The following is a 144,179-nucleotide window of genomic DNA, read 5'->3' as shown; positions in this document are numbered from 1 at the left end:
CTATGCTGCTGTATCACTATATTGTAAACGCTTCCTACAGCAATGGAAGGGGTTTTTCCATAGCTGTAGCTAAGCCACTTCCCCAAGCAGTGGTAGCTCGTGCCACAGAAGAATTCTTCCATTCACCTAGCCCCATCTACTCCAGGGGTTAGGGTTGGCTTAACTACGGTGCTCAAGGGTGTGAATTTTTCACTCCCATGAGAGCCGTAGCTGTGTCCACCTAATTTTTAAGAGAAGGACAGGCCTTAGATTTTAATAATTTTTCATGTGACGAAAAGACACGGAATCTCTTTCAAAAATGAGCAATGCCGTCTCTAGGATTTCTTTATTTGTAGTTTGCAGTTAGACGATAGCGAGTGACAACTCCGGCTAGCATTACGGATGACGTAAAAGCTTTTAGAGTCTATCTTACCGCTGCATCTGTTTTATTTTTAGTAGCAGTCACGTAGCAGCCTAGGCCACTTACACAAAGGCTAAAATACTGGTTGCCCGAAGGTTATCGTTAGTTACAGAACAATCCTGTGCTCTCCTAGCACAGTTGAGAATACGTCAGAAAGGCCTGAAATGAGTAGTACAAATCTTTGTATCTGGGTGCGCACAGTCCTACATCTGTCACTGCTTATGTACTGTAGGCGGAACACCTTCCTCAGCTCTGCCGCAGAGAAGCCTGCCTGCATCAACCGCCCTCGTCAATTAAACGGAGATGGGCTCACCCAGCTATTCTGCTCGGCCCATGGCTTCCTGTGCACAGGAGCGGAAACAACCTTATGGGAGGCTGCATTGTTGTAGTTATCCTCCCCAGCTGGGACACTACTCGAGGTCTCTCCGAGGGCAGAGGTGACGTGAATGGTTTGGATACCCTGGGGAAATGAACGCTATTCCCAAAATGGCATCAGCGGCCATGAATTCCTTCATCCTTGAAAAGTGCACCCTCTAACAATATTAGATTGTTACTAAGATTGTAATTTCTTTAGGGTGAGGGCAGTCTTTTTGGTCTGCGTTTGCACAGCGCCTAGCGCTATGGCATCTTTGTCCGAGACTAGATGCTACAACAATATAGGTTTCAGAGTAACAGCCGTGTTAGTCTGTATTCGCAGAAAGAAAAGGAGTACTTGTGGCACCTTAGAGACTAACCAATTTATTTGAGCATAAGCTTTGGTGAGCTACAGCTCACTCACGAAAGCTTAAGCTCAAATAAATTGGTTAGTCTCTAAGGTGCCACAAGTCCTCCTTTTCTTTTTACAACAATACAGATATTATTATTATTTATTACTATTATTAATAGTGGTCATTGGGTTCACTAATGACTCTTCACAACACCCTTGTGATGGGTTTTGCATGCCCTGTTTTGAGTCAGGAACAATATAACCTTTACTGCTGCTATAAATTAGCTCTGCACTGGTACCTTTAGATATCAGTATTGTCCTCCTTTCAGTTCCACTGCTGACAAGCTGCCCGGTCAATCAGAATGACAGCAAGGGCTTTGTGGGAGGGTTACCAGACTATGGGGGGGCGGGAGAGTGCTTTTTAAAGGGCCTCACATATGGACTGACTTCCTTTGAGAAAGTCTTTGATGTGGATGTTTTGGGGGAGTCTGGTGGGTCTGGTGTTTGTGTGATGAGTGATCAGTGTCTGCAGACCTGCCGTTCTGCTACATTTACTGCTGCAAAAGTGTGTGGGAGGGGAAAACCACTCTTGGTTCTCATCTTACATTCTGCCTCTGTAACCCAGGCCCCTGCCTCCTCTCCACTGCTCTTCCCAGCCTCAGCAGAGCAGCGTCCAGTGGGAAGCCACTGGCAGCAGCATCTCAGCAAAAATTCTTCCTCGGCGAGCCCAGACATAGTGTAACTGGGGAGTCGGCAGCACATTAATTTTATCCACCCGAGACCGTCACACAGTATCCACCGTGGGGTGGGGGGTAAGTGAGTCACAAATGCTTTATCCCTGAGGAAGCCCCGTCTGGGAATTCTTTCCACAAAGCTGCGTCTGGAATTTGCAACTCGCCAATCTAGCATAATAGAGGCGGTGTAATCGCAGCGTTAACGCTTCGTTTTGACCTTCCCACTCACCATTGCTACCATCCCCTTGTCTATCACAGGCAATGGCTGCTGATAGAAGAACCTAGGTGGATAGATACGGGACATTGGCTGCATGGAATAGTCTTGCTTGTCCTAGGGCTTTGTGCCTCCGTGGGGGACTGTTCTTGACAGAGCTGTTTCAGGGCATCCACATGCATAATGCCTTGCACCTGTGGTTGTATCTTTGCATCCTGGGATTCCTGGGGGGCTGTTCCATAGCACCCGCTGAGGGCGCTGGAGCTGCGTGGGGCAGCTTTCACGTACAAGGCATTCCTTTGTCGAATTAAGTTAGGAGGCCTGGCTGAACCAGTGCAGCCTCAGGGCGTGGCGCTTCCTATCCACAGTGTGTGCAACAGCTGCCATTGTTACGTAAGGACTGGGATGTAGCTGCAGAGATCAAAGGTCATCCTCAATCGTGCAAGGTGGGGCACCAGCCTGAAGGGAGTGGCAGGCAGCCGTCAACACCCAGTTCTGGTGGCAGTTTGTTCTGTAAGGTTGGAGTGAAATAATTTCAGTATTGCCAGCCCAAAATTTTTAAAGGTAATGAGTTAAAAATAAATAAACTTTGAGGGTTTTTTTGTTTTCTTCCAACATTAGAGCCTTTTGGGGTGGGATTGGGGGGGCGGGGTGCCACATTTTCAAGCTTCCCTCTACAACCATGAGGGTTTGTAGGTGAAAACGGATATTTTCACATAATCAGATGACTCCAGGAGTGGGGGCTTGAAGGAAAACCAAATATTGCAAGACTTGAAATAAAATCACAAGAGCCAGCAACACTGAAGTAGCTTATATACAAGGTCTCCAAACCTTACTGAGAAGAAGACAACACAGGGGACAAATGGTCAGACCTAGAATGACCACCAGGGTGACTGTATGTGCACATGTAACACTGATAGACGCCGGTCGTCAGCGAGCAGGTTTGAACTTGGGACCTCTGGACCTAAATGCATGAGCCTCAAGCCATATGGCTGTTAGCTAAGGCTGTAGAGCAGACTCATTAATCGTTCTGTAAGTGGTCTCGGTGCCACTAGATGGGACAGAACACCCCACCCAGGAGGTGTGTGGGTTACACACACAAGGTTTTGTACAGGAGCTGCACAACAGTTGGCTGCATTATTTTAACCTAGTAACTTTTTATCTTTCTCCTTGCATCCATAAGACCTGAGAAGCCATGTGTCATGAAGAGCCGGGCTTCAAATAAACACAATCCTAATTTTTTTCTCATTACCTATTGGTCATTAAGCAGAATGTGCAAGGCAGGAACGGAGGTGGTCAGAGTTGTGTGAAGAGGAATGAGATTAGATTACATTTTCCAGGGTGAATACTTCAAGTGTCCTGGGGAGGATTTAGGAGTGGCTTAACTGTTATCTTGGCCAGTGATATCACAGAATCATAGAAAGGTAGGTCTGGAAGGGACTCAAGAGGTCATTTAGTCTGTCTGCCCATGCTGATGCAGGATTAAATATACCTATACCAGCCCAGACAGATGTTTGTCCCAAATGATCTGAGAACTTCTATGATGAATGGCTGAGAGGACCTTGTACTATGTACAGACAGTCTTCACAGAGAACATCTCCATGGTTTAAAGCAAATATACCGTGCATGACAGAGGCTCCACAATAATTTGTAAAAGTTAAAACTTACTTTGTGTGTAATGCTGTACAGCCCTGGGAGAGAGCGGTCATTCATGACTTAAATGCATGCTTACTTATAGAAAGATGCTAAAGGATTCCATATTTTCCAGTGCTATGGATACTTTATTTTTGCTTTTTCTTGCTTTGAAAGTATGAGTGAAGTTCCATTTTCATTTACATCTGTAAGATCCGGAATGAGTCCACTCAAAGAAATCCCCCACCTCCTTTTTTTAAAAATAACAATGCTGTGTTAAGATTTTCCTCCCTTTAAGTAATTTATCTGTATTTACAGCCTAACCTCCAGTTTAATGATGTGTTTTGCCCGTGAATTGCAATTTGATCAGAGTTTTGCAACCAAAACTCAGCAGAATGCTGGTAGTGCTGGTGTATTTAGAAAGGGTCATGAACTCCAGAGGATGCATTTGTTGAGATATGGTCTTTGTGATCAGTTCTGTTAGGACTCTACGCTGTGTTAACGCGTCGGTACTTGGGCAGAAAGTCCTTTTACTTCCTGTACCATATTATTATGGAACTGTTTGTACCAGTCACAGATCATTACCACTTTAAGTATCTCTTTCCTTCTCCCTTTCCTTGCCCCTTGTGTTCCCCCTTTTAATGCCGGATAAAATATTTTTAAACAAAACAGGGAATCAGCACTTTGTACTGATTGGTGAGGTGTTATGAATTAGTTGGCAGGCTTTAGTCCAGCAAAGCCTAGTTAACACTGTCCTTGTGCAATAAGCTGATTATGATAAATAGGCATGCTGCGTCTTAGCAGACGGCTGAAATCAGATCAGCCAACTGCTGTTAGACTGGCCATGCGACATAGGGGCTTTTTTGTTTTTAAGCCCCAGAAGTGGTGACGCTGCACTGGCTTTGCTGAAAGATCTTGCTAGGATTTGGTAATGGCAATTGGCTGCTGGCCACCAGCTGAGGTGGGCTGAGATTAGAAGAGCTTCTGGCAGAATGGTTTGGGCTCATGTGGACGCTTGGCAGCTGCTCTCTCTTTGAAGGAAGATGTGCATCCCCTTCCATGGAAGAGACTAGTCTGATCCTGGACGAGTGAGAAGCCTGAAACACACCTAGGGAGCAGCTGGGTGATGGGGGAGAAGTGGGAAGACAGAGTGAGAGACTGACTGGCTCTTACTTCCATAGGACCTTCCATCTGAGGATCTTTAGGGAGTGAGGATTAAGGGCATTTGCCCATGTCCATATAATGGGCTAAACCAAAATGCTGGATCATCAGGTTCTGGTAGCCATCATAGAATTGTAGGACTCAAGGCAGGACTAGGTATTATTATCACTCTATATTCTCTATAGCTTACATGTAAGAGAATAGTTTTTCTGTTTGCTGGACGGTAGATCAGAAGATCCCAGAACTGTGTGGCTGGGGGTTGTAACCTAGACAGGCACTTAGTAGTTAGATATATCACTGCGTTTGCCCTCTAAGGGTATGTCTACACTGCAGGTGAAGGTGTGTTGTAACATGGGTAGGCATACACCCATGCTAGCTTTAATAATAATAAACAATAGCAGTGTAGACATGGTGGCACAGGCTAGCAACCAGAATCTCCGGGGACCTTGGGTATGTGCTCTGGTCGCTAGCTTGTGCTGAAGGCTATGCCACCACATCTTCAACACTATTGTTACCCATGCTAGGTAGATTTACAGCTAACACTGTGCCTACTACCTGTGCTGCAATCACTCTTTCGCTTGCTGTGTAGACATACCATAAATGCAGACTCTGTAGGCCATGGTGGAGAATAAAGCTCCCCTTCTGAATATTGTTGCTGATTAAGAAGCTTTAAAGATTTTTAAAAGCCTTGGTTTATCAGGAACTAGTCTATCTATATCCATTGCCAATGATAGCCATAGGGCAACATTCAGACCTGGTGTAAGTGCTTGCAATTTGTTGATGTCAGTGGAGGTTCGCCCACTTACACCAGGTAGACAGAGTATTAACAGACATTCAGGAGACCTGGGTTCCATTTCCAGCTCTGCCACTGGCCTGCTGGGTGGCCTTGGGTATGTCGCCTCTCTGTGCGTCAGTTTTCCCATCTGTAAAAGGGGAATGATAGTGACCTCCTTGGTACACAGAATTTTGAGATCTACTGATGAAAAATGCTAGACAAGAGGCAAATACTATTAAAGGGGACCCACCCTGCTGTGCTAGTTCAGTGAGGGGAAATCAATCAAAGCAAGAGAGAATAGAGAGACAACTGTCACCCACTATGACCTGCCAAGTCTGCCCCTAGCAACAAAAAGCCCTGGAGTGAGTGAGTGGCGACTTGGGGAAAGGAGAGGTAAGTGCGATTAGTGTTAATGCAACAATCATTGTCCTGAATTGGGATGTGTTTTGTACCCTCTAACATTAGTAGTACCTGCTAACATTCCTAGTTCTGTCTCTTCAGCTCACACTCCTGGCTTTATATTCTACAACACGCAATAGAGCACATGGCAGGTGTGGTTCATTTGGGGCTGTCAATGTTCCTTCCCCACTCTGAACTCTAGGGTACAGATGTGGGGACCTGCATGAAAAGCCCCCTAAGCTTATTTTTACCAGCTTAGGTTAAAACTTCCCCAGGGTACAAACTATTTTATCTTTTGCCCCTGGACTTTATTGCTGCCACCACCAAGAGCCTAACAAATATATAACAGGAAAAGAGTCTGCTTGGAATCGTCTTTCCCCCCAAAATCCTCCCAAACCCTACACCACCTTTCCTGGAGAAGGCTTGATAAAAATCCTCACTAATTTGCATAGGTGAACACAGACCCAAACCCTTGGATCTTAAGAACAATGAAAAAGCAATCAGGTTCTTAAAAGAAGAATTTTAATTGAAGAAAAAGTAAAAGAATCACCTCTGTAAAATCAGGAAGGTAAATACCTTACAGGGTAATCAGATTCAAAACATAGAGAATACCTCTAGGCAAAACCTTAAGTTACAAAAAGACAGAAAAACAGGAATATACATTCCATTCAGCACAACTTACTTTATCAGCCATTTAAACAAAACAGAATCTAGCGCATATCTAACTAGATTGCTTATTAACCCTTTACAGGAGTTCTGACCTGCATTCCTGCTCTGGTCCCGGCAAAAGCAACACACAGACAGAGAGGACCCTTTGCTTCCCCCTGCCTCCAGCTTTGAAAGTATCTTGTCTCCTCATTGGTCATTTTGGTCAGGTGCCAGCGAGGTTATCTTAGCTTCTTAACCCTTTACAGGTGAAAGGGTTTTTTCCTCTGGCCAGGAGGGATTTAAAGGTGGTTAGCCTTCCCTTTATATTTATGACAGGGGCCTTCCCCCCTAAATTTTGAGCTGAAGTCTCAGAACTTTCTATAGTTCCAGTTCGATGGCATAAATCCCTCCCGGGCCTGAATGAATGAAACCATCAGCTACTGATTTGGAAAGGCCGCATAGCTCTAGTACCTTGCCTGTTTTCTTTTCTCACCCACAAGTCTGAGAAAGTACAGAAAACCCAGGAAACTGGCAGGCAGAAATGAAAGGAAGAGAGTCAAGAAAATCTGTAAGGTCATTTTTCTCAAGTATTGCATTGCGGGGGCCTGTAGCTGACAGCAGCACATTTTGCTGCCAAAAGGAGGGAACCAGGGCCTTGAAGTTTCTTATCCTGTGGTCAGCGGGCATTCTGGCAGTGAGGTGATTCATACTCCTCCCGGCTGCAACTTGAGGGAAACTGAGCTGCGTGGGTGGTGGATATAATAGGCCAGGGGAGGCTAAGCCTCCCCTAACCGAGGCCGAGGCACCACTCATGCTCTGCCCCGAGGCCCTGCCCTCACTCCCTCTCTTCCCCAAAGCCAGCGGGGACTCAGCTCTGGCCAGTGGCCTGGAGCTCGGGGATTGGGCTGGCTGGTGGCCTGGGGGTCAGGGTGGTTTGGTTGGGGCTCCTCCTACCGTGGTGCGGGGAGGCATCAGGGCTCCAGTGGGCAAAAGGGGCTAGCCTCACCGAATTGGGGGGAGAGTTCACCCGTTGCCCATGCTGAGCTGAGCCATGATTTGTGGAGAACCCCAAAAGAGCAAAGCCTCCAGTGACAACCTGTGTTTAAAGTCTGGTTTGGATGTCATGCTTTATAGAGAGTGTAGCAGAGACTACAGTGTACATGTAACTCCCCAGCCCTGTAGAGGACATAAAGAGTGCCCAAGCAGGAAATACATAAGAGTACAGTATGTACATCAGGGATAGACAATTATCTTTTGTCAAGGTCCAGATTTCTTGGTCAAGGCATGGTCAAGGTCCAGACTTCAGAGAAAATAATGATCATAGAATATCAGGGTTGGAAGGGATGTCAGAAGGTCATCTAGTCCGACCCCCTGCTCAAAGCAGGGCCAATCCCCAATTTTTGCCCCAGATCTCAAATGGTCCCCTCAAGGATTGAACTCACAACCCTGGATTTAGCATAAATTAATAACAATGATAATAAGTAAATAAAAATATTTCACGGTCTGTTCAAAAGTGTCTGGTGGACTAGATTTGGCCTGCAGTCCGCCTATTGGCTACCCCCAATGTACATCTTCTCTGGTTCTCTAGAGCAGTGTTTCTCAATGACTGGTCTGTGGACCCGTGCCGGTCCCTGAGATGTCCCTGACACAGTTTAGGAAGGCAGCAAGCAGGTACCTGGTATCAGAAAGGTTGAGAAACACTGCGCAAGAGGATTCTGTAATTGTGCTCCTGGTTACTACCCAGTCTTCTGCATGCAGTCCTGGCGGAGACTTCCTCAAAGTGAGGGGGACTGGGGCCCCACTCCCTCTATGGCCCCGCCTCACCCCTTATGCCCGAGGCCCTGCCTCCAATCAAGCCAGAAGCCAGAGCGGGCCAGGAGCCACGGACCCTCCACCTGCCTGGGGTGTGGGGGCCAAAAGCAGCCTCCGGCCCATGTCCCTGCCCTGCGGGCCCCCTGCCCAGGGCAGGTGGAGGATTCATGGCTCCCCACAGCTGCCTATGCAGCTCTTACTCCAACCTGACTCCAACCAGGGGAAGGGGCGTCGAAGCCGCAGCCCAGTCACGGTAACAGCTGGGCGGCCAGGCAGCTGTGAGTATCCTCGGACCCTCCACCTGCCCTGGGTGGGGGGGGGTCCGAGGTGAGCGACATGGACCGGGAAGCTGCTCTCAAACCCCCATCCCAGGCAGGTGGAGGGTCTGTGAGACGGTGCCCCCGCTGCCTGGACTCCTTGGCCAGGGTCCAGCTGCCGGCCTGGCTGGGGGGGCCGGAGCAGAGATGGGGGGGCCCACGGCAAAAAGTGGGAAGGCCATGGCCTCTTGGCCCCCCCACCATTCCAGTGCTGATGCCTGTATGTCATAAGATGGAAACAGTAAATGTATTTTCTGCCTGCACCAGTGTAGCGGGGAAGGCTGGGGAGCTTGGCAGGAATCCCGTGGCAAGCAGAGCACGTCCTGAGCTATGAAAATGGAATAGCTATGGGAAGCAAAATCAGAGCCTTATAAAATATAGTATCACATTGAACCTCAGGTCCCCCCAGTAACCCATCGAATTGCAGGCTCTCCCAGACTTCGCCTTTCAGGTTTACACTGTGAGGCGTTTGTCAATCTCAGCCCATGTGAACATGGGCAAAGTTTATTGGTCACCTTCACTCCCCCTTCGGGCCATGGGGACACACCTTCTCGGCTTAGCTGTCTTTGGAACAGGGTCTGTTGGGAAGAAGGAGGCCATACCTGTATAGACACATCCCTTACTGAGGAAGGGTACTCCATGTGGGGTGTCCCCTAGGCAGTTCTCATTTGTCAAACTGAAATCAGCAAGTGGTAATTCACGTCCACTTGCTGCAAAGCAAACTGTAGGGTTCAAACTTCAAAGCTTTTCATTAACTGAACCCTGCGGAGCTTGCACAGCCCTGACCTAAATTAGCATCAAACTCTTCTGGAGTGGCTCTCAATACTCTATTAGTTTGTACACACAACTGCCTAGAAACCAGGTATTCACAGTAGCTTGTTGGCTTTGTTTTGTTATTCACTTTAGAGGCAGAGTTTGAAAAGCAGCCAGTAGTTTCACTCCTATTTCAAACTTTTGTTTACACACTGAGTTCCTCAAGTTCCAAAGATCTGTTTTTCCATTGCTCCTAACCCCATATCTGGCCAACTGTCCTTCAGGCCAAGGACATAGATTCTGGAGGGGGCAGTCAAGAATGCTTCTTGCTCTGCCAAAGCAAATATTGCAGAGAGCAATGTGAAGGCCTGAGATCTCTCCCTCCCACCCCTCTTTTGCCTGGGAATGGGGGCTCAAGATCAAGATCTGGACTTGGTTCCTCTGCATTCTGCTCAGTGCTAGGTGCTAGGTCAGACCTTAGTCACACCTCCTAATGAACTGAATACTTGTTCTTTGTTCCGTGTTAGGGTAGGAAGCTTTAAAACACATACACAGAGGGACCCAGTCCAGCAGAATGTAGCTGATTCTGTAGATGGCAGACAGACCTGTTCTGGAGAAATGTTTCCTAGATGAGATGAGGTCAAAAAAAAACCCAGCTCTGTATATAACTGTGGGGAGGAGAGCAACATCTGCCGTGCTCTACAACTCCCTTCTCTGATCCATGCCATGTTCCATCCCTGATGGACCAGTACTGACTCTGGGAGTTCCTACTGCTCTATGGCCTTAAGACATAGCTTGGAGCCTGTCCCCCTCCAACAGAAATACTACAGTGGGGCCAGAGCATGCTTTAAATTACCTGGCTGGTAGACTGCTGGTCAGCTAAGGGAAGAACCAGCCCCACCACATGCCAGGGAAAACAATAAGCACTCACTACTGCGTTGTCCCAAAGTCATTCCTTTGAACCCAAATGCCATCTGATAATCTGCCTGGGCAGTCAGTCTGACTCAGCCCCTCATTGGAGGGCTCTCTGCGCCTGCCATGGAATGCTAGACTACGGGGACACCCGCCCCTGCAAAGAACATCCTCAGACTGCGGAGCTCAGAAAGTCCATAATGGGCCTGCAAAGGCTTTCCACATAACCAGCCTTACAAACAATCTGTCACTTCTTATAATTGTCCGTCTAAATTTAGCAAAGATAAGTGGGGGATGGGTGGGAAATTGACATTAATGGAAACACAGATATGGGAGAAAGACCAAAGTGAAGGATTACCCATGACTTGACACTCCATGCAGAAATGAGGGCTGAAAAGGGAAATGAGGCTCCTTTGTATTTTTAGGTTTCAGAGTCATGTTAGTACTCCTGTTCTTTTTGTATTTTTAGTTCCTTGGGTCTATGGATAATTAACTACTGCAGCAAATGGTGTGGTTTTTATCAGATCCAGGAGGCTGCAGGGCCACCTGGATAGAAAATTCGGGCTGGATTAACATATAAAGGGAGGCAGCTGAGAGGTAAAGGTTCCTGTTGACTGTAGGGAAATCCAGTCAAGTTATTTTCTTCCTTCATGTCTTTGATGTTGAGAGGCAAATGTTTAAAACACTGGTTTGCTCTAGAGCAGTTTGGAGTATTACTGAGAACCAAGTAGGTAAACAATATGCAGAGCTTCCTCCTCCTACACCTTCATGATGTCATATGGTTTAGACTGAGCACCCGAGAATGTCTTGCCTGGCTCAGCACTGACTAAGCCAGTGAAAGCAGTCCCGCAATTCCTGTTGAAGAATAAAGATGAAGGGGAGTTAAAAGGTCTACTCACTGCAAACTAAACTAATGATGTATGGTATATTACTGTGTGTGTAGGAATGTGGGCATTATAAATATACCCAGACATGGAGCCAAATACTGCTTGTCTAACTCACACAAGCAGTCCCACTGATTTCAGTGTGACTACAAATATGATTAAGGGAGCAGGATTTGTTTCTTGCTCTGTCCCTGTGTGTCTTCTATCAGTGTATTTGTGTATATAAAACACCACTGTCATTAACCACTTAATTTAAAGGATCTATTTGTAACAAAAAAAAGAATCTTGGGGTGAGAAAGTGACCTAATGACTATAGCACTGCCGACATATAGATCTGTATGATAAGAACAGGCATGGTTTAAGGTGCTGATCACTCTCACTTCCAGCTGAAGTCAGCTCTGCTACAGACACTCAGCACCTCTGCGAATCAGGGCCAAGATATCTATGTGGTATACACGTGTGTGTGTATATAATGAAATCACTGCACCATCAGCTTGACGTGTGGGTGCATCACGCAATTAAAAATGACAAAAGTGCTGCCGGTGGCTGGCACCGAGCCCGATTAATCCTACGTGCTGATTAGTTTCCCTTTCCCACACTCCCAGCTTACTGCCCAAATAATGGGGATTTAGTATAGGTGAGCCTTGCAGCTTGGTTTGAAAGTCACAAAACATGGTTCCTGCAGGATGGCAAAAGGAAATCCAAAGCCAGTGACCCTTCACCAAGAATTTGCTGGCAGGATTTCAGCCCTACTTGGGACTAACAGTGAAGTGTAACCATCTAAACTATAGGAGTACTTGTGGCATCTTAGAGACTAACAAATTTATTTGAGCATAAGCTCTCGTGGGCTAGAGCCCACTTCATCGGATGCATAGAATGGAACATATAGTAAGAAGATATATATACATACAGAGAACATGAAAAGGTGGAAGTTGCCATACCAACTCTAAGAGGCTAATTAATTAAGATGAGCTATTATCAGCAGGAGAAAAAAACCTTTTGTAGTGATAATCAAGATGGCCCATTTCAGACAGTTGACAAGAAGGTGTGAGGATACTTAACATGGAGAAATAGATTCAATTTGTGTAATGACCCAGCCACTCCCAATCTCTATTCAAGCCCAAGTTCATGGTATCTAGTTTGCAAATTAATTCTAGTTCAGCAGTTTCTCTTTGGAGTCTGTTCTTGAAGCTTTTCTGTTGCAAAATTGCCACCTTTAAGTCTGTTACTGAGTGACCAGAGAGGCTGAGGTGTTCTCCTACTGGTTATTGAGTGTTATGATTCCTGATGTCAGATTGGTGTGCATTTATTCTTTTGCGTAGAGATTGTCCGGTTTGGCCAATGTACATGGCAGAGGGGCATTGCTGGCACATGATGGCATATATCAGATTGGTAGATGTGCAGGTGAACGAGCCACTGATGGCATGCCTGATGTGATTAGGTCCTATGATGGTGTCACTTGAATAGATATGTGGACAGAGATATGTAGACATCTAAACTATGTGGTGGTATGGAATACAGTCGGGGGGAGGGACAACACTCATTTGTCTCAATTATGCCCTGCTTCCCAAGCCCATGGCCATGAGAAATTGATACCATCACATGCTGTGGGCCTGATTTTGCCTGTCCAAACCTTCCAAGGAAGGCAATGGGAATTTTTAGTGGCCACGATCCGGCCCATGATCGTGCTACATTTTTTTTATTTTGTTGGGGCATTACTCTCTTGCCGTTTGAAATATCGGTTCTGTGGTTCTCAAAGCCTCGTGCATGGACCCCACATGGTGCGTGGTGGGATCCATGGGAAGTTGACTGGGCTCATGGGGATGACTCTTCCTTGTTTCCAGCAGTTAAATTGCATTAAAAGGTGCTAAAATACATGGAGTACTTTCCTAATACTAATTTTTACATGCTAAGCAGTTGCTGTAGCTGTTACAGGGATGTGATGTGATTGCAAACGGGTTGGGAGCTGGTCTGTGCAAATGGCAATGGGGGTGGAGGAAGGTCATGAGACACTCTCGGTGTTAAGATGTGGCTGGCCAGTATGGCTGCAATCCCATTGTTCAAATTCTTCTTGTATTTGCCTAAGTGAATTCAAAGCATCAGTCATAGTTTTACTAAATAAGGAAATCTGATCAAAGCTGCTGGCATGGAGAGGCCACACGTTGTGTCTCAGGACCGGGTTTCCGTCACGTTGGAGCATGGCTGGGAGAAGCCAATTAGCTTCTGTGTTTGTATGCTCTGCACATAGTGCAATGGGCCTCTGTGCTGGTGTTGTGTACTTTCGTTGATAATCAGTTCAATGTGGGTAGTGCTTTTCGCATCAACCTAGATCACAAGGTGACTTGCAGTACAATCCAGCCAAGCTCTTCACCTGATTTTGAAGTCTATAAACAGGAGCAATCGTTTTTTCATCCCAAATTATCTCTGTGATTTACCCACATAGTGTGCTGACGTCTGCCTTATTTTACCCTAGTAACTTTGAGTCTTTTGCAGAGGGTGTTAATCAAGGCAAATTAGTCCAGTATGTCAGTGTATCCCTGATCACTGAAATGCAGTCATTTAAAGGTGGAAAGTATGCATTTGAAATGTAAGAGTAAGATTCTTTTTCCCACGTATGATTGACTTCACACACTGATTGGTTTTGCTTTTGATATAAAAATGGTCTAATTGTTTCTCTCCCGTAAGGAGAGGATTGCTGAATAATGTTAACTTGGACCCTGACACAGACACCAATATAACCTAGCAAAGGGAGCTGCACTGGACATGGAAGATGGATCCAGCTCAGGTTGACAGTGATTGAAACTCACTACCTGGTGGCTTCTTGGTGGCCCGTGTGAAATGAGTTTGGTGGGTCTTAGTACAGGTCCTAATGGGTTGATCTTCATGTTACAAAAAATGTTACTATAATGAACAGCCTTATTGGCAGTCTCGACAGACATCCCATGAAAACTTTCAAAACTTTCAAAAATTCTCCCGTTCTTCATCAGATAAACTAGAGACCTTTTGAAATGTTTTGTGGAAAACAAGAGAGAGAACAAGACACCCAGAATAACCAAGGCTCTCAAATCCCTGTTCTGCCTGCCTCTGGACTTGAGCCTGGCTCTCCCACATCATAGGGAGGGCCTGAACCATATAGTTATTCTGCGGTGTGCACACTCTTTGACCCAAAATTCCACCCCTGGACGTGAGAAATCTTCCCCTGATGCGTTCCCGTGAAAAGTTTCAGTTTCAATGGATTGACTTTTTTGATTAAAAACAGTTTAATTGAAGAATCCCTGAGTGTCTCTACAGAACAAAACAGCAATCTTCCTCCTTGGCCCAGGTTTTATCTCTGCCGTTCGACGGAGAGTGGTTTCTTGTGTTTCACGGACTACAAAGTCTTTACATCAGATTCAAGGGACATAAGGTGAGGTTTAAGAAATTGCAAGGCAGTCTGCAAGCCGGAAGAATGGGGATGCTCTCAGCAACCTAGAGTCTCTTGGAACCACAGGTGTTAAACTGTGCTTCTAGGTGTTGTTTTCAAGACTAGCCAGCTGTTAAATGACTACAGCTAGGCATGACGTAAGTAAGTGCCTTGTATGCTTCCCCACGCAGCTCTCTACTGCACCTGGGTCCTTCTGACCATGCAGCACCCGTGGTGTTCTACTGCTGAGATTCGAAGGGCCTGTGTTCATACAAATACAACTGAATGAAGGGAACACAGTTACAGCCAGCCTGTAGCCTGGCACAGGTAAGTCGTGGTTCTACCCTCAGCCCTTTCACGCAGGGTCTCCTCCCTCTGTACAGCAGCAGCCCCACCGGAGGACAGGGCCGGGGGTGGTATAGCTATGCTGGAGGAGCTTCCAGCATGAGGCCTCCCAGCAGCTCTATGTTCTGCTCCTCCTGCCCTGTGTCTTCCCGGTATGCCGTACCAGCTATAAGTATCTTGCTGGTATGGCATACTGGACCGGACCGCCCAACTTGCACTGCTGATAACACGTGTCAATTTTGATATAAAGATAAGAAAGCCCAGCTGTCTGACAGAAAAAGGCTAGTACGTTAAACAGCTGCACAGGGTTAGGGTTAGGATTAGGGCACTGGCCTGGGAGTCAGGAGAGGGGGGATCCCAGCTCAGCCATTGGACATGCTGGGTAACCTTGGCAAGGCACTTCCATTCTCTGGGGCTCAGTTTCCACATCTGAAAAATGGGGATATATGATCCCAGCCTTTATTTGTAAAGAACGTTGAGATCTATGGCTGCAACGTAAAAGCCAATTACTACAACACTCTTTATTTCACATCTATCACATGCTCAGTTATTTGAATGGTGTGATTTTTGTCTTAAAAATACAGCATTCTCTTGTGAACACTTTCTTAAAGTTCACTGTTAAACAGCTAGAGCTAGTAAAAAGAATGACTTCCTCCTGAGAACACCTCAGCTCACAGGTCCGAGGATATGCTGCTTACGGCTTGTCTGTAGTGTGTTAGTGAACATTAGAAGTGTGAAATTCCAGTGTGCACGAGCACATTGCACGAGTAGTGCACATGGACCCTATTGGCATGCACTAAAAGTTCCCCAGTGCACATTAATGTCGTCCCATTTCAGACAATGCCTATATTAACTCACACTAGCGAACTTTTAGTGCACACCAGCAGGGTCCATATGGGCCAGTTCGTACGCAACTAGAATGTACATTGCTCTGATGGGGACAAGCCCTGTCTTGTCTGGTTCACAATGGTCAAAAGACCATTTGTTAGTGTTTTAAACACCACTGATTCCCAATTCCAACAGAGCTAGTTCACAACATGGCTTGGCGGACATATGTGGACGTGGCCCAAGCCATGTTGCCTCAGTGTTTTAAAATCCTGTTAATAGACACCTAGAGTATAATTTTGTCCTCTTATTCCTGTATTAAGCCCAAAAGCTGGTACAGATGCCTGGTTATGTACGGGTTCCGGTAAAACAGTTTTGCAATTCATCATCATGGAGTTAGACGATTACTGTAGCTGGAAACAAAACCAGCATCCTTCTACTTTGCTGGAACTCTGCTCTACCCTGCGTGGAAGAGAAGAAACCAGGCTGAGGGCATGTCTATGCTGTGGGCGCTGCTGCACCACAGCAGCTGTGTCGTCGTAATGCCATAGTGCAGATACTTCCTACGACGAAGGAAGGGGCTTTTCCCTCGCTGTAGGTAATCCACCTCCCCAAGTGGTGGAAGCGAAGTCGAAGGAAGAATTCTTTTGTCAACCTAGCTGCACCTACAGCAGGAGTTAGGTTGGTTTAACTCTGGCACTCAGGGGTGTGAATTTTTCACACCCTGAGCACTGTGGCTATGGTGATGCCTAACCTGAGAAACAGGAGAACGCCCAAATGCAGATGTTGCTGTTGCTGCTACTTTGCGTGCTGCTGGAGCCGTTCCATTTAACAGCAAGCCAATATCAACACACAATCTCTGTTTGCTAATGGGCTTTGGTTCCCATTGAACTGTGCTCACGTAAAGAATTAACAGGATAGAATCACGTGCCACGGCAATAAAATGCATCTCATAGTCCCGTGTGTCTGATTCACATCTCCTGATAACCACTTCCCCCATGCCCAAATAAATGCTGAATGGATGCACACGCTGCCCATCCATCAGTGAGTGAGTGAATGAATTATTTGCAGTAAGGTACTTGCCTTTAGTAAACTAGTGTCCACTGGAATAAGGATTTATTTCTGGATGTGCACCACTTCTTTCTGCATCGAGCTCGGCATGTCAGACTGCATCCTGCCTCCCTTGATAGGTCTCCACATGGCATTCAGCGTGACAGAGGCTCAGTGTATTTCAGCACAGCTTCTCACAGTGTGTCCAGACTGATTTGATATACACTGAGAGCTAAAGTACAAGGCAATAAGCATGTATTCTAAATATGCTATTGATCGTCACTGGACTGGATAACTGTCTTCTATTCAGGCAGTGGTTTTTCAGCCCAAGACTCAGGCAAAGAACGGAAGCTGAATAAATGGATAAAGTTGCCTGTTGTGGAAAAATTCTGACTGATGCATTCTGGTCTAATTTAAGCTGTGCTTGAGGTCTCTGTGCTCATGCCTTGACATAGTGCATTGTAGTATGGTTGCTAATGGATGGATCAGCCTGAGAGGATGAGGCAGTTTTCTAGCCAGTCATAGTTGGAGGAAGGTATTTTTCACAGCTGTAGCTATTTTGAGACTCTATCTAAGATACTTACACGGTCTCCATCACAGTAATATCTTAGCGTCTCACAATCTTTAATGGAAGAGATGATGGTAGTAGCTAACCATTTTCCTGCCTCCCACTAACATCACCTCTGCTTCTGCTCTGGTTTAGCTCCAGCCAGGTGCTGATGTTTGGAGGCGGAAGAATGAATTACCCAGCAGCACTCTCTAGAGCCATCCATCCGTCCATTGGCACCAGTTCAGTGCTCTTCATTGATCCAGTAGCACGTCTGAGAGAGGATAGCACCGTGTTCTGATCAGAACTATTGAATGCCGCAGACAGGTCCATGTGTACAGTTATGGGCATCCTTCTCTACCTCTATAGGGCACTTCTTTGCATAGGTGTTTGGAGGTGCCTCTTGGCCACTTTCTTCATTACCTTGTTCAGGAATGGAGAGGCTGGACACCAGGTGCTAGTTTATGAAGTCTGATGGGCCTGGAGATTTCTTGAGAATAGGCTCGAGAGCAGATATAGTAGATTTCCAGTATCAAAAGCGGGAAGCCACAGAGAGCTTTTAAAGATGTCTGACTTCACCTTCACAGTTGGTTACTATGGGCTCCATTTGAAAAGCATGATGGCTTTCATTAAATGTCAAATTAATATAAAATATGTCTCTCTAGCTCACTTGGTTTGTTTGGCATGGCCAGAGCTGTGATAGTGCTGATTAAAGGGAACAAAGAGGGCCAGAGCAAAGGTTGATAGACCTCCCATTTCACCCTGTCCCAATGCACTTCCATCCTGATGGAGCCAGAAAGACACATTCAGCTGCATTTGCAGCTAATCTACTCCTTTAAAACAACCTGATTGCACCAAACTCCACAGGGCAGCAGAGTGGGGGAGTAGGGTCTACTTGCCTCAGGCCTTTTCTTGATTTTCCAACCCTTTTCAGAGGGTAAAGTTGGTTTCTTTGTCTGACCCTGCAGCATGTGGCTGGGCTTCCTGTTGGGAAGTACCATGCTGTATTGTTAAGAACCAATCCTGCCAGGTGCATGCTGAGGACTCTCATAGTATCAGAGCTGGGCACTGTCTAGATTAGGATAAAAAATTTATTCTTAAAACACATCAGCTAACACATCACATGTTTTAACTACCATGGTTTAACACTTCAGTGTAGGCAAGGTAAATTGCATTTCAACACATGAGCTGGTCAAGGTGAACCCTAGTGCGGAGCTTAGGCTACCATATAACCAATGAACATGTTAAAATACGTCTTGCTCTCTCTGTGCACTTTTAAATGCACCTATTGTCCTCAATTAGACAAGCCCTAGGTGTTAGCAATGTTGAGAAAGCAAGTGCAGATGGGCTGCAGGCTACCGAGGCCACTTTAAGCACCAAGTGTCTGCAGAACTCATTAACTAGCTCTTGCTTGGGAACCCCAACTGTTTGCGTAAAGAAGCATTTGCCCTGGGGGATAATTGTATGCTGATTTGTCTAGGTGGGATGTAAGCTAAGTGAGTCTGCATTATCATCAGACAGATGTAGTACTTCCTCAGTCTCTTCCCTTTGCATAATCCATTAGGATAACCTAATGTCAATCAGAGTGAAATCCTGGACTGGAGTTTCTTACCCATCCCAATGATATCGTACCTGTGCCCTGAGCAAAATCTGGTGTATAATCTGTTATGGGCAGGGCTTAAATTCTCAGAGTATTTCCCGGAGTCCCCCATTTCTCCCCCCACCCCCATTCAGGGCTCAGGGCTTCAGCCCCACGGGGCATGCCGGGGCTCTGTTCTGGAAACCTCTGGCTGAATTTAAGCCCTGGTTATGGGGGAAGATTTAGTTCACCTGGCTCCAGTTGTGGTGACTACAAAACCATGTTTACCAGACCTGTTTTTACCACTTCAGATTTACTCTGCCTAAATACAGTTTGCCCAGCCAGTAAGCATTGAAGCAAATACTGAACCCAAATTTGGAAACTGCTCTGGGACATTGTCAGTTTCTTTAGATCCTAAAATATATAGGTATTTCCTATGTAGTATCCCTGCAAGATGTGTGCTGTTTTTCTCTCCTCTTCATATATAGAATCAGTAAATGGAAAAAAAATAGGTACAAAGCTTTTGTATTTGTATCTTATGACAAGGAGGAGTGGTCAATAAATCATGTAACATTTATGGTTATTCTGCATGTCCAGGCATAATTCTATGGGTCACTGTCCAGTCTGTTAGTGTATTTTTGCATTGGATCTTTTCATCCCCTTTGTTCACCAAAAGAAGAAAATGGAAAGAGGGAAATGACAGAAAACTCCTGTTTTCAGTACACTACTCACTGCCTTCAAAGGAAACATGTTTTCAAATGAGTTATGCTAAGTAAAGTTGTGTCATGGTGAGAAATCTGTGATGCTAGGTGGCTATCAGTGCACCACTCTAGCAGCTATAATTATGTATTTATGTTATGATAGCATCTAGAAGCCCCAGACAGTTAAGAGCGGTATTGTGTAAACATATAGAGGAGACAATCCCTGGTCCAAAAATTTACAAGCTAAGTACAATACTAGACACAGCAAGGGAAAGGGAGAATGGGCTAGAACAGTATTACAAGTATATTTTTGATAGGCAGGCTTTGTGCGGTGTGTAGGTAGCCAGTCTGATTTTGTTACTAAATAAAACAAATGCGAAAATCAGCCGTCACAAATGTGATTTGTGGGCACAAGCTGTTTTACAGGCGTGGTGGGGTTGTGCAATGCCAAAGTTTTCGCACATAGACCTTCTTCAACTTATGTTTTCAAAAGCCAAAGCCACTTTTTGACATCTACAGTTTCCGAGGTGCCAGTTGCTGTGTCCAGAACAGTTCAAAAGGACATTTTTTTTCTTGCCAGTGGATGTACTGTAAGGATTTCAGAAACTTCAGTGTGGGGGACACATCAGTTGGTTGTTTAGTAATCCACATGCAACATTGCGAAAGACCCAAGCCATGTTAAGGTGAAGAAGTGGCGGTTGGGGGAAAACTTTGTGTGATCTTCCCCAAAAGAAGGTAAGGCTGTTCTGAAAGGAGGCAGTTAGGTTGAGCCTATCAAGGTTGCTGACCCTTTAAAATATTCCTGATACTGGTCTCTGTTAGGGCTGTGGTTCTTATGCTGGCTTCTGTGAGAATCCCGTGGGCTGCAGGAAAGGAAATAGGCACATCTGTGACACACACTTCTGAGTGAGTAGAGCCTTGGGAATGGCGGACTATAGAGTATCTCTTCACCCCCACATCCCAGACTGTGTTTCTAGCACCCGCATTGCATCCGGCTCGAAGGCAGGGTGAGATAGAACATATCCTTTGGAAATGCCTGTGGTGCAAAGAGCATAGAAATGCTCCTGTATGAAGTGCAAACTGAAAGCTTGTAAATCACAGCTAATTTCAGACAATGTAGCATGTTAGCTACAATACCAACAAGCTGTGCTTGGAGGATGATATATTCAAGTGAGGCAGCATTAGAGAAGAGGGAATAATGGGGGAAATCTTTCATAAACATTTTGGCAAATGCTGAATCACTCCCCAGTTAAGCTGTGTTCCCACTGCCTTTTTGGTTCCCTTTTCCTTGTGAATAGATTTTTGTTCATACAAATGTTGGGAGAATGGCCATTCATTGCATGAATATTATTTGTATTGGCGTAGCACTTAGAAGTCCCAGTCATGTGCCAGGATCCCATTGTGCTAGATGCTGTACAAATATAGAAGAAAAAGATAGTCCCTGTCCCAAAGAGATTATGATCAAAATATAAGACAAGAGACAGCAGGAGATGGACAGACCCATGAGAGGTGTGTGTGCGTGTGCGCGTGCGCAAAGGAAACAATGAGACAATATTTGTCAGCATGACAAATCCCATAAGCCTAGTGCCCATATTCTCAGGCCACTGACAGGCCTGGTGCATTGACACCATCACTTGCTATTTGTGCCAGAAGCTTTCCTCCCCAGACACACTTATAAACCTTCAGACAGCCAATCAGGGAGCAGAAATGATACCATGTGATTTCCCTCCCCGCTTACAAACTATGAATAATAGTGACAGTGGATGTCCATAATTTGTGAACAATCCCTAGGCTGAAATATTTGTGTAAAATATATTTCGGGTTCTACAGGACCCCAAAGCCTGTGATGAAAGCCGTTTAGAATGAGAAGAGGGGGCCAGCCAGCTGCCTCCTCTAGACACTGCTGATATATAAGATGCCAGATTTATAGAAATTTCACATGTTTGCAGATAACCTGGAAACAGAAATCAAAAGTGAAATTAATGGGAAAAATTGTTCATTACGAATATTTGCCCAGAGCTAAACACTTTCCTTTTCTGAAGAACTTGTGGTAGCTCTGCAGCATTCTTACATACGCAGGGGTATTTCCCAGATGGAATTTGAGAAACTCAAGAGGGTTTTTTTTTATGACCGCAAATTTCTTAATAAATCTGGAAATCCCTGCCAGGTTTGGGACACCTTATTTCCCTTCCGCTCCCAAACCCTCAGTTATAGGCAGAGAAGTTGCATACGATGTACTTGAAGTTAGGGAAATAGAGAAGTGGGTTTTTAAGGGCTTGTCTACCGGAGAAGAGTTATACCAATACATATTACAGTGTGAACTTAAACCAGTATAGTTATATCAGTCTGACCCCCCTCACGGAGACTCTTATTCTGGTATAGGAGTGCCTATTTTTAAAATTATTTTTAAATTCACCTATGTTGCTTGGGAAAGGTGTGTAACCCAAACTGAAAAAAGCTAGTTTTATGCTGGAGTAAGTGTGTTCACATGGGGATTTATTCTAGTATAACTATATTCATTTAACTACACCAGTATAACTGGTCAAACATTTCTGTATAGACAAGCCCTTAGTTGTGTCCTCTGTTCCCACAGTACATATGTGAACCAAACACATGCCTAAGAAGTTACCCTTCAAATTTTAAATTACCCTTCATCATCTTTTAAATTGTAAGTTACTTTTATTATCCTTGCACATTCACATTAGTCTAAAGGATCTCTAAGTGCTTTACATCAACTATGATTACTTCACTCATCAATGAAATGTAGCCACTTCTGGAGTGGAATGCAAAACTTCTTAGCACCACACAGCAGTGAGAGCACAAAGTGAAAAATATTACTAGCTGAAACTGCATGGGGGAGACGACTTTTATTTTATAAAGATGTTCTAACAGGCTATACTATCATAGAATCATAGAATATCAGGGTTGGAAGGGACCTCAGGAGGTCATCTAGTCCAACCCCCTGCTCAAAGCAGGACCAATCCCCAACTAAATCATCCCAGCCAGGGCTTTGTCAAGCCTGACCTTAAGAACTTCTAAGGAAGAAGATTCCACCACCTCCCTAGGTAACGCATTCCAGTGTTTCACCACCCTCCCAGTGAAAATGTTTTTCCTAATATCTAACCTAAACCTCCCCCACTGCAACTTGAGACCATTACTCCTCATTCTGTCATCTGCTACCACTGAGAACAGTCTAGATCCATCCTCTTTGGAATCCCCTTTCAGGTAGTTGAAAACAGCTATCAAATCCCCCCTCATTCTTCTCTTCCGCAGACTAAACAATCCCAGTTCTCTCAGCCTCTCCTCATAAGTCATGGTCCAGCCCCCTAATCATTTTTGTTGCCCTCCGCTGGACGTTTTCCAATTTTTCCACATCCTTCTTGTAGTGTGGGGCCCAAAACTGGACACAGTACTCCAGATGAGGCCTCACCAATGTCGAATAGAGGGGAATGATCACGTCCCTCGATCTGCTGGCAGTGCCTCTACTTATATATCCCAAAATGCCATTGGCCTTCTTGGCAACAAGGGCACACTGTTGACTCATATCCAGCTTCTCATCCACTGTAACCCTTAGGTCCTTTTCTGCAGAACTGCTGCCTAGCCATTTGGTCCCTAGTCTGTAGCGGTCATGGGATTCTTCCGTCCTAAGTGCAGGACTCTGCACTTGTCCTTGTTGAACCTCATCAGATTTCTTTTGGCCCAGTCCTCTAATTTGTCTAGGGCCCTCTGTATCCTATCCCTACCCTCCAGCGTATCTACCTCTCCACCCAGTTTAGTGTCATCTGCAAACTTGCGCAGGGTGCAATCCACACCATCCTCCAGATCATTAATGAAGATATTGAACAAAACCGGCCCGAGAACCGACCCTTGGTTGTATCAAAAAGATACAAAGTACAAGCCTCATCCTGACCACTGGCTAATCCATAAAATAGCTTTCAGTGTTTTCCCTTGGAGCAATGGCTTTAAATTTTAATAAGCTATAGTGTACTTTCACCGGATGTCATAAGCTGCTACAAAGTTTACCTGGGGTTAAGTAGGTGGGAGCCTTGGAGAAATGAGGAAAGCTCAGGAATGTAAATTATTTTCTACTCTTTTATAAGTTTCCTTCCCTTCATGAGAAATGTGTGTTTGAGATTATTTGGAACTAAATGCTTTTAAAATTCAGATGATTTGATTCCTCCTTCTAGACAATTCAAAATGTCACTGCGGGAAAAACCTTAGAAATATTAATAGAGCTACTCCACTAATGGAATTATACTCAGTGTAAGTTACATCCTGGAAATTGATGGGTTCTATTAGTAGAGTTTTTCTATAATTTATTACATTACAAGGATAATCTACCAAGAAAGGGTCATATGTTCTGCAGAAGATCATAAATAGCTGCTGAAATCAAGATTACAGAATGTAGAAAAAGGCCTAGATCTTTTTGCAGATCTAGGGGAAAAAGTGTCTTTCCAAAGATGCGCTGTATGGTATAAAGTTCAACTCATGATGGTCTAGAAATGGCAGGTCTCAAATGGTGGTCTATAACGCACTAACGCTTTGTGGGAAGCTGGCTGGTCATATTGTTCTGTCTGTACAAAGCCTGGGGATCTGTAAAACTCCTAAGAACAAGGAGCGGGAGCCAGCCTAGCTGCCTCTGATACTACAAGAGGAGGATGCAATATTTTGACTCCTGTATTTGTTTGCTCGCCACCAACTTGGTCCTGTCTGAGAATTGAACCAGGGACATACAGAGCTAAAACCATTAGAAAGAAAAGGAGTACTTGTGGCACCCTAGAGACTTTTCTTTTTGCAGATACAGACTAACACGGCTGCTACTCTAAAACCATTAGAGTCTCCATCTTGAGCTAAAGAGCTAGCTCCTTTAGGCAGGGACTGTGATAGATTCATTCTCTGTGGATCAGGCACCGAGAGGGATGCGGAACACATTCTGTACAGTGCGTTAAACTTGCATAATTATATTCTGTAGCCAACAGGTTGGCACTGATGAAGCAATTGAGTCAGAAAGACCAAGGCACAGAGAACAAGCTTTAGTGTCTGCTTAATTTCTGCTTAAAAGCTAATGCAACAAAAAAACCCAGTCCCCCCACTAACTTGCACTATACTACCATTTCTCCAAGATCTAATTGCCTATGCAGTCAGTCAAACAGAACGTGTAAAACTATAATAATGTCATCTGCCAACTCCCTATCATATACTACACTATAGAGAGGAAACAAAGACTATTCAGAGGGACTATGGCCACCTGCAGCAGACAAATGTTCAGGGAAGACTAGAAAGAGACAGCCAGGTTGTATGTCCAGGGAAGTATGAATAAAGCAGACCAGGCAGGTGAGTAAGGGAGAAGGGGAGCATGTGCTGGGGGAAGAGGAGGACTAAGATACTGGGAAATACATCCAGGCGAAAAGGAAGAATAACATGTGCTGTGGAATAGGGGCAGAGAGAGAGAGAGAGAGAGGAAAAGAATCAATAGGATTTGAAGAGTCAATGAAGAAAGCAAAAGGGCTTTATACCACATTGAAGACAACTAAAATATACAAATACTTCTCCATGTACACAATTGCCGTAGTTGCACGAGGGATTTTATGGGATCAGAAATAGGAAGTCAGGTGAGATTATGCACTCATGAGTGGCAGGAGAGATGTTCAGAAGGTACTCCATTAACACAAACAGCGAGGGTCCATGCTCTGTGAAGTATCAGAGCAGCTGACCCAGGAGTTATTCTGACTGCTAAATATATTTGGAATGACTGATTATAAAATTTGTTCTCAATTTAAAGCCACAGGTGGAAGTAATTACCAGCAGGTGTAATAGAAAAAAAGCGCCTTCTAAATTAAGACAGGTGGCCTGATTCTCCATTTCTACTGCTGTAAATCAGGAGTTACTACACAGCTATGAATAGAGTTATGTGGGTATAAGCAAGATGAAAATCAGGCCTATGGTGCATAAAACCACTTATGGCGTGATTTTTGCAAAGTTCTGAGCACCCACAACTCCCACTAGACTCAGTGGAAGCTGCAGGTGTTCACCACCTCTGAAAATCCAGCCCTATCTGTGTTATCAGAAACATTTTCAATCCTCAGATCTCAAAGCACTGTGAAAAGTGGTGGTTGTTGTCCCCATTAATGGGTGGGGAAACTGAGGCACGGAATGGTTACGACTTGCTCAAGGTGAACAAGCAAGTTAGTGACAGAGCTGGGAATAGATTCCAAGTCTGGTACACTCATTCCACAATAAAACCCCAATTCCATCAGCTGGTTGTGCCTAATTTTACAATTTACAATTCAGTTTTGCATAATTCCTTGGCAATAGCCATTTACGATGGCAGATTTGCTGGAATCTACATATGTTGCTTTCAGAGATCAACTAACTCAGTTTATCACAAATGCATGTGCAATTACAAGTCCTCAAATTAGTAACACCTTCCTGAAAAGAGGGTCAGATTCAACAATGAATCACATTGGCGGTGCCGTTAAGCGAGGTGGGAGATTGTAATGGAATGCATTTATCTTTGATTGCATATAGCAATAAAAAAAATCAGACCTTGACAGTGTTATTATATTCAGACTGAGAAATTATAATGCAGGGATTATTAATTCATTATTTGCTCTGTTTTATTAGGATTATGAACAGTGAGAATTAGAGTTGTCAAATCTCTGTGTTCTTAACTCTCCAATTTTGTTTTTGGTGTCTTCCAGCCATCTCTCAATCCCAGGTATGTATTTACCTTCATTTCTAGACCTCAGTTTACCAGCATCATGGACACAAACCTGCCATCTCGCTGCTTGCTGCTCTGTATTTGACGTCAGCAATTTTGAATTTAGAAAGGGAGATTACAGAAAACTTCATATGCCTTTAAAAGAAATGTCAAGCTGTCCGCTCTGCGGTTTTGTCCCTCATTTTGAGTCTCTCTCACATTTGAAATTTAGCTTCACAAATTGGGGTAGAGCAGCTTAAGGACTTTGCTTTGGGAAGGATGATTTTGTGGTTAAATGCACTGGACTGAGAATCGAGATCTAGGTCCAGCTCTCATAGATTTCTATGTGTAACCACAGACAAGTCACTTAAACTCTCTGTGCCTCAGTTCCCCATCTCTCAAATGGGGCTAACAGCACTTCCTTTCTCTCATCCTTTGTCAGTCTTCTCTATGTAGCCTGTAAGCTCTTTGAGGCAAAGATTCTCTTACAATGGGCATGTACCGCACCTAGCACAATAGGGCCTTTATGCACTATAATTATACTAATAAACACAACAGGTGGTCATGAAAAGCTGGCTGATCACGTATCTCTTCCCTTTAAATATGCAGAGCTCAAAGGAGCAGTGTTTATTTATTTGACTAAGCCTTTTTAAAGCTGTTTTTTAATTATATTCTTAATAAAGGCACACTAGGTCTTTCAAGAGGCAGCATTTTATTCTTGAACAGTGTACCCTGGATATTGCACGTGTGGGAGCTTTTACCTGTATTTACAGTTAAGCTTTGTTCTGACCCTTTTCTCTAGCAGGAGCCAAGTGCCAGCGTTTCTGAAATATAAAGGAAAAGTTTCTCATTGTTTCCCAAGAACAAGGAGAAACAAAGAGTCTCGGATTGTGGGGGAAAGAATGAAATAATGTAAAGGAAATAGTCTGAAATAAAAGGAAAGAGACCAGTTGCTCCCAGAGGGCTGATAAAAAAGCCCAGAACAATGGAAGAAATAGCCAGAGAGATTAACAAGGGGGAGGAGGGGAGAGACAACACAGCAGCAGGAGGTAATGATGGCAGGTGCAGGAGGGAGGCAGAATGGGGGAGGGGAGTTTCCTACCTAAACCAGGGTGGTTTTTGGCTTGCTCAACCACTTCCCTTTACAAGAATCCAACCTGCTTCTCTCTTCTCACTTTGAGCACCTGCTAATAGCAAAATAAAGGAACCACACCAATGCCTCACACCAAACTGAGAACAGTCTGGGTTCAGTCCTGCAGTCCCTACGTGATAACCCCATGCACTCAATAAATTGCAGGATCAGGTCCTGTATTGCTGATGTATTCCTAAATGTGAGAGGGGTGTTATAGGAAAGAGTCCCAGTCATTTAACACAGTAACCATGGGCTTAGTCAGATGGCTGGGGTGGGCTGGGGAATGGGGCAGTCAGGCTCCCTCCTCTATCCCCTAACTTTTCTCTTGTGCTTCCATCCTGAGAGTAAGAGAAGACGTGTGACTGGTTTTCCCCCTCCCCCGCTTCTTGGACAGGGGAACTTTGCATCTTCTTTTGTGCATCCTTCTCTTCCTCTTCCATTGTGTTCTGTGGATGTGAATAAGGAAGGATTAGTTGGAGAGGGTGAGTTCACTTGCCTGGTCTCCAAACTTCCGAGCTTCACACCCACTGACTGTTTCAGTCAGGGGGAGTAAATGTTAAGGGGGGAAGTCTTTCCACAGTCCACTCTCTACAGATGAGATTCCCTGAGTGGGAGGAAGAGTGGTCCATGGCTAAAGCTCAGGGCTGGGAGGTAGGAAATGTGGGTTCTGATCACGCTGAGCCTTAGACTTCCTGTGCCTGAGACTTCACGTCTCTGTTAGATTCCCCACCTGCAAAATGGTGATAATAGTTACCTACCTCAGGGTTGGGGATGAGGCTTTGAGACTGTGGGGTAGAAGGTGCTTTGGGAATGCAAAGCCTGCCTACATTCAAGCTGCTAGAGGTAGCAGGGGCATGTAGCCTCGACCCACTCACCAGAGACTTTCATCATCATCGGCACCGCCTGACTGGCTGTTTTGGTCTCATCATAAGGCTGGCTGTTTTGGGGAATGTCAGGGTGGATGGAAAGGAGTACTTTTCCACTGAATGCAGCCGATGAAGTGAGCTGTAGCTCACGAAAGCTTATGCTCAAATAAATTGGTTAGTCTCTAAGGTGCCACTAGTACTCCTTTTCTTTTTGTGACTACAGACTAACTCGGCTGCTACTCTGAAACCTGTCAGGGTGGATGGAGGCATCTGGGGCATGTGGAGAGATTACAAGAGGCAGGGGAAGAGGGTACTATAAAAATAATCATAGCATGTACCTAACACCACCTCAAACATTTTCTTTGCACGTTGTCTGTCTACTTCATAAAATCTATCTTATCTATGTATCAAGAACTTCTGGTATGAGGTAGGTCAAAGGACCAATTTGATATTGGAGGCTCAACTAGAGCCTTCCCCCCTAAGATTCATTCTGAATATATTCCTGATACCTGGAGGATACCTGGCAGTGTTGTTCCAATGTGCAGCTTTTGTCACTAAAAAATTAATCCTACACAATGGAAAAGTTGATCCCCACCAACCACTGATACGTGGCTTGCTGATGTGGCTGACCTCACAGCTAATGAACAACTGGCATTCCATAGGAGAATGCCTGAAAAATTGAAAGCAATTTGGGCTGACTTTTCAGAGGTATATGACTAATGCAGTCCCCCTGGAGACAGATATATCGCTTCCCCTCCTATCCCTTTATCATAACCCTCTTTACTTATTTTGTTCGTTAGGATGAATCTTGTACTTTGGTATATTTGTAGTATTTGAAAAAATGAAGGTAGATTATAATTTCTTATCTATTTAAAATTTAAGCAGTTTGGGTTAGGGACGGCATCGTCAGTATGTTCTGTGAGCTGCCTGGAACACTTTTGAGGCATCAGCTAAATAATGACATACATACATAATGTTTTGAATTAGTGTCCGTATCATCTTTAGCAGCTGCTGTAGTTTGGTTCTGAGCGTATGCTTTTGTGTATCGGTTGTTTCAGGTATTGCCAGTGCCCATTTGGTCATCTTACAAAAAACATATGTACAATGAAGTAAAATGGCACATCAGATGCCCTAAGTGGTGGTTATTATTTGTACTGGGGTAGTGTCTAGAGGTCCCAGTCAGGATCTGGGGTCCCATTGTACTAGTCAGTGGTCCTCAACCTGTGGCCCAATCAGCACACAGCTGTGGCCCATGTGACCTCCTTCGGGGCCATAGAGGTGGTATTGGACGTGGCCCCCAATGGTAAATAGGTTGAGAACCACTGTGCTAGATACACTCCTCACCCATACTGTCTCAGAGGGTATGATCTAAGTACATAATGATTCTTATAGCCTCCACAAGTGTACTAGGTGATTTGCAGAGTGTAAAATAAGTCCCCTGCCTCAAAGAGTTTACAATCTAGAATCTAGTCGTGGTATAAATAAGAGTAATAAGCAAAAAAGGGGTGAGGTTGACGTATTTCCACACGTCGTACCCACCCCTCCACCACCTCCTCCCCGTTGCAAACCTATCCTACCACTAATTCTCCTTGATCGTTACCCTGTGTTTTGCCATTTGTCTCAGACTGTGCTGTATCCTAGGCCTTGTCTACACTGGGGGTCTGCCTTGCTTTTAGCCACCACTGTTGCTGCAACCCCCGGGGTGCAGGCCGACAAATCGGCTCTTCTCACGGGGGTAGCGTACCCCTCCTAGCATTTGCACTTGGCCACAGTTTCGATCAGTTTTGCCTCTGCTTTAGGGCTCGGCCCTGATGTCTGTAACCAGGGCCCGGCTGTCGATTTACATCCCTGTGGGTGTCTTTCATCAGAAGACTAGCTACGGTTTTAAAACCAGCCCCCTGAGGTAGCTGCAGCCCTTTGCAGCCTCCCCCTTCTCCCTGGGCCAGATTCTAAGAAAGGTGAGCAACCTCCGCCCGCCCCCCCTTCCTCCCCTTTCTGCCCCCCCCTTCCTCCCCTTTCTGCCCCCCCATCCCGCTTCCTCGCTTTCATTACTAAGTCAGCGGGGCCCGCGGTGATGAGTGAGTTGAAGGAGGCTGATGACGGGAGAATTTCTGAGGCGTTCTTCAACTTCCTCTGCTCAGCTCTGACTAACTCTTTACTGAGCAGCGCCTCTGCCTTCCCGCCGGCGCCGCTCACGGGGGCGGGGCTCGCTTCCCTCCCCCGCCCCCCGCCTTAGTGGCCGTGGCCCCAGCGTGGAGGGGGCGGGGGGGTTGCCCATATTTAGAACGTTGGTGGCGTCACTCTCCTTATATGGGCAGTGCCGTCAGGAGCCGGCGTTCCATTCAGATAAATTTCCTCCCCGGCGAACGGAATCCCCTGCTGCTCCGGTGGAAATGCGACGGCGGAGCCGGGCGCGCCGCAGCGGCAGGCAGGGGGGATCAGGGGACCGGCTGTAGCCGCTCGAGCCCAACCCGTTTAAGCCCCCGGCCCTTGTAGCGGAGGGGACCCCCCTCCCTTCTCTTCCCATCCTCAATTTAAGCCACGCAAAAGCGAGACCCCCCCCCCACCACCACCCCTGAGTTCATTGCAGCCTGATCCGCCGCTGGCGACGCTCGAGGAGAGGCTCTGCTCAGCCCAGGGGGGCTGCGGCCGGAGACCGCGATGAAGAAGGTGGCGGCCCTCGACTGCCGCCAGCTCCGGAAGCTCCTGCGGAAGGAGCCCTCCCGCTGCCTGGTGCTGGACTGCAGACCCTACCTGTCCTACTCGGCCTCCCGCCTGCGGGGAGCGCTCAATGTCAACCTCAATTCGGTCGTGATGCGCCGGGCCCGCGGCGGGCCCGTGCCCCTCAACTTCGTGGTGCCGGACGAGGCGGCCCGCACCCGGCTGCTGCTGCCGGGGGAAGGGGCGGCCGCGGCGCGGCTGGCGGCGGTGGTCGTCCTGGATCAAGGCACCGGGCACTGGCAGAAGCTGAAGAAGGAGAGCACGGCGCAGATCGTCCTCAACGCCCTGCTGTCCAGCCTGCCGGAGGCCGGGGCCAGGGTCTGCTTCCTGAAAGGTCAGCGGGGCGGTGGGCCGGGGAACTGGGGGAGAATCGGGGCGTAGGAAGGTAGGGGGAGGTGGGTAGAATAGAAAACAAGGGAGGGGAGGGGAGAGATGAGAGCGCAGTGCAGGGGGAGGGAGGGAAAGCGGCCCCGCTCTGGTATTTCTCTAGCGACGAAATCCGACAAAAGCCTCCGGCCAGTGGAGCCAGGTAACAGCGGCGGTCCCCGCAGAGCAACATACGCAGCATCCACCCCTGGGCTGGGGGCACGAGCAATATTTGACACACGGGAGGTCACGCGGAAGTTTCATTTCATTTATTTTCCCCGCCCTGCAAATCACCCCCTGGTAGACCCCGGCCTGTCTGTCCCTAACTAGACGTGAGTTAAGGGGCTGATGTTAGGGTGGCCGAAGCCACCTTTTGAGGAATAAGAACCGTGTGTGTGTGTGTGGGTGGGTGGGTGGGGAGGGGGGTCATTACCATGGAACGAGGTGGCTTCAGCATGGATATGAATTTGAGCGATCTGCAGGGTTAATGAGTCACACAGGTAAGAGTATGCTGGGCTGTTTCCAACCTGCATGCCCTATTTCAGTGATGAATTCCTCTTTCTATCAAAAGGGAACAATGGATTATTTCGCTTGGCAGTGTTGCCGAGTGTCTGAAATCCTCTACAATGGTGGAAATTATCTCAGTCAGACATTATTTCAGTCCTGCGTGTAACTGAAAACCCAAACCCCAAGTAGTCTGTTCCCGGGTTCAGCAGAGCAGAGAACACCTAAGTAATCTGTGAAGAACGGTGCTATAAAGACTTCCCTGGGGCCCGCAGTATTGCCCCAGCGTGAGAATCCTGTGGCTGATGTCACCAATACAGTACTCCCAATGACTATTTATAGCATTTTCATTGCTCCTTTTTGTTTGTCTTTTGTGTCATGCATGGGTCATAAAACAATAAAAATGAGCACTCAGCCCTTTCTTCTGTCCGCCCTGCTCACCCTTCTCCTTCATTTCTCCTCCTAACGCTTTTGTCTTTTTTTATCCTTGCTTTTTCATTCCCTTTTTCAAAAATCCTGTCTGCCTGTGCTCTTCTCAATGCTGTTAGTAAAGGGGAGGGAGGGATCCCTGTAAAGAAACAGAAGCCCTGTTCCATACTTTTCCAGTAACACTTCATCTTGTGGTTTTGCAGCTCTTAAACTGCAGTTTTCTATTCCAGAAAACAGCAGAAGATTTTATTCCTGAAAGGATTTTAAAATGTAAAGTAGAAATTTAAAACAAAGAAAAAGGCTTCCAATCCCTCCCAATAAACAAATAAATGATTGCAGCAAATGCTGGGAAACTAGGGCATTTGTAAGTGAGGAGCGGATAAGTTTTAAATCATAGGTGTCTGTGTGAATTACAAACCCATTGATAAGCATGAAGTGTAATCTTTTAGTGACCACAGGGTAATCTGGTCAGCTCTTCTGTTCACATAGTCTCATTGCAATTTGTGCGTCATATAAGGAACAACACAACAGAGAGGAGTGTAGTTGCATGAGATACAGGCATATATTCCGTGGTACGAGGCTGAAGGAAGGCCCTTGTACCGGAGATGGGAATATGTAGTAATATTATATCCTCTTCCCTTGGGTGAGCTCAAAGCATTTTCCGAATGCCATGTTAAGCTTTTCAACACCCCTGTGAGGTAGAGGTTAAGTGACTTGTCCAAGGTCACTCAGGAAAAGCTGGGAAAAGAGCAAGATCTTCTGATTCTCAGTCTTGTGTTTTAACCACGAGACCATCTTTTCCCTCCTAATGCACTGCCCCTCCCTTTGAAGTTGTGTTTGTGGGATATGTAATATATCTGAGGAAGAGTGAAATGTAGGGGTTTTATTGCAAAATGTTTTCTATCCACTCAGTGTAGAAGTACTTTCCCTTAATTAGTAAAACTACAGACTCTCTTCCTCTTTCCCCCTCAACCCTGTTTCATTTCCAGTAAACACACTGGAAGCTTGAGTCCACCACGCAGGAACATAAAATATGTAGCAGCATTTAGGAAATGGTGCGGTTTGAAACAAGCCAGGCTGACTCAGTGGGCAGCTAGGCTGACTCAGTAGGGAGACAGACCCTTAGAAGTCATGGTGGTTCTCGAAGATGCCTTCTTCCGAAATGCCAGGGGGAAATAAGAATCACTTTTGAAACTCTCTGATCACTGGTCAGAAAACAGTTTAATTTTGTTTTCAGTAACATTAACATTGCTGCCTAACCCCAGGTATGTGAAATGGATCATCCTGTTGATTGTTGGAGGGGTTTTTTTCCTGGAAGCTGTAGCTGGCTTTGGTAGGCAGGCTGTCCTAAAGCCTGTCTGTATTTTGAACTGTGTTAAAAATCATCTGACTGTAGTGTGAGGACATAAATGCGAAGAGCCATAAGAGAGACCAGAGACCGTTCTTAACCTTTCTCCCTGTCATCCTTGTTTACCATTCAAGGGGGTGGCATGAAGAGAGGGGGCACTGGGGAAAGTGTGGCTAATTGGGGTCTTAACCAGGGAGTTATGATGCGATTGAGGCATGAGTCAGACTCTTGTCAGCTAATCAGTGCCCTGTACAATTCTATAGGGAATTGCTTTTAGTACTGAGTAGCGTCATGCCTGTTTGGGTGGGTTTTTTGTAAGCCTCCCTTACTTGTTTAGCTCTAGGAGTTCAATGTGTCAGATCTTCCATGTGTGGAGGAGCAGTTTCTGGGGGGGCGGGGGTCATGGAAAGGTAAAACAATAAATCACTTACCACTGGGTAGTGGTACTAGCTTCATATAACAAGAATTACGTTAATGATTGATGAAAATAGAGATGTGTACTGTGCTTCAATATGATGAGCAATGTAGTATTTGCAGAAATGACCTCAAGGAAGTTAGGTTTGGGGAGGGGGGGAGAGGATGACTCATTTTAAGAATGGTCTGCAAATATCTTGATCCCCAAGGCTTGCAATTAACCATTTGCCGGCTGCACCCACAATCTGCCCAAGAGAAATCTGTGTCTCTGTTGAAAACATATCTAGATTTCTCTTGGGTGGATTTCTATGCTTATTCAAGAGGAAAAACAACAATATGGGTCATAAATAGATATCATGGTTAAATATATAAATAACATAGATTCTTCCTACGCAAGGCCATCAGGAAGACTGATCAAAACCTTGCCCGGCGTATGGGTTGTTTTGAGAGGCAGGGGGTTTGAGAGGCAATTTCAAGGCATGGTTGTGGGTGAGTTTGAGGGCTTGTAATACTTACCTAAAGAGCCAACACTATTTGCCCTGGATATTGTTTTATTAGCCCCTTTAAAGCCCTGTATTTTATTTATTAATTTGCCTCCTGACCTAGTGACTTTCACTGTGTGCTCACTGGCAAAGGGTTGCACTGTCTTGCAGTAGGTGGAAAGGTATACTTCTGAATTATGAATGGATGGGATTACTATTCTTCTAGGGCCTGATCTAAAGCCCATTGAAGAAAATAGAAAAAATATTGCAACTCCAGCACCCGTGTTATTAAGAGCAACATGAATTTCAGCATATGTCCTTTTTATTAGACATCTGAGACACAGGTTAAAATGTCAGCATGACTGTACCATGCGAATACATCCATATTACTTATGCAGTCGTTCAAAACTTTAGCACTTCTGTTTGTTCTTGAGGAATTCCATTAATGTGGTACCCTGCACTGACATCGTGTATAGTAGTAATAAACGGTTGCAAGTCAGCTAAGCATATCTTGCATTTATTTGGTCTGGGGGCCTTATTTACTTAAGGGCCACACTCCTGAGGATTATTAAATTTACTGTTAAGACTTATTCTTCCTTTTTTCTTTTACTGGAAACTCACTAAAAGGTGCAATTAATAAAGTACAAAAAATGGCTTTTAAATGGTTTCTGTTCCAACTGTTCACATTCACGCTTGAAAGTGACGTGCAGAATATTCACAGTGGTGAAATAGATGTCAGTTTAGCTAATGACAAACTTTGAGTTACAATGTAATAATAGGATTAATTCCTTTTCATTAGCAACGCAGTGAATATAACACTGTACTTAAACGGTGCAGAATAGCTCATGTGAGGCTATCCAGTTGTCAAAGGCTATCCCAGGATTTCATTAAGTTTTATGGCTGTTATTTAATGGATCGATTTCATTCCAAACATCTTCATTAACTTTCAATCCCTTGTGATTGTGTAATTAATCATCACAGTGCAAACACCTCCTATATGTTTATACTCATATAAAAATGCAAATATATGGAATTCATTTATGTTATTTATGTTGGCACACTGCATAGAGTAATAATTGATATTAAGAGGATGAAAACTGTAGCTAGCAATCTCCTTTTCTGTCTCAAGTGCTAGAAATTCTGATAATTTATAAAATACATTAAATGGTTAGTCCTCATGAAGTTAATATTTGCCAGATTCAACAGATTTACATTCACAAACCGTTTTAATCTGTATCCATCAGCTTTTTAGCAAGTTAATAATTGTTAGCTATAGTGCAGTTTTTCTTTGAGAGCACAAAGCCTTTTTAAACAAACTCTTTGACTGAATGGAACTTTCTTTGTTATTGAACACCCCATGGGAGTGGTCATTTATTATGCAGTATTCTGATTTATTGGAAGCTTAACTTCTGAGCTAGCTTAATTAACTAAATTTTCAGAAACCTGAAAATTCATATTTCTCTCTCTGTTTTTTCCTAGGGGGATATGAAACCTTTTACTCTCAATATCCTGAGTGCTGTGTAGATGTAAAACCCATTTCCCCAGAGAGAAATGAAATGGAGAGAAACCTCAACAGCCACTGTGAGAAGCAGAGCACCAACCACAAACCGGCTTATGATCAGGTGTGTTTAGGGGAAGCTGTAAATAATTCTCCCTGTCCCCTCCCCCACATAGACATTTTCCAGGGCTTCCTGTTATAATTGACTATTCACTCTGTTATTTTCATCTGGTGCTTCAATTAAGCTGTCAAAGAATGGGTCTGTGGTTTTTCCTGTTTTCCTGGGGTCTTAAGTGCTGAGGGCTTGAGACCAGGACTGGAGCCAGCAAATACCATTTAACAGAGCAAACACATTCAAAATGATCTGACAAATGCTGTAGGGGAAGGGAAACAGGGATAAGGAGAACATAGCATTTGCTGCACTTCTGAGGTTCAGATTAGTTGTAGGTTATTTCTTAGGGATTTAAAGGGAAAGGCAGTAGGGAATCCTCTGTCCTCTTTTTGCAACGCCTCCAATTTATGCAAAAAAAAAAAAAGTTGGAAAAAACTTACAATTTAGTTACCTTAGAATCTAACTATTTATGATATCAAATATACATATATGTGTGATACGTAATATTTTCACAGAGCCAGCTTCTGCTCCCATTAACTTCCGTGGTACAGGATTAAGCCCACAGAGAGAGCTTTCACTTATCCCAAGAAATAGGAAAAAAAGCAAAATACCATCTGTCTTACTTTTAAAAAATCCATAATTCCAGATGTGCAAGATAGTCTTTGTGGTATCTTGGGACAATAATATTTGTAAATATCTGATTCTTCCTCTTCCCCCCCCCCCCCCCCCCACTGAGAAATAACCAAATCTTGATCTGAGAAACTTTGGCCACTCCTCTGGAGGTACTGCCAGCCAAAGGAATCATGATGCCTCTTGAATTAAAGCCCCAAAGTAGATCACAAGTGATAGCTGCATCTGTTATCGATCTACCTTGTGAAATATCTGCATACTACTACTGATGCAAACAAACCTGGGTGCTAGTAAAAAAGCCATTGTAGTGTGAATCGGCAATCCACATGTCGAGTAAAGAGCTGTTCCAAATACTGCTCAGTAGTACCCTTGTACTAGTGTTTTCAAAAGAAGGAAAACCACAAACCAACGCAGCTAGCGCAAATATTATATTTTGTTGACTTTCTCATTACACTAGCAAGTACGTCACAGTCGGCAAAAGGAGACTTTCCTTTTCAAAATCCTTAAGCAACAAATGTCACTCTAGGGGACTTAAATCTTAAAGCAAGGACAGGAAAAGAACCGCCACATGTATCATCAGCCATTAAGGACTTATGCATCTATCTACCTTTGATCTCCAATGCTTTTCAGTCCCCTGTATCAGTGGTTCTCAACTAGGGGTACACATACCCCGGCGGGTACACCGGGGTCTTCCAGGGGGTACATCAATTCATCTGGATATTTGCCTAGTTTTAGAACAGGCTACATAGTGAAGTCAGTACAAACTAAAATTTCATACAGACAATGATTTGTTTATACTGCTCTGAAATGTAAGTACGATATTTATATTCCAGTTGATTAATTTTGTAAATCTATGGTAAAAATGAGAAAGTAAGCAACTTTTCAGTAATAGTGCGCTGTGACACTTTTGTATTTTTATGTGTGATTTTATAAGCAAGTAGTTTTTCAGGTGAAACTTGGGGGTACACAAGACAAATCAGACTCCTGAAAGGGGTAGAGTAGCCTGGAAAGGTTGAGAGCTACTGCCCTGGATGACATGCAAGGAACCACTCCTGCAATCCGCAACAGATGCAGATTCATTTTAACAGGAACAAGACACCAAAGGGACCTGCGGGTGCCCTGCATCTTGTTGGATTGGGACCCCTAGTAGCCCAGTTGAAATTACTGGGGCTATTCATATGCTAGAAGCTGGGAATGGGCGACAGGGGATGGATCACTTGATGATTACCTGTTCTGTTCATTCCCTCTGGGGGCACCTGGCATTGGCCACTGTCGGAAGACAAGATACTGGGCTAGAGGGACCTTTGGTCTGATGCACTACGGCTTCTTAAGAGTGAGAGTGGGAGGACTAGGTTCTGTGAATAGTATATTGTTTAGAAGATCAATTTCTCTGTGGTACTTCCTCTTTGTGGGATTTCCACTGGGGAAATCCTCACACCAACAAACACACCCAGGGGAACACTTCTGATTACAGCTCTCAGTCTGGGGTCGAGCTGATTTTGTTCAGTAGTGTTCTGTTTCTTGAACCTGGAGGCCGGTTTTGTCCTGAGCAGGCTGAGAATGTTCATTCCTTTTTACCGCTGAACAAAACATTGACTAAAAGGCACTCTTTTGGGGGGTGTCTCGAGGTGACCTGCAAAGGGAAAACACTCACATTCCAGCCGCTTTCCCAGCATGTGCTGAATAACGGCATTAATAGCCAGACTAAGGCAGGTATTCAGCGTACTGCAAATGAAGGCAGTGCCGCTCAGCCTAGGTCCTGTGCAGTGAGCGCACCATGGGAAAGTTACCTGCCGAGTCTTTGAAATGCTTCTCTGTTAGGCTGTGTTTTGGGTTTTGTTCCCTTTCTTCCCCCCTTCCCCCGCATCTACTATTTACTTCCTTTCGTGGAAGAAGGAACAGAAATTACATCTCTGGTGGCAGAAAGCTGTGGGTGGCCCAGAGCAGCAGCAGTGAGTGTGCGGTGCATATGACGTGGCAGAGTTCTGTGCCTCCATGTTACTGCTGTTAGGCATGCAGGAAATGGAGGCAGCTAAGCTTTGTCACTGAGGTCGGGGGAGGCTCTGCAAACAGACACCAGCTGTCACTGTGCAAGTCTCTCTTAGGTGTGGGTGAAAAAGGTGCTTTACTCTTCAATCCATTTATGTTTTCAGGTTTGCTTTCAAAGCAGCCATACAATAAACACACACATCTAGGCATTCGGAAGTCTAGTGTGTGTGTGTGGGGGGGGTGGGTGGGTTGGGTTGTTTTTTGGTTTTTTTTCTTGGTTACAAATTGGGTACTGTGAGGTTTCTTGTTAACATACTTGGTGTGCGTGGGTTCCAAGCCCTGCACTGATCGCACAAACTGGTTTTCTGTGTGCACCTTTGTGCACTGCTTTGAAATGGCACCCTTTTTGTCTCCGCAAACTCTCCAGGGAAATTAGCTTCACATATGAAAGCACTTTGGGTGAGTTCTAAGGGGAAGCATAGCACTTTAAAGAAAGCAGGAAACATCATGTGTGTGAGTGGGCTGGAACTGGTTTCGGACCTCAGCTGTGGATGGACAAGAAAATGAAAGCCTTTTTCTGTGTGGGCTCTGCCATTACAATGATTCACTGGTCAGGATCTAAAACCACCAGACAGGGAGTCAGCACCCACGCTGGCTCTGCTGAATTTCTCTGTTCAATGATTCTGCCATAACGTAAGACAAAGCTCACTTTGGGGTGGTGGGAAAAAGCAAAATAACATATTTTTATCTTTAACTTCTAGGGTGGTCCAGTTGAAATCCTGCCTTTCCTTTACCTTGGCAGTGCCTACCATGCTTCCAAGTGTGAGTTCCTAGCCAACCTGCACATCACAGCCTTGCTCAATGTCTCCAGGAAAGGTTCAGAGTCCTTTAAAGAGCAATATTGTTATAAATGGATCCCAGTGGAGGACAGTCACATGGCAGACATCAGCTCTCACTTCCAGGAAGCCATAGATTTCATTGGTAGGTATAGCTATTCTACTGTATCTTTAAAAAAGATTGAAGAGTCAATGAATTTTAAAAAATCTCAAATACTCTATACTTCTATAGCACCTTTCAGCCAAGGAACTCAAAGCGCTTTTCAAATCATGAGAGGCCCATGATGCGGTCAAGTATTATACTGATTTTACTTAAGGGCAAATTGACATATGGAGTGGTTAAGGATTTTGTTTAAGGTTTCATGATAAATCAGTGGTAAAGTACCCAGCAATCTGATCACCTTCTCTTGTCCTAACCACTAGACAACACACCTAAAAACTAGATCTATATCTGTGTCTGAATATGAAAATTGCTGTTTAAATACTAAATCTAGATCTATGTGCAAAATCCATATGGAATTGGCATACAAATTAACTTTTGAAAGGGAAAACTGCATTTAACCATTCTTTCTTTTAAATGAGATTCCATTTTGAAAAAATCTCTTCTAGCTAAATGCAGCAACTAATTTACACACATTCCTAGAAAAGGGAAAGCACAAATTATTTTCATGCATTCCCAGATGTCATTGCAAATGCCCAAGCTTATTTTAATCATGTATAAAATTAGACTGATATTTTTTTCTCATCATCAGATGAATTAAAAGCAGGCAAATACGGAAAATGTGGACTGGGAGCATAGTTTCTTTCCAGGTCTCTCTTCCAGATTTGTGTAGAGAGCAGAATTTGAGGATAAATATGATTTACATTTGGCTTTGTAGGGGGAAGACGGGACAAAGCAACTCAGTGGTATCAAGTTGCACAGACCACGGGCATGCGTAGGGCAGGGGCAATGGGATGGTGCTGGAGATAATTATATGAGTTATATATATATATATATAACTCATGTTATATTATATAATTCGGTGTCTGTAAGACTGTAGCAAACACACATGTAATTTCAGCCCAATAAAGGAATGTTTCCAAAGACGATGGTCTTTCTTCTAGCTTTCGTATGGGGGTGTCTTCTGCACATCGGGCCTTGTACAAAGCCTATTGATGTTAATGGAAAGACTCCCACTGACTTCCTTGGCCTTTGGATAAGGCCCATGATTCCTAGTGAATGCAGGGTTAGCTTATTTATTTATTTGTTTGTATTGCAGCAGTGCCTAGGAGTCCCAGTCATGGACCAGAACCCCATTGTGGCAGGTGCTGTACAAACACAGCACGTCCACATTATTGCAGAGCCATTTTGGCCTTGCTTTGTCCTTTAAATCATTTTGATTACTAAAGCCAAGTCTACATGAGAAAATTAGGTCTATCAACTATCTCAGTCAGGAGGGTGAGAAATCCACACCCCTGAGAGGTGGCATTAAGCCGACCTAAGTCCCGGTGCCGATAACACTAGGTCGACTGAGGAATTCTTCCATTGACCTAGCTACTGCCTTTCGGGGAGGTGGATTGCCTATGCCAATGGGAGAACCCTTTCCATCAGAGTAGGCAGCGTCTACACTGATGTGCTACAGTGGCACAGCTGCATTGACGCACTGGTGCCGCTAGAGCATTTTACGTGTAGACAAGTGCTTAGTAACTTAGGGTATGTCTGCACAGGGAGAAAAGATCCGTGTCCCACATGCGGTAGGCCTGGCTCAGCTGGCTTGGGCTCACCGGGCATGGACGGCATGGGGGAAAATTACTGTGTTGACTTTTGGGCGTGGGCCGGGGCCTGAGCTCTGGGACCCTGGGCGGGGGGAGCATCTAAACAGCATTTTTTCAGCGTTGACTGTGAGCCCAAGTCAGCTGACCAAGGCCAGCTAAGGGTTTTTTGTCTCTCTGTAGACACACCCTTTAACTTTTGCTTTTAAATAACCCTGTCTTGCATCAAATTGGGAGGCCTTCCGAAAGATCCAGTCCTCCCCTCTCACCCCCAGGATATTGGACAGACCTAGATAGGGTTAATGGCATGGCAATTAACTCTGTGGAGCACTACAGAAGGAAGCCACAATGTAAAACACAGAGTCGATGGGCGTAGACTTGTGGGTGGAGACTTGTGCTATCAATAACATTTGAAAGGAAAACAGAGAGGAATCACAAAGTTAATTATGAAGTCTCTCTTTTTTTCTGCCTGTCTGTTGCTGGTGGTTTAGTTGGGTCATTCAGATTCAGCGGACTCTTAAAAAGAGAGGGGTAGCTTGCAGGTTGTAACATATATTTCTAGCCTCTAATTGCTTTCTGGTGCTGATGACTTATGGGGCTTTTTACATTTTTAAGGGGAAACTCCAGTGCACCACAATCAGTAGGGATTTTTTAGTATGATTTTCCCCCTCTTCTGGTAGAAGTTTAGTCACTTAGAACTCGCCAAACACTTTGAGGATGGCTTAACTTTTGGTTTTCCTTTTTATTTCTAACGTAGTGGGAACTGTAGATTTCTGTAGCGGTTCACACACACAGATTATTTTGTACAACAACTAAATTTAACCAACTGCCGAGGATTTCGTCCTTCATCAGATGACAAAAGGGGAAAGGAAAACGATAACGTGTTCAGCTTTTTATGTTGTTTCAGGGTTATGTATAGAGCACACGCTCATGTTCCATTTCTCAGTAAACTCGGGAACATATTTCTCAAGCCAGCCTGACCAGAGAATTTCTATTTTCAAACTAGATTTTTATGGAAGGAGCTTATTTTAAGCATTTTTCTTTAATCTAATAACAATAATTGTGTTGTGTGAGTAACCTCCATGCCTCCTGATGTGGAAAATGGTAGTTTGCACAAGCCATTTATAGCCTGACTTAAGTCCAAGTATCCTTTAACTGGGCTATAATTAGAGACTTTATACTATTTATTATGCACTTTGTGGTGGAAGCCGCAGGAATCAAGCTTGGCATCCCCATACAACTGTAAGTGTGTGTGTGTGTGGGGAGAGGGGGCGGCGTACCAAAAAGATCCGGGTAAGGGAACAGAGATGGTATTTCACATTGGCTAAGAGCCTATCTCAGCAATGCTGAGAGACCTTGCTATAACATAGCAGTGACCCAGCCATATTATACAGCAGTTCTGCCCTGCCAGCAAACAGGTGCATGCTCTGTTATGGTGCTGTATTTCTCCTCTAGTTTTGTGTTATAACAGTCATTTTTGCTGTGTTGATGAACCCTCAGTTCTGTATCTTCACCCACTGCGGTCGACAGCTCCCTGAGAGACTTTCGAAGATGGGTTGAGATACTTGCCCAGTGCAAACCCAATAACTTTCTATTTTCCAGTTTGGGACCATTTAACGTGGGTTTGTAGGTTGGTGTTTTGGGGGTATTTTTGCAACACAGCTGTCAAATGAGGGCAAATACGCGTAATGTTGTGTCTCAGAACCAAGTGAGGTTCAGGTTCATCGTTTCTGAAAACGCTAGTTGCCCAGGTGAACTTACCCAATCAAACTCAATTCTGAAGTCCTATCCCAAGTGAAACTCCTGCTGAGCATGACTGCAGCTTTCTCGGGGTTAGGACAGCGGAACTGGGCCCGTGCATTGATGACTTTGAGCACTAACAAAGAAAATGTTACGCTAGCTGCAAGGGCAGCATCATACAAGTGCCTGTTGGGTACCAAACTCTGTCCCACAAAGCTGAACGAATACAGCATTCTGATTGCTGTGGAATTGCTGATACTTTCCACCTTGTCTTTGTAGGAAAAGATAATTTAATTTTTTTGCGGAAGAGAAGGGGAAAAGCCTTCTTAAAATTAGAGCTTGGGCCAAAGGGACGGCTCTTAAGCAGATCCCAATCTGTATTTTGACTCAGACCCATCTCTGCTTGTTGTTTTAATCTCTGCTTGATCATGAATTGTTTGTGTATCAAATAAGAGGGGGACTCACCCTCCTCCTGGATGACTGGACATGTGGCTTCTTCTAGATGATGCATTTTGTTTTCAGTGTCCCTTGAAATGAGAACTGCAGCATCCTTCTTGTCCGTAATGAGAACTAATGTCTGTAATGAATTATTTCTTTCCAGACTGCGTGAGGCGAGCTGGAGGCAAAATCCTGGTGCACTGTGAAGCCGGAATTTCACGCTCCCCCACCATCTGCATGGCTTATCTCATGAAAACGAAAAAGTTCCGCCTGGAGGAGGCATTTGATTACATCAAACAACGTAGGAGTCTGATCTCACCAAATTTTGGTTTCATGGGCCAATTACTACAGTATGAGTCAGAGATCCTGTCTTCCACTCCTAGTCCCCCTGTTGCCTCATGCAAAAGAGAAGCTGTGTCTTTTTTTGCAGAAGAACTGACTTTAAGCAAAAACTTTGAAGGCTCATGTTACACATTTCCTACCTCAGTCTTGAGTTCTGTGCCCATTCGTTCTCCTGTCCATCAGCTAAAACTTAGTCCTATTACTGCATCTTCATCATGCTAAGCTCTATTGGAAATTAGAAATAATATGTTCCTTTGTTACCAACTGTGATTCCAATAAGAACATTTCATGAACGTGCAATACAGAAGGCCTCACTGATTTATTCCAAAACAGAATAGTCATAGTGGGTGAAAACTTGTGTATATGGACACTGACTACCAACAAAAGTGATGTACACAGGGCTGGCTTTCTAAAGATTTAATGTCCTCTTTAAAAACAAAACAACACTGCTTTTCTAAGTTTTTAATAGAGTGCAACCACTACTGTACTTCCAGTCCCCTAGGGAACAATGGAACCCCTTCCACGTAAACGGGTCAGACCCATACAACTGTCTCTCAGTTCCTGTCTCTTTGAAAAATTGTAACAGCCTTGTTTAAAGGGTAAGCAATAAACAACTGTATCAGGAAAGATCAAGTCAAATGAAAAGCACAATCCTTGAAACGACAGGGAAGGCAAGCACTCTAATATTCGTTTTGCCTTTTTTCTTGTTGTTTGTTTTCATGCGTCAGGGATTAAGCTGATCTGAAGCTGGGGTTAGAAAGAAATTTCCCTTTGTGATTTTATTATTGCAGAATCAGGGGCATTACAGGGGGTTTTCACCTTTCTCAGAAGCATCAGGCATTGGGCCACTCTCTGTGACAAGATATTTAATTACATGGACCATCGATCTATTTAGGTGTGGCGTTTCCTGTGTTTCTGCATTTGCCTTTGTACTGTATGTGCTTTTACCTAACACAGAGAACCAGGGACTTTAAATGAAGTGATCAGGCTATCCTGCTGAGCTACTATATCTCATCTGTTATTTAAGAACTGCCCTATAATACTTGAACATCTATCTAACCCTCCTCAAAGTTACTCTTCCATCCATTGAAACTGTAATTGATGGAATTTAGACTAAAAGTCTCAGCCCCATCCTCTGACCCCTTCAAAGTGTTACTGGTTCGTACTATGTGGAGAAAAGTGGTCTTGTTCAGTGTTACATGGCTTGCTGTCATATGTAGGGTCACTCCCACCTAATGTTTCTTCTGATAAAATTGTCTCTCACAAGGGGACTGACTGTCTTTTGTGTTGAGTTTCTGTGTCTGCAGGGAGTTCGGTATGTGCTGCTGCTTTGTCCGTTGACCTTTGTTTTTTTATATGGGAAATAGCAATAATTCCCTGAAGATCTTGTGAATGTGAAAGAAAAACTGAAATGTTTTTATGGAGTGTCAAATAAAAGAAAAACTGTTGAAAAAATTCTGCTTGCTTTACTTGCAACAAGTCCATTAGGCTCATAAACAGCTTGTGCCACAGAGTGTAGTGAAAGCAGTCTTGGGCCATGGGAACCCCGAAGCAGATATATTGAAAGAGGAGAGAGTAAAAGCACCTGGGCTACCTGCAGAAGACCCCAAAAGTATGTATTTATTTAAGAAGCCTGAAACACGGTGGCTTATTTCCAGGTGGTTTGTGGGAACACTCCTGGTTGACAGCTGCCATTTTGTTTGTGAGCAGGGACTGAACTGGGGACTCACAAAGTAAAACCATGAGCCTTTTACATCTTCAACTGAATGACTTATGTCCTCTCCTTGGGAGCTGTAAGAGTTCTGTGAATCAAGCACAAAGGGGTGGGGACAGGGACATGTAATACACAGCAAACTGTGGGTTTATGATGTTTTGGAACCGGAAGTTCATGTGAAATGTCAGAGTCTCTGAGCCATTTCTTGTCCTGGAACCAGCTGCAAGTGGTAATTGCCATGAAGCTGCCCTGGAGATGTTTCTGGCTCAGCACTACACCCTGCTCTCTCCAAGTTATCAGAATCTAACGTTTTGGCTCCTTTACAGACCCTCCAAATGCTGTGTGGCTTATCCATCTGTAGGAGAGGCTAAACTAAAGGGAAAGGGGATGAAGGACAGGGCGCAGGGGAAGAAGAGGGTCGGACAGACAGGGGTGGAGTGAATCTAAGGTGAAGAGATGGGGAGGGTTGGAACAAACAGCCAATCAGCTCAGGGCAGAAAAAGTCAAGTCAAAGCTCTGAATGTCCAGAGATCCCTGCCTTGGCTGTTTCTGCTCCTTCCAGCTGGAGTCTCTGGCTGGCTCCACGGAGCAGCAGGGAGCCACCACCTGGGTCCTAGTGGTCTAAGAGTGGGGGAGTTCTCTTCCACACAGTTCTGGGTCCAGTGGGGTACTGGATAAAGGGGTGACCCCAGCTGGGGCCCATTATACCCTCGCTCCCCTCCTTTGGCTGCTTCTGTCCCGACTGGCTGGAGTCTCTGACTCTGGCCTTAATGTAAGTACTAGTAATAACTCTTTGCCTTTATGGCAACTTTCATCAGAGGCAGTCAGAATGCTTTATGAGAGAGGGCCCAGAACTGTTCCTTCAACCTGAGGAAACCGAGGCCCAGAGTGTTAGATAATTTGTTGGAGGTCGCAGTGTGCGTCAGTGACAAGGCAGGGAATAGAGCCCGTGCCTCCCGCGAAAGCTCTGCAGTATTATTAGTCATTTGTATTTCTCCTAGCTCAAAACTCCATATGGCCGCGCGTACGTATTCTTTGTGCATTAGGCACTTTGCTAAAGGCCACTTTCTCCTCCCCCTCCCCAGTGACTCACATAAAGAAGATGATTTTATGTTCCCCAGTGAAAGCGTGATGTCCAATCTGAGCTACTACTGGCAAATGCATCTACAAGCTGTCAGAAAAAAGCTAAGCCAAGAAATGGTTTGGGACACTATTGTTCTACACCAGAAGCAAGAACTACAGCACAGCTGTTGTCTTCCTCTGTTTGCCACTCCTCTCCCTCCCCGTAATCAATCTGTTGGTTTCCATACTGGTACCTGGTTGACGCTTCCACAGCTGCTGTAGACACAGCTTTCTAAACCCCAGAGGTCCCAGACAACTGTCTCACTCTCTGCCTCTACCCCAAACTCCAACACTTACACTGGCTTCCTATTGTCTCCAAATCCTATTCACACCCTGCTCACCCACGCTCAGCAACCTCAGGCTGAGGCTGATCCTGCTGACTCTCCACAGTCAAAGGCTACTCTTTCACTGGTGCTGTCCCTTCTGTCTGGAGCTTTTCACCCCTTCTGAGTCTCAGCCTCTCTCCAAATGGCACTATCAGACTTCCTTTTCCTCTTTAGCACAGCAGGGGTTGGGTGAGGCATGTTTTGGCCTGGTGGGAGAAGGATCCTTTATAAACATAAGCTGTTATCTTCTAGAGCCATTAATGACATGGTACCAGTAGCGCACATTGCAGCTCAGGAGGTATACGTGTTAATCCCTCTGAGCAGGCGAGATTTAGCCCCTGTTAACAGTGAGCCAAATCAAGTCCTGGTGTAAGCAAGTGCAACACTATGCTTATCCCCACCCCCTTTGAGTTTGGTCTTTGAAACTTGCAAGCAACAGCTATGCTGAAAAGTTTTTGGGAACTGTTGTTTGACTTGCCAATAAGGTGGTTTTTTTTTTTTTTCAATCCAGGTCACACTCTAGCAACTCCCCTGGCTTTTAAAAGGGTTAGAAATCTGACTATGGAGAGAGGTTGGTAAAAGTTCTTGCACCTCTCGCATTGATGTTCATTAACTGGTTTTAAGGAAGGTCTCTACTGTTCTGTGGGGATGGCGGTAATAGATTTTTTCCCTATTTATATGATTAAGGGCCTTCTCATTGCAGAAGCTACTCCACTGAGGCTGTTTTCACTGGAAAACAGGTGTATTTTTGCAGTGAGTTAGTTATCTCAGTGTAAAATCCAAGTGGAAATAGATAGGGCATTGTAGTTTTTACCTTGACTAGCTACGTTGAGGTAAACCCCAGGTTAGGGGTCTAGAGTTGAACTGGACTAGCTACATCAAAGTTAAAAATGACCTGCACTTGGTTTCCACTGGGATTTTACATCAAATTAGCTATAATTCCACTCTTTTTGCAGAGAAGCCGTAGCCTGTGAGTGACCTACTTTAGTTTTTTTTATTTTTTAATTCCTTGCTTTCCCTTGGAGACAATTTTCTGGAGACAAAAACTGAATGAACATGGTTCTCTGCCAATATTGTAATTTGTATGTTAAAGATAACACTCACAGCACTGAAAATTCAAAGGACCAAATTCACGCTAGGCATAACTCAGTGAAAGGCAATGGAGTGCCACCCAGGAGGAATGTGACCCAGTGCCTCCCTTTTTCATGGGGCTGTGCTAATTGGAAGGGAGAGACAAAGTTTCTTCTCATTCTTTTTGGGGGAAAAGCAAGAATGAATTTATAGAGCCACATGAATGTGGAAGTAAGATTTTGGCACCGGAGGTGTTACCACCACCGCCACCCATTACACTTCCCTGACATTTGCTTTATCACATTGTAGGCTTTCTCTGAGACATGAGTAAGGCCTCTAAATAAGGAATATGAAAAATAGCTCATGAGATAGGTTGAGTCATTGAAGTAAATCAAAGGAAGTGCTGGTGCTTGACTTTCAGTGGTGAAGTCCCACTTTATTTCATATTCATATTATAAATTATGGGGCCATTTTGCTCCGATTCCATCTCAACTTAAAAATTGTAAGTGCTCAGCCATTCATGAGGCATTAAGGATTATGAGATAAATTCAGTTTTCCATTACCAGTTATGATGCATTTCTCTGCCCTGGTACAGGTACATGCAATGAATATAAAGGCTACAGAATGAAACAGCCTCTGTGCTCATGTCCTAAATGTTCAGCTGTTGTTTCAACTTTGTTCTCATGAGGGTTTGTGTCAGTAAAATATCCCTTTCAGGTGGGGCTTTCAGAAGCACTCAGGATTGGCCTCACAGCTCATATTGAAATCAGTGGGAGGTTTTTTTATTACTAATTATTTGCATTAAGAGCGCTAATCACGGACCAGGATCTCATTGTGCTAAGTTCTGCATACACAGAAGAAAAAGACGGTCCCTGCCCCAAAGAGCTTTCAATCTACGTATAAGACAAGAAACAGTAGGTGGATACAGACCAGCAAAGGAAGGAGTACATGGAAACAATGAGACAGTATTGCATGATAGGCAGTGGTCTCAGTATACCAGCTGGGCAGCACATTATTAGTTCTTCCAGTGGCTTCAGTGGGAGAAGAGTTAGGCCAATGCTGAGCAAGTGAAAATCCCACCCTTCAAATATACTTCTCTCTCCATTTGCCTCAATTAACTTTTCAGCAAAGTATGTTATGTGGTCATCGTTCCCAACCTTGAAGTCCCTGGGCTACTCGTATTAGAAAAGTTACTCACGTGGGTGAGTGTTTACAGATCTGGTCCCCGTGTCCCCAAAGCAAAGCTGGATTGTAGTTTTTTTCATGTACCTATTCTTTTTGTTAAACAAATGACTTGTGGTTTATGTCTGTCATCAAGTGATACTCAGTTTCTGAGCTTTCTGTGCAAGGCTGACAGGATTGGATAACAAGACAGCAATAGTCCTTAAACTGTACTGGACTGGATTCCACTGATAGGGCCTAACCCAAAACCCACTGTGGGAAGTGGGAGTCTTTCCATTGATTTAACTGGGCTCTGGGTAAAGCATATGGCAAAAGAATCTCTTCCCATGCCCAGAATAGCTTTACTTTAAAAGTGGGTCACTGTAACTAGAATTCCAATTTGTGCTGTATTTTTCTATTTATTTCTTTTTATAGAACTCAGACTAGAGAGAACCACACCCAAGAGTCAATGTTTTCTGAGTGTCTACATTAGCACTTGCAATCATGTTAGTTAAGTCAAGCTAATTGGAAAGCAATTCACTGGATTTATAATATAACGAAAAGCTGTCATCTAGGCAAGCCTGGAACTGAGCACTCCAAGGAGTGATTTAATAACAAACATGGTTGCTTAAGTGTGTAGGTTTCTAACAAGGATGGAGTAAACTTGTGCTCGTTACTTTTAGGGATGTTCTGAATCCTACGAACTGTGGTCTCTTGTGCAATGTTCACAGCGCCCTCAAACAATTGACAAAGAGGGAGGATGTTTATGTGGTTAATGTACAGGGCTAGGAGTCAGGTGAGCTGGGAACGGTTCCGGGTTCTGCCACTGATTCCCTGGGCAAGCTTGGGGAATCTCATTCAGACTCGGTGTCTCATCTCATAATAGTGATACTCACCTATTTCTGAGCGGAGCTTTGAAGCTTTATTCATAGATTATAAAGCCAGAAGGAAACACTGTGATAATCGAGTCTGACCTTCTCTCCAGCACAGGCCATAGGATTTCCCTGAATTAATCCTTGTTTGAATAAGTGCCTATCTTTTCGAAAAACGTCAATGTTTGCAAAGCACTTTGAGACGGAAGGTGCTACAGAAGTGTAAAGTACTGTTATTTAGTAAGTTCTGTCCTCCCTGAACCCATACGTTCAATAAGAGATAAGATTGTTAATGTTCAACTGATTTTTCCAGTATATGTTTTACTTCAAATCAAAACCAGCAGGCAGCACTTTATAAAATAGTTTAATAAACTACAGGGCCTGCCAACCACTCCACCAGTAAGTAGACAGTGCAAAGCCCTGGGTGAGTAGTGAAAAGTCTGTGGGCTACAGAGTGCTAAAGCATGGACATGGTTCAGCTTCCTAAATCCAGCTGTGAACAGCAGCTGGTTTTCTGGCTGTCAGCATGACATACGCAGGCGGATATGCTTCAGAGAATTGATCAGGGGGCCACTTGTAGGGGGGAATTAAAATGGGAGAGTGTATTAGTCTGTGAGCTATGAAGCTTGAAGTGGCTTCTCACGGTTCCAATGACTAAATCCAGCTGTGAAGAGTACTTGCTTTTTTGGCGTTTAGCATGACGGCTGGTGAGGATGTGCTTCAAAAAATGTGTGAGAGAGAAAGTGTGTGTGGGGGCGGGGAACCTGCAAGGAGGAGAGAAATTGAATGCTTTTGAGTAACCTTGCATTGCATCGCCTGAATGTCTGACTTGCTGGTTTGTGGGGAAGGGTCACCAGGACGAGTGAGAGATGCCTACAGACATTAGTAGAAAGGTGCCAAGTCTTCCACTACAGATATTTTTTCCCATCTGGCCTCCCTTCCCACTGCCTTCTTCTTCAGCCCTCTCCTGAGAGCGAACAGAGAATCCCCTTTTGTGGCAATTCCTGCTTTGGGAAGGAGGCTGGGAATTTTGATGGAGGCAGAGAGGAAGGAGTGGGAAAAGGGGTTCAGAAAATGAGGCAACAACCAATGAATAAAACCAATAAAGTGAGAAGACAAAGCGAGCAATCCCTGACTCCCTGAAATGCTCTAACTCAGCAGAGAGACAATTCCTATAGAAAAAACCAATATTGCAATGCTGGAAGGCATCAATAACTCCGCGGTAGACTCCAGAGGGGACCCCACGGAAGTCGGTATAAAAGCGGGCAGAATTCGGAGCGGACACCTTTTGATTTCTGTAATTTATTACCAAAAATTGCCTTGTCCCAGTTAACTCTGTAAAGCATTCTGAGATACAATTTGTGTGAGAGTCTTTCTATAAAATAAAGCTGTATTACCAGTTAGCTATAGAAAAATGTACAAACACAGGTGGATTGTGGTAACTCACTTCCTTGCAGAGGTGAAAGAGTGACCAGAAAAAGTAATTTGGATGCCTATGATGAATTGGATTGAATGAAATTTGTCACTTTCAGCAGTACTGGTAAGACAGGGGCAATGTTCACATGATAAGAGAGGAAGCTGCTCTTTCCATTGCCTTCCATGAGAAGGAGTAGTGAGATAAGAGTGCTAAGTAATGTTGCCATCAGGGCCCAGGGAGAGAGAGGACCAAGCGCTCCTGGGTGTAACACTGTGTGGCAGTTAGCTGCAAGGATCAGACTGCAAGTCATCTTTGTTTCCCTTTGATCTTCAAAGGATGAAAATAAATTTCACTCATTTTGAGGGCCACTCAGCTGCCCATAAAGGATGCTGTTGTTTGTGGGAGCCAGTTAGTGCCAATTTTAAAATGGCGCCTCTGCCTTGGCATTAAAACGCCTAAAAAAACTTTATCTACCCTTTCATGATGCTGATTTTGGTACCATCTGTATGTTTGATTTGGGAAGCTTGTGATTTTATGGATCTGGGTGTAGTGATCATCACTTGATCAAAAGGGGAGTTAGATCCAGGTAGAATAACATGATTCCAGATGTAATGTAGAGGCCAATCTGACATTCTGGTGGATATAAGCGGGTGACCCAATATTGGGCTTGAAGTTGAAACTCAGAACATAAGAATATCCATACTGGGTCAGACCAATGGTCCATCTAGCCCAGTATCCTGTTTTCCGACAGTGGCCAGAGCCACATGCTTCAGAGGGAAGGAACAGAATAGGGCCATTATGGAGTGATAAATCCCCTGTTGTCCAGTCCAAGCTTCTAGTAGTCAGAGGTTTAGGGACACCCAGAGCATGGGGGTTGCATCCCTGGCCATCTTGGCTAATATCCATTGATGGAGCTATCCTCCATTAATTTATCTAATTCTTTTTTGAATCCAGTTACAGTTTTGGCCTTCACAACATCTCCTGGCAAGGAGTTCCACAGGTTGACTGTGCATTGGGCGAAGAAGTATTTCCTTACATTTGTTTTAAACCTGCTGCCTATTAATTTCATTGGGTGACCGCTGGTTATTCTGTTATGTGAAGAGAGAAATAACACTTCCTTATTCATTTTCTCCACACCAGTCATGATGTTATAGACGTCTCTTCCTTCGTAGTTGTCTCTTTTCCAAGCTGAACAGTCCTAGTCTTTTTAATCTCTCCTCAGAGGAAAGCTGGTCCATACCCCTAATAAATTTTGTTGCCCTTCTCTGTACTTTTTCCCAATTCTCACATATCTTTTCTGAGCTGGGGTGCCCAGAACTGTGTGCAGTATTCAAGGTGTGGGCATACTATGGATTTACATAGTGGTATTATAATATTTTCTGTCTTTTTATCTATCCCTTTCCTAATGGTTCCTAACATTCTGTTAGCTTTTTTGGCACTGCTGCACATTGAGCAGGTGTTTTCAGAGGACTATCCATGATGACTCCAGAATTTTCTTCTTGAGTGGCAACAGCTAATTTAGACCCCATCATTTCATATGTATAGTTGAGATGATGTTTTCCAATGCGCATCACTTTGCATTTATCAACATTGAATTTCATCTGCCATTTTGCTGCCCAGTTATCCAGTTTTGTGAGATCCCTTTGTAACTCTTCACAGTCTGCTTTGGATTTAACTACCTTGAGTAATTTTGTATTGTCTGCAAATTTTGCAATCTCACTGTTTACCCCTTTTTCCAGATTATTTATGAATATGTGGTCCCACCCAGTGCAGATCCTTGGGGAATCCCACTATTTACCTCTCTCCACTGTGAAAACTGACCAGTTATTTCTACCCTTGGTTTCCTATCTTTTAAACAGTTACTGACCCATGAGAGGACCTTCCCTTTTATCCCTGAGTGCTATTTGCTTAAGAGCTTCTGGTGAGGGACCTCAGATTTAACCTTAATACAAAATTCTTCCATTCAAGGGGCCAGTAAGTGGGCACTGGGATGGGAAGAGGGACTTTTCTGTGTTTCTTAGCTTTTTGTGGAAGTCAAATGCCCTGTTAGTGAATCAGTAAGGAATGAGCTGGCACCTGAAGACAAACAAACAATCAAAACTCTGCCCTTTAATTATATGGCACCAGTTGAGCTCATGCACATAAACTTTCCTCCTCCTCCTCCTCCCACAGCTCAGCTTACGACATATGACTCCTAGGGATTTTCAGACACTTCTCTGGAAACATGCTGGTTTCCTTACAGGCTGAGGTGTCACCGCAGCCCATTGTTAGAGAATATCCCTGTGCAGCCAGGAATGGGGGATAGGGGTTTCAAAATATCTCTTAGGTTAAGCTGCCCACTGTCCGGTGGTTTTTCAGCTGACATCAGCCCAGAGGAGACACCTACAGTACCTTGAAATGTGCCTGTCCTTCCCTCAAATAGTTACTGGATTTCCCACAGGCCTTCGCCCACCGTTCCCCAGTCTCTGAAAATGAGTCTTTTCCCAGACGTGGTTTCAGTGCAAGCAGTGATCATGCCTCTGTAATGTTTTCATTCATGTTCACTAGTTCTCTCCTTTATATCAGGAAGACTTGTTATTGCTTGTTCAGCTTGCTGAGCACCTTAGTGTGGGGAAATTCTCTGTAAGTGAAGAAGGCTACTGTTAGCATAATTATTATTCTGACAAGGAACAGCTCATCCCCATTCCCAGCCCCGGGGCACTCCCTGAGTACACTCAAGTTAATGGCGGATGTACAAATCCAATCTCCAGAAATATAGGACCTGTCAGTAATGCAGATATTTGCCTGGATGCTGGTACACTGCTGAATGCATAAATACATCAGTCTTTTGTGCATGTTACTCTAGGCGCCTCCTGTCTGCCTTAATAATAGGCCTCCGGGCTGAGCTCAATGCACTGCTGCATGCCTCCCATCTGGGGTAGAGGCACAGATGGGTGAGGTGACTTGCCCCAGGACTCACAGCCAAGCTGAGAATACAACCCAGGTCTTCTGAGTTCCAGTCCTGTTCCCTAGCTACTGGACCACACTGCCTCTCCCATGAGCCATACGTCTCGCAAATGGCAGAAGAGGTGGTTGGCGCAGCCCAGGCTCTGTAGTGGGGGAGACAATGAATGGGAGGAGTGAAGGAAATAGCTCATGCAGATGCAGTCTTTGAGCATGTCTTCACAGCAGCGTTCACTTGAATTAGCTCAAGTGGCCATGCGGTGAAATAACACTCGAGCTGCTGGGTTCACACTGACTGTGATACTAAAACACGTGGGCACAACCCGTGGTTCTTAGCTCTCCGCTCAGCTGAGATGCTTTATGAATTCTTTCCCAGAGAATTGTGGGAGAGCTTGTCTCTCCGGTCTCGCACATAAGAGGAATTGTGGTAAGGTATTAGCGTAGTGTCTCTATACTGAATGGTTGTGCTAGCCACTGATGAGTGGTATCCACTCAGGTTTTAGCCTGTAACCTCCTTGGGCCAGGCAACTTGAGTAAAAAGCACCACCGCACTTGAGCTAAGAGGTTTTAGGTGTGGGTGGGCCTCAAGTTAGGGGCAGCATCTGAGATATAACGCAAGTTAACTTTGCAGGGAAGATAAGTCCTCAGTCCGATCATCTGCTAGAGATGACCAAAAGGGTTGAGAACCACTGTTGTAGGGGCTAATACTATTTGGGTCTGATCCTATGAGGTGCTGAGGATCTTGTGTATACTCAATGCACTATCATGTTGGGGAAAGTGTGTGTGTGTGTGTGTTGGGGGGGGGGGCTTAGTCAGCACTTAGCAGGATCAGGCCTTCATTTGTTTGTTTTTTTTATAGAGCTCTAAGTGGAAAAAAATTTCTCTGGGTCAAAACTTGGAGCAATAGCTTCGCCTTCACCAAAGCTGCAAACTTTTTGTCCATGTTTAATTTACAAGTCTAGAAAAATTATAGAAACGCCTTTGGTTTTTGCCGGCTAACATCAGGTCTTCTAATGTCATTTAAACATCAACTTTGTGCAGGGAATATGCTGTGAGATTTCACCTGCGCCACCTGCTGGTAGAAATCCATTAAATGTGTTCAGAATTATCTCTGAGCTCTGTATTTAATTTCTTACTGGTGAATGGTTTGCCTCATAAAATTAGGGAAACATGCAATACTTTAATTCATCCACAAGCAATATTTTATTTATAAAGAGGTTGTGTTCAAAGGCAATGCGCAGAAACATTGCTTTCCCCATAATAAACATTCAAAACATTTGGACATTGACAATACAATCAGAGTGGTAGCCGTGTTAGTCTGTATCAGCGAAAAGAACAAGGAGTACTGTGGCACCTTAGAGACTAATAAATTTATTTGGGCATAAGCTTTCATGGGCTAAAACCTGCTTCATCAGATGCAGCTGATGAAGTGGGTTGCATCTGATGAAGTGGGTTTTAGCAGATGAAAGCTTATGCCCAAATAAATGTGTTAGTCTCTAAGGTGCCACAAGGACTCCACGTTGTTTTGATAATACAATATGTCATTTTTTAAAAGTAACTATTTCCCTAATATGTAATTAATTATTATTTCAACCCCTCCCAAAGTATACTAAATGCTATTGCAAATGTTGTTTAAAAAGCATTAGAAGTAAATACTGGTGTAAGCAGAATTGGAACCCAGGTAATCCCAAACCAGGGGGAATAACTGGGAAGACATTGCTTGCACTTGCCACAACTCAGAAAACCACATGAGGAAATTCAAATTAATACCAACCCTGTCTGTTGTGTGGCCCATTGCTATCTACTGGATGGTATTTTTAAGTCTGCATCGCAATAATTTCCATTTTTTCAAAAAACACTTAACTTCCTGATGTAGTCGAGGGCACTAACTTAACTACACACGTGAACTCATACGTATGCACCCAGCAGGGGAGAAGGCAAAATAATAGTGATATCACTAGTTTTCACAGACACATGAGTTTCTGTGCTGGACGCACTAAACAAATTGCTGTGTGGAGCCCAGTTTCTAAGGTTTTTACTAAGGGAGGCGGCCATAGGAAAGAAGTGGGAAGATTTACCCTGCCATTAAACAGTCAGCTGAAGAAAAATGCCGTGATAGGTTGGGCTAAACCTCATTGAAACTGGGTGGGGCGGTGGGGGCGGGGAGCAACAACCATCTTTCATGTAGGATGAATGTAAGAAACTGTTAAGCTTCTTTATGGAACCCGATAGCTGAAACAAATAGGAGCCTCTACCCAAAACAAAGATACCTTCAAGGCACACACCTGGGTGGAGAGGGTTTTACTGGGTAGTGTTAATAGAGGTGTGTATGAGAGTGAGAAACCCTGAGAAACACCATAGAGACAGAGATAAAGAAGGAGTAGAAAGCCAAAGACACAACCTGACCAAGCAGTGGGAGCATGGCCCTGAGAAAATCGGAGAGAGAACTTTTTGGACTAAGTTCTGGCTAAAAGAGATTTGGAATGGTGAGCAAAGAAACTGTCTCTTGTTGTTTGATTCCTCCTGTGTTAAGGGAAACAGGACTATGAACATTTTTTATTGTAAATAAACAAGAGTGCATCAAAGATATCTGTCTCCATCATCAATTTCTCCTCCAAACCAGAACAACCCCCAGCACCCCAAATTTTGGTGAAGTGCTCTGGACAAAAAGGAATAACCGTATACTATATTCTATGAAAAATTAACCGAAAGTATGACTTCCACTATGGATAGTAAGAAGCAGCTAGAATGAGAATACATCTTTGTACATCAGATTTTTAACATGGTTGGGGAGCATACCAGACTATTGCTTAAGAGCAACCTTAAGGGCAATTTTTGTAAGTATGTTTCATCAACGTGTGCTTCAGTGGTCTGCTTGCCATTTAAGAAGCAGCAGCTCCTGGAGGAAACTTTTTGCTCTTTTTTTTCCATCGGGCATGATAAATGGTCAGCAATGATGCCCCATAACAGTGTACCATCACTGCCCATGCCCTGTGCTGCCAATCAAGCTTCATTGTGGTAATGTATTCAGATATTTAACACTCTTCAGCAGGGAGAATTTTCTATAATTATGGAAATTGAATATTTCTGTTTGATCATTTTAATGAGACTAATATTGTGCTCTTAAAATTTTTAATCTATTTTGCTAAGTTTTCTCTGAATAGTGTTGAACTGCAGATCTTTGCTGGCCAGAGTTGGTGGATTGCGCACAGAGGATCTTAACTCTTTCTGTATCAAGTGCCTTCATGGGGTGATGAATTTCTAAAACTAATCTGTTGTTAATGAATAAAGAGAAAGCAAGATTGACTAAAGACTCCCTTAAAAATATGATTGGCTTTAACAAAGTTGAATAATCTAGCCTTAACCCTTTATATTGTTCAGTGACACTATTAAGTTCTGACTTTTAAAATCAATGTTTTAAAATAATTTTTTAATATCTTAGGTGGTTTAAAATGTATGAATAATGAATTTTGATGGCTTTTTATCTAAATACGCACACACACAAAATCAACTGTTTTTATAAGATATTTACTGTGTCTCAAACATTTGACAATAAAAACCAGAACTGGGAAAAAAATAAACACAGGAAAAGAGAAATCCTATTTACATTCTTTTGCACTGAACTTGATTGGTGAAAGGGATAATGAGTGTATGTTTTTCACTTGTGGAATCCGAATGAATTAAATTGTCATGCCTACTTGTTGTCCCCTTTCTAATGCTAATGTTTAGTTCTAGTATATTTATAGAAAACCACCACTTATAAAATAGGACCATGAAAAAAGATGTATGCACCACAGCATGTATTGAAAGAGCTGCATTGATGTGAACTCCACATGTAGTAAGCGCTGATTATATGTTTGCAGGTACTTATTAAAGTGTGCTGTAGTATGAGCTGCCATTTTGTTGTACTCCTACAGCAACAGCAGCGTGACAGAATAAAGAAGTGACACACCATATTTCAATGGGAGTGCGGGGGGAAGGGAGGGTGGGTACATTTCCAGCATGCTCTACAAACAAAATTTAGTCACAAACCTCCAGTTCATCTTAATGGGAGGTGTGTAGCTAAAGCTCCATGCACTGAGCAGAAAAATTGTATTCCCCAGGTGTTTGAAACACCCACCACGCCCTTACTCCAGTTATCACTCATCACGCTCTTTTACAAATAGGGTAATTTTATAGCATGGGATTGTATCTCTGACCATCTTGGCTAATAGCCATTCATGGACCTATCCTCCATGAACTTACCTAATTCTTTTTTTAACCCAGTTTTTGGCCTTCACAAACAAGTTTCACAGGTTGACAGTGCGTTGTGTGACAAAGTATTTCCTTCTGTTTGTTTTAAACCTGCTGCCTATTTCATAGGGTGACCCCGGGTTCTTGTGTTATATAAAGGGGTAAATAACACTCCCCTATTCACTTTCTCCATGTCATTCATGATTTTAAGGACCTCTCATACTCCCCTTCAGTCATCTCTTTTCCAAGATGAACAGTACCTGTTTTTTAATCTCTCCACACATGGAAGCTGCTCCATACCTCTAATCAGTTTTGCTGCCCTTCTCTCTACCTTTGCCAATTCTAATGTATATTTTTCGAGATGGGGTGACCAGAAGTGTGGCATACCATGGATTTATATAATAGCACTGATATTTTCTGTCTTATTATCTAACCCATTCCTAATGCTGCCTAACAATTTGTTAGCTTTTTAGATTGCTCATCCACATTGAGCAGATGTTTTCAGAGAACTATCCACCATGACACCACATTCTCTTTCTTGAGTGGTAACAGCTCATTTAGACCCCATCCTTTTGTATGTATAGTTAGGATTATGGTTTCCAATGTGCGTTACTTTGCACTTATCAACATTGAATTCGTCTGCCATTTTGTTGCCCACTCACCCCGTTTTGTAAGATCCCTTTATAACTCTTCACCAGTCTGCTTTGGACTTAACTATCTTGAGTAATTTTGTATTGTCTGCAACCTTCGCCACCTCCCAACCAGCTCTAGTGTTGTATGATCTGTTGGGTTGATCAGGGGGTTGGGATCCAAGACTCTGGCACTGACCTCGGGCAAAATCCCTTAACCTCTTTGTAGTTCAGTTCACACTTCTGTAAAATAAGGATTAAAAACTATAGTAGCACATACCTCAGAGAGGTTCTGTGAGACTCTTTGAATTTAATAATGTACCTAAAGCCCTTTGAAATCCAAATGAAAGGTGCTTCCGCAAGTGCAACTTGTGCAAAGTTAATTTTTGCTTCTTAGTCCCATTGATTTTAGTAGTAATCTGAGTGTGTTAGGAGCATGCAGTGCACAGGTGCTGAGTGTGTCATTTTCTAACATCTCTTTCTGTAATTGTTCGTTCTTTGTTTATTGGGCAATGTGTTCTATTTTCTGCAGAAACTGCAATAGACAATTTCTTTAAAAGGAATAGGTAAAATGTACTTCTGATGGATATTCATTAACAAACACTTAATTAAGGGGAAGTTAAGATGGCTAGGTGCACTGGAGATGTTGACATTGATCAGAGGAAGTAATTTACCAAACTATTATTCTAGGAGCGGCAGGAACCAGCCAATTATGTTTTGAACAAATTTTTATTAATGAGAAAGAGGATAGCAGTAGGGATTCTGTTATACAGATACTTTAATTTTGATAATAGTTATAATTTTTGAAGGGGCACTGTCAAGTTGCAAATGACATTTCCTTCTGAAAATCTGCCCCCCCTCCATTGTTACAAGTAACGTCTAAAATTACTGTAATTGAAAGAGATTAGAAGAAAACTATTTTTTCTCTTTCTTCGGTTTGTTTACTTTGTGCATTTGACAACACTTTGTTGAGTGGATCATTTGCTCTCTGGGAGATAAATGAGTGGATATAGTCTCAGGCTAGTTTTGCCTGATCTATTTTTCCGAAGAATATGCGTATCATTCCTGTTATTGCCTTGAACAAAGACGGATTAACAGCAAATGCTGCAGCAAAGCCAAGCGTGCTATTCACATGTAGAGCTTCAATTTCAGAACACTGGTAAAAGCAAATATGTTTGAACATCTTCAGTCAACCAATCTGGTTATCCACACTATTGAAGGTCACTGCTTCCAGCTCTGAGTGTCTTAACTCCCAACACATAAAAAATCCTTTCCCAAGAATGTGCATTTGGACTGTCTTTCAAAACACCTAGGAGTTACCAGATCATACTCTCAGGATTCAGAGTAGCAGCCGTGTTAGTCTGTATCCGCAAAAAGAAAAGGAGTACTTGTGGCACCTTAGAGACTAACAAATTTATTTGAGCATAAGCTTTCGTGAGCTACAGCTCACTTCATTGGATGCATGCCGTGGAAAATATCATATTCTGCATTGCTTCTCAGTGCACAACTGGAGGACCATGAATGTAGAGCTAGCCTAACCTGCTAATGGAAGATCACCCCTGTGTAGGGGATCCTCTAGTGGATGGAGATGGTGCAGCAGCTCCTCAGCCAGCTCTTCTCTGGGATGCTGGCAATGCTTAGTTGCTGTATCGGTTCCTAGGGTTGTGTTATCAGCGTGTGTAGATTACACTGTTCTAATTTATGTCAAGGGAGCTGACCCAACATGCAGCTGCCCAGGATCAAGGAAATGCAAAGTTAGTTTTACAATATCTTTACACGTACACACCTACTGTTGAATTACTGTTCTGAAACTTGCCAGTATAGCTGCAGCCATTGTGTAACTATGACAGGGTATATGGATTGTTAGTGCTCTGGGGAGGAGGTTCCAGTCCAGTTCATCCCACACCAGTAGTGCTCCTAGCAGGAAATCCCACTGATCCAGACAGCAGTATGTTTTAAGTTTTTGCGGCTGTGTGGGAGGGTAAATCACAGCAGGGGGGTTAAGGGCTTGTCTACACTCGGAGCTGTTCAGGAACAGCTCTTCCTGAATAATTCCATGTGGACACCCTTATTCCAGAATAAAGGTGCCTTGTTCCTGTTTTGCTCAATCTATATGTGTTAAGCGAAACAGGAGCAGGTCACTCTTATTCTGGACTAAGAGTGCCCACACATGGAGTTATTCAGGAAGAGCTGTTCAGTGTCTCAGCTGGGAGTACTTTCTTGAGCTGAATCAATAAGGTGCAGCTGTGACAACTTGGACTCAACCCTTTAAGGCAGTGGAAGAGGAGAGTAGAGCTGGATTGTTTTTGATGTGGGAATTGGGGATTTGTTGGCCTGGAGGGAAAGGGAGCTGTGGAGACCTAACAGGTGTCTGGTATGTGTTGTCTGGTTTTATATTGTTTGTTGGGAATATACAGCCTGTTGAGATGCATGAATATGGTTATAGTCAGACTTTGTTTTGTATTTGGTTTAACAAGAATCCTAGTACTTCAGAAAGTTCTGGGGGAGCTCTGAGCTGCTGATGCTGGGCCTCTTCTGGAGTTTCTCTTTAGCCATTCAGATCCTAGCCTTGCTGTAGTAAATATTTTTAAACTTATTACATTAAAAAGGGACTTCTGGTTTTAAGAACCCAGAAAAGCCAAAAGGGCTGTTTTAAAGATGATCTTATCCTGCTTCTGTCACCTTGGCATTGGAATAACTTGAGTACCTCATTTAAGACTTGGGGTAAGTAGATGCAATCCCAGAATAGTTAATGCTGTTACAAAGATAGAATTAGCCCAGGGAGTCTGATTTCTTGGTGTTAATGGTAGTATTCTCAAATCAGAAGTTGCAAAACTTCTAAATTTAATGCACTGTTCTCTGAAAATGTATTATTACTTTATTCCTATTGTAGAAGGGAAGCTGCTTACAACTACAAGCATTGAAGAACATAAGAATGGCCATACTGGGTCAGACCAATGGTCCATCTAGCCCAGTATCCTGTCTTATGGTGGTAGCCACTGCCACATGCTTCAGAGGGAATGAATGGAATAGGGCAATTTACTGAGTGATCCATCCCCTGTTGTCCAGTCCCAGCTTCTAGCAGTCAGAGGTTTAGGGACACTCAGAGCATTGGGCTGCATCCCTGACTAGATTGGCTAATAGCCATTGATGGTCCAATCCTCCATGAATTTATCTAATTCTTTGTTGAACCCAGTTATACTTTTGGCCTTCGCAACATCGTCTGGCAACGAGTTCCACAGGTTGACTGTGCATTGTTTGTTTTAAACGGTTATTAATTTCATTGAGTGACTCCTGGTTCTTGTGTTATGAGAAGTAAATAACTTGTCATTTGCTCCATACCTTTTCATTATTTTAAGGATCTTTATTTTATTCCCCATCAGTCATCTCTTTTCCAAGCTGAACAGTTCCAATCTTTTTATCCTCTCCACACATGGAAGCTGCTCCATACCACTAATCAGTTTTGCTGCACTTGTCTCAACCTTTCCCAGTTCTAATATATCTGTTTTTGAGCTTGGGTGACCAGAACTGCACACAGTAGTCTAGGTGTGGGTGTACCATGGATTCATAAAGTGGCATTATGATATTTTCTGGCTATCTATCCCTTTCCTAATGGTTCCGAAAAATTTATTAGCTTTTTTTTTTGATTTGCTGATGCACATTGAACAGATGTTTTCACAGAACTAAGCAAGATGACTCCAAGTTCTTTCTTGAGTGGTAACATTTAGACCCCAACATTTTGTATATATAGTTGGCATTATATTTTTCCAATGCGCATTACTTCGCACTTATTGACACTGAATTTCATCTGCTATTTTGTTGCCCAGTCACCCCATTTTGTAAGATCCCTTTATAACTCTTCACAGTCTGCTTTGGACTTCACTATTTTGAGTAATTTTGTATTGTCTTCAAATCTTGCCATCTTACTGGTTACCCCTTTTTCAGGTCATTTATGAATATGTTGTTGTCCCAGTACAGATCCTTGCGGGACCCTGCCATTTACCTGTCTCCACTGTGAAAACTGACCATTTGTTCCTACCCTTTGTTTCCTACTTTTTAACCATTTACCAATCCATGAGAGGACCTTATCTCTTATCCCATGAGTTTGCTAAAGAGCCTTTGGTGAGGGATCTTGTTAAAGGCTTTCTGAAAATACAACACACTAAATCCATTGGGATCACCCTTGTCCACGTTTGTTGATACTCTCTCAAAAAATTCTAATAGATTTTAGATCTAATAGATTTTTCTCATTCTTTATAAGTACTGCTGTTAGAAATTCTCAACATAGTATCCAGTTTCAACTGTATTAGGGTCTGAAATTCAGATAAGCAGTATTTACTACTGGCCAGAGCAAGATATATGCCGTTCTCCTGCGTTCTAGTCCTGAGCCTGTTAATGATACACTGTACGAATGTGAGTCATTTAACAGGTGTGCCTCTGTTTCTCCAATAGTAATATGGAGATGATGATTATCTTTCAGGGATGTTAGAGGCCTGACGAGTAAATGAGAGAGAGAGAGAATGTGTGTGTGTGTGTGTGTGTGTGTTTAATAAATGCTTTGAGATCCTTGGATGAAAGCTTCTGTATAAATTCAAAGTATTTTATGCTATTGGTTTAAAATTGTACGGTATTTTCTAACTAGCTACATGGAGAGCATAGGAACAAAGAAGGATACTTACAGATCTACCACTTTCTTCTGTGTTCAGAATCATTTAGTGAAGAATTCTGAACGCTTTGTAGGAGATGGAAAGGGAGTCGTATTTTCCTCTCATTCTTACCTTTTATAAAATAAATGTGAATACACTACAGGCTACATAGTTTCCTATGATACTAAGGTGTTGTCTAAACACTATACCCTATTTGTGTGGTTGAAGTGGGACAGCTGCCTTAGTGTGGATTCAGTTATGCTGGAGCGGCTTATTTCTATATGGCAATATGCTATACTGCTATAAGGCACCTATACACTAAGGGTTTTACCCATATAATTATTTTGGTAAAAAACATGCCTCTCATCAACAAAGTTATACTGGTACCAAATATTTTGTGTTTATAGCGCGTAAGCCAATGACTCAGTAAAGGTAAAAATTTCTATCAGGATCTCAAAATTTCCATTCAGTTCAGAGATATCTGGGTGCACAAATAAAGTATGCAAGCTTAGGCTTGGGTCTTTGAGGCATAAAACTTCGGTGGAACAATGACAGCTCTGTCAATGTGATGTATTATTGTAATGATCCATGCAGACAACAGCTCCACCAGTAAGTGGTGCTATATCTTTCTCTTAGTGTTTCGATATCATGATTGTGACCGAGATGGCAACTTCCTGCAATATCCTTGAAAAACCTAATTGAATTACATTTAAATATCTTTGGGGGTACATTGTATTAAAGGCAAAGCTTATGTATTATTGTGGGCCAGGATAGTATGTAACCTCTTCGCGGGGGAGATGTGATCCAAGGCCTGGAAGTTAAAAGGTCTCACATTTTTCAATATAGACAAGGTGGGTGAATCTTTTATTGGACCAACTTCTGCAGAGAGAGAGAGAGAGATGCCTTTGAGCCACACAGCTCTCCTTCAGGTCTGAAAACATGGTTAAAATATTGAAAATGTGATAGTCAATAATAGACTTCTGGAATAATACATGGTAAATGGATTTCCTGGGGAATACCTAGGGGGAGCTTAATGTAAATTCCCCACTTCTGGTTATGCAAAAATCCTGCCTGTTGAAGCTACACCATGAGGAGAAGGTCTTTGCAGATTACTTGTTTCTGGAGACTGGAGATCAATGTAGTTGCTGGTGTCTCAAACCCTCTCGCCGGGGCAGAGGTCAAGAACTGTGAAGCAGACCAGTCACTAAAAGAGCTAGGGGGTAACTTGACTGAAGCATCTGTAGAAGGCAACAAAAGGAAGCAATTACAATAGCTGCTCTTATGGTATGCATGCGTGTTCTCTAGGAATGATGAAGAATTTGGGAGATATGATCAGGTGCAACATTGGACTGTACTTAAGCCAGAGTGTGTTCCTGTGAGGCAAGCCCTCTGTCAGATTCCCCTGGCATATCAGGAAAGAAGGTAAATCACATGCTGCAGGATTGCCTGACTGAATCACCGTAAGCATCCCCAGTTGTAATTGTGAAAAAGCCCAATGGAGACTGGAGGATAGGCATTGAACTGGCTATAAATGAAGTCTCCTGTAGTCAAGATAGGTACCCATCTCCTCACATAGTAGACAGCCTGGATAAAATGTCAGGAGCAAATACTCCAGTATCATTTTGATACCTGGATAACATCAGATGAAAGTAGCAACTGACTATCAAGAAAAAACAGACCCTCTGACACCCTGTGGATTGTTTCAATTCTGAAGCATGCTTTTTAGACGCATGAATGCACTAGGGATGCTTCAGAGGGTAGTAAATGATCTAGCCCAAGTTCAGAGAAATGAAGACATCCTCATGAACTTGGATGACTTAATTTCTTTCCATCAAACACAGGAGGAACATCTAGTAGGAGTTGGAAAGGATTCTAAAGCCTATTAAAGTGTTTAAACTTGCAGGAAAGAAAGCCCACACCCCCAGCCAGAGCCCTCGCCTCCCTGCACCTCAGCCCTCTGCAACAGCCCTGAGCCCCTTCCTGCACTATGAACTTCTCCTCCCCAGCCCCACCCCAAAGCCCTCACCCCTGCACCCCAACCCTCTGCCCTAGCCTTGAGCTCCTCCCAAACCCCTCATCCCCAGCCACACCTCAGAGCCCTCACCCTCCTGCAGCCCAACCCACTGCCCCAGCCCTGAGCCGCCTCCTCTTCCACTGTGAACCCCTCATCCCTGGCCCCATTCTTTACTTAGGAGTTGGCATTTCTTTCCTTTGTTCTTTATAAGTGGTTCTTAGTCTAGCACCCACAGCAATGCACCCCATCTGACTTGTAGGCCTTGCTTGCACTGGGTTATTTTACACCAACATAGCTGCATTTGTGCAAGCCCCTAGTGTAGACAATCCATGCCCAGTTAACCATGACTTGTGCTGGCACAGTTTCTCAGCATGAAACCCCATTGTGGACAAGCCCTTAGTAAGGGGACAACTTCGCTTTATCTAAAATATTAGTTTTATAAAAAGAAACCCTTAAGACAGCCAGAAAAATGTTCCCCCTATTATTCTTTTAAATTCCACTGAAAACACTGGTTTTACAGCAAGGTCAAATTTCCATCAAGTGTTCGCAACCCAAAAATTACAGAACTGAGAACTTGGTAGCACCTTAATTGATTTTCATTGTCCAAGATAAAAGATGCGCAGACTGTGAGAGAGTCATAAATAGGCAAATAAATACTTGCTTACAATATATGGCTTTCAGCTGGCCATGTCCCCAATAACAGTTTCGCATTTACCTCCCTGTGCACATTAATGAAAATTTTAGATTCCTTTCATCTTGGTTACTAGTCTGAAATATTTGTATAATAGTTAAAACAACAAATCCAGTTAAATCAGTGTCCATCCCCAGTAGTAATGCTCTGCACCGCCATGTCAATAATCCAGTTCTGCCTGCTCTCCCGCCTGGGAGAGAAAAGGAATCTTACCCCTCATCCCCACCCCCACCCCAGAGCCCGCACCCTAACCCTCTGCCCCAGTCCTGAGCCCCCTCCTGCACCGTGAACCCCTCACCCCTGCATCCCAACCCTCTGCCCTACCAGAGCCTCCTCCCACACGCCAAACCCTGCAGCCTCACCCCATTAATTTTGTGAAATAATAATCAATGGATAAATTCTTAATAAAGTTACCCAGAGAAAAAGAACAAAAGCGACGTTATCAAGTGACAGCCTGAGCTCGACACCCAGCTTGCAAGCTGAAGTTATACAAAAGAAAGATACAGCAAATCTAAAAGATAAGGAGTTTTCATCAGTCTTGGCTATCAAGATCTACGTGGTTGGGGTACAATAGCTACTTAGAGCTTTTTGCTTTTGAGGGTTATTGATCTAAGTGCTTGGTTGTTTCCGTATTCAAGAGTATTAATAAAGTTGATATTTTTAGTTAAATAATTTTTTCTTACGATAGTGATATTGTGCAATATAAGAAACTGTTACATGCTTACTGTTTCCAGTCCATTTTTACATTATATAAAAAAAATATATCAGCTTACAAGGCGGGCGGGGCAGGACTTGGACCCTTTTGGGGCACCACCAAAAATTATACAAACCTGCCATCACTGACTGGAAGGATCCTATAAACCTGGTGGAGTTATAGTGGTTTGTAGATATTCCACTGAACACCTCAGCAGATCTATCTTGCATCTTGTTCCCTAGACAAGTTATAGACACTTTACCATGTGTATTTGGAGCCTTCTGTTCAAGCCAAGCACACCTAGTACTTACTCTTCCACTGTATCAAATGTGAGTTGCCTCTGTCCTTCTACAGCCACATGTAACACTTGGGCTCATTTTGTACCCACTGTAATGAAACAAGTGTAGTTTTCAACAGTGGGTACTCATTCATCTTTTTTTATACATTTTACTGCAGCTGCGTGCAAAGCTTTCATAGCAAAGGAGAAGTGGCAGGGACTCCCTGAAGTTCACTATGGACTTGGCTATTGCTATTGAATTTGCATGGATAGTGCTCAGATATCAGAGACCAGGGCAGCAGTATACAATCCTTAGATAGCATTTATGCTGAAACTCATTATTTATTTTTTTTTTTCCATTCAGTGAAACTTCATTGAAGTGTCATAGACATGACAAGCTGTTACCAACCCATACCATGGGCTTACGGGAACCAATGTTAACACTCTAGTAGTCACATCCGTCAGTTCACTGCTGGGTTTCGGTAGTAACTGAGGCAGTCAAGTGCCTTTAATGTGCCCCATTTTTGTCAAACATTCAGTTTACTTCTAACTGGTGCCTGCTTATTATTGCCACCCGCACCCCATAGCGCCCCCGTGAGAGTCCTCCCATACAGCCATCCCCCTACCACCTGATCCCATAGAGCCACCCTCTGTGGGAACCCTCCCATACAGCACCCTCTGTGGGAACCTCCCATACAGCCACTCCCCTGCCAACCTCCCTCCCCATTGTGCCCCCACATAGGAACCCTCCTATACAACCATCCCCCTGTCACCCCATGGCAGCCCTATGGGAACCCTCCCATACAGCCACCCTGTGATCCCATAGTGCCCCCCTATGGGAACCCTTCTATATAGCCATCCCCATCTCCCCATAGCACTCGGTATGGGAACCCTCCCATACAATCACCCTGTGACTCCATAGTGCATCCTGTGGAAACCCTCCCATACAGCCATCCCCCTGCCAAGCCCCCACCCATTGTGGCCCCCCAATAGGAACCCTTCTATACAACCATCCCCCTGTCACCCCAAAGTGCCCCCCTATGGGAACCCTCCCATACAGCCACCCTGTCACCCCATAGTACCCCCCTATGGGAACCCTCCCATACAGCCACCCTGTCACCCCATAGTACCCCCCTATGGGAACCCTCCTATACAGCTATCCCCCTGCCACCCCATAGGCGATGCCCCCATACAGCCATCCCCTGTCACTCCCACCCCATAGCGCCCCCTGGGGGAACCGTCCCCTACAGCCATCTCCTGCCACCTCCCCGCCCACGCCCTATCTCCATCTCCCTTCTCTCAGCCCCCGGCTCCGCCTGCACTTGCCTTTGGCGCCCAACCCTGACCCAAGCGGACTGCACCACCTGTCGCACCCGGGCGGGGGTGCGAGGAGCGGACCTGAATGTGTCCACTCGCTCGCTTCCCAGCGCTGGGCTGGGACGGGAGCGCAGTCTTGGGGTGTAAGTGAGCGGCACCCCCGCAACCTTCGCTGCCGTGCCCGTCTCGGCCCTGCCGCCCCTGCTCCACATCCCGAGTGGTCCGCTCCGAGGGGAGGCGGCCATTTTGTTTGTGTGTGGGCTGACGAGCGGGTTCGGGCTGCCGCGCCGCGAGGAGGCGGGGGAGGCTGCGGGGAGGGAGCCGGGAGGCCGAGCGCGGCGGGGGCAGCCGCCGCCGCCCCCATCCTCCGGAGACATGTACATCAAGCAGGTAAGGCGGCGGGCTCCGCGCGGCCCCCCCTGCCGGGGAGAGGGCCTGGCCTGGCCTGGGGAGCCGGGGGCGGCGGGGCCCAGGCCCTAGCAGGGGGGAGCGGCTCTGGGGTGAATGCCGGGCCCTGTTGTGGGGGCCTGGAGGGCTGTTGGCAGGGGAGAGCGCCTCCGGGCCCTCCCAGTGTCTTCTGCCGGCTGGGGCCCACCGGGTGCCGAAGCCCGCGTGGGTCGGTTCAGAGCTTGCTGCACGCCTGCTCGGCAGGGAGGTAGGGCTGGCGGGAAGAGGGGGGAATTGTACCCGGGCCCGGAGCTCAGCCCTTCCCCATAGCTCGATGTCACTAACGTCTGCGAAAAGAAGGAGAAGTGGGCGGGGCGGGCAGCCGCCAAGATGCCCCTTTGAAGGGATAAGGAGGATGCTAGGTGGCCCAGCTGTGGCCGACTGTGCCCCGTGCAGTGGGGAGACAAGGTGGGTGGGGTAATGGTATTCATTGCAGGGGTTCTCAACCTTTTTCTGAGGCCCACCCGAAATGTTATAAAAACGCCATGGCCCACCTGTGTCTATAAAAGCCAGGGCCGGTGTTAGGGGGTAGCAAGCAGGGCACTTGCCCGGGGCCCGCTACCATGGTGGGGGGGGGAGCGCTTTCATGAAGCTAAGTTGCTCAGGCTTTGGCTTCTGCCCCAGGTGGTGGGGCCCCAGCTGGTGGGGCCGCGGGCTTAAGCCATGAACAGTGGGGCTTTGACTTTCTTCCCTGGGCTCCAGTGAGTCTAATGCCGGCCTTGCTTAGAGCACCCCCTGAATCCTGCTCGCAGCCCCCCAGGAGCCCCGGACCACTGGTTGAGAACTGGTGATTTATTGGATCAACTTTTGTGGGTGAGAGAGACAAGCTTTTTAGGGCAGTTTAAAAGAAGGGCACAAAGCTAAGGGTGAAGAGGAGGCAGACATTGAGAAAAGAACATCAGATGTTAGTGGGAGCAAAATCATTCAGGCCCTTGAAAATAGAGATGTGTGAAGCCTCAGTGTGAGGCATACTGGTGACAAGTTCTGTTCTGAGCATGACAGTGATTGAAATTTTATGTGACTGGGCAAGAGCTAAAGAATATTTGTGCGTCTCCCATGGAGTCCGTGAAGTCTTGACTGGGGAATTATTCCAGATGGCAAGTAACTTGCTTAGTCTGTATGACGACCGTGAGTGTTTTCAGATTACTTTATAGATAAAGTAGCTGGATGTCTAGATTGGAGTTATTCTTCCAAAATATGATAGACTAAGATAAAAAGGTGGATTTTTACAAAATATACTAGCTAATAATTTTAACCATCTTTTAAAAAAACACAACCCTATTCTCATTGGGAACAAAGTATTGTTTGGAGGTAACAAACAATGTGTTACGTATTTGAGTGTTCACTGGTGTCATTCATTAAGGGTCTGGTGCTGGTTGGGGGATTTGTGGGCCAAGACTTCTCTAAGGACATTAAGAGGTGCTAGAATCATTGCTGATGTTTGTCAAGCTCTCCATTCAGGAGTGCAAAATAAACCCCCTTCTTTCAGAAAAAAAGTGTTTAGAGGCCTTCTCTCATTAAAACCATCTATTCAGACTGAAAAATTCTTAAATTGTTGCCGTCTCAGATTTGGGGGGGGGGGGGGATTGTTTATTAGGCAAAACCTGGAGTCCTTAGTTCTAAAACCAAACTATCTGGGTTAATAAAATTCAAGAGTAAACATGCCAGTTTTTTAAACTTTTCCTTGTAGATCTAGTTTTCTAAACCTTTTATCATTTTGGTTGCTTCCCTCTGGACTCTCTCTCCAATTTCTCTGCATCTTTTCTAAAGTGTGGTACCCAGAACTGGACACACTACTCCAGCTGAGGTCTCACCAGTGTCGAGTAGAGCGGGTCTTACATACAACTCTTCTGTTAATACGCTCCAGAATATTAACCTTTTTTGCAACTGCATCACATTAACTCATGTTCAATTTGTGATCCCCTGGAATCCACAGAGGCTTCACAGTAGTACTGCCACCTAGCCAGCTACTCCCCATTTTGTAATTAAGAAGGAAAAATCAGATGCACAAGTGTAATTCTTTGCAGTTTAATTCTAATCCTGTCTTGCAAAGTGCTTGCTAGCAATCCTTCTCGGGTTGGTGTCATTTGCAAATTTTATAAGCATACTCTCCAGTCCATTATTCAAGTCATTAATAAAAATATTGACTTCTGATGGATGCAGGACGGACCACTTTGGGACCCTACTAGATACACTCCCAGTTTGACAGCAAACCATTGATAACTACTCTTTGAGTGTGGTCTTTCAGTTACAGAATCATAGAACTGGAAGGGACCTTGAGAGGTCATTTAGTCCAGTCCCCTGCACTTGTGGCAGGACTAATTATTGAGATCATTCCTGACCGGTGTTTGTCTAACCTGCTTTTAAAAATATCCAATGATGGAGATTCCACGACCTCCTTAGGCAATTTATTACAGTGCTTAACCACCCTGACAGTTAGGAAGTTTTTCCTAATGTCCAACCTAAACTGCCCTTGCTGTAATTTAAGCCTATTGCTTCTAGTCCTATCCTCAGAGGCTAAGAAAAACCATTTTTATTCCTCCTCCTTGTAATAACCTTTTACATACTTAAAAACTGTTATCATGTCCCCTCTCAGTCTTCTCTTTTCCAGACTAAACAAACCCGGTTTCTTCAATCTTCCCTCATAGGCCATCTTTTCTAGACCTTTAATCATTTTTGTTGCTCTTCTCTGGACTCTCTCCAATTTGGCCACATCCTTCCTGAAATGTGGTGCCCAGAACTAGACACAATACTCCAGTTGAGGCCTAACCAGAGCGGACAAATTACTTCTCATGTCTTGCTTACAACACTCCTGCTAATACATCCCAGAATGATGTTTGGTTTTTTTTTTGAAACAGTGGTACACTGTTGACTCATATTTAGCTTGTGGTCCACTATGACCCCCAGACCCCTTTCCGCAGTACTCCTTCCTAGGCAGTCATTTCCCATTTTGTATGTGTGCAGCTGATTATTGCTTCCTAAGTGGAGTACTTTGCATTTGTCCTTATTGAATTTCATCCTACTTACTTCAGACCATTTCTCCAGTTTGTCCAGATCATTTTGAATTTTAATCCTGTCCTCCAAAGCACTTGAAATCCCTCCCAGCTTGGTATCATACGCAAAGTTTATAAGTGTACTCTGTATGCCATTATCTAAATCATTGGTGAAGATATTGAACAGAACTGGACCCAGAACTGATCCCTGCGAGACCCTGCTTGTGCCCTTCCAGCATGACTGTGAACCACTGATAACTACTCTCTGGGAAGGGTTTTCCAACCAGTTTTGCACCCACCTTTTAGTATCTCCATCTAGGTTGCATTTCCCTAGTTTTATGAGAGGGTCATGTGGGACAGTCTCAGAAGCTTTACTAAAATCCACCCCCCTTATAGTAATTTCATCAAGACCAGATTTCCCTAGGTTCCTTATGAGAATGTCCTATGGGGCTGTGTCAAAAAGCCTGATTGAAATCTAGTCCTTTTCCCCTATCCACTTGGCTAGGAACCCTGTAAAAGAATATTTCAGATCTATCCGTTACCTTTGCAACTGTTGTGGTGTTGATTCACTTGTTACCCTAGCACAGGGACATGTGATGTTTATTGGCTACATTTCTTTCTTTTTGAGATGGGCCAAAGAGTAGTTAGTACTGAGCTATTTCCCATCTTCCCTGAGGGATGTGTTGTGTGAGGGTTCCATTTTGTTACCTCTCCCCTTCCCATTTTGTATGTGGCTATTAATAAGGAGGTACTGGCTATGGTGTCTTAGTATTTTGGAGAATATTAGTTTGATATTTAAACTTCATTGACTGGGTCAGATGAGAAAGTGACTTACTCAGTGCTTAACAGTGATTGAAGCCTGAATGTCTGTATCTCTGTATGTTAATCCATAGAAGACTTTATACAGTGGGAGATGTAGCCAGAGGAATGGTCAAGATTGTGTCATTTTTCCTGAATGAAGGGTATACATGCTGTTTCTCAGGTTTTCAATTTAATGGTCTGGTATCACCAATTTTTCTGGATATCCAGATAACTAGCTGTAGTTGCCAGTAGTGATGTGTGGTGTTTGTGCTCTGCAGATGAAGAATACATTTCTTCTGTGAGAGGGCCAACTATCTGATTTCTTGTGAAGTTTTGGTCTTAACCTCTAAGCCCCTATATGTGTTGTGTCCTGTCTGCCTTAGGGATTGCTTCACTTTGTCTGATATCAGTGGAGTTGTAATCTGAAGTATCCAAGCTTACAGCACATGAGTTTAAACAAGAGTTGTTTTCCATGAAGAGTCCTTGATTCATAAACTCAGACTTACCCCTGCTGTTTGACAGAGGCTTTTAAAAAAAATAATTAAAGAATGAATTAGGCCATTCTCTTCCCTCCCCCATCTTCCCAATTCTTTGTCTTGTCTATTAAGCCTATAAGCTTTTGGGAGTAGGAGTGTCTTCTATTCTGTTTGTACAGTTCATAGCACAATGGGGTCTTTAGGTGCTACTGGAATACATGAGCTTTGCAGCATTTATTGTATTTTATCAGGATTTTTCAGGGTAGAATTTGAATGGGAGTTTTGTAGTAGAAGGAAAGATTGTTTTGGCATGTCAAGAGGATTTTTCTAGTCTTTTTAATCTCATGAATTTGTATGCGTTTTTGATGATTGTATGTATGGTGCCTAAGTCCCAGAATAGGTGCTTTTTATCAATTTTGAATAAATACGCAGGGATGCTGGGGTCAGAATACTGGAAAGGAAGATGCCGACAAAACTATTCTGCTTAGAAGCAGTTTTGCTTATATAATCTATTTCTTCTTTTCTTCAGTAGTGAGAATGTTAGTAGGAAAACAGTATTGGTGTTTAATAGCTCATCTGTTCCTACTAGGGTGACCAACTTTCTCATTTGTGAAAATCGGACACTGAGCACTGGAACCAGTCCCACCCCCCGTTCCTCTTCCCTCACCTTTAGTCGATGCTCTCTCCACTTCCCTCCCCCTGCCAGCTGAGCAGAGCTCTGGGGGTGGGGTGACTGGGGCAGGGCGGTGGAGGGAGAGCCATGCTACAGGGGTGGAGGGGTAACTGCGGCAGGGTGAGGGAGGGAGAGCCATGCTTGGGGCAGGACGCGGGAGCTTCCAGTACCTCTCTTCCAGAGCCGTTCCTGTGTGCTCCTCCAGGCTCCAGCAGCAGCTGCTGCTCTTCCCGCCCTCTGGCAGCAGAAGATGGTTACCGTGCTGACTGGACACTTATCAGGTTCCCTTTTCAACTGGACTTTCCGGTCGAAAATTGGACATCTGGCAGCCCTAGCTCCTACCCATAGTTATAATTACCTATTTGAGACACAATTACAATTTTCAATTGAGGGAATAAGCTAGAGGGAGGAAGATGAAAACAACACCAGCGCTGTTTCTCCTACTAGTATTCTCCCTAAAAACTAGGCTGGAGAAATGTAATTTTTTAAAAGTGGGCTCTATAGTTTTCCCTCATGTCCTCCTTTTTGTTTCTCACTTCACCCAGTCTTGTATTAGGCAGACATGGGGAGAGTTAAAGACATTAGGCTTACTGGGGAGAGTTAAAGGAGTCTCCTGATGGTGTCCCTAGCCTCTGTTTGCCAGAAGCTGAGAATGGGTTACAGTGGATGGATCACTTGATGATTACCTGTTCTGTTCATTCCCTCTGAAGCATTGGCCACTGTTGGAAGACAGGATACTGGGATAGATGGGCATTTGGTCTGACCCAGTGTGGCCGTTCTTATGTGCTTTTGTGATTGGAGGGGTTTGCTTGAGATAGACATATACTCCAAAAGCTAACTGAGTTTTTCTGGTATGCAGAGCCAGTTTTAAGATACAAATACCCTATGCACTATATTTTACTTTAGCTTACCAGACTGAAATCTCTACTACATACAAAGAAAAAAAATGTGGAACTGACAGAGTATCTGAATTTTGCAGTGTTGTTGTAGCTGTGTTGGTCCCAGGATATGAGAGAGACAAGGTGAATGAAGTAATGTCCTTCACCTGTAGAAATTGGTCCAAAAAATTTAAGCTTTTTAGCTACACAGAGCTTTTCTTCAGGTTTAGGAAGGGTATTCAGAGGGCTGGTCTACACTGCCGCTTAAGTTGATGCAAATTAAGTCGCTCAGGGGGGTGACAAAATCACCCCCTGAGCTACGTAGCTTACATCGACCTAATGCGTGTCTACACTGCGTTATGTTGGCAAGAGATGCTCTCCCGCCGACCTAGCTTCCGCCTCTCAGGGAGGCGGAGTACTGAAGTTGATGGGAGAGTGGTTTCCCATTGACTTATTGTGTCTTCACCAGACCCGCTAAATCGATACCGCTGCATCGATTGCAGCCGCGCTGTGGCCAGTGTAGACGAGCCCAGAGTGTCACAGCTAAATAGAAGATGGAACAGATTGTTTAGCATAAGTAGTTAACACGCAGTCTAAGGGACCATTCATGAAGAAAATCTGCCATCTATAGCCTGGCCCTGAGATACCACAGAATAATCTCCAAGGAGAAAGTCCGCGATACACCATGTAACACAGGGGCGGGCAAACTTTTTGGCCTGAGGGCCACATTGGCCAATTTCAGAAATTGTATAGAGGGCTGGTTAGGGGAGGCTGTGCCAAGCTGTGCCTCCGCCCCCTGACGCCCCCTCCTCCCCCCAGGACTCCTGCCCCATCTAACCACCCCTAGAGCCCCTGCCCCGACTGCCCCATCCAACCGCCCCTCCTTCCTGACTGCCCCCCCCCCCGGACTCCTACTCTCATTCAACCCCCCCATTCCCTGCCCTCCAACTGCTCCGACCCCATCCACATCCCCGCCCCCTGACTACCACCCCGAACTCCCCTGCCCTCTATCCACCCCCCCCCCCGGTTCCTGCCCCCTTACCATGCAACACAGAGCACTGGTGGCTGGCGGTGCTACAGCTGTGCTGCCCAGAGCGTTGTGCCGGTGTAGTGTAGTAAATTGCTCTCCGTAACTGCTACCAGTAGCATACTCCTACACGGAGCAGTTCAATATGATCTTTCAAGATCCATGGGTCCTACATATGCCTATCATTACCTGTGCACTAAATGTCCCAATAAAAAATGTGTGGGTGAAACCAGACAGTCAGTATGCACTTGAATGAACTCACACAGAAATATAAGACAAAAGCACTATGTCACCTGTGGGCAAACACTTTTCACAAAATGATCACTCCGTATCTGACCTCTCAGTCCTCATCCTCAAAGGAAACCTGCACAACATCTTCAAAAGATGAGCTTTGGAACTTAAATTAATAATTCTCTGGTAGATACTAAAAATCATGGGATTAATAACGACACTGGATTTATGGCTTATTACAATAATCTGTAACCTATTAACTCCCCTTTTTGTCCTATGGCTGCCGGGATGTTAACAGGCAACTTCTCCTTGAATGGTCCTTTAGAGTATATGTTAAATATTTATGTATAACAAGCTGAGTACCTTTCCCAGACCTGGAGAACCATTCTGTGCAGCGAAAGCTTGTCTCTTCACCAACAGGATTTGGTCCAATAAAAGATATTACTGCTCCCGCCTTGTGTCTCTAATAGATCTGAGAGATATTTCTGAATTTACCGATTTGTGTCTCACCTTCAGTTAATCCCTTTCCTGTAGTTTTTGTGCGTATGTACTAAGTGAGCTCATTGGGACAAAGACCTTTTTCTTCCTGGCTGGAAAATACTTGGACTATTAGCACTATGTAAATGCACATTTTCACAAAAAGGTTAACATAAATGGTAGAAAAGGAAGACTGATTTTATTCCATTTGAAACTGGCAGCCTTCTTAACACTGAGAGGTTTTGATCTTACTCACCAGTTTTAGCACTACACGCCAAAAAAGCTTACTGAGCATGTTTGTCTACTTCCTATATAGAAATACGTCTGTAGTCTATAATTTTTACATGCAGCCACTGCTCTGCTTAGAGCTTGCAAGTTGAACTCTTATGCTAAATATGCTAATTGGGGTATGAAATTAATTAAAAAAAAACATTCCTGTCCTGCTAGAACTGAGCCCTTTACTTTTTTTACTCTAATCTGTCATTGTAAGTACATCCTTTCATGTTGCTTTATGCTGTGACAGCAAGGTTGAGTTTATTTGAATATTTCCTTATTTATTATTCTTTGACCTAAATGTGTACAAGTGTACCTTCTGTGATAGAGAAAAGCTACTCATAAACTTACATTGGTTTTGTTTTGTTTTTTGAAATCTCACCCTTAATTTCTTAAAATGTACTTGGATCTGAACTGCAAGACCGGAAAGAAAAAATGACTAAATGTATTGTGATTTTTAAAAAAAATAGAAACCTATTCATTTGAGTTACAAACTTAAAATCTTGTACCTCTTTAAAAAAAACAAACAAACCTAACTTAGTTTTCTTGATTTTTAAGATTATTTTATTTGTTTATCCATCAGGTGATCATTCAGGGATTTCGAAGCTACAGAGATCAAACAATTGTAGATCCTTTCAGTTCAAAACACAATGTCATTGGTAAGTTCTTATAAACATATTACAGTATGAACTATCATTACCTCATTTTTTATCAAGGGTCAAGTCAGTGGTCTTTATGATTTTTGAGAGCCCTTCAGATTTCAGAGGCAGTTGTGTACATATTAACTAAATTTGAAACTGTTCTCTCCAGTAATGTCAGATATGTATTACAGGAAGAATTATTATAATTTGCAGATAATTTAATTTTAATTTTGCCATAATGATTGTTCATTGGTTCTAATCTTGCAATAAGCTTCAGTATAGGATAGGTGGACCCCTCCACCTGTGCAGAGCTCCATTGAAGTCAGTGAGGCGCCACACAGACACAGAGGTTCACCTGCATGGAGCTTGTTGTAGGATCAGGGTTGTGGAATACTTGAACTGTGTCTCGTGAATTACATTCTGGATGTCTGGTAATACCTTCTAAGATTCAGCTTGATTAAAATACTTTGAGGGGTGTTACGTATTCTGCCACTTAAAAACTGACAGACTTGAAAGAAAAATGTCAAAAAATAAGTAGTAATATTGTGGTCAAATAATATTTGATGCTTCAAGTGTTAATATATACCAAAGTGCAAAATCTATCAGAAATGAGCTGTTGGTAATTTAATTGTATATTTAAAGGGCTGAGTGAATTCATTCGTGCACATTTAAAAAAATTTGTTAAATGACACTGTGCCTGCTTATGTCACATACATCTTGAGTCTCACCTCAATGAGAGTTTAAAAAAAAATCATCCAGACATTTGTTTTTAAAAGAAAAATGTTGTCTTACCATTATTTCTCTCTTAAAATGTCATATCAATGTGATAGGAATATTCACAGGTGTTGATTTGATTATAGGAAACTATTGTATATGTATTGGTGTAGACCTGTTGGCTTATACTAATAGTTTCAATGCTGGTTAAATATAATTAAAGCTGTACTCTTCTTGTCAGGTGCAAAGAAATGAATGCATCAGCAAGTTGAGGACTTAAATATTTGTATGTGTGGATCAGTCTCAAGATCTTGTAAAATATGAGGGATTGAAACTGAAGGATCTAAGAAATGGATCCAGGGTTAAAATTGATGTAACCTGGCCAAAAGTTAGTAGTAAAAATACAGAGAATGATTATTATAATAATCTGGATTGGTTTAATATCATAAATGTTTGGGGTATAAAATGCTCTATCATAGGTTTTGTAGATCACAGTAATGTCTCTGTTTTGGGGCAGGAGGGAACTGGGGCTAGGCGCCATTCTATCTTGTTCAGGTAATGACTCCCTGATCCATCCTGTAAAAGATGCTTTGATTCCTAGAAGGTTGTATTTTGTCTAGATCTACTAAAGTTGGATTCTTAAATTCATTGCTGAATTTTCATGTATTGCCATACCATTTAATTTATTTAAATTCATGAAAACTTCTGAATTTATAACTGTTACCTTTCATGTTTAGTGGGAAGAAATGGATCTGGGAAAAGTAACTTTTTCTATGGTATGTATTACTGTTGCTACATGTAACAACTAAATGATTGAAAAGCTGTAAACTTTTTTTCTTTCAGTTTTACATTATGCACTTATTTAATATTAAGTTTCCTTTGTGTATTTTTTTCACATTGCAAAAGAGGGGGGAAGGGGTGGGGAAGTCTTTAAAAATAAGAAGACAGGAAAATCAGGCAAGTGTAATACCAGCGACTTTTTTTAATACTTTTAATTGAGTAAATTCTAAGTTGTCTGTGTCATAAAAACAAACATCAGAGTATTTTAGGTGAGATCAGGTAGTTGTTCTGTGAGTCTTCGGCAGTTGTGATGCTTCCCCATTGTGCTTTATCATTTTTGACTGTAACTTGTGCGACGAGCAATATAGTGTAGATTGCTTACTATCACTTATGCTGTCTCAAGGCTACATCTACATGTGGCTTTTTGGGAAATATTTATCACCTTTTCTAACACCAGTGTTGCTTGACTGATAGCAGCTGCGGTGGTGGTGGTGGTGGAGGTAGTATATACAAAGCTCCAAGTGCCTCCTGCATTTTTAAGTACTGTGTATTCTAAACCTGCTCTGAGCAGGTCTACATGACATGGTGCAAATCCTGGTGACTGTTTACATTACTGTTATTTCAACAGTTCATTGATCTGGGGTTGGCAACAATGGAAAATTTTTCAGAGCAACATTTAGCATAGACAAGGCCAAATGACCAAGACCCAAGAACAGTTTATTTTAAAAAGTGAGACACTGATTTAATGCTTCTATGTTACTTTTAATATATGAACTAAAGAAGGATACAATTTGGTTATAAAGAAACATACTGAGTACTGCTCTTAAAAGAAAGAACAGACCTTTTGTACTACTACTCTTTTTTTTTTTAAATTACAGCAATTCAGTTTGTCCTCAGTGATGAGTTTAGTCATCTTCGCCCAGAGCAGAGACTGGCTTTGTTGCATGTAAGTGAAGATACTTTAAAACAAAACAAAATTATGTAATATGTGTTTTGTTGTTGTAAAGTAGGCAACTCACTGAAAAGCAAAGACTTAAAAACAGCTCTTGTTGAAAGTGTGTATAGCAGCTTTTCCTCACTGCCTCCTGGCAGAAGTTATTTTGCTATAAATTAACATAATTCTGCCTTTTTGTAACATGGCAAGGGAACCACTGATTTTCTAATTAAGTAGTACAAAATTCTCATATGCATTTCACTGTTTAGTAGGCAATTGCCTTTTCAGCTTATAGACCTAACTATTCCGTAATACAGTCAGTCAAAAAAGTTGCAGTACTACAACTTACTGATATAATCAATATTTGATTTTTAAAAAATATTTGAAATTCCATATCTTCAACCTCATTAAATGTCTACAACGGTGCAGCAGAAAATTGGATATGATACTCTTTTGGCACATGGAAAAGGAGTACTTGTGGCACCTTAGAGACTAACCAATTTATTTGAGCATAAGCTTTCGTGAGCTATAGCTCACTTCATCGGATGCATACTGTGGAAAGTGTAGAAGATCTTTTTATACACACAAAGCATGAAAAAATACCTCCCCCCACCCCACTCTCCTGCTGGTAATAGCTTATCTAAAGTGACCACTCTCCTTACAATGTGTATGATAATCAAGGCGGGCCATTTCCAGCACAAATCCAGGGTTTAACAAGAACGTCTTGGGGGGGTGGGTAGGAAAAAACAAGGGGAAATAGGCTACCTTGCATAATGACTTAGCCACTCCCAGTCTCTATTGAAGCCTAAGTTAATTGTATCCAATTTGCAAATGAATTCCAATTCAGCAGTTTCTCCCTGGAGTCTGGATTTGAAGTTTTTTTGTTGTAATATCGCAACTGTCATGTCTGTAATCGCGTGACCAGAGAGATTGAAGTGTTCTCTGACTGGTTTATGAATGTTATAATTCTTGACATCTGATTTGTGTTCATTTATTCTTTTACATAGAGACTGTCCAGTTTGACTAATGTACATGGCAGAGGGGCATTGCTGGCACATGATGGCATATATCACATTGGTGGATGTGCAGGTGAACGAGCCTCTGATAGTGTGGCTGATGTTATTAGGCCCTGTGATGGTGTCCCCTGAATAGATATGTGGGCACAGTTGGCAACAGGCTTTGTTGCAAGGATAGGTTCCTGGGTTAGTGGTTCTGTTGTGTGGTACGTGGTTGCTGGTGAGTATTTGCTTCAGGTTGAGGGGCTGTCTGTAGGCAAGGACTGGCCTGTCTCCCAAGATTTGTGAGAGCGTTGGGTCATGCTTCAGGATAGGTTGTAGATCCTTGATGATGCGTTGGAGGGGTTTTAGTTGGGGGCTGAAGGTGACGGCTAGTGGCGTTCTGTTATTTTCTTTGTTAGGCCTGTCCTGTAGTAGGTGACTTTTGGGAACTCTTCTGGCTCTATCAGTCTGTTTCTTCGCTTCCGCAGGTGGGTATTGTAGTTGTAAGAATGCTTGATAGAGATCTTGTAGGCGTTTGCTCCAACCCCTCAGACAGAGACAAATGCGGTTGTATCGCAGAGCTTGGCTGTAGACGATGGATCGTGTGGTGTGTTCAGGGTGAAAGCTGGAGGCATGTAGGTAGGAATAGCGGTCAGTAGGTTTCCAGTATAGGGTGGTGTTTATGTGACCATTGTTTATTAGCACTGTAGTGTCCAGGAAGTGGATCTCTTGTGTGGACTGGACGAGGCTGAGGTTGATGGTGGGATGGAAATTGTTGAAATCATGGTGGAATTCCTCAAGGGCTTCTTTTCCATGGGTCCAGATGATGAAGATGTCATCAATATAGCGCAAGTAGAGTAGGGGCGTTAGGGGACGACAGCTGAGGAAGCGTTGTTCTCAGTCAGCCATAAAAATGTTGGCATACTGTGGGGCCATGTGGGTACCCATATCAGTGCCGCTGATCTGAAGGTATACATTGTCCCCAAATGTAAAATAGTTATGGGTAAGCTAGCCGTCACCTTCAGCCCCCAACTAAAACCCCTCCAATGCATTATTAAGGATCTATCCTATCAACCTATCCTGAAGGATGACCCAACACTCTCACAAATCTTGGGAGATAGGCCAGTCCTTACCTACAGACAGCCGCCCAACCTGAAGCAAATACTCACCAGCAACCACATACCACACAACAGAACCACTAACCCAGGAACCTATCCTTGCAACAAAGCCCGTTGCCAACTGTGCCCACATATCTATTCAGGGGACACCATCACAGGGCCTAATAACATCAGCCACACTATCAGCGGCTCGTTCACCTGCACATCCACCAATGTGATATATGCCATCATGTGCCAGCAATGCCCCTCTGCCATGTACATTGGTCAAACTGGCAGTCTCTGCGTAAAAGAATAAATGGACACAAATCAGACGTCAAGAATTATAACATTCATAAACCAGTCGGAGAACACTTCAATCTCTCTGGTCACGCGATTACAGACATGACAGTTGCGATATTACAACAAAAAAACTTCAAATCCAGACTCCAGCGAGAAACTGTTGAATTGGAATTCATTCGCAAATTGGATACAATTAACTTAGGTTACCTTGCATAATGACTTAGCCACTCCCAGTCTCTATTCAAGCCTATTTCCCCTTGTTCCCGCGCCCCCCCCCCCCCGACGTTCTTGTTAAACCCTGGATTTGTGCTGGAAATGGCCCGCCTTGATTATCATACACATTGTAAGGAGAGTGGTCACTTTAGGTAAGCTATTACCAGCAGGAGAGTGGGGTGGGGAGAGGTATTTTTTCATGCTTTGTGTGTATAAAAAGATCTTCTACACTTTCCACAGTATCCATCCGATGAAGTGAGCTGTAGCTCACGAAAGCTTATGCTCAAATAAATTGGTTAGTCTCTAAGGTGCCACAAGTACTCCTTTTCTTTTTGCGAATACAGACTAACACGGCTGTTACTCTGAAACCTGTCATTTTGGCACATGATTATTATACATATTACATAATTTCTGCACTATAGACAGAGGGCAAAATGTCCATATGACCTTTTGAGCTGTATACATTTCAAGTTTATTTTCAGAAATGTAAGTTTGAAAATTGTCAGATAAGTAATGTGTATATAAATTACTTCGGAGTCTTTGAGAAATCAAGAAAAATATACATTTTAAAATCAATTTAAAGAGGGAGTAATCTAACCAAAATAAATATCTTTTTTTTTTCTTTAGGAAGGCACAGGTCCTCGTGTTATTTCAGCATTTGTGGAAATTATTTTTGACAACTCAGACAACAGGTTACCAGTAAGTTTAAAAACTTTTCTAGAAAACACATCTTCTCATTAGACTGCAGCCTTAGTTATTCAAATCTTCGTTAAAGTAATTACCTTTTGGTTCACTCTTAGTGGAAAATACTGTAAATACTGTGGATTAATCATAAATGACTATCACAGGCAGTTGAGTTTGTGCTTTTTCTTTTTCTTAAGATTGATAAAGAGGAAGTTTCACTTCGCAGAGTTATTGGAGCCAAAAAGGACCAGTATTTCTTAGACAAGAAAATGGTGACGTAGGTACTACTTTTCCTCCCCCAAAATGAACTGAATACATAATATTGTGAAGTTTGGTGGAATCATTCAGCATGTGTATTTATTCCTACCTTTAGATTGAATTAATTTATAACATATGAGTTCCTTTGTCAGCAATATTTAATACTAATAGAGTCTGCTAATAAAACTTTATTTTTAGTCCTTATATAATATCTGAACTGTGTGAGTGGGCTGAATTTGATACCCACTTAATTTCATAAAAGAAAACTTCTGTGTATTTCCAAAAGTCACCATTCTTTTTAAAAAAAACTAAATTGACATTTATTTTGAAATTTAAATATTTACCATTTGTACAGTTTGAACATGAAGATGCCATTTCCTGCATGACAAGTTAGGGGTCTGATTCTATAAATACTTCTTCAAGAGTAATTCTTACCATTAGGCCTGTTCAGTGGGGTTAGGCCTAGTAGGAAGTTCACTATTCCTGCTAGTGCTTGTATGTTGAGGCCGAAGGACAGGAAGAGAAGAACTCCACTAGATTCAATGGAAGGAACAATACTTTTCTATTTTTAAATTGGAATCTGTTTTGAAATAACTTTTTTTATATGCCAAGTTTTTTTTTCCTTTAACTAATTTTTTTATTCCTAGGCACATGGCATTCAGTAGTTTTAAGACTACATATAACTAGCATACCTCAAACTTCCACAAAGTAGTTCCATCTTCTTTCCATTCCCATCTCCTCAAAGGCAAGGTTTTCTGCTTTAGCACCAAACTGCACTTACTTCTGTTCCACACAACTATCTTGTGAAGTTAGTGGAATTGTACAGGTTGTTGTAAATAGCACAGAATTTCATTCCCAGTCCTCTGATCCCAACCACTTATGCACTTGAAGCCTTCTCTTATCCTCCTTTGTCACCAGGAATGTACAGCTGCCGAGAGAGAGGCATATTTGGTATGATTGGTGGCGATGTGGAGCACCTTGTCTGGTGTTTCCAATTGTGCTCTCAAACTCCTGTACATGATCTGTGTATGAAGAAAATAGTTATTGAAAAAACAAACCTTTATACAGTGATAAAAGTATTTCAAAACACACTCCAACTTGCATGCAAACAGCAATACTCCTCCCCCTCCTCCTATTGAATCCAGTAGAGAGATTTTATGGGAGTGCATATGTGTATATGCACATTTTTTTTTTTCATGAAACTTTATTTACTCATGGAAGGTTAGATGATAAATCACTTGAGTTTTTTCATTTATCTGAATTCAGCTTCCCCCGCATTGGTGTTAGAGATTGAAGGCTGTCAAGTTTAAGGGCCATTCTTATCACCTGTAAACTTGAAAAGTTTCTCTGAAACTTTTTTTACACTTAAAGATGAATTTGAATGCTCATGAAAATGAGGATTAATATTACTAGCTTGAGGCAGTCATAGCATGGGCACTGTGTATTCTTTCTAAACTTGCTTTACCAGTAGTCCTCAGTTCTCACCAACTATTCCAGGCATCTCTTTCTCATGACTGGACACTTCGAATCTTGCTACATTAATGGGGCAAGGGATTATGTGAATAAGTACAGTCTAGAGAAGACTTGACTTTACCAAAATTTGAATCTTAGCCTTCAGAGTCGAAAGATTAGTGAGTTAAACCACAGTAATGCATTAGCAATACAAATCCTTTTTAAAATTTGGCTCACAGAAAAGAAAATATAGTATCTTGTTTCTCTTGTTTAAGTTTTATTGTTCAGGCACGAAGACAAAGTTGGCCAACAGAGCCAGAGATAAGTATATTTTTATTCTTAGTACCTCTTCATGTTTAAATTGCCCGGTAAAACTGGTAGATTCCTCTTCACCAAAATTGAACGAAACTAATTGTAAAATTCTAATATGAGCTATCTTGACATATGACACTTTATTTTAAAATACCTATGTTAAACTAAACTATGGCTTTACAATTTTTCTGACAACTCAGCTCTTCTCAGTATGGCTAATACTTGCTGATGTCTCCACTCGTCCAAATGGTCATACTACTTTATCACTTCCTTTCGGTGTTTTAGGAGTCATCAGCTGACCTAACTAATTATTGGATAGTGTTAATGTTGTTGCATTAATTATATAATCCTCAGCAACTTGCTTTTAATAACTGAAAATGAGAAGAAAAGAAGCAAAATCTTATGCTAAATTCCAAATTATTTGTGGCATCAGTTTCTCAGTTACCTGTACTAGTCTGTTGGTGGTGTGGGGTACCTTTCTTGGTTGTAATCTCTTCCCAGCCCCATATGTCTTGCTTAGTTTCTTTCTGCTTTTATTTTCTCATTGATTGTTTATCAGTTTAGGTTTTAGTACATGATTAGACATGATCATATACAGAAACTTATTTGAAGAGATACCGTAATGGGGAGAGTGCACCACGTGCAATTTTCATATATGTAGGTTTAGTACTGTTTTGCTGAATTTGTTGAGTGGTCATGTTTGTCATATGTAGTTTTTTAAAAATATACTTACTATTTGAGAAATTATTTACAGGAAAAATGATGTGATGAACCTTCTTGAAAGTGCTGGGTTTTCTCGCAGTAATCCCTACTATATTGTCAAACAAGGAAAGGTAAGATTGGTTATCACAAAGCAAAATTAAATCACTCATTTATAAAGAAAGTTCAGACTTTTTGGAGGACTGTAATTTAACTTAATTATTGCAAATGAATAATCAGGCTTTCTTTTTACTTTTAAACAATGTAGAAATGACTAATTCTTCCTGTGCATTCTTATTTTGAAAATGATTCCTCAAGGTACGGCTCCTTTATATAGAAATAAAGTAGTTGTAATTATAAAGAAAAGTAATTGTGTTCCTCCATCATTCTGATTAGAAGCCCCTATTTTATAAGTGTTCCCACATATAATGTTGCTGTAATCTACCAGCTTTATTTAAGTACAGAGAAAACTGAATCATAACAGGCGTATCAGTGTAGCTTTCGAAATCCTTGACTTCCAAGAAGAACCCTGAAAATAATTAGAACCATTTTTTGTTTGTATTTCTATGTTATATTTTCCAGTTCAGAACGTTTTACAGAATTGTCAGTATTGAACTTGTTTGACTTTCACTGTGGGGCAAGACCCGTTTAATATCATGTCTAACGGCTGAATCTGCCAATTGTCTATATTCATGAATTTGACTTCGCAATCCTAAACATAGTTCTCTTGACCAATTACTGAAAAACTCATTTTATCTGCAAGTACTTGACTGACCAGAAAAACTGAAAAAATAAGAGCAATATTAATAATTCCCATTTAGCAACACAGGATATGTTTTTGCTATGCACTGAATTTGCCAAATTGAGGAACAAATAAAAAACTTGAGTTAGAAAGTAACTCTGTGCTAGTGCAGGAGTCAGCCAACGTGGATCCTATCACCGGTTAAAAGTCGAAGTAGATAGACTAGTCTTCATGCTCTGCATAAATTGAAAACCTTTATCTACAAGCATACCATAAAGATGGAACAACTAAAATTCTTATGAAGAATGGTAAAGTTCTAGAGAAGAATAGTGAACCTGGCATGGTATTAATTATTTAAAGCCCATACACCATTTCAGTAATGTTAGAGCGCCAGGTGCTGGTGGTGTGAAGGACGACAGCAGTGTGAGCTGGTGGTTGTGTTTTTTTATTTTTGACATGATGTGTTGAAGTACATGGCCTTATGGAGATAGGGAAAGTAAGAGGTAGTCTTGCTGCAGCAGAATATTAATGCGCATAGTTAAGTTTCTATGAAAATCCGTTAAGCTGATGTATTTTCTCCCTTTGAAGTCCAAGAAATACTGACTGATGCTGCTAGCATTTGAAAATTAATAAAAATGAATTACAAGCAGATTCATAAAAGTATACAACTTCCTGTCTCTTAAAAAGTAATTCATGTGTCAAAAGGGGGAAAGTAGGGTAAATGAGAATTTTTAATCTTCCTGAAAAAACCCAGTCCTGAAGAATTGTATCCTTAAGCAAGTATATATCAGAAATTGGGCAGGGTGGGTTTTCAGCTGAATGTTTCATACTAGCTTGATTTTAAGCATATGATACCTGACTGAAAAGAGTTATCAGGTCTGTTGGTAAACTAAATGAGAATTAATGAAGTTCTGCTGTAATTAAACAATTATAAGAGACATGCGCCATATTAGATCTCTTATGGGATGTTGATCATTATTACTATATAAGGAACATGATGTTCAAAATGTAATCTTGTAACTTTGTTTTCTTGAATTCTTAGATCAACCAGATGGCAACAGCTCCTGACTCTCAGAGACTGAAGTTGTTAAGAGAAGTAGCTGGTACTAGAGTGTATGATGAGCGTAAAGAAGAAAGTATTTCCTTAATGAAAGAAACGGGTAAAAATAGTTATCTTTATCCCCTGTGTTTCTTTTATATAAGGAATGTCCTAATTCATGCTAGCATCGTTCCACTAATTTCAGGGTTTATAACTTGCTTGTTAAAATTAATTCTTTAGTTTTATTTGTAAATGTTTGATAAATTTAATATTTTAATTTTTTTCTTTCACTCCAAAGATTCCAAAGGGCTTTACAAACTCTATAGAACATCTGCACATGTAACCTACTGCTAGGTTGCAGGTGGCAGTTAACCAGTACACAGAATGCTGCACCAAAACAGTGGGAGGGGAAATATTTATCCACTGGCACTGCTAAAATAAACAACGTTTAAAAAAAGCTTGGGTTATGATGCTTACAAACTTAAAAAAGCCAGAAAATTCAGAGTTAGGGCTAGAGTATCATATATTCAGCTATGAAATTTGCTACCGGGTTGTGTTCCAGAGTCAATTTTCACTTCCTAAAAGTTACATTTCTAGCCCTTATTTGTGGACATAACTTGTACATGCAAACTGGCATTGATGTCTTCCTGAGGAATCCTGAAACAATACCTCTAAATTTTGTGAACTTCCCCGTTCATTTCAGTCAGGCACCTATGGACTCCACAAATGCAGAATTTGACACTTTTTCCCAAGATGCCACAGAAATAAAAAAATTTTTTTTTTACAATGGAATTCACTCTTGCTATAAACAGACTTCCAGTGTTTGGTTCTTCTTTCCATAGCTCAGTGGCTCTCAAACTTTTTTTACTGGTGACTGCTTTAACGTAGCAAGCCTCTGAGTGCGACCCCCCCGCCCCTTATAAATTTAAAAACACTTTTTTATATATTTAACACCATTATAAATGCTGAAGGCAAAGCGGGATTTGGGGTGGAGGTTGACAGCTCGGAACCCCCCCCACGTAATTACCTCGTGACCCCCTGAGGGGTCCCGACCCCCAGTTTGAGAATCCCTGTCCTAGCTGGTCCTGGCTGCAGCTGTCACTTATTCTCTAGCTTTCCCCATGAGTGGGAGGTAATTGGATTACTGTATGTTCTCCCTGCACTGTTCCATGGAGCCAGAATTGGAGCCTAATTTGCACTTAAGGAGTGGGGGAGCTAGAAGTGCAGGCTGGCATGTTGGACTGTCTGAAAAGCACAACAGCAGCAGCTGAGGCCCAGGAGCCAAATCTATGAAAATGGCTTCTAGCTGACCCCTTCACTGGTATACATGCAGCGGGGGGATTCTGAGTTTTTGGCTGCCTGGACCATATCAGAGTATTCAAGGCCTGGGAACTGGAGCTAGGTTGCCTGATGAGCATTGTGCAAAAAAAAAATCCTCGGAAATGATTGACTGCTTTTACAGCAATGGATGACTTCAGCTAAGAGCCATAGTTGTGTGCATTTGTGGTGGGGAGTGGTGAGAGAATAGATCAATGTTGCAGCTGGATTTAGCTGTGGTTGTCATGGAATTTGGTCTCATTATGCAAGGGAGTACATGGCCCCTGGTTTTAAGGCAACAGTTACACTTTCAATTCACGTTCTGATATCTTTATCTCATTCTCCCTCTCATCTCCCTATCTTACCCATTTTCTTATACAGGTTGAACCTCTGTAATCCGTCACTCCCTGGTCTGGCAACATCTATGCTCCAGCATAGGCGCCGACTCCATGGGTGCTCTGGGCCTGGAGCACCCATGGGGAAAAATTAGTAGGTGTGGAGCATCCAACGGTGCCAAGCTCCCCCTTCCCTCCATGCCTCTTGCGTGCTGGTGACCCTGCACTTACCACCACCACCACCACCTCCTCCTCCTCCCTCCCAGCACTTCTGCAGCGCTGCAAACAGCTGATTTGCAGTGTTCAGGCTCCGGGAGGGAGGACGAGGACCAGGGGCTGGCAGTAGAGCCCCCAGGCAGGGGGCCAGTGGCTGGGACCCTGGGTGGCGGCGGGGGACCACGCTGGTTGCAAAGCCTCAGGGTGCTGTAGCACCCCCCCGCACCTCCACTTCCCGTGCCTATGGAGACCCACTGGCACTCTGCATTGACCTGCTGTGGTTCAGCAAATTCTCTGGTTCGGCACCAATCAGGTTCCGAGGGTGCCGGACTAGAGAGGTTCAACCTTTACATCCAAAACACAATCCCCAACAATTCAGGAATACTCAATGGACAGACAGCTCTATCTCCAAATTGTCTGGCCTTTGTCTTTTCATGATCTTCATGTTGACTAAATGTAAATTTTTTTTTTTTACTTACAAAAGACTTTGCTATAAGTAGAATTAGCATTTATTTTTCAGACGTATCAAAAATTGCCATGCATTGAAAATGACCTATGGTATCGATTTGTATTAGAATTTAACACCAAAGTCAATTTAAACACAACGATCCTTACATCATCCAAAATAGTACCTGCCCAATACTTTTGATGTATGTATGTTGCTAATTTGTAGATGACAAGAGTGCCTTTAGAAAGCATCAGTCTGTGCAGTCATACAGTCCAACACAGACAAAAATACTGATCTAGTTTACTGAAAATTCCTGACTCTTTTTTTAAAGATTTTGAAAGTTGGTTGGTTCATTTATGTAATTTAGTTGTATTTATACCAGGCTTCAAAAACAGTGTATTAAACAAGACTCTTCAGTGCAGCTTCATGTTCATTCAGGAAAGCCTGTAAAACATTCTGTTTAATAGCAACATATTGACATGATTATTCAAAGTCCTCATCAACTGCTCAAGGGAACTGTTTGGGAAATTATGGTTATGTATGTAATCAACTTCCCATGAAAATTTTGTTTGCATAGTTAGCATACTCTCTTGCCTCTTTCAGGAGCTGTCACTTTCTGGTAGTGTAAACTAGTTTGCTGGAACCCATTGCCCTCTGTATCTCCAAAATGTTCTTTAGTGTAGTAAATTTTATCCGTATTCTAGCTTCTGTAGAAGTGGATAGATATTTTTCCTTTGGTGCTGGTGTTTAATGGATCGAGCAGCAAGTTGCACACCAGCTGCCTTTTCTAGACCTATGTTATGCATTCTGTGAACTGCTTTAGCTTCATTGGAATGAATCTTGTATCTTGGGCACTTCATTGTGGCATGCATTAATATTCTAGCACCCACTTTTGCTCTTCTTTTAGAGATCTGTTTAAATGAGTGGTTTTATTTGTTTGCTCTTCACAATGGGAAGTGTAAAAGGCACTGAACCTGTTGACTCTTGAGAGTCTGCTGTCTTTGTTACCTAGAAGACATACCCATTTGCCTTGCAGTGACACACTTCTCCACCCCATTATGGTCCTTCTGCCAGAGTTTGTGAGGAGGTCCCTGGAAGGCAGCCTGTGACTGTATTCTACAGTTTCTGCACTGGTGAAATTGTCCCCCAGCTGGATCCAGGGCTCCTAGAGTCCCTTTACATCCCCTTTACTTTATGGAAGAGGATGTCCATAAAAGGCTGTTGCTGTGGTTTGTGTAGTCTTCTGACTAAACTTTCATTTGCAATTTAATTATCTTTGTTAGATTTCTGGAGTGTGAGTTTGTAGAGCACATATTTGAATTGACTTAAGTTACCTTGTACTTGTGAGGCATGGAATTTATATTAGACGTAGAGCAGAGACTAGAGTGCAGTAGCTTTATAAATAGAGCTTTCAATTTTTGATAATTTGATTCCAGAAAATACCCACATATAATATTTTTGGCAAAGTCCAGCGATGGCTTCATTCTGTTACATTTATGCTCAGAACAGTTGCCCATTAACTATCCCCTACTGAGAAACGGAAGTAGAGTTGGAATAGCATGAGCCTTGGAAGATGGGAATTTTTGGAAAGAGGTGTCCAGACCTAGATCTTCATTTCAGTCCATCTGTTTTTTCAAATCAAAAGCTTTACTTATGAATCAAAGATAAGAGAATGATGTAAAAAGAAAAACAAATATTCTGAATATAATAATAATTTAGTTGCTGTCTTTGTCTTGCTTCTCATTTTCTAAAGAGGGTAAACGAGAGAAAATCAATGAGTTGTTGAAGTACATTGAAGAGCGATTACATACCCTGGAAGAGGAGAAAGAAGAGCTAGCTCAGTATCAGAAGTGGGATAAAATGAGGAGAGCATTAGAATACACCATTTATAACCAGGAACTCAATGAAACACGTGCTAAACTTGATGAGGTAAAGCATCTTGTTACCCTTCATTACATATTTCCTTTGTGACGAACACTTAATATTTAAACGTACATAGTCTTGTATGGACATTTGCTTACTGTAAATAGAATAGTTAAATTGTGAAATTTTTGTGCTCGTTAATGTACCAAATTAACATTTTCTTTCTGAATCAATGAGTGATTTCAAAAATGGAACTTATTCATTAAGCAATATTATTTCTGTACAGCTTTCTGCCAAACGAGAGACAAGTGGAGAAAAATCAAGGCAGTTGAGAGATGCACAACAAGATGCTAGAGATAAAATGGAGGTAAAATCTAGAAGCAGTGTACTAACATGAGCAACTCAAGATTTTTGCATTGACTATACATAGTCTAATTGCCTTGAAAAGTCTTTTGGGTCACTTTTTGTGTGTGTGAACATTTCAGTCAGATATCTCAAATCTGAGTGAATTTAAACACAGAATTTGGAGTTATTTGATTATTTAATGCCGATCAATGGAAAATGAATCCTGTCAAACCAATTTGATATATATAAAATGAGATCACAGGTTTGATTTATAAAGGTAGTAGTGTTGATCTAGGTCTCAAAATGTAGTTGTAAATGCGGGATCATCATTGAGCGGGTGTGTTTCTAGTGGGGACCCTCAGAGATTGGTATTTAGCCTTACATTATTTAACATTTTTATTAATGACCTTGAAGAAAACATAAAATCATAACTTATAACATTTACAGACAACACAAAGATTGGGGAGTGGTAAATAATGAAGGACGGGTCAGTGATACAGACTGATCTGCATTGCTTGGTAAGCTGGGCCCAGACAAATAATATGCCTAAATGCAAATATATACATGTAGGAGTAAAGAATGTAGGCCATACTTACAGGATGAGGGCCTCTATCTTGGGAATCAGGACCCTGGAAAAGATTTGCAGTTCGTGGACTTTTATCAGCTGAATGTGAGCATCCAGTGTGATGCTGTAGTCAAAAGAGCTAATGTGATCCTTGGATGCATGAACAGGGGACTCTCGAGTAGGAGTAGAAAGGTTATTTTAAGTCTGTATTTGGCGCTGTTGCAGCCGCTGCTGGAATATTATACTGAATTGTGGAGTACACAATTCAAGAGGGATAGTGATAAATTGGAGTGGGTTCAGAGAAGAACCATGAGAATGATTAAAGGATTAGAAAACATGCCTTATAGTTCATGGTCTTTGTGTGTATATAATGTCTTCTGCAGTTTCCACGGTATGCATCCGATGAAGTGAGCTGTAGCTCACGAAAGCTCATGCTCAAATAAATTGGTTAGTCTCTAAGGTGCCACAAGTACTCCTTTTCTTTTTGCGAATACAGACTAACACAGCTGTTACTCTGAAACATGCCTTATAGTGATAGACTCAAAGAATTTAGTCTACCTAGAGATGATTAAGGTGTGACTTGTTCAATCTTACAGGTATTTACATGGGGAACAAATATTTAATAATGGTCTCTTCAGTTTAGGAGAGAAAGGGATAAACCAATTTAATGGGTGGAAGTTGAAGGTATGCAAATTCAGACTGGAAATAAGATGTACATTTTTGAAACAGTCATTAGTCATTGGAACAGTTTACCATGGGTGATAGTGGATTCCCCATCACGGACCATTTATAAATCAAGGCTGTATAGTTAAAAAGATGTACTCTAATTCAAAAGGAATTATTTTGAGGGAGTTCTATGGCTTGTATTTTACAGGAGGTCAGACTAGATCAGTGGTTCCCAAATTTTTTGGCATCACGCCCCCTTTTTAACTTTTGAGAGACCCTCACACCCCGCACTTCTCCTTTACCATCATCCAACCCCCTTGCTCTTTGTCACCTGACCACCCCTTTCCGGGACCCCACCCCCTATCCAACCCTCCCTGCTCCTTGTCCCCTGACTGCCCCCGACCCCTGTCCACACACCCACCCCCGACAGGACCCCCCAGACTCCCACGCCTATCCACAGCTCTCCCCCCCCCCCCCCACCGTCTCCTGACCTCTCCCCCAGAACCTTCCATCCCATCCAAGCACTCCCTATCCCCTGACTGCCCCCACCCCCCGGGACCGCCTGCCCCTTATCCAACCCCCGCTCTCCCTGCCCCCTTAACAGGCCCCTCAGAGCAGCAGGACAGGCTTATTGGAAAGTCTGGATGGGCGCAAGCTGCTGCCTCCGTGGCAGCATGGCTGCGGGGGAGGTGGATAGGAGGGGAGGGGCCGGGAGCTAGCCTATGCCCCTCTTGGAATTTCTTTACCCACTTCTCTCTCCCCCCCTTCCCCCCCCCTGCCGTTTGGGAACCAATGGACTAGTTGATCACAACAGACTCCTCTGGCCTAGGAATCTGAGTTATCCTATGGGTGTTCCTAAATTTTAAAGCAAATTAAAGAAGCAACTTATTTTTAAGGTTAATTTTAAAGATTTTTGGACTTCATATTGTGGTGACTATTCTTTTCTTCTCACATTCTCTTTAATCTTAAGGGTTAAATAATAAAGCTGTCTTGTGCTAATTCCCTTAATAGGTACTGAAATATGGATTAGATCAAGCTGTGTTTGTGTGTGTTTAATTACATAATTCTGTCTGTGTAGGATATTGAACGACAAGTTCGAGAACTAAAAACAAAGATTTCAGCGATGAAAGAGGAGAAGGAACAACTCAGTGCTGAGCGACAGGAGCAGATTAAGCAGAGGACCAAATTAGAACTTAAAGCTAAGGACTTGCAAGATGAACTAGCTGGCAACAGTGAACAAAGGGTGAGAAACAGCTGCAAGAATAAAATGTACAAATTCAATATTTTGTATGGATCACATTTTTGGCTATAACTTATGCGTGTATTATCAGTACTAAGGTATTATGATACCTACTAATAGAATCCTAGAATATCAGGGTAGGAAGGGACCTTAGGAGGTCATCTAGTCCAACCCCCTTCTCAAAGCAGGACCAATCCTCAGTTTTTGCCCCAGATCCCTAAATGGCCCCCTCAAGGATTGAACTCACAACCCTGGGTAGATGTAAGATTTAATTACACTGGAAGAACTTCACAACAATACAAGAGTTCTGTGCCCTGAAGTGTGTAGCGTACTTTTGAGTGCTGTAAAACATGATAATAGATCAGTTATTTCTTTCTGCCCCCATACTGTAAAATCAACTAGCTGTAGCTGTTGTCCTAATCTTTTTCAAGCATATGGTAAATACTAAAGGGACGATGTTGTGAATTGTCTGAAAGAAGATTAGTCAGTGTAGCAGCACTGAGTACAACTGTTCGGCCTGTACTGATCTTTGTTACCCTCCTAGTGTAGCTGCACCTTCTCAAATCTTGCTGATTCAGGGTTGCTCCTGAACCTACCTCTGTCATGTAACAAAGCTGTGTAGTGTCAGACAAGCATCTAGCATTTTTACAGATAATAAAATATGTTCCAGAAATGACATACTAAGTTCACTAATTAAATGATTATACGAAGTTGATCTACTAAGTTACTGGTATTAAATATTACTTTGTTTACTTTTAGAAAAGACTTTTAAAGGAGAGACAGAAGCTTCTTGAGAAAATTGAGGAGAAGCAGAAAGAGCTAGCAGAAACAGAACCCAAATTCAACAGTGTAAAAGAAAAAGAAGAGCGAGGAATTGCTAGGTCTGTGGCTCACAGTACAAGGAATTAAACCATTTTAAAAGGAGCAAGAAAAATAATGCCAAAGCAGTATATAATGAAAATTGTACATACATTACAGCTGTTATAAAGTGAGAGAATGCATTTGTCTAAATGGTTTTTTATTTACAAAGAAATACCCCTTTTGCCAACAAATTAAAAAAATAAAATGAAAAGCGCACACATTTGGTGCTTATGTGGCCCTGTGTTATATTTGCTTGTTGCTTGGAGCGGCACTGAGTTTGAAGATAATTGTTGTTTCTCAAGAACCTTATTAAAGCTTTGTTCAAAGAATCAGTGATTTACTAGTGAACAAGGAGGCATCAGAGCCATGTTGCCCTGTTCTTGAAGAAACAAAGTGAGGTTCTTTTACTTATTAGAAAAAGGCAAACTTGATAAGTGAAAAGGAACTTGTTTTCAAGTTTTAAAAAACCCATGGAGAGTAAATGAAAATTCAATACAACAGTAAATTGGTGCCTCTTAATTGCTTTGCTCATTTTAAAGCTTTCTCTGAGATGATTATACAGCTTGCAAAAAATAATTCAAAGTGTCTTTTGACCACTGTTAACCGTTTAAAATTAATTTGATAGCACTTTGTTCTTGAAGATCTTCTGAATAAAATCTTCAAATGAAATATGTTTGACATATTATAAAGAAACTTATTTTTTCTCTCTCTCTCTGATCTAGACTAGCACAAGCTACCCAGGAAAGAACAGATCTTTATGCAAAACAAGGCCGAGGAAGCCAGTTTACTTCCAAAGAAGAGAGGGATAAATGGATTAAAAAGGAACTCAAGTCTCTAGATCAGGCAATCAATGACAAAAAACGACAGATTGCAGCAATACACAAAGATTTAGAAGATACAGAGGCTAATAAAGAGAAGAATCTGGAGCAATACAGTGTAAGGAGTTCTGAGTTATTACTGCAGAGATATTTTGAGAGGAAAGGCTAAACCACTGGTGAGCAACCTGTGATTACCCGCATGTGGCCCATCAGGGTAATCTGATTGGGGGCTGTGAGACATTTTGCTGATGTTGACCGTCCTTAGGCACCACCCCCTGCAGCTCCCAGTGGCCGCAGTTCTCTGTTCCTTGGCCAATGGGAGCTGTGGGAAGCGGCGGCCAGTATGTCCCTGCAGCCCCTTTGCCTGCAGGTGCCGCTTTCCACAGCTTCCACTGGCCGGGAACACAGTACCGTGGCCACTGGGAGTTGAGGGGGCGGTGCCTGCAGACAGTCAATGTCCGCAAAATGCCTCATGGCCCACAATCGGATTACCCTGATGGCCAGAGGTTGCCCACCACTGGGCAAAACTCTGTGTTCATAATTGGATTTGTTTCAATGAATGAGTTTTATTTCTATTTAAAATCTAGAGGACAAGAGAGGGTCTTATTGTGTCCTGCACTATTGTAAATGTTTGCATGCTAACACTAATTTTAGAGTCCTGTTCTCAGATATTTTTCTTCAACACCATATATTTCTTTTTTCCTGATTTTGGAGGGAGGAAAAAAATTAGCTAGACAGCATTCAGCAACATCCTCTAAGACAGCATGCCCGTGTATTACTGTTTCTGCCAGTTAACAACACTCATGGATAATTTGATCTAAAATTTTTCTTAAGTCTTAGAAATATTTCTGTTTAATTTTTTATTTAAAACAAAAACACTGTTCCTTCAACTGCATCTTGCATGGATTTTGCATTTGGCTTGAGAGAGTGTTCCTTTGAACCCTGTTAGATAATTATACAAGTCTTAATATAGGCAAAGCACTTTGTATGCAATAGGAATCAGTTCCCATCTGCACAAAAGAGAAGAGGGACTATCTTGTGTTTTAATGTGTGCCCTTTGTTATTCAGAACATCTGCTTTCAAAATCTTCTCTGTGATGCTTTAGGGAAGGATAAGAATTTGGAGAACACTGAATCGTAATGCCTAAGAGAAATACTGGTGCAGAAGAAGTTTCCTTAAATTCTGTCAGGTACTCTGTGCTGCTGTAGTATTAAAGGAAAAGTTCTCTAGAAAAAAATAAAGAAATTATCACCATTATGGAGTCTGATCATTCACTTCACTAAATCTCTGATGAAAGACATGTGGAGGAGGATCAAACTTAAATACAGCGTGTGGGGTATCTTTGCAGTGGATACATTAAGTAACTGTTATCATAGAATCATAGGACTGGAAGGGACCTTGAGAAGTCATCTCGTCCTGTCCTCTGAGCTCATGGCAGGACTAAGTATTGCCTAGACCGTTCCTGATAGGTGTTCATCTAACCTTCTCTTAAATCTCCAATGATGGAGATTCCATAACCTGCCTGAGCAGTTTATTCCAGTGCTTAACCACCCTGACAGTTAGGAAGTTTTTCCTAATGTCCAACCTAAACTGTCCTTGCTGCAATTTAAGCCCATTGCTTCTTGTCTGTTCTCAGAGGTTGAGAACAATTTTTCACCCTCCTCCTTGTAACAACCTTTTATGTACTTGAAAACTATTATCATGTCCCGTCTCGGTCTTCTCTTTTCCAGACTAAACAAATCCAATTTTTTCAATCTTCCCTCAGAGGTCATGTTTTCTAGACCTTTAATCATTTTTGTTGCTCTTCTCTGGACTTTCTTCAGTTTGTCCACATCTTTCCTGAAATGTGGTGCCCAGAAGTGGACACAATACTACAGCTGAGGCCTAATCAGCGTGGAGTAGAGTGGAACGAATACTTCTCGTGTCTTGCTTACAACACTCCTGTTGGTACATCTGAAAATGATGATTGCTTTTTTTACAACAGTGTTACACTCTTGACTCATATTTAGCTTGTGATCCACTATGCCCGTACGTCACTTTCCACAGTACTTCTTCCTAGGAGGTCATTTTCTATTTTGTATGTGTGCAGCTGATTGATTGTTCCTTCCTAAGTGGAGTACTTTGCATTTGTCTTTATTGAATTTCATCCTGTTTACTTCAGATCGTTTCTCCCGTTTGTCCAGATCATTTTGAATTTTAATCCTATCCTCCAAAGCGCTTGCAATCATGAGGAAAACCTTTTTTGTGTAATGTTGGCAACGACACGCTGCATACGTTATCACCTAATAATAATAACTTTGTGGATATTATTTATGAAAATAAATTCTTATCTTCCACATTGTGACTTTAAAGCTTCTGTGAATATTTTTGTTTACTGTCTGGTGTAAGTTTAGTCCTTGAGGCCTGTTTCTTTGCTTTGTTTCTCCTTTCCTATGGCCTTTAGCACTGCATGCTTTCCTGTTTCCAGTTTAAAGCTAAATATCAGTTGTCACTCCGCAATCTTGTGTGCTTTGTTAGATTTTCATTTTTATATGTCTCTCTTGAATTGTAATTGTTTTTGCACAGGTTTAAGCGCTACAGCCTTATAAGGGTGTGCCTATTTAATATGAACCACTTATAAATTACCTTTTACCCTCACATGTGGAGGGAAGCTAGTTTCTACCTACTTCAAAACAAGGATTTATTTTTAGACCTGACTTTTTACACTTACACCTAACTTTTTTGTTCAGTACTAAATCAATCTGCCTGAAGTTTCACATGTGGTAGGTTAAGGTATAATTTTCCTAGAAAACTTTACAAGGCATTTGAAACACAGGCTCAAAAATTAGGTGATTTTTGCTCCCCCCCCCCCCACATCTTTTAAATACTTGGCATAGGAGCAAAATATAGTCATATTCCTTATTCACTATGTTAGTGTCCCACAGGGCTTTAGCTTCCCTAGAAGGGTTTCCAGAGGAATCGTTACTTTGTCTTCCTTTGCACCAGCCACAGGAGCTGGCCAGCCATACAGCGGAGTATATTCTGTACTGTTTTGTGCGGTCTAACTATGGGTGTTTTCCCTTTTTTGTATATGACAACTCCAGAAGGCATTGGTAGCAATGCCTTCTAAATGCTCCACCTGGGGCACTGCATAAGAATATAAGAATGGCCCTACTGGGTCAGACCAATGGTCCATCTAGCCCAATATCCTGTCTTCTGACAGTGGCCGGTGCCAGATGCTTCGGAGGGAATGTACAGAAAAGGGTCGTCATCAAGTGATTCATCTACTGTCATCCAGTACCAGCTTCTGGCAGTCAGAGGTTTAGGGGCAGTGAGAGCATGGAGTTGCATCCCTGAGCGCCTTGGCCAATAGCCATTGATGGACCTATCCTCCATGTGCTTATCTAATTATTTTTTGAACCCAGTTATACTTTTGGCCTTCACAACATCCCTGGCAATGAGTTCCACAGGTTGATTATGAACTGTATGAAGTACTTCTTTTTTTTTTTGTTTTTAAACTTGTCTATTAATTTCATTGTGTGACCCCTGGTTCTTGTTATGTGATGAGGTAAATAATACTTTTTCTCTATACCATTTGTGATTTTATAGATCTCTATCGTATCCCCACGTTATCTCTCTTCTAAAATGAACAGTACCAATCTTTTTAATCTCTTCTCAGATGGTGGTAGTTCCATTCCTCTACTCTTTTTTGTTGCCCTTCTTTGTACTTTTTCGAATTCTAATATATCTTTTTGAAATAGGGTGACCAGAACTGCACACAGTATTCAAGGTTTGGGCATTTATATTGGCTACCATGCATTTACATAGTGACATTATATTTTGTCTTATCGTATGATCAAAGATCAAATATTTCTTCTTTACCCCAGGCCTATGAGTCCTGTGGCTAAAAGCCACTGCAGAACATATGTTGAGCAGAATATTGGTCTGTCCTGTGTTGCTGTCCAACTGAGATATCGTGCATATTTTCTAAAGGTTCAGCAAGACTGCAGAGTATTAATGAAGGGTTAAGGAATGTTGCTGATTCTGGATGGGAGAATTGACAGCAGCTGTGATGGCACTATGCTGGCTGTTTTGTTGGAGCCTTTAATCAAGGTTGAACGGTGGCCTATTCTAATCGTGTTGATTTTTCCAGACTGTTTAACACCCCCCAGTATGTCAGGAGAAACCATACAAATGAAGAATCAGTTCTAACCAGTTACATGGCCATGCAGGGAGTATGCCCACTGCTAATGCCATATGCTTGATGTGCTGACAGATGCAGCTTTTACAATCTCTATTGCATAATAAATCTCCTGAACTTGGTGATAAATGTGAAACCTGATAAAGTTTATGAACATAGTCACACTGAGGAAGAAGGTGTTCTGCCAGTGTAAACCATATTTTGGAAGAGAGCCATGCTACTCGAGCAATTCTCTTCAGTTGGTTGAGTGAGGGAAATGGCATACCAGTCTGGCTATTTTTTACTGGCAGAGTTCCTGCAATAAACCACTCTCAAGCCTCTGTTTCTTCTGGAAGTGAAAAGGATCTTGTCAGTGCTGAAACGTACGTGTGTGTAAAATCACATATCATAGAATCATAGAATATCAGGGTTGGAAGGGACCCCAGAAGGTCATCTAGTCCAACCCCCTGCTCAAAGCAGGACCAATTCCCAGTTAAATCATCCCAGCCAGGGCTTTGTCAAGCCTGACCTTAAAAACCTCTAAGGAAGGAGATTCTACCACCTCCCTAGGTAACGCATTCCAGTGTTTCACCACCCTCTTAGTGAAAAAGTTTTTCCTAATATCCAATCTAAACCTCCCCCACTGCAACTTGAGACCATTACTCCTCGTTCTGTCATCTGCTACCATTGAGAACAGTCTAGAGCCATCCTCTTTGGAACCCCCTTTCAGGTAGTTGAAAGCAGCTATCAAATCCCCCCTCATTCTTCTCTTCTGCAGGCTAAACAATCCCAGATCCCTCAGCCTCTCCTCATAAGTCATGTGTTCCAGACCCCTAATCATTTTTGTTGCCCTTCGCTGGACTCTCTCCAATTTATCCACATCCTTCTTGAAGTGTGGGGCCCAAAACTGGACACAGTACTCCAGATGAGGCCTCACCAATGTCGAATAGAGGGGAACGATCACGTCCCTCGATCTGCTCGCTATGCCCCTACTTATACATCCCAAAATGCCATTGGCCTTCTTGGCAACAAGGGCACACTGCTGACTCATATCCAGCTTCTCGTCCACTGTCACCCCTAGGTCCTTTTCCGCAGAACTGCTGCCTAGCCATTCGGTCCCTAGTCTGTAGCTGTGCATTGGGTTCTTCCGTCCTAAGTGCAGGACCCTGCACTTATCCTTATTGAACCTCATCAGATTCCTTTTGGCCCAATCTTCCAATTGGTCTAGGTCCTTCTGTATCCTATCCCTCCCCTCCAGCGTATCTACCACTCCTCCCAGTTTAGTATCATCCGCAAATTTGCTGAGAGTGCAATCCACACCATCCTCCAGATCATTTATGAAGATATTGAATAAAACCGGCCCCAGGACCAACCCTTGGGGCACTCCACTTGATACCGGCTGCCAACTAGACATGGAGCCATTGATCACTACCCGTTGAGCCCGACAATCTAGCCAGCTTTCTACCCACCTTATAGTGCATTCATCCAGCCCATACTTCCTTAACTTGCTGACAAGAATACTATGGGAGACCGTGTCAAAAGCTTTGCTAAAGTCAAGAAACAATACATCCACTGCTTTCCCTTCATCCACAGAACCAGTAATCTCATCATAAAAGGCGATTAGATTAGTCAGGCATGACCTTCCCTTGGTGAATCCATGCTGGCTGTTCCTGATCACTTTCCTCTCATGCAAGTGCTTCAGGATTGATTCTTTGAGGACCTGCTCCATGATTTTTCCAGGGACTGAGGTGAGGCTGACTGGCCTGTAGTTCCCAGGATCCTCCTTCTTCCCTTTTTTAAAGATTGGCACTACATTAGCCTTTTTCCAGCATATACACAAATGCTTCTAACCAAGCTGAAATAATTGGCTGGCTTTTTTGTAACATGGAGGTGTTTTGGAGAAATTGGTCTGGAGACTGGAAAAGTGAGCAATAAAAATAAGAGATTTTAAGACTGCAGAAAATAGTAGTACTAATATTAAGAATCATAAAGTTATTACTTGTAAATTCCTAGTCATTGAGCTGCTGAAATAAATGAAAGCTCTTAATTCCCAGACAATGGGGACAGAGGAATATCCACTGGCAAGTTCTCCAGATATGCTGCATTAGCAGAGTACCTGCAGCTAAGTAATACCAGTGCTTGACTTTATTGGGGAACACACTAGAACCTTGATTATAGCAAGAGTAGCATGGAAGGCTAACATGCAATATATTCTTAGCCTCAGAGGCTTATTACTTTTGTGTTGTGAAGGAACAAACTTCCAAGCAGATGGGAGTAATGTGTCTCTTTGATTCCAGTTAATAGTGTAACCTATGGTGGTTTTGAGTATTTCTGCCAATTCTCTAATCCTTTTAGTTCCAAAGGTGGCTGGAACATCCAAATCAACAAAATAAATCTCGTTTTCTTCTTTGTCCTTCTTGCCTGGCTGTTAGCACCCAGTTTCTTCATAGGCTCCATGCTGCTGCTGCTGACCTCTGAAGATCTGTTTTTCTTACCACTTGAGTAATTTAAGTGCAAATCATGGAAAAAGTTACAGGAATTAATTCTGAATTGTAATATAGGGATTTAAAGCTAGAATTGGATAATAGAGGGATTTAAAGCTAGAGTTTTACAGTTGAAAGATGTATTTTTTTTATGTGCATTAGAAATTGGACCAAGATCTTAATGAGGTGAAAGCTCGTGTTGAAGAACTGGACAGAAAGTATTATGAGGTGAAAAACAAAAAAGATGAACTACAGAGTGAAAGAAAGTTAGTAAATTTATTTAAAATTTGTTTTATTATGTGTAAAATGTAAAGAGTGCCAGCTGTGTAGTCGTTAACTTGGCATAACTACTTAAGTATTTTTAAATACAGTCATGTTTTGGAGGTTTAAACATCTACATTTCAATTTGTAAAAAATTACTACTCTAGAAGGAATTTAACCCAGTTTTACTTGCTAAGAATTTTCTGGTAATCAAAGTGCTTAATAATGTTAACCTGGCTTTTGTCTCATTTTGTAGTTATCTATGGAGAGAGGAGAATGCAGAACAACAAGCTCTTGCTGCAAAACGAGAGGATTTGGAGAAGAAACAGCAACTTCTTAGAGCAGCAACAGGAAAGGTGAGATACTGTGCATTTGTGAAAGTTACTAATTGATTATCTGACATGAGGAAAGGTTTCATATCTTTTAAAGATAATTGCCACATCTTTTAGGGGAAAAAACAGTCTATGGCTGCAGATCACAGTATCAGAACTTTTTCATAAGCCTTATTTTTCAAATACTTATTGCTCTCTGAAAAAGAATGATTTTTGGGCTGAAATATCTCCTATTTATTCTCAGCCTAAAGCCAGTTTTTGGAGGGAGAAATTTTTTGTTGAAATTCAGTTTGAGTTTATCAAAGCATTGAAAAACTGGTGGCTCTCAGACTCTCAAATTACCGCGCCTGTTGGTTCCTGTATCCAAAGCAGGAGCTTGCTGTCAGTGGCTGGGAGGGAACTTGTGGTGGCCTTAGAGAAGTCAGTGACAGCTCACATGCACCACCCATATGGGGTAGCCATGTGTTGTCTGCAGTCCTAACAAGAACTGATCAGTGACTGTGGCCTTCATAAGGCCCAATGGCTGACACTGAGCAGCTGAGAGGCAGATCGTGAATGACCCATGATTTCAATTAGAAATGACTAACAAACTTAAAATCCAAGCAATAAGCTTACAAATATTTTGTCAGTTTATGTTTTAAACTGGCAAGACAAAGGACAAAAAATTCTAGATTAGCATTATTTGTAGGTCATGTGATCCTTAAAGTCTAGTAATATGAGTTATTCATTATATTTTTTTTATGACAGGCCATTCTAAATGGTATAGACAGCATAAACAAAGTCTTGGAGCACTTTCGCCGGAAAGGCATAAACCAACATGTTCTAAATGGGTACCATGGAATTGTGATGAATAATTTTGAGTGTGAGCCTGCTTTCTACACTTGTGTTGAAGTTACTGCAGGGAACAGGTAAATTATACCGTATTGAATTCTTCTTGAGTTTGAAAGGGTAAGAGGAAGACGTTCAACTTCATGCATGTTGAAAGCCAGTTGCTGGGACAAGCTTGCCATAGGAGGGTTTATTTTTTGATGTATACTACACCCTTCCTTCTCTCAACCTGTCCCCTTAGGAAAATCCTTGCTGTGTGCCCAAAAGCTCAGTAGGCTTGGGCTGTACTGAGCAAAACTGTGGGGAGGAGAGCAAATTCCAGACTCAAGAGCTCTTCACTGAGTCCTTCCCATAGTCCATTATGTAAATATCTAGAGGTTATTTGCCCACATAACCTGGTAAATGTCAGGGTACGACAGAAATGGTACTCTGTAGGATACATAGGTTTCAGAGTAGGAGCCGTGTTAGTCTGTATTCGCAAAAAGAAAAGGAGTACTTGTGGCACCTTAGAGACTAACTAACCAATTTATTTGAGCATAAGCTTTCATGAGCTACAGTTCACTTCATCGGCTGCATTCGGTGGAAAATACAGTGGGGAGATTTTATATACACAGAGAACATGAAACAATGGGTGTTACCAAAGACACTGTAAGGAGAGTGATCACTTAAAGTGAGCTATTACCAGCGGGAGCGGGGGCGGGAGAAAAATCTTTTGTAGTGATAATCAAGGTGGACCATTTCCAGCAGTTGACAAGAACGTCTGAGGAACAGTGGGGGAGGGGGGGAATAAACATGGGGAAATAGCTTACTTTGTGTAATGACCCATCCACTCCCAGTCTCTATTCAAGCCTAAGTTAATTGTATCCAGTTTGCAAATTAATTCCGGTTCAGCAGTCTCTCTTTGGAGTCTGTTTTTTTGCAGTTTTTTTGTTGAGGAATTGCAACTGTTAGGTCTGTAATCGAGGGACCATAGAGATTGAAGTGTTCTCCAACTGGTTTTTGAATGTTATAATTCTTGACAGGTCCAACAAAGAAAGTAACAGAACGCCACTAGCCGTCACCTTCAACCCCCAACTAAAACCTCTCCAGCGCTTTATCAAGGATCTACAACCTATCCTGAAGGATGATCCCTCATTCTCACAGATCTTGAGAGACAGGCCAGTCTTTGCTTACAGACAGCCCCCCAACCTGAAGCAAATACTCACCAGCAACCACACAACAGAACCACTAACCCAGGAACCTATCCTTGCAACAAAGCCCGTTGCCAACTATGTCCACATATCTATTTAGGGGACACCATCATAGGGCCGAATCACATCAGCCACACTATCAGAGGCTCGTTCACCTGCACATCTACCAATGTGATAGGTGCCAGCAATGCCCCTCTGCCATGTACATTGGTCAAACTGGACAGTCTCTATGTAAAAGAATAAATGGACACAAATCAGACGTCAAGAATTGTAACATTCAAAAACCAGTTGGAGAACACTTCAATCTCTTTCGTCACTCGATTACAGATCTAAAAGTTGCAATTCTTCAACAAAAAAACTTCAAAAACAGACTTCAACGAGAGACTACTGAATTGGAATTAATTTGCAAACTGGATACAATTAACTTAGGCTTGAATAGACACTGGGAGTGGATGGGTCATTACACAAAGTAAGCTATTTCCCCATGTTTATTCCCCCCCTCCCCCACTGTTCCTCAGACATTCTTGTCAACTGCTGGAAATGGCCCACCTTGATTATCACTACAAAAGATATTCTCTCCCCCCCCCCCCCCATAATAGCTCACCTTAAGTGATCACTCTCCTCACAGTGTCTATGGTAACACCCATTGTTTCATGTTCTCTAAGTATATAAATCTCCCCCACTGTATTTTCCACTGAATGCCTCCAAAGAAGTGAGCTGTAGCTCATGAAAGCTTATGCTCAAATACATTTGTTAGTCTCTAAGGTGCCACAAGTACTCCTTTTCTTGTAGGATACATAGGCTCAAAACCATCGGGCTATCGTTTGAATAGTACTTGGAAATTAATTGGAAGCCACTGTTGTCTTTAGAGTAGGAGTTTGAGATATGCTCCCAGAAAGAATACTAAGTAAGCATTTAACCAAGCATTTAACTGCCGTCTGTGGACCAGCTGAAATTTCCAAGTGGTTAATAGCCTCAAGGAGAGTATGTCACAATGATCCAATCTGGAGGTAGCAAAGGCATGAGTATTGGTGGTGAAGTCCACATTTCCTAAGAAGGCTAACAATCTCCTAGCCATACACAATTTGTTCTAGTATTTATTCTTGTAAACTTTCTGATTATTTTCTTTAAGTCCAAACACACACCTTTTTAATAAAAATTATTGGCAATGGTGATTTTTATCATTTTTTTTTCTTTTCCTTTTAAAGCGTAGTGGGATGCTGTGTTCGATGTCCTAAACAATAGGAAGAGAGTTAATCTCAGAAGCAGTTAAAATTACACTTTTTGACTCCCTTTGATTAATGATGATAGTAATGATAATAATGATTAACTGCCACTGGGAAAATGCTTTTTATTACCCTTTCAGCACCTGGCTGAAAGTTGATTGCATGGAACAGAGTATTTTAATTTTGTCTACCCATGATCCTATCCTTGGACAAGGTGTTTCTGTGTAAACTCTTACAGGGAAGAAAGGTAGACTGAATAGGCTTGCTATTGCAGGGGTACGTGACAGGTATGCACAGCTGATGAGAAAAAAGACCTGAGGTCAAATGTTTATTGGGCTTTCCCTGTGACCAATGCTAGTAAGTTCTTGGGTGGCTTCATCTGGATGAAACTGAATAAGATGACTATTTAAAAAAAAAAAAAAGTACAAAAAAACACCCCTGTCCCAACTGCTTAAATGGTGTTTCAGCAGATTTTAGTATTGTGTAAATTATCTTCCTATTTTAAAAATTTCTGTGACCATTATTTTTTCCATTTGTATTTTCTAAGGTGTGGTAATGCCAAAACCTGTAGAGAGAATAAAACGTGGTTTTGTCTTGTTTAATGGTTCCTGGAAATTTGAGTTTGGGGTAGAAAATATCAATGATTTTGGCATAATAAAACCTTGGTGTTTTTTTTTCTTTGGCCTGTTAAATTAGGTTATTTTATCATATTGTGGATTCCGATGAGGTCAGTACAAAGATCTTAATGGAGTTTAATAAAATGAACCTTCCTGGAGAAGTAACTTTTCTGCCTCTCAACAAGCTGGATGTTAGAGATACTGCTTACCCTGAAACCAATGTGAGTCACTGTGTTGATACTGACTTCTGTTTTTTCTCCCAGTAGATTACATATAAGTCGCATGTTTATGTCACATAGATGCTACGTACTCTTGCTGGTGCTACTCTATAATGCCATTTTCTTCAGGCTGGCCATGTCCAACTAAATATTTTTTTCAGTATTGTGCTTCTTCAAGAATCTCTAACACCTGGCAGATTCAAAAAAATAATGTTAAACTTCATGCATTTAAAAAGATACAGAGGTGAGAATGAAAGGAAGAATTTCATTGTTATCGTAATAGAAATGGTAATTGTTATAAGAGTTGTCAAATGTACTTTCCTCAAGTTGGAAGGCAGCCTTTTTACAAGACCTGGACAAGAGGATGGTATGACGTAGTATAAGACAGCGAAATTTATTATTTGAAATAAGTTGTGCTCTATTGCCACTATGAAAATTTTGTTAAGACCATTATTTCCACTAGTAAATATATACTATACTTACAGTAAATATCTATTTGAAATTGTAGGCTAGAAAATTACTGATTTCCTATGGTGAGGTAGGTCAGGTAGACTTTTTACACAGTCTATTTAATTTTGCATAAACAATGAAACATAAATGATAGGAATAACCTGATTCTTCTCACACGTTTACTTTGGAAATACATTTGTTTCTGGTGGCACCCACAATATCTTATTCCTTGTACAGAAAAGGTTAAATTGACAGTTACAGTAACAAAAATCATTTAAACTCACTCAGTTGCTACTTAGCACCTGATCCTGTTTCTGTTGAAATTACTGGCAGACCTGTCATTGCTCCAGTGAGAGTAAGATCAAACCTTAAATCAGTCCCTTCAGATTTTCAGAATTATTTGTGCCTAACTTGCATGTACAATATTTTGTGGTGTGTCTGGGAAATTGTAATAAGATACCCCCTAATTGATTGTGCAGTAGTTTAAAGAACACCATGGCCATACACAGAGACAATAATTTGGGTTCACAGTCACAGACATTTATGTAAATTATGATGGGATGCACAGTTCTAAATGGACTTGCTTCATTAATTTTCAGTACATAGGAATGACCTGTTCCTAATGTTTACATTACAAAAGATTACAAAAGTTCTTATTGTAAATTTGAGTGTTTATTTTATTTTGTTCTTTTTGTTGGGTTGCCAAGGGTTCTCTGTAAATTATTTTTCTCTGGCAATTGCACAGTGCACTCAGAGGATGCTTCAGGCTATGTGTGACACATTCGTGCAACTTTTTGTTCTTATTGTTGGTATGTACTGCTTTATTGATGTGACTGCTACATTTTTAGGACGCTATTCCTATGATCAGTAAACTGAGATACAATCCCAGATTTGACAAAGCCTTCAAACATGTTTTTGGAAAGACACTCATTTGTCGTAGCATGGAGGTGTCTACCCAGTTGGCCAGAGCTTTCACTATGGATTGTATTACTTTGGAAGGTATGTATCATAATTATATAATGAATTTAATGGAAAAACAGGGTCTTTGGCAGATTGAGGTTCATTGAAACCAGTCTATTACTTTCCTAGTGTTCTTTGCAAAACCTGATGCTATGGTAATTTACCTGGGTAAGCTCGATGAAACAAACTAAATGCGAAGTTCTCTAGGTTTTTTGTGACTTGAGTGACAAATCAGTAGGAATTTCTCCTCATCCCAGAGACTTACAAAATGGATTAGACTTGTATCCAATTTTATCAGGTATTGATGTCCCTGAGGAATTGAGAAGCTTATTCCACTCAGTTTAAAACAACTTCCGTGGCATGCTTATGTACCACTTAATGACTACAAAGTGCAGTTTGCTACTTTGGTATACTAGACACATGTCTGTCTTGACAAGATATCTGCCTGTTTTTTGGAGAGCAATCTTCTGTTTAGTGGCTCCCCATGGGCTACGCTGCTATGTTCTCTCTCCTTTGAGATGTTCCTCAGATACCCACTCTGAGAGAAAAAGATTATTTAACAATAACTGGTTCTTGTGGTGGGGTGTCTTCTGCAAATCCACTCTGTCACTTTCCTGTATTTTTCCAGAGTACTTTAATGAATCTTTCAGTGTGTAAGAACAAACTAAGGGCAGTTGAGGCCACAGTCCATTTTATATCCTGGAGTCCAAATGTTAGGATCCACACATGTTACTTGCATGACCCAAACAGTCATTGCATTATAGAAGATTCTGGGTCCAGCAGCATTGTTGCTGTTTTCATCCAGAGTGCATCTTCAGAGGCAGTTCTTTAAGAATCCCAGTTAGTGACGAGTAATGTTTCTTGGGCAAAACAGTTAACCATAAGATCTGTCAGGCCTAAAGCAGACTAAGGTTTTGATCAACCGGGCCGGCAATTACAGATCAAGGTACGGCAGAAGACTTGGTAAAAAGGATGCAGTGTAACAGCAAATGTTAAGAGAAGGTTGGATCTTGCTCCTTTTTGAGTGGAGTGTTTTAATAGAGCGCACACTAGTTGTTTCAGGTTAGCCCAGTTTGCCTTGGTTGTGTCTGCCTGTTTTGGCCACTTTTCTCAAAAGTGCTCTACCATGATGCATTTTAAAAAACTGGTGGTGATATGGTGTTTGGATGTCCCCATTGTTCCTATAAATTGACTTTCATGTAGATTACATGTTTTCAGAAGTTGTTAAAAGAAATTGAACTGCTTGATGATGAGAGAAGGCAGTTCATCATACTAGGAATCTGCTAGTCTTGAGGCATTAAATACACTTTTTAAAAGCTTTACAAAAATAAATGTGATTTTTTTTGCCTTGTTAACATTTGAAAGTGACATTTTGTAAATTAATTGCAAACATTACGTGCATGCATGACTCCTCAGAATTGTATAGAATCTCTCTAGGAAATTGACAGTACTTAAAGTACATATTAGCAGAATAATCATTAGCTTCTAGGAATTGCTTTGAACAACATGTCCTATGGGTGTGCAGTACAAAAGTGCCATTTTAATTGTGTTCTGTTCATAGGTGATCAAGTCAGCCATCGTGGTGCTCTGACTGGAGGTTATTATGACACAAGAAAGTCTCGGCTTGAACTACAAAAAGATGTTAGAAAGGCAGAAGAAGAACTTGGTGAACTTGAAGCAAAACTCAATGAAAACTTGCGCAGAAACATTGAAAATATCCTTTTTGATGTATTTGTGCATGTTGTGTGGAAAAAGTTGCATGGTAATAAGGCCTCGTGAGCTTTCTATTTTCTCCCACCTTCATTACACAATGAAAAATTGTTTTAATACTTTATTTTTACAGATTGTCTATTTTCTGTGGTATTAGTTGTAATTGCTGCCTATGCAGGCTTTCTTCTATATACTGGTATAGAGGCTCTAATGAGAGTAGAGTCAACATTTAAAAAAAACAAAAAACGGGAAAATTACTATATTAAAAATGCAACAGAGCCCACATAAATGAATCTGTTAATAAATTTTATGCCAGATTTATATTGTTGGAGAATTTAATTTCTAATATAACGTGTCTCTCAATTACCCTTGATTAGTTGTACATCTGTAAATAGAGTTTGACATTAGTCAGTGCTCAGGAGATGTTTTAATAAATGATTAAGTGATATAGACACCAACAGATCAATAGGTTACTTATAACACCTTTACTGATATAGTTATAACCACCTTTAACACATACTGCTCATGTCTGACATGCTTTTGTCCTCTATTATCAATTTATTAACTTTCTATAAACTATACCTGTATTTTTAATATAAAGAGACCAATATCTCTAGGTCTTAAAACATGATTTTATACTATAAAAAAATGTCAGCAAGGTTAATTTTATTAGATACTAGCGACTAGATCTTAAAGACAGCTGCATGATGTCCTTTCAGAAAATATTACTATGGCTCTAGCATCCTGAGATTTAAAAGGGGGAAAAATTAGTAAAGTTGTTTTCTGAACATCTCTACTAGATTATAACAATTGTTAAAAAAAATCATCTTGAAACCATAAGCTGTGTGCATAATATTGTAGTCCTAATAAAATATTTTAGTCTAGTTTTGAGAATCCTCAGTATTTTCAGTGCTTGGAGTGAAGTTTTCATAACTCTGCTTCTTATAGCAACATTATAACATTGTAAAGGATATTGCTATAGCAAAGTGCTGTAAAGTAAAAGCAATCCTATGTTGAATTATATAAATTTATTTATTTATTTTATATAGAGGCTCATAGATATTAGAGCTGGGAAGGGTCTGTTAACTCTTGAGATGTATCCCATAGTCACTACAAGGTTGTTCCATACGGAGTTATTTTTAGTGTTAGGGCATTTAGGATTAAACTACACAAAGTAACGGGGATTCTACCACATCCTGCTGTTTCGTTGTCTGCTAGATGTCATGGTCTGGAAGCTTTTTCTGACCGTTAGTCTTTTCTTAATCTCATGCAGTTTCTTCTGTTTCTACCCCGTTGTGCTACCCTTAATTATTTCTCTCCTTCGGTGTCTATTGCATTCTTCTAAATAAGCTTTTGAGATAGATGTCTTTTCTGATTTTAGTAATTATTTAGCCAAGATATATATTCTGTTCACCCGTAAGGTAAATATAGAATTAGGTCAGTTGTTAATATGGTATGTTTAATACATGTCTAAAATAATAGAAAGGAAACTAATATGTAGGTGGATAGCAGTAAGATGTTTTAAAATACAGAAGAATATCATATGGAAAAGGGGAGAAGTTGAAGTTAGTTTTCTAAATCTCTGTATTTCACTAGCTTTTTGTAAACCTCTTTAGTCATGACAGAACAGCTGTTTCTTTATAAGCAGGTAAATTATAGCTTTCTCAAATTGTTGATATGTAGAATAGAGAGTTATCAAGCTGTCTCAATATATGTCAACTGATGCAGATTACATGACTAACAACATGGATGCTATTGTAGCTATTGAAGGAGGATTTCAGAAGGAATTGGTGAGACTTTTAAGGCCAGAGTGAATAATTGTGACTTAATTTTTTCATTTGTAAATAACATTTGTATGTAAGTAGCACCTCTGGCAACATTGAAGAAGTTTTTAAAAACTTTTAGTTTCATGGGAAACGCCATAAATAAAGACTTGGAGTAGAATCAAAAGCTTTAGCAAGATTAAACTTCTAATGCTCAGTGTTTCCTGCTTCTAATGATGTGTAGACTCCCAGTCTGCCCCACACCTGCTTTCAGCATCAGATTCCAGACTAGCACACTACAGTTTATAGAAAAGGTTTTTTTTTTTTTTTTTTAAGAGACGAATTAATACTGGCCCTGTTCAAGAGCGCTAAAATTCTCTACTGTGTTCCTAATTCCTGACCAAAGTGTTGGACCTCTTCTGGGATCAAAAAGTCTAGTTATGTTTCCAAGGTCTTTTTGTTTTGGGCACCCCCTCCCTCTCTCTCTCTGACTAACAAATGGTAGCATTTGTAATGTGGACACGTAGGTGAAATCTTGGTCCCATTAAAACTGGTAAAGCTCCTACTGACTTCAGTAGGGTCAAGATTTCATCCTTGTGATCTAAGGCAGAGGAAGATAGGAATTGCCATACTGGATCAGCCTGTGGTCTCCATATTCCAGTCTGTGACCATTGACAAGCACCGGATGCTTCAGAGGAAGTTGCAAGAAACCTTACAATGGGCAGATGTTGGATAATCTGTCCCCCATCAATGTTTGGCCTAATCCTAATAGCACTTAATAAATCAGGCACACTAATTTTTCTTTGCATTTGTTTCTAGAGCCTACTGATTACAGTGCTATAAAACTGCTACTGATATGTCTGTCTTGGGGTTGCTGCTGAGGCAACATATTTGACATCTGAGAGGAAATGGGATAAAGCACCACAAGAGTCTAAACTGACCTATTTAATCTCTTCCGGTCAATTGAAGGCTTTGTGTTGACCTCTGAGAGCAGCTGAATGTGACTGGTTCTATATCTATGGAAGTTGTGGTATGATGGGAAGTGAGCAAAAATGAGAAACTGCAGTAATAGTGTGGGTTTAAAGTACCTCTTATATTTAAAACTTGGAATTTTCCTTAGCCCACTGTATGGATTAATAATGAAATTGACCAACTGATGAATCAGATGCAGCAGATTGAGACCCAACAGAGAAAATTCAAAGCTTCCCGGGACAGCATCTTGTCAGAGATGAAAATGCTGAAAGAGAAGAGGCAGCAGTCTGAAAAAACCTTTATGCCAAAGGTATATAGCTTATGTAAGAACTTGTTAGTGACTTCTTCTTAGTTAATTGTTATTGTATCATTGTCTGAGTAGACATACTTCCTGTCCCAAAGAATTTATAGTCTGAGTAGACAAATAAAAAATTGGTACACACAATGCACTAGTTAACCATATGTTGGAAAGTATCATGGAGGGCTCAGGAGGGGCAATCAAAGGGGATGATTTTCAATTAAAAATGAAGCTTTCTCCTTTCTATAAGCTGTCTTTTTTAAAAAATTAAAAATTGTTTCTCATTGGAGACTGTAGCATGCATGCTGATAGAAGTGTCATTAGAAAAGAGTTGGTAGTCTGGCATTTCTGACAGGTTACAAGTTGAACTGGTCTGCCTGGACTGTTCATGTTGTCTGTAAAACTACCACATTGGATTTACTCCATACAAGTAGAAAGACAAGTTTAGAGAAGCCTGCAGTTTTATATGAATGATGATCCAATTTAATACAATAATCTGTTCTGTAGCAACGCAGCTTGCAAAGCTTGGAGGCAAGTTTACATGCCATGGAATCAACTCGAGAATCGTTAAAAGCAGAATTGGGAACGGACTTGCTGTCTCAGCTCAGCCTAGATGATCAGAAACGAGTGGATGCACTTAATGATGAGATTCGACAACTGCAACAAGTAAGGAGAACTAAGAGGAAAGATGTCATGACACTAAACGTGGAAAATTTCTTACTGAGAAGACATTCTTTTAATTGAAATTTTTTCTTCTTATGTAGGAAAAGTGAGGTGTCATTGATAATCCACAGCTATGTAGATCTGTGATCTTTGCGTGGTATGAGGGAGATGTTTTCTTTAATTGCTGTCTGTGCTATATATTTGTATGTTCTATATTTATGCTTTTTTCAGATACTGTCTAGACTTTTTCTTTAACTTAGGTATATTTTGCTTTTCAATAAGACCTTTTATTATGCAGTCGTCATGTTAAAATTGACTCGTTCCCATGCTTTGGTTTTGAAACGGGCAGCATCTCCTTCAGCAAACCCTGCAGGGTGTGGGGAGACAGAACTGTGCTATGAAATAAACAAACCAACTCAGTTTTTGTTTCATCTGGGTCAGTTGAAAGAACATGACGTTTTAAGGACATAAAATATTGGAACTGTTTTGGTCTTGGTAAAGAATTGGACAAGGCTAAAGTTTCACATAGCCTTCCATGTTTAATAGTGTAAAAGTTGGGTTCTGTTTGCTCTGTTTTGATTCTAGATAGCTGTACAAATATTAAATATTAAACGTTCTTACATATTAAAATAATTCCACGCATGTAAGGAATTGTGTAATATTTTCATTTTTTTGGTATTCTACAAAGTTTTCTTCCCTCAAAAAATAAACCTTCACTGGGAGCCTTTGTTTGATACAATTAAGATTCTCTCCTTCTTTCTTTCAGGAAAATAGACAGCTTTTGAATGAGAGGATTAAACTGGAAGGCATCATCACAAGAGTAGAGACGTACCTCAATGAGAATCTCAGAAAACGCTTAGACCAAGTGGAACAAGTAAGATTATTGATTTTCTTAGATCCATTTTGTAAAATATTCTTGCCTTGCACCTTCAGAGATTTGGCAGACTATTCTTCTCTTAAATATGCACCGGATATACTGCTGATAATTATATATAGCTTTTCTACGTCTGTTTATTCAACATGCAACCTGAGCTATGGTTTTTTGGGTTTTTTTAGGATTGAAGCAGAATTTTTTAAGGACGTATTTGAGGTGTGGCTGACAGTGTATCCAAGCTTGCAGAAGTACAGTGTATATTATTAAACACAAGTTCACATTATAACAGAACTGTACAGCACTGGCTGTGGATTTTTTGGGGGTTTAGATTTAATTTAAAACAAAATCTGTTCCTCTATGAAAAGAATTTTAATGGCTATAGTCAGACATATTGACCAGTGTAGTAGAAACTAACCCATGTCATCTGCAGTGTGGGCTTGTACTTTGATTCCCTGCTATGGTTATTCTTACTGTTTTATTTTTTGTCCCATAGGAGTTGAATGAGCTACGAGAGACAGAAGGGGGCACTGTTCTTACTGCCACAACATCAGAACTTGAGGCCATCAACAAACGAGTGAAGGATACCCTGGCACGATCAGATGGTTGGTAATACTGATTCTTGGAATGAAGATACTCTACACTTTACAGTACTTATAAATGTGTTTGTAATGGGTTGGACTCTCCCTCCCTCCCCCCCTTTTGAGATGCCCCTTCTGCTCCACTGGCCTGGATTCCCTCTCCCTGTTTTGCTGAATTAGGCTCTCTGGCCTCTTGCAGCAAAATAATACTGTCTTGCGCTGTATAGAAAAATCTGCACAGCGCAACCTCATACAAATTCTCCCTCTCCCTCAATGTGAAAAGAGGTATGCACAGCTTGTTGCCACCCCCCACCCCCAGAAACCACACAAACTGGGTCTAATAATAAAACAAATTTGAGTATAAAAGGCAGATTTTAAGTGAATATAAGGGATAGCAAACAGAACAAAGCAAATTACTAAGCAAATAAAACAAAACAAGCTTGATTCACTAAAGAAACAGGTTACAAAATGCAATTTCTCACCCTAAATGTTGAATTAGGCAGGATGCAGAGTTTCTGTAGATTAGAGTTCCAGTTACCTTTTCTTACAGACTGGACCCCTGTCTCAGTCTGGACTCATCCCTACCTTTCCCCTCAGGTACTTTCAGCAGTTTGTCTTCTTGGGTAGGCAATGAAGGACAGTCCAGATCAACCACCTCTCCAGCCTTTAAAAAGGATTTACATAAGGGGGAATCCTCTGTTTGATCCTCATCCCCCTACAGTGGAAAAGTACCTGCAGTGTCCAAGGGGGGTATTTTTCATCGGGTGACATTATCACCTGACCTTGTTGTGTCAAGGCAGCATCCCAGGAAGCACCTCAGGAAAGTGGGAGATTAGGATCTTCAGAGTTCTATTGTCTTTCTTAAATGGGTCATTTAGGATGATTGCTTACTGTCTGGTGGGTGTTTTCCCCCAAGTACACACACACACTTGTAATTGTTACATAGTCAATATTCCTAACAGAATATGATACATGCATACAGATTGGATAATCACATTCATTAAATCATAACCTTTCCAGTGATATCCTGCATGAGCCACCTTGCATAAGGTATATCTTAGTTATGATATGAATATGCCATAACTATATTTCTATGAAGAATATGGGGTGTAACATCACAATGGTATTCATTTTGGTTAAAGAATTGAGCATAACATGAGATTAAGAGTCAACAAATAACATTGAAACAAATTTCAAACTGATAAAAGAACATTTTTATACAATATATAATTAACCTGGGGAACTCATTTAACAAAATATTATTGAAGCAAATAATTTTGTAGTAATCAATAAAGGATAAAAATGTGTATGATATTTTAATCCTAGTAAGTAATTGTGAAGGAGATATCAGCTGTCAGACTTAAAGACAAGTCAGCCACTAACTCCTGGGAGTTGGGAAGAAACCTTCCTTATGGGCACATTCTTGCGTAATTGTTTATGGAGTCTTGACATGTTCTCCTAAACTATATAATATTAGCCAGTGTTAGACAGGATACTGTACTTAAATGATTCAAGGGTCTAACCTGGGTCCTGACTTACACTGTGTGCCTCTTTAAGGTTTGTGATCATGACCTCAGTTTCAGGCAAACCTGGTCTGTCTTAGGGTTTTGCATGAAGTCATGTGACAGTCACAGATCTCAGTGGTTTTCATGCAGAATTCATCGATTTAATCTGCTTTCACCCCAAGATTTTGGGTTTGTTAAACCCCAAAGGCTCAAAATTGAAGATTTTTTCCCCCATAAATCCTTGTGAAGCCAAATAGCCAAGTTTAGCACAGCCTTACACTAGAGTTTCTTTAATGTAAGAAATAGTCCCATAGTATGTTCATTTTGACTAAGAATTCTGTATACTTTCTTCAGTGAGATTTTTAATTATATAAAATACCCATGAAACTTTTTTCTTTTTTCAACTTTTTAACCTCATGGGTAATTTTATATTCAAAAAACAAACCAACAACCCCAAAAAAACATGTTTACTCTGTGGGCTTTCTGATTATTTTTTTTAATAGGTCAGTGGCTGGATAACTGCTAATTTTACACAGGCATATTCCACTTTGCTTTTTCTCATCTCAGATCTGGATAACTCGATTGACAAAACAGAAGCAGGGATTAAAGATCTCCAAAAAAGTATGGAACGCTGGAAGAACATGGAGAAGGAACACATGGATGCAATTAACCATGACACAAAAGAACTTGAAAAGATGACCAATCGGCAAGGCATGCTTCTCAAGAAGAAGGAGGAATGCATGAAGAAAATCAGGGAATTGGGCTCACTTCCACAGGAGGCCTTTGAAAAATATCAGACATTGAGTTTAAAACAGGTAGCAAGTGTGCTTGGTTTTATTGCAAAAGCATAACATGATCTTGCCTGGGAGTGTAGCACCACGCGTGTTGAATGTCAAACTGGAACAGAACCCAAAGTCATCGTGATGTGTTTGTTGTTTTTTCCTCAGTTATTCCGTAAGCTGGAGCAGTGCAACACAGAGCTGAAAAAATACAGCCATGTCAATAAAAAAGCTTTAGACCAGTTTGTTAACTTCTCAGAGCAGAAGGAGAAGCTGATAAAAAGACAGGAGGAGCTGGACAGGGGCTACAAATCTATTATGGAGCTGATGAATGTCCTTGAACTCAGAAAATATGAAGCTATCCAACTTACTTTCAAACAGGTAATACTGGAAACCATTAGATAAAGACTATGAAGTCAGAAGAAAATTAGTTTTGCAATGCTGTAGCTCTGTAGGATGGAATAGATCAGTGCTTGAGTGTGTTAAGAGCCAGTAAGATTCTCAGAGCACTTTAAAACACCTTTTTCTTTTTGGCTCGTACTCCTCGTTATGTACTACGAATAAGAGCCATCTATAGAGAATCCCCTAGTTTAAATCCTCTACCTTCAGAATTCACCTTAGAACTGGGTAAGATTCTTTTTGGAACTCATCAAAGCTGCTCCTAATATTGGCCAAGGATGTGAGGGCATACTTTGCATACAATGCAAGGTGAACTCTCTCTACAGCACTCCCAGACCCTGTTTAATTTGGGCCTACTCTAAAGCCCATTGACATCCATGAGTTTCCATTGGCTTCACTGGGCTTTGGATCGTGCCCTGGGGAAGCCGCAAGTTTATCCTATGGTATTTACTGTCTTACAATATTATGAGTCTTGTCCCTTTCCATAGACCTTCCAAAAAGGATGAAAAACTTTAAAAAGCCAATTTTTCTGGTTGACTGGATTTCTACAGTAAATGCTATAGATTATAGTATTCAAGCATATCTCTGTTCTTTAAGGATAATCTATTGTCATAATATGTAAAAATAGCTGTTTTAATCTGCTTTTCAGATTAGACTGTATCTATTTGCATATAGATGAACCTGAATTGACACTAACTTTTTTGTTTTCCAAGGTGTCAAAAAACTTCAGTGAGGTGTTCCAGAAGTTAGTACCTGGTGGCAAAGCCACGCTAGTGATGAAGAAAGGAGATGTGGAGGGCAGTCAATCCCAGGATGAGGGTGAAGGCAGTGCTGAAAGTGAGAGGGGATCTGGATCTCAGAGCAGTGTGCCATCTGTAGACCAGTTCACTGGAGTTGGGATTAGGGTAAAGAAAATCTTTGCATTTCAATATTTGTGGTACTCTTTTAGTAGACCAGTAATTACATTTCTAAAAATGAGCTCTAGAAACTGCAGTTATAATGAATAATTAAATTCAAACACCATACAGAAATATTTGATGTCCTAATATGGTAGAGTTAACTCCTTTTATGGCATGTTCTTAGGTGTCATTTACAGGAAAACAGGGTGAAATGAGAGAAATGCAGCAACTTTCAGGTGGACAGAAGTCCTTGGTGGCCCTAGCCCTGATTTTTGCTATCCAGAAATGTGATCCAGCACCTTTTTACCTGTTCGATGAAATTGACCAAGCTCTGGATGCTCAGCACAGAAAGGCTGTTTCAGGTAAAGGTTTTGTTTGTTTGTTCCTCAATAAAGAATAATCTGGTTAAAATGATGTATGTTTGTTTGTTTATTTCATATTCAAATAAAATATTTTTTTCATAGTAAAGGGACATATGTTATTGTATCCATGTACTTGACAGCATGCAGTGAATATAGAATATAAATTGTATTTCTTTGGCTGTGTTATCTTCAAAAAGTCACTGCAAAATTAATTTTAGGAAATGTCTACATATAGCATACAATTTCTAAAAGATCAGCTTAAAAGATTACAATTGGGGAAAAGTTTTACTCTGGTTCTGAAATTGGCAAATTACTTGTAGAAAACAGATTTTTCTGAATCCAACTTTTTGCAGCATGCGTATCTTATGACTGAAATGGAGTAAATGCTTACTAAATCAAACTCCCGTGACTCATCATAAAGGGTCAATTCATTGGTACACCAAATGGTGGTATTTCTTGTAACACATAATTGATGTTACTATGTAAAATCTAATAAAAATTGGACACTCTTGTTTATCAAGAAAAGAGCAGCTGTTATTTGCCTCTTAGTAAGAATTGTGGCCTGTTTATTGAAAAGATAGCTGGCTTAAGGATGTCCTTTATTTTTCAGATATGATTATGGAACTAGCTGAACACGCCCAGTTTATTACAACAACTTTTAGGCCTGAACTGCTTGAGTCAGCGGATAAGTTCTATGGTGTAAAATTCAGAAACAAGGTAAATATTTTTAAATATGTCTATATAAATAAACATAATATATAAAATTATGTTGCTGATATTGAACATTAGGTGAGACTAAGTTAACCCAGTGGGGTGGAAAATTAAATTTTCAGTTTTGTTTAGAGTCACAAGTGGTAGACAAAAAGAAAAGGAGTACTTGTGGCACCTTAGAGACTAACCAATTTATTTGAGCATGAGCTTTCGTGAGCTACAGCTCACTTCATCGGATGAAATTCCACGGTATGCATCCGATGAAGTGAGCTGTAGCTCACGAAAGCTCATGCTCAAATAAATTGGTTAGTCTCTAAGGTGCCACAAGTACTCCTTTTCTTTTTGCGAATACAGACTAACACGGCTGTTACTCTGAAAAGTGGTAGACAGAGACCTTAGGCTACTCAGTGTCTAGTGGATCTGTGTCCACATCACATAGCCGCTGCTTGATTTGGGACTGTGCAGCATGGTTGGAAGTCTCCACTTCCTGCATGACAGAATTATGATTAAAATAGCAAGGATTCATTTGTTGTATGTCTGTAATACATTCACAACAGAGATGCATTTGAGCTGTTGGTGTCTGCGCTTGAAGAGTACCAGTTCTGACTGTTGTCATCAGTCTCTTTTTAAAAGGAGTTAAAACCTGCAGTTCACAGAATCCCAATCTTCAGTGTTCTAGAGCCATTCATCTCAATTGACACTATTATAGTCCCATCACTGGGTCTCATTTGGCACTTTCTCAAAGTGAGGCCTTCACTATCTAGGAGACATTACTTTTAATATATATATATTTTTCCCCCCATTAGGTTAGTCATATTGATGTGATCACAGCAGAGATGGCCAAAGACTTTGTGGAAGATGATACTACTCATGGTTAAATGGAAATGTATTGCCAGTTTGCTTGGAAGATGTGTATAATGTGATGCCTACACCGGGGAACTGTAAATTAAAATCTGAAATATTTAGTCATTGTTAAAATTAGTTTTTGAACATACATTTTAACCAAGACCACCGAAGATTATTAGTTTCAGAGGAGCTTGAGTACCCATTTTGTCTCTGTTGCTGTATTCTTTTATAAGATACATGTTACCTTTATACAATACCTGTAGTTTGAAAACTTTATCCCTACAAATCTTTTTGTAAAGTGTCCTGTTGCTGTTTTAAAGCTTTTTTGAAAAGTGCTAGCTATTCCTTCCTAATTATAATTTTATCATTTATACTGCCTCACTTGTTTTTTTAAATAGCTTCAATTAAACAGTTGGTTTTATGGCTGTAATTCAGATGTGCTGTTTGAAGTTGTCTTCTCTTTACAGGATTCCCTTTCCATCAGTCCAGGTAAAGACTGTAGACATGTAGGATCTGGCTGCACATAGGAAATAGGAGGCAAAATAATGTCTCTCATTCTCTTCTGTATACATCTATCTTCCCATTTATTTTCCTTTGCATGATGCAAGAGTGGATGCCATGCAAATTGCAGCTCAGACAAAAGTATCAAATTCTGTAGCCAGATGCCATTTGCGACTCAGCAGAAAAACACTAAATTTGTGTGCGTCCGTTTTCACAGGCTGTCAAATGCTGAACCAAAAACTGGATGAAATAGTAGGAGAAAATACTGGCAAGCCTTATTAGAGGACTCTAAAAATTTGTAAATCATCTAAGACAGAGACTTTCCTTTTGACTCTACCGAATTAAGAGATATTGAAGAAAGGATGCCTCGTGCTCCAGTAAGCAGTACTCTTGAACCTTGGAAACACCCATGCCAAAATAATAATAATCCCTACTGCATCTTTTCAGCTCCAAAAGTCTGCATAAGTAGGGCACGTTGTGTCAGCAGCCAAAAAGCCATCTAGGGGGCAAAGTCTCCCACAAATACCTGGATCCACTAAGACCACAGACCGGGAGGGTACTGGAGAGTTTTCTGATTTGTTTTTCTAAACCCCATCTGTTGTTCGTTTCATCTCTGATAGCAAGGGACCTAGACAAACGAAATTATCAAGAAGGAAATTGCACACACGAGCAGTAGAAACCATTTCATTCACAGAAAAATTCTTTGGACTTTAGTCCATATTGTTCATCCTACAGAAAATAAGAGAAGGAGTAAGAACAACAATACCAGACCTACAGCGACTGAACAAATGAATGGTGAAAGTCACGTTCAGGATGTGTTTCAGAGCGGTAGCAGAGTTAGTCTGTATCAGCAAAAACAACAAGGAGTCCTTGTGGCACCTTAGAGACTAACACATTTATTTGGGCATAAGCTTTTGTGGGCTAAAACCCACTTCATCAGATGCATGGAGTGGAAAATACAGTAGAGCGATATAAATATACAGCATATGAAAAGATGGGAGTTGCCTTACCAAGTGTGGGGTCAGTGCTAATGAGCCAATTCAGTTAAGGTGGAAGTGGGCTACTCTCAAGAGTTGACAAGAAGTGGTGGAAATCACTTTTGTAGTGCTAATGAGGCCAATGTAATCAAGGTGGTCCATTTCAAACAATTAACAAGAAGGTGTGAGTATCAGCAGGGGGAAATTAGTTTTTGTAGTGATCCATCCACTCCCAGTCTTTATTCACTCCTAATTTGATGGTGTCCAGTTTGCAAATTAATTCCAGTTCTGCGGTTTCTCGTCGGAGTCAGTTTTTGAAGTTTTTTTTGTTGAAGAATTGCCACTTTTAAGTCTGTTATTGAGTGTCCAGGGAGATTGAAGTGTGTTCCTACTGGTTTTTGAATGTTATAATTCTTGATGTCAGATTTGTGTCCATTTATTCTTTTGCATAGAGACTATCTGGTTTGGCTAGTGTACATGGCAGAGGGGCATTGCTGACACATGATGGCATATATCACATTGGTAAATGTGCAGGTGAACGAGCCCCGGCTGGCATGGCTGATATGGTTAGGTCCTATGATGGTGTCCCTTGAATAGATACACAGACAGAGCTGACAACAAGGTTTGTTGCAGGGTTTGGTTCCTGGGTTAAATGTTTTTGTTGTGTTGTGTGGTTGCTGGTGGGTATTTGCTTCAGGTTGGGGATATTCAGGATGTGATATCTCTAAGACTGTACGTGAATCTAGTGGATGCTAACCTCTACATATCCATAAGGCTATGTCACTGCCTAATATTTGTTCACACAAACTCATTTGCAGTATAAGACGTTCCCATTCAGTTTGTCCCCCCCAGCACACAGATTCATAGTCTATCTGATGGAGTGCTCACTCCAGTCAGTTCAGAAACTCTCCCACCTGTGAGTGAACAGAGATCCCATCACAGAAAAGATTCTTAAGAAGTTGCAGATCCTGAGAGTAGAGATCTTGGCAAGACAACAGTCAATGATACATCTCTGCCTTCAACTTCTGGGACTGCTAGTCTCAAATAGATATTGTACCACAGATAAGGCTCCACATGAAACCAAAAGAACATACTGAGAATCTGGAATGACTCACCAGACATGATGCAGAGGCATGTCGGCATTCTTCAACACATGTTCCTGTAACTGAAATGGTGAACCAGGAAGGAGAGGGTACCCCGCTAAAAGAAACTTGAGTACAGATAGCTGATGCAAGCCTCTTGGCATGGGGAGCGTACAGTGCAACATCTTACAGATCAGGGGGTTGAGACTCTCAAAAGTAGAGGGTGGGGGAAGGGGAGAATAAATGTTGTTGCTAAGGGCAGTGAAGCTGACAATTAGTTTCAAGCAATGACTTCAGGGTTGACTTCTGCAATCTACTACAATGCTAGTATGCTGCCTGAAAAACCTGAGAGATGGGACCACAAGCTCAAAATTCCACTCTGAAATAATGGGTATACTGTGTATTGGGCAGTCTCATATCTTGTCCATGAAGCCAGTTCCACAAAGGGGATGTTTAAATCAGAAAGAAGACTGCCTGATCAGGCACTTTATTGACTATTCAGAACTATTCCCTAACTAAAGAAGTATTTAATCAGAAAGATACAAGTAACCAAGAAGTTGACAAATTTCCTGCTCAAGCCTGTACTTCTCAAGGGAAATGGATAATCTTTTCCTGAGCACAGATGCCTTCACCCACAAGTGTCCAACCAGGCTACTCTACAACTTTTGAACCCAATGCAGGAGCATTACTTGTTCAGTGCTCAAAGCAGGCATGGCTCTCACCACAATTTTACAACCCTGGTTAAAAGATTTTAACAAGGAACAAAATCTTCACTGCCTCAGCCATTTCCTGGCAGTGATCATCTCTAGCAGGTTATCTCCAGTGACTAGATACCATCTGTCTGGTTAACCCCTGAATGGGATTTCTCAATATGTGCCTCCAGAAATTTCTTCTGGGGACATGGAACCATTTCCTAGTAGATATTTGCTTATGAAGGAAGCATGAATGTTTCTTTGTATCGCTTCCAAAATCAGGGAGTAACCAGAGGTCAGAGCTTCTCTGGCAATAAAAATGATTTTTTTCCCAAGACATAAAGGATCCGGAAAAAGAGGAAATCAGAGAGCTGAAGTCTTCCTCCTAGTCAGCTGCTGGCCCAGAAGGCACTTCAGACTTGATAGACAGCCAAGGAACCTCCACTGCAATTGCAGAAAACATGAGACCTCTTGAGGCAGGGACTTTTGCCTTTGAAACTGGACAGCAGTCTGGGTCTCAGAAGTGTAGATCAGTCTAGTTTCTCCATTAATTTCACTGATACTTTTTGGTACCCAGACAGACCTCAACCAGGACATTTTATTCATTGATCTGGTCAAATTATATTTCTGATGTGAGTGGAAACAGAAAGCTCTCTGGGGCAGGAACTGCCTCTTTTTATTTGAATAGTGCTTGCACAGTGGGAGCCTGGCCTATAGATGGCAGCATAATATAAATAAATAATAATCATAAAGTTCTGGTGATCTCAGCTACAGATGTATTACTGGAGTTCTACAGCCAAGCACCCTAGAAAAGTGAGTATTAGCTTTTCTCACATAGCTCTGATAAAGGTTGCTGGGCACTCACATGGTTGCTGTGGTGTAGTCCATTACACTTAAACCTTTGTGCTCTTGAGCTTCCCTGCATCTCAGTAGACTTCAGCACTGTCTCTTTCCTTGGCTTTTGGCCTTGCTTGGTCTCTGTCTGTTATCCCTTCACAGATATGGGACCATGTGGATTGGTTGCCTTAGGTGGACCTGTGCTTTCTCTCGCATACCTTGCCCAGTCTCTCCTGTAGTTCAGGTACACCCACTCCCTGAAGTTCCACCATGTGAGCACTTTGGCTTCACAGTTCACCTTTTCAGGGGCATGTGATAGGTGAAATGCTCAGACACAGCTGAGCTTTGAAGAGGATACTAAACACCATTACTTTATATAAAGGCAAAAATAATAAATCAAAATAGGGTAAGTCAAAATAGATAAAATCCTACAGGTAAGTCAAAAACATGGGAGAAGGGTTGGAATTTGGGGGGAGCATGGGCTGTTTTAGCAGGGATAAGGGAGAGACAAGACAGAACTGGTGGGAGGTGGCTGGGAATCAAATCTGTATCTTAATGTCTATACTAATGCAAGAAGTATGGGAAATAAGCAGGAAGAACTTGAAATGCTAGTAAATAAACACAACTATGACATAGTTGGCATCCACCGAGACTTGGTGGGTTAATATGCATGACTGGAATATTGGTATAGAAGGATACAGCTTGCTCAGGAAGGACAGTCAGAGCCCTCTTGGATGTCCTGGATCCTCCTGCAGCTCATAGCTTCTCTGAATCATTGCTCAATTTTTCTCTCTGCTCTCTCTCACTTCCTTTGACCTCGGCTGGTACTACAGTTAAACAGGACCCCTCTCCTACAAAAGCATACTCTTCTGATCCCATCTCCTGCTCACTTGCTTTGTGAGTTCTTTGAATTTGTAAGTCCCACTACCAACACCTGGTTCCTTTTGTTCTGTTTCTGGGCACTTTACGCTCTCCACGTTCAGACCCTTGCAGAGAAGTTACTGGGGAAAAATGGATTTTTCCCTAGGATACAGTTACTCTTGTTCACCACAGGTAAGATCTATTCAGGTGTTTGATAGTCTTTAACAATTAGCCGGTTCACAGATAGGGAGAAGTGCTGCCAGCACATCTTAGTGCAAGGTGCACGAGTAAGAGTCATAAAATGAGGATACAAAAGCCTATAATTTCAAATTGAAATTCATAAGCTGTACATAGACAGATTCCCCAAATTGTGTCTCAGCGCTAGTGACATTCTTTAGGAAGGCACATCAGAATGTAGGCCATACTTACGGAATGGGGAACTCTGTCCTGGGAAGCAGTGACTCTCTGAAAAAGATTTGGGAGTCATGAGCTCAGGCTGGTGCTATGGCCTACAGAATGTGATCCTGGGATACCCCTGTTTATGTATCTCAAGTAAGAGTATGGAGGTTATTTTATCTCTATATTTGGCACTGGTGCGACTGCTGCTGGAATACTGTGCCCAATTCTTGTGTCTGCAGTTCAAGAATGAAGTTGATAAATTGGAGGGGATTCAGAAAAGAGCCATGAGAATGATTAAAGGATCAGAAAAATGCCTTAGAGTGATAAACTCAAGGAGCTCACTCTGTTTAGCTTAATAAAGAGAAGGTAAAGGGGTGACTTTATTACAGTCTTTTAAGTATCAACATGGGGAACAAATATTTATAATGGGCATGTCAGTCCTACCAGAGATAAGTGTAATATGATCCAATGGGTGGAAGTTGAAGCTAGACAAATTCAGATTGGAAATAAGGCACACATTTTTAACAGTGGGAGTAATTAACCACTGGAACAATTTACCCAGGGTTGTGGTGGATTCTCCATCACTGACAAATGTTAAATCAAGATTGGATGATTTTTCTAAAATTTGCTTTAAGAATGATTTGGGGGATGTTCTATGGTCTGTGTTGTACAGGAGTTCTGACTAGCTGATCACCATAATTTCTTCCGCTTTTGGAATATGTCAGATTAGACTAGACTTGGGCTGGCCTTTCTAGTTGTCATTACCTTCAAAAGATAAGGTTTGGACTAGTTCCTCTATCCATACAAGAACAACACTGCTGCTTTGAGAGGAAAAGGCTGTTCCTCCAGCTTCAGAAACATCTGTTCAAGGTAAGTAATTTCCACAATTCCTGGGAAATAGTTCTCCCATCGTTTTAAACCCGTATTTTAATGAATGTTCCAAAATGCAGTTTGTGGCTTTGACCAGCAGATGGAGTTGAACTGGAGTAAACAGGAAAGAGTTAAACTCTCATGTGTGGGTATGGGGAAAAGCAGAGGTTTTTTATCTTACAATGTTTGCTAGTGCCAGTGTGGCTTGGTGCAGGTTGGGGTCCCCTAGTAGGTAGAATAATACAAATAGGAAATAGTAGTTATATTGACCAGTGGGGAGTAAAATATCTGGAAACGTATCACTTCCTTGATTAAAAGTTATATCCCCTACAAAATTCCAAGATTTGGCCACCTAGCTAAATCTCTCTGCATTCTTGAGGGGTAGGATCACTCTATTTAAAAGGAACCTCTTACCCAAGAGCTGCAAAAGCAAAATGCAGCAGTACAGCTAAAGAAAGCATGCAAGAGACTATGGAGAATATCAGGAACAGTGTAGAATAAAAGTCTTAGTGCTTTAAATGAGATGAATGAATTATTTTTCAGGTGAACTTCTCGAGTGTTTGTGTGTGTGTGTGTGTGTGAGAGAGAGAGAGAGAGAGAGAGAAAATTTATGTATCACTGTCACTTACCTATTCCACTCTGGGGCAGGGATGTGCAGGAAGAGGGCACTTTTTATTGTAATTCTGCCACCAAACGGGTGAGAGGATTCTCTAACTCCCCAGGATACTGCTCTCCTGTCTCCAAGGCAGATTATTATCCTCTGAGCACACACAAACTTTTAAGAGCAACTATTTTGCTTTTGAAATTCTCCAGGTTGTACTAAATATGAGATCCTCACTTGGGATAAATGGTCATAGCTACCCCGGCATTAATGAAGCGATGACCATTTGCAGAAGCTGAGGCTGTGGCCTCCAATATGTTTTCAAAATATTCTTCTAGGGAAGGAAAACCATTGATGCTGTACAAGGTCTTCATTTCTCGCCTCTGCCTCCATGCCAGATTAAACACAATGAACTCCATGCTTTGCTATTACTATAATACTCAGGATTGTCTTTCTGGAAACAAAATCTAACCCGTTCCACATATGCTTTTAGCATAAGTTTGTTCGCCTAGAATGCTGCCTCATTCCTTGTTTAGGTTTATAAGAAAGCATTTTTGTTTAAATAGGAAATCAAATGAAAGTGACTCACCCACCCCCAACCTGCCTTTCTGTGAGTACAAGTACCTGTGGGTCTCATCACACATGGATACATTTTCATGGGAGCTTCTTAAAATATGGGCACCATGTTATTGGCCTGAAGTCTCTCTCCTCCTCATAGCAGTAGGCTCATATACACAGACTAGTTTGGCTGATATCCTTGGATTTCCGCTCATTCTGCCTTGCCATCTCCTGCACTGTAATCCTGCTGCGATAGCTGATCTGCTCCTGCTGCACACTGGTAATCACAAGGAGGAGAACCCAACACACTGTGTTCTATTCTCTCCTTCTGCCTTGGCCTCCGCCTTGGCCTTGGTCTTTTTCCCCCTGCCTTTTTTTTTCCCCCTCCCAGGCCGTTTTTATTAGTGCAGTAACAGTAAGACTTGGTAAGATCAAAGTGTGATCACCTTCAGATTTCTCTATTGCTGAAGTTTATGAGCTAAGTGTTAACTGCGTGCTTCAAGTGAAATAAACTGCATGCTTTTTGTCTGCCCGTTTATAAGCACGCTGGGCTAGCATCAGTCTGACTGGAAGCCTGCAACAGCTGTTTCATGTTTGCATTAGAATTAGTTACTTTTTCCAGACTCCCAGACTGGTTCCCCAATATTATTTCTTGTCAAAATTCTAAATTAACAACAATACCAACACTGATCTTGGAATAACAGTGGAAGCGGAAAGGGTCAGATTGAGAAGTGACACACACACCTGAGACTGGCACGTTGGACAGCACTTGGCATTCTAGAACTATATTATAACTTTAAACCCCATGGGATCGGCATTTAGGATCCAGTCCTGCAAACATTCATGCATTAGGTGATGTATCTGTAAATTGAGTGTGAACTCCAGGAAGCTCAATGCCATTGTGCTCTCTGATGCATTCTCTATGCTTTAGAGGAATTATTATAATATACATTTTGCAGGCACACAGCACAATATTATATACGTTATGGGAGAGCCTGAATATGTAAATGAAACAGATTCTGATTTCCAGAACAGGGTCTGAACAATTGCTGTGGTGTGCACTAATGCTTGTCTCCGTAGTTTCCGAACGACTAGTGTCTAAAGTTTAAACTGTTGCTTTCTTAGCTAGCTTGAGAATGCAAGGTGTTTGGGAGCGGGTGTACACACTGCACAAGGCCTGAAGGGGTCAAGGTAGCTAGGTAGGCCAAGTAACTGTAGAGGCTGCACCTGGAGGAGGAGCCAGGGAGCAGGGATTAATTTGTTGAGACTCAGCTGGATGGGAACAGGAAGGGCCTGTATAAAGCCCAGGAGCTGAGGATGTGGGATGCTGTAGGGAAGGATTCTGTTACCACTCCCTGGGAGAAGGGAGCTGTGTTTAGGACTATAGAGAGTAGTCCAAAGTTGCTCCCTGGGAGGACTGTATTTGGGCTGACAAACCCTGTAAAGAGAGTCGGAAAGGTGGGAAAGGCTCTGGGGAAAAGCAGCACGGATAGGATAGGGAAGACCTTGGCTGCTGATGAGATGGGCCCTGAGTTGGAACCTGCAGAAGAGGACAGGGCTGGGTTCTCCTACCAGCTAGTGGGGAAGTGGCACAGACCAGGCAGTGGAGAGTGGATTGTATGGGACAATTTGGGCTGGATGGAAGACTTTTTGATACCCTGGAATGGGGGAATCACACATAGTGACCTGGCCGGAGGGCCAAGTCATGAAGAATGAGTCCCTGGACGTGGAGAGGATGATGGGTGGAGAGACCACCAGAAGAGGACGCAACACGTGGAAGGAGCTAATCCTTAGAGCTGCTAGGAGGAGGCACCGTAGTGGTGAGTGCTCCCCATGACAGTGCTATATAAACCAAAATTCTGGTTTGGGTATTACAGAGCTCTGTCCATCTCTCTTGTGATTTAACCTTTTCCTGTGGTGCCTGCCCCAGCAGCCAGAAGAGCAAATGCTTTCCGTGGTGCGAGTTCAATCCCAGTTTTATCTCTTTAGGTGCTGCTGAACTGGATATTTTCTGAGGATCAGGATGCAGCTGCACCTCGGTTGTCCAGCAAAGGAAGGAAAAGCAATGGAGATTGTGTGAGGTATTTAGATGTTGGCATTTATTGAATCACAGTTGATTTCCAGAAATAAACTGTAGAGCACTAGAGAGAGGCCTGAAACAAAAAACCACACCCAAGCACACCTGGACTTTAGATAAATTCAGAACCTGATCCATAGATTTAGGGCGACCAGATAGCAACTGTGAAAAAATGGGATAGGAGATGGGGGTAATAGGCGCCTATATAAGAGAGATTCCCAAAAAACAGGACTGTCCCTTTAAAAACAGGACATCTGGTCACCCACATACACTTCTTGGACCCATCAGAGGTGAATAGGTGTTCTCTCAGGGCAGGCTTGTCTTTGTGTCTAATCCTCTATGCTGTTTGTCAAGTAGTTGGTGAAGTGTTCCTTGTTTGGATGGGAATCTGAATGGGATATTCGGTACAGTACATCCCTGCTCTTTGTCTACTTTCCTTCCTTCCCTTTTTTTTTTTTTTCTTTTGAGCTGCTGTATTAAGTGACTCTGGAATGTGCATGGAGATGAGGGGGAAGCATAGCTGGTTCCAGCTGGCATGATAAAACTGGAGAGAAAGTTCCCAGGATATCCAGACTTTCGAGCGCATTGTGTTTAGATAGAGTTTATAAAAAGAACCAGACTGAGAGGAATGGCTTGCACAGGGGTTGGTGATGGCGTTGGAGATACCCTTAGGAAATGCTGTTTTACGTGTCTGAAATATCATCAGCTGCAGCAGAAGGACACAGAATCCTGAACCAGGATTTCTTTCTTGGCAGGCAAAGAAAAAGAAACGGATTCTCAAATATGTTTGCTTTAAAATACATGTATTGGCTCATAAGTGATTCCCTCCCCTTTCCTGCCTTTCCAGACACACCACCTCACCCTGCAAAGTGAATGGTTGCACAGCGAGTAGGGCCTACCAGTGATTTACAATTTCAGCTGAACTGCATGAGGGGTTCACGCTACGTTTTCTATGTAAGGGGGCCTTACGTAATCTCAGAATGAAGCCCCAGAATGCAAGTGTATGGTTTATACACCGAGTGATTGCACAGAGATACCTTACTAGCTCCTTAGAGTCTGATGACTTACAAAAGGATGGCTACAGATTAAAAGCATGGGCTGTGTTCTAACTTTGTCACAGACTTGCCAGGTGACCTTGACCAAGTCACATCATCTCTGTGGCCCAGTTTTCGGCACTGTCACGCAGTCAGCCAAGGTCAAGGTCCCAAACCTTCAGAACTGAGCCATTATTTTCACAACAGAAAGTGAAGTTCTTATTGTAATTTCTTAGCACATTACACACCCTTAGATCTGACCTGTCACTCAGAAAAGGGAATGTCCTTAATTTCCAATAACAATAATGAGGTAGTATATAGATAACCTTGCTTCACACATGCACCTAATATTTAAAGGGGCATATAATTTAGATCTAAAATTTGGGAGTGGGGAAGTCTTTCAAAACAGAACATGAATATAACTTTATTTTATTCTCATGGAAAATGACAGGGGACACAATTTAAATGTTGCTAACGCAGACATGAGAAAAGTGAGCTAATGCATGCGAACATGAAAGCAAGAGGCATGCAGAGAATGGATACAGTGTGAGAACCTAAATGGAATAGAACTGGAAATTAAAGTGAAACTGACCACTCTAGCCTTACTTTCCCTGTTTTCTGAAATGAAAACCATAAACCACCAGCATAAGCGATGGCAGCCTAATTAGATTTGTAAATTTCTCTGTTTATATAAACCAGAGCAATAGTAGTACCTTAGGGCCTGATCCAAAGCTCACTGAAGCTAATGGAGTCTTTCCTTTGATTTCATTGGGCTTTGGATCAGGTTCCCAGGTAAGAAAACTAGAGATGGGGGAGAAAATACATGAAGACCAAATACCTGAAGGTGCTTGAGGAGTCTTTGGGAAAACTCTTACCTAAAATGCTAGGTAGTGAGGATAATCCACTGACACTGGGAGAATTAGTGAGAGCCATTTCTATGGCACCCATCACAGTAGTAAATGAGTGCCTATTGAGTCCCACAGAGAAGGTACTTTAGCAGTGCTGCCAACCCTAAGTGTTCAAAAATTATGAGTCAGGCATCAAAAATAAATCAGATGGCCTTAATTTTTTTTAAAGTGTTGGATTCTTTTTGTCTGTCTTCTGCTTTAGATCCTTTAGTGTACATTTGGGTCCCGGTTTCAAGCTTTTCTGTGCAATCGTGAGGGCTAGAAACTTTCTTCTTTAAAATGAAAGCTGAGATTCTTGTGTAATGATGTGATTCCAGGAATTGGGGTTTTAAGGCAGCATCAGCTCCCAATAAAATAATTAGAGTTGGCAACACTGAAAGGTGATGGAAGGACTATGATATATGTTGGAGCTGACAATAAGACAGGAAGAGTATTGAAGGCATTGAGGAAGAAGGGTGGTGCAATCCTTTTTTTTCCCAGATCCCAGCACCTTGACATAGAGCAGAGGATAATAAATGGTGCATAGTATTATATTTGGAGAAGCTTATGTATTTTGTGACACTAGATTAGTATCAACTCTGCTGGAAAAAAATGCAAGAAGTTAGTGTTAGATATGTACTTTGGCACTATGTTATGTAGCCCAGAAACTAATGGGTTAATTTAGTTTTCATTTCTTGGGCTAAGCTGCATATCTGTCTTGTGTATGCATTGGTGGCCTGGGAACACGCAAAGGTTCAACACCATCCAATTACATCTGGAAACAGAGTAGCTTGAGAGCTGACAAAAAGATGGTGGCTTCTCAGCCTCTTGGAAGGTTCTGCTTTGATCTCCATCAACTCCAAAAAACAGAACCACACCTAATCACTGGTAGCCTAATCTGAGCTCCCTACCTGGCTTCTAACCAGCAACTACATTCTCTTTTCTGAGAGGAGACCAATCTCTTAAAGGTTCTGAGCCTAACTAGAGTCACCTGTACCCAGTTACTTTCCAGAGTGCCTCCCTAAGCTCCCTCTAAAATTCCCTGCTGCGATTTAACTCCAAAAGTTCAAGCCTCTGTTTGCCAGAAGCTGGGAATGGACGACAGGGGATGGATCACTCAATGATCATCTGTTCTGTTCATTCCCTCTGAAGTACCTTGCACTGGCTGCGGTCAGAACACAGGATACTGGTCTAGATGAACCACTGGTCTGACCCAGTATGGCTGTTTTTATGATGGGCCTTCTTCTCAGAGGCACCACAGGGGTGGGTTGTGTTGTAGCTGTGTGGGGCTTCCTGCAGAGGCCACTGAAAGACTGGCACATAGAGATGATCAAACGAGAGAAATTGCTAAAGTTTCATTGATTTAAACATTTTATTGGAACTTTGGAATTAGAAAACTTTTGGCTTCCTCTACGTGAGCGCCCTGTCACATGGTGGTCTGAGAAATGTCAATACCATAGACTGATCTGGGAGTTAATCAGAAAAGGAAAGGTCCTCTCATCATCATTATAATGGTCCCTTTTGGCCTTAAAATCCATGAAAGACTGAAACAGTAAATGTACTAGCCATATTACAAAAGAAAAGTTGGGAACCACAAAATTCTCATTACTTTGAGACTTCTGTCCCTCTGCCATAACCCACTGGAGAATGCTTGAAAGGGGGCTTATTTAAATTTTGAAATTCCTTGGGAAATGTTATGTGATAATTGTAGCATCAACAAATGACTGTTCTTATGTCACCTCACTGCAGCTGATGGCTGGACTTTTTGGTATGTGTGGATTAGAGAGTGTCAACTGATCAGTTGCTGGTTAGAAGCTGGGCAGGGAGCTCAATATTGATCACCAATATTCCACATGAGGATGGACTACAAGCTGTCAAGAACAGTATCCCTGATGAGGCCACGGCACACCTGGTGGCTGAGCTTTGTGACTTTGTCCTCACCCACAACCATTTCAGATTTGGGGACAACTTGTACCTTCAAGTCAGTGGCACTGCTATGGGTACCTGCATGGCCCCACAGTATGCCAACATTTTTATGGCTGACTTAGAACAACACCAATCCAACACCAGCCCAAAGTGACCATTTGGGCAAGCAATCCCATCATGCGGAGCACCTAGGCAGAGTGGGTGTGCCCATGCAAACGAGATCAGCTCCTGAAGTCCTCTTCCACGGCTCATCATTAGATGTCAGGGGAGAGCTCATTCAGACTCTGCTTACATTAGGATGGCGTCTAATGCTCCGACCATTCCAGGGCCCCACTGTGCTAGGTGTTGCACAAACATATAATAAAACCATCCCTACCCCAAAACTCTCACAATCCTTCTGTCAGCTTCATGTGAGTGGACTCCTGTGTTCACGGGAAGCGACACTGATCTCCCTGCAGGATGACTGGCGGTGCAACAGGTGGGTGAAACAAACATGAAGGTTTGGGTTGCAGAAATACAAACTCATTATACATAAACCACCTCTGAGATTTTGCATGGCTCCTAGAATCACTTTTATGATAGCATCTATTCTCCCTCCCATTGAGTCATCAGTTGTGGTGGTGGTTTTTCTTTATACCTGCCTGAAAATGTCTTACAGCCAGTCAATCTGTGGTACACTTTTCATTCTTCTCTTTGGCTGGTTTCTTGGAATCCTTAGTTATAGTTTTCTAGTCTGGGTCCAAATTAGTGCAAGGACTTTAATACAATTGTATTCTCTGTATGAATTTTTTTTACCTTTTGTAATTTCAGTTAAGATATTGCTAATCCCTGAAATATGATCAAATATGAACCATTATGGTTAAAAATAATAATAAAAAATAATCTCCACACACTCTTTATGAAGCAGGTCAGTAGCACCTGCCCCTGTAGAGATGGAGAAATAGATACAAAGAGGTGAAGTGACCTGGGTAAAATTTTCTGAAGTGCCACTGTGAAATAGAAGCCTACATCTCACTGACATTCAATGGAACTTAGATGCTTTTGCAAACTTTACTCTTTGGTGAAGGCCTGAAAGAAAGTCAGGGCAAGAGGAAGAGATAATTGTAATTATAAAGATGTATAGTAGATGTTTGTGGGCTTTCCTTCTTGTTTCTGCTTCTGTCTTGTTTACCAGCCCGGCACCCACCTGTGTTTTGAGTGGCTCACCACTCAACTGTTGGATGTCTTGAAAGATTTTTGGAAAGCAGACAGACACATAATATGTTTCTAATCAAACAGCAAGACTTGATGGACAGTGTATTTCTGAAGGATTATCAGAGGCCCGAGGCATGTTGTGAGACGCGAGGCTGAAGGCCAAGAGCTTTCAACCCCTGCAATTGCAGTAATCTGTCAGAAATGCTCTGTCTTAAACAGTCTAATTGTGCACTTTGCGCAGAAAATGATTAAGAAAGGAAAAGAACAAGTTTTTCTGGCATGTTTAGTAGGGATTGTCAATATTTGACTTGAAATCCTGTCTTGTTCCTGAAATTCCTTCGACATTTCATAATTTAAATCAACAATTTTTTTTTGTCAGATGAGACTTTCAGGGCTCGACAGCACTCTGTTATAAAACTTTTACAAGTGACGTGATCCACAAATCATGCAGATGGATGGGACTCTTACAAAGCATGTATTTCAGCTGGCTTGCTTTTTCACCTTCCATTCTCTCCAAAAACCACCTGAACTGATTCTTTTGCAGCAGTACTGGAAGCTGGGCCTTAGGCTATGACAAATAAGTGCGGCTCTTAGTGATGCCCAAAAATATCCCCAAATAGTTTTCAGACTCATCATTTATTGTCTCCTTAGCTCGTTGACGTCAGTAGCCATTTATATCAGCAGAGCATCTGCCCCTAAACTCTTCCCTGTCTTATAACTCTTACTGCTTCTTCCCCACTAGGCAGAGCTGGGATCATCACAGAAGGAAAAACCGCTGGCTTCCTGTGCCTCCTTAGAATGGAGCCAGCTTGGCATGATGGGAAGCGGACTCACTGGAAGGAAACCTGAGGTGGGGAGGAAACAGCTGAGCCATCTCAGGAGAGGTGTCCCAGGGATCAGAGCCATTGGGGATGCTGTCAGAGGGGGGCAAATGTTCCAAAGGGCCTGTTAGAGAAGCTAGAAAGTAGGGTGACCAGATGTCCCAATTTTATACGGACAGTCCCAATATTTGGGGCTTTGTCTTATGTAGATGCCAATTACCCCACCCACCCCGTCCCGATTTTTCACCCTTGCTATCTGGTCACCCTACTAGCACGGTTCCACTGGGGCACAGCATTGGCAGTGGGATGGCTTTCATTTGGGGTTCCACTGAGGAGCAGACCCAGCAAGGAAGAGTCCGAGCTGTTAGGGAATCTTTTTACAGGGAGGAGAAGGGTATATTGGAGTTATAGAGGGCAGGGAAAGCAGAAGTCTGACACTAGCTGGAGCGCATGGATGCAGTGGACTTGTAGGGAATGCCCATACCAATGAAGACCCAAATTATCCCTGGTTCATGTGTAGTGGAGGGACCTTCAGGACTTTGTCTAATGTAAGGATCTCCACTGAGCCTCTTAGTGGGGTATTCACTGAAGATACTGAAGTAGCGGCATCCTCCGAGTGTATTATTCAATCTGGATATGACGGTAGGCAGGACACAAACCGTCTGCTCAGTTGGAATGATTTTTTGTGTTAACCTTCCAACAGGGATTTATCTGTGTCTGCTGGGAATTATGATATGAAATACTCCAGTGTGGAAATTGTGTGTGGGGATTATCGGACTCATGTTTGGTTAACCCATAGCCGTCCATGAGCAATCCAGAGCTCCCATTGAAAGGTTCTAAAGCATTAGCACTTAGTGACAGACAATCCTAATTCTTTGTGCCAAGGAAAGAAAACAAGGAACATTTCTCCGTCCTATCTCCCTGTGGTGTGCCAGTGTCTGGCTAAGAAATTTTCAGCGTTTTCTTTCTTCCCCCTAGCCTTTTTTTTAAACATTCCCTGGCTCATCTGAAAGATGCAGGAATTGACTTTCCAGCTTTGGACTATGTGCATGATTTCCTGATGGGTCAAACCAAAACCTGGGATGCAAATGCTTCCAAACATTGGAGAGGTTTGGATCCAGATCTGGACTTGGCACCTTTTCTGGACAGATTAAAATACAGAACAATTGAATTTCATATATAGATTCCCCAGTTATCACAAAGAACTGAACAAAGAAGCACTCATTCTTGAGCTGGTCACGAACGGTTAACTGAATATGCAGCTTTGAGGCTACCATTGCAAAGCTCCTGCAAGGAGAATAAATGCATCAATTAATCTCTTGAAATAGGTGAGCAGTTAAGAGCTTATAACTGTTGTGAGTTGGCATGGACTACCTGTCTGCTTCTGGGTGCAGTTCATCGTATTGAGCCCAGCTATCTGAGATAATGCATCAGACCCTATGTTGTATCATGACTGTTACAATTCTCTAGGGCCCACTTGTCAGTGGGTGAACTCTCCAGGTCCAGTTATCAGGGCTTTCTCAGTGGAGGGCCCACGTCTGCTCCATCCACTGGTCCACTAGAAACACGTTTGGCTAGTTTCAATGTGCAGTATGATACATCTATTTGGTCAAGAGTTTAAGTGTATTATTTTAGGTGCAGGTTCTACACAGAATAAAGACGGCTATGTTTTGTGAATTCTGTATTTAAACTATCTTAAGTTGCCCAAGTGCTGAAGTGATGGGAGCTGTTTAGGAACCCATCAATGTATTGCTGTCACTTTCTGAAGAGCTCTCTAATGGCCTGATCCTGTGTGGTGCTCATTACCCTCAAAAACTATCCGTAACGATGAGCTACAAAATTGTGGAATAGTCTCCCAGTGGAAGTGGTGGAAGCTCCATTGCTTGAGTCACTTTAAATTCGATGAAGAAATGAAAAATATTTTCGAGCAGTGGCAGGTAGCCTTTTCATACTATAGTTGCCACAGGAGACCATGATAATGCCTTATTTTATCTCCTGCCCTTCCCCCCCCCCCCATAACTTTTTTGCTTGAAAAATTTGGCCTGATAATTGCCAGGTATACTCTGAAAGCCAAAGAGAAATGGTTTTTGAAAGTCATTCACCTTTCTGGCTCGTTTTCCTCACCTGTAAAATGCTGATAATACTTGAAAGCACTATATAAATGCTAAGAATTATTATGTTATGAACTAATGACATTCCATTACTGGGCAATGTAGACCTAGTAGTTTGTTGAGATTAGTGTAAGCCCTAGTTACGTCCACTCATTCAGTCCTCCTCTCCTGATGTGCCCAGTCACCATGTAATAAAATAATCAGTCACACTTTGTGTTTAAAGGTTACATTTATAAATAGTTAGTTGGTTAGATGTTTAATTAAACAGTTAATCAATTGTTATAGATTCCAACAGGTCAGTAGATCGGTTCTAACTATCTCTAACACCTTCTAGTAATGTGCGTACAAACCAGGCTGGTCTGAGAACATTCGTTTTGTACTCTTCTACTTCTGTACAGTTACAACGCTAGCCTTACTGGGACTTTTTCCTTTCCACATGCAATCGTAACATTCTATTTCCGTTGCTAACCCTGCAGTTTTGGATCCCTGAACTTTTGACTTTGAAAGTTGCATTTTGATTTGGATGTAAAGCACCTGCTATTTAGAGTGACACTTAAATCCATAATGAAAATTCAGTCTTAATCATCAAAGGAAAGTGAGAGTTAAGTTAGTGCATGTCCTGTGTATCCTGTTTCCCTGCTGCTCATCCACAGAAAATAAATCACAGTGGATGTCATTGCATCTCCTATTTTTTGTTTAAATGGTTAGTGTGGGCAGTGAGTCAGTCAGTGATTTTGGAAATCCCCTGTGAATACTAAAAAACATTTTTTTTATAGTCAATTAAAATGTTTTGATGAATAAACCTCCCCTCCCCCCACATTTTTAAAGAAGTCATAAGAAATCTATGGGTCTGATTTCACCACTGTGGCATTCCAGTTCTCTGCTCATGTGACTCCATTGAAATCACTGGAATTATATGTATGTAAGAGTGCAGGAACTCAACAGGCCATTGAAATCAATGAAGTGACACAAGACTGAAGTTGGAGTAACACAGTGAGGAGCCAGACTCTATGTGAACAACTGTAAGCTTTTCACAGTAAAAGGCAATGCAAAGGAGACTGTTAGGATATACATATTCAGGCCTGTCTGTAAAGGCCTATACTCTAAGAATGTAGGTATATGTTTATCATACAAGATATGTTTATCATGCTAGATACAAGAAAGAATCTGTGTAAGGGCCTTCTCTCGCTGTCACAGTCCATTCTTAGGCCAATACCTTTGGCTAAGCAGCAGAGGCAGCCATAAGTTGTGAAGTGAGCGGTCACATCCTCGCATTCCAAACTAGTCAATATGGGACTGTGAGGAAGGTGATCCGATCTATCACCTCCAGAGAAAGGGAAGGGCCTAGAAGATGTAAAAGGAAATTTAATTTTCTGTCTGGTAAGAACTCACTTATCAATAGACACAGTTGGGAAACCCTTATGTCTTTATAGATGTAGTCGTGAAATCCTCACTTCTGTATTGTTTTGTCATTATAGTTCCCACTTTGCTATTGTTTATTGGTATGGTCTCTGTCTGGTTCTGTGATTGTTTCTGTCTGCTGTATAATTAATTTTGCTGGGTGTAAACTAACTAAGGTGGTGGGATATAATTGGTTAGCTAATCATGTTACAATATGTTTGGATTGGTTAGTTAAATTTCAGTAGAATGATTGGTTAAGGTATAGCTAAGAATATTACTATATAAATTAGGGGCAAACCAGAAGTAAGTTGGGATTCGAAAATAAGGAAAAAGGAACTTGGATTTAAGCTTGCTGGAAGTTCACCCCAATAAACATCAAATTGTTTGCACCTTCGGACTTCGGGTATTGTTGCTCTCTGTTCTTGTGAGAAGGACCAGGGAAGTGGGAGAGTGAAGGAATAAGCTCTCTAACAGAGACAAGGCAATACACACTGTATTGCTACTCAAAGTGAAACAACACAATCCAAAACGTCCATGGAGCACTCAAAGGTCCAGAAGCAAGTATGTTGTCCAGAAAGTCATTGGTCTTCGGTTTCTTCAGACAGGAGATCGATAAGTGGATCCCAGATTTTCTGCATACCACCTGAATGTTGCCCTGGAAATGAGCAATATAAAATGTCCAAAGACATGAGTGGAAGTCCACAGCTCAAGTAAAAACACCCAGTTTTGTCCACTTTAACAAGACAGCTTTTCAAAGGCCACCCCACCTTAGAAGTTCTGAGTGCCTTCAGCCCTCACTGATCCTCAAGTGATGCTCAGCACCCTAGAGTTGTTTTCCCAGTACATCTCCAAAACGACATAACACAGACTTGATCCAGAGAAAACGGTAAAAGTGATTTTACAAACATGGGACTGAGGGCTGCTGTGATGCCACAAGGAAAAATTAATGGGAAGATTTTAAAAGGCACAAATAGGAATTAGGTATCCAGGACCACTTGAGTTTGAACCACGATTGGGCACCTAACTGCCCTTTATATCTGAAAAATCTCCCCCTAAAAGCCTAAGCTATTTAAAGTGGAAAAGAAAAGAGGGAAGGGAAAGCTCATAAAGGTCTATAAGATAATGACTGGTATAGAGAAGCATGATCTCATGGTTCAGGCACTGCCTGGGAACTCGGAAACGTAACCCAAAGTCATTTGAAATCAATGGGAAGACTTCCATTGACTTAAATGGGCCATGGATCAGTGCCCAGGAAATCTCTATTCAGTTCCCAGCTCTACCAGACTCGAATCAATCTATAAAATAAAATACGTCCTTTCTTCCACCCTTTGTCAGTCTTGTCTATTGACATTACAAGCTCTTGCAGTCAGAGATTTTTCATGTAGCACAATGTATGGATATTTAGTACCAATTCAGGAAAGAATTTAAGTATGTGCTTGAGTGCTGTCCAGAATATTTGCCTGAATCTTAGATTCATAGAGTTTAAGGTCAGAAGGAACCATTAGATCATCTAGTCCAACCTCCTGCATATCACAGGCCATTGCATTTCACCCAGTTACCCCTGTATTGACCCCATAACTTGTGTTTAGCTAAAGTATAACTTCCTGCCAGGCATCTGGTGTTGAGTTGAAGGCCTCAAGATACAGAGAATCCACCACTTTGCTTGGTAGCTTGTTCCAATTGTTAATCGCACTCTGTTTTTGTTTTTGTTTTTAAATTTTTGCCTAATTTCTAATCTGAATTGGTCTGGCTTCGGTTCCCAGCCCTTGGTTCTTCTTGTGCCTATGTCCACTACAGTCATTATGCTCTTCTCAGCTGGATTAAAGAGGGCTAGTACCACTATTTTCTGCCCAGGAAAGTACTTATACCAGTGGCTCTCAAACTTTAGCAAACCGAGCACTCCCAGTTTGATTTAAATTTTTTGGGGGGACCCCCAAACCTCCCCACTCACCCCTTGCCCGCTCCTTCCCCCGATGCCATGTCCCTACCCTGCCCTTTCTCTGTGGCCCTGCCCCTGTTCACTCCATCCCCCACCCCCATCGCTCGCTCTCCCCCAACCCTCCCTTACTTTCACCAGGCTGGGGCAGGGGGTTGTGGTGTGGGCTCTGGGAGGGAGTTTGTGTGTGGGGTGCAGGCTCTGGCCTGGGGCAGGGGGTTGCGGTGCGGGAGGGGGTAAGGGGTGCGGGCTCTGGCCGGGCAGCACTTACCTCGGGCGGCTCCTGAAAGTGACTGGCACATCCCTCTGGCAGCAGTTCCTAGATATGGGGGGTGGGGGGGGGCAGGGGCCAGGGGATCTCTATGTGTTGCCCCTGCCTGCAGGCATCACCCTTGCAGCTCCCATTGGCCGCAGTTCCCAGCCAATGGGAGTTGCGGAGTCGGTGCTTGGGAGGGGGTAGTGCACGGAGCACAGGCGCTGACTTTCCTAAGTGCTGGGGGATGCTCGAGCTCTGCCCCATGTCCCACCTCCACTTGACCCCTTCCCCCAAGGCCCTGTCCCCGCCCCACCTCTTCCTGCCCCTGCTGCACCCCCCCCTCTTCCCACCCAGTTCCCCCCCTCCCCCTGAGCACTGCATCCTTGCTTCTCCCCCCCAAGCCTCCTGTATGCCATGAAACAGCTGATTGCGGCGGGCGAGAGGCACGGGGAGGGAGGCGGTGGGAGTACTGATCCACGGGGCCCGCTGGCGGGTGGGAGGTGCTGGGGTGGGAGGAGGGGAACTGATGGGGGGTTGCTGGGGGGGTGCTCAGCATCCACCATTTTTTCCCTGTGGGTGCTCCAGTCCCAGAACACCCACAGAGTCAGTGTCTATGTCGCAGAGAGCCACTGGCCCAACCCCCCTAGGGGCCACAGGGACATGCTGGCTGCTTCTGGGAGCAGCACAGAGCGAGGGCAGGTAGCAAGCCTGTTCCACGGCATGCAGGAGGCTCCCGGAGGGAGAGGGAAGGAGGAGAGGTCCGCAGACCCCAGTTTCAGAAATGCTGACTTAAACACCACTTAATCAAGTGACCTCTCACTCTTCTTTTTGATAAACTAACAGATTGAGTCTCAGTTGGGGCATCGAAGTGCTACTGTAATGCAAATAAAATAGTAGTATGATTTGTTAGGTGTCTAGTGTGTGCTTAGTGGTACTATATGTAGAAAAAGACAGTCCCTGTCCAAACTGGTTTATAATCTAAACAGAAAATCCTTGTTTGTAAAGTAGTTTGCAATATGTACAGTGCTATGTAAGTGTT

General features: G+C 42.3%; 2 protein-coding genes across 2 annotated transcripts; both read left to right on the top strand.

Moving 5' to 3' along the window:
• The first annotated feature begins 30,849 nt into the window (after positions 1-30,849).
• On the top strand, positions 30,850-45,534 carry DUSP5 (dual specificity phosphatase 5). The gene is made up of 4 exons (XM_084634877.1): positions 30,850-31,550; positions 36,239-36,381; positions 39,750-39,969; positions 43,918-45,534. The coding sequence occupies exons 1-4, from the start codon at positions 31,157-31,159 to the stop codon at positions 44,316-44,318; spliced, it is 1,158 nt and encodes a 385-aa protein (XP_084491003.1). The 5' UTR covers positions 30,850-31,156; the 3' UTR covers positions 44,319-45,534.
• Positions 45,535-69,387: 23,853 nt separating this feature from the next.
• On the top strand, positions 69,388-122,455 carry SMC3 (structural maintenance of chromosomes 3). Its single transcript, XM_084632963.1, has 29 exons — positions 69,388-69,613; positions 78,083-78,158; positions 79,592-79,630; positions 80,513-80,580; positions 83,804-83,875; positions 84,058-84,137; positions 86,637-86,715; positions 88,366-88,483; positions 92,432-92,607; positions 92,828-92,908; positions 95,196-95,360; positions 96,117-96,238; positions 96,941-97,154; positions 103,841-103,944; positions 104,196-104,295; positions 105,019-105,179; positions 108,212-108,353; positions 109,649-109,799; positions 111,322-111,474; positions 114,364-114,515; positions 115,011-115,169; positions 115,933-116,040; positions 116,534-116,642; positions 118,691-118,938; positions 119,071-119,283; positions 120,015-120,206; positions 120,385-120,562; positions 121,173-121,279; positions 122,080-122,455. The coding sequence occupies exons 1-29, from the start codon at positions 69,599-69,601 to the stop codon at positions 122,149-122,151; spliced, it is 3,654 nt and encodes a 1,217-aa protein (XP_084489089.1). The 5' UTR covers positions 69,388-69,598; the 3' UTR covers positions 122,152-122,455.
• The last annotated feature ends 21,724 nt before the right edge of the window (positions 122,456-144,179 follow it).

The sequence above is a fragment of the Lepidochelys olivacea genome (assembly GCF_965140295.1).
Source record: "Lepidochelys olivacea isolate rLepOli2 genome assembly, chromosome: 7".
Lineage (NCBI taxonomy): Eukaryota > Metazoa > Chordata > Testudines > Cheloniidae > Lepidochelys > Lepidochelys olivacea.
The sequence above is the reverse complement of the archived record's forward strand: the minus strand, read 5'-3'. Positions and strand labels throughout refer to the sequence as shown.

Coding starts and splice junctions, on each gene's coding strand:
- SMC3 (XM_084632963.1), top strand. Junction 116,643..118,690: donor TACCCTGGCACGATCAGATG/GTTGGTAATACT, acceptor TTCTCATCTCAG/ATCTGGATAACTCGATTGAC. Junction 118,939..119,070: donor AGACATTGAGTTTAAAACAG/GTAGCAAGTGTG, acceptor TTTTTTCCTCAG/TTATTCCGTAAGCTGGAGCA.
- DUSP5 (XM_084634877.1), top strand. CDS start 31,157: ATGAAGAAGGTGGCGGCCCTCGACTGCCGCCAGCTCCGGAAGCTCCTG. Junction 31,551..36,238: donor CAGGGTCTGCTTCCTGAAAG/GTCAGCGGGGCG, acceptor GTTTTTTCCTAG/GGGGATATGAAACCTTTTAC. Junction 39,970..43,917: donor GGAAGCCATAGATTTCATTG/GTAGGTATAGCT, acceptor ATTTCTTTCCAG/ACTGCGTGAGGCGAGCTGGA.